Below are 105093 nucleotides of genomic sequence, written 5' to 3'. Positions count from 1 at the left end.
TAGTCCTGGTTGGTCATTTTTGTTGTCTGTAAGTGTGGCACCTTGTCATACAGTAATATACGCTTAGATTAAACATTTTAGGAGACTGAAACTGCATTTTACAGGTTTGTAATCAGGTATGTGAGCTGTCTTGGAGAAAAAAACGAGTACATATTGCAATAAATTTCTAAAAGCTATTGCTGCAAATTTTTAATACATAGATAAAAAATTGTGTTGTTCACTAATGCTAATTTTTTTCTTAGCAACTGATTTTTTTTGTTTGATTCTGTATGTGTAGTATAAAGGTATGTGTTATAGAAGTATTCTGTATAGCACCATCCCCCTGTCGAGTTTTTAATTTTTTATATCTATTATTTGTGAATTATTATAACTATATTGGCACATACCCTGTCACCAATCTGTACCATTTTCTTAATAATAAATAGTACTAAGCAATGTTGTCAAACTCTCTAGTTAACTGTTCGGCTGGTATAAACGTAGTTGAGGTTTCCAACAAATAGACTTAGGATGCAGGAGGAATGTGCTTTTCTGGGTAGTGTTTTCCTTGGCCAAAGAACTTCATCCCTCACATGGTTAAGGCTATGTTTTAAGGACTTACAAATTTAAGCTTGTACCGTGATTATCCTAAGCTTAAGGCTATCCTTAATGTTTACAAAATGATTAATGTTTTGTTAGCAGGTTAATTTAAGCTTCACTTAATTAAATCAACACAATTATACCACTAAAATCATCCCATCTAATGGGTGAATTGGCCTAAATGTAGTTTGTGGATATTATATGAAATGATTCACTCACTAGATTTTTTCTAAATCCAAAAAATATGTCCAAACTTTAGTCAGATTGCATTGTTATATGTAATTGGTTTCCTTTCTTTCCAGGAAACATTTCACGCAGAGTCCTCATTTTTGGCTAGAGTTGACCAGTCTGATGAAGAGGGGCTAGTGCTCAGTACTTCCTGTACACGGTTAGATTTGGAGTTTTGACAAATATGCTTGTTCCTAATTTCTACCTGGTGTAATAATATAGGGAGACTTTGTCTTTGACAAAACCAGAGCATCATAGTGCTTTGAAGGTTGATGATGGGAGCAAGATACTTAGTGTGAGTTGACTCTTCCATTTGTTTAATACTTGCATGTGTCTATTTTCTTGTTTTGATTTATTGAAGGAGAAATGAACTGTTGATTTGCTTGAATTGTTGTTTCCATATGTCAGGTCTTGTTAGTTAAATGATGAACCATGCTTTAGCTTGAGAATGATCATATAGTTAAGGAATTCAGGTTGACATATGTTAGCTTGAAGCAGTTGATAGATTAACATGTTTTCCAAATCCTACTTTCCTCTAACATATAGTGGTTGCTATTATTAGCTAAATTAGGCTTAATGTCTTATTAAATATATTTTTGGGTTTTCGGTTTAATGTCTTGTTATCAGTTAAATTAGGCTTCAGCAGATCATAATAAAACTGTTATACTGCTTGAGGTACCTCATCTCATGTGCGAATTAACTTAACTATCATGGTTTGTGTATTTATTGCGGGAGAAGATTCATCCGCTAGTTCTTTCTTGAAACTATATGTAAGTTGTATTCTGATTGCAAGTTACCATGCATTTGGTGTGATTTTTCATTCTTTCTGGGAATCAACTGATGCACAGTCATCGTCTAAGACTAGACTTATATTAGTTAAAAAGAACATGTTAAAAAGGATGTTGACATTCAAGACCTTGGTGAAATATCTACAGAAGCTCAACAATATATTTTCAATTTGCAATCTCGTTTGTCTTCCATGAAAAAGGTACTTTGTAAAAATTAGGGATCGTCTTGTTGATATTTGAATTGAAAGAAATAACCATGGGATTCATGAAGTCTTGAATGGCCTGTGAAATGTATTTTGTATTGGACACTGTTAATTATTGATTTTCGCATATTTTATGGTATGCTTCATCCTTTGATTCATGTTTTGTTTTGTTTTTGTGCTTGATAATGATTGATTTGCATTCAAGATCCTTAATTGCATATAGGTCTACAATACATTGTTAATTCTTGATTGTCGCATATTTTATGGTATGCTTCATCCTTTGATTCATGTTCTCTTTTGTTTTTGTGCTTGATAATGATTGATTTGCATTCAAGATCCTTAATTGCATATAGGTCTGCAATACATTTAGCTTGTTTTTCTCATTTGGATTTCTTTTTTGTTTTGCGGGACACTTTTAAAGGAGTTACATGAAGTAAAGAGGAAAAGTGCTGCTCTTCAAATGCAACAGTTTGTCGAAGAGGAAAAGAATGATTTATTGGATTACTTGAGATCTCTTCAACCTGAACAGGTTTTCCCCTTTTCTGGAATTTCCAATTATCCTTGCATTTGGACCTATTCTCCTTTGGTGCTTTTTGCTCTGTTACATCTGTGGCTCATTCTCTTAACCATGAATATGATTCTTTCTGATATAATTTTTTTCGTATTCAGTCAAGTTGTTTTTCTCTCTTATTTTAAAATACTATCAATGATATATTTGAAAATCTTTTTATTCATTTAACTGAACCTAAGTGGTGAGAAGGTTATTTGTTGTTCTGAAGGTTGTCAAATTGATATTCAAATTGTGAGTTGTAAAACTAACTTTTGAATCATAATTTTGGAGCATAAATTTTATCACATTGTGGTGCACAGAGGGTACAGTGCGCCCAGCAGTGATGACTTGAGTGATGACTTGTGTGGAAGGAATGTAGAATCAGAATTATATAAAATGAATGATGATGATGATACTGTTGATGATCCGTAACTGTAGCTCAAATGTGGAGGACAAGGTAACTCAAATGGAAAATGAGCTTGCAACTCTGAAAAATCAAATGAACACTTTGCTTGCATATATTGCTTCAAGAAAAGATGTTCCAGAATATTTTACTGCAGTGGCAGCTAATTTGGTTCATGCATCCACCAATGAGGTATTAATATATTTAAATATTTATTGGTGTCTTTTATTTTATAATTATAAACATACAAATTCATTAACTTAAAATTATTTATTTCAGGCATCAGATTATGGAAGTGTTGCTCCATCACCTAATCAAGTAATAGGATCAAGTGCCAGAAGCAAAACTAATTAGGGATGTGTGTTTTAATTTTAAATTTGATTAGGGATATATGAACTTTTGAACAATTATGTGTTGTAATTTTGAACTTGATTAGGGATGTATGAACTTTTTATGTGTTTTAATTTTCAATTACATATAAACTTTTGAACATTATTATGTGTGCTTTAATTTTCAATGAAATGAATGGATGATTATAACTTTATACATTATTTTATTTTATTATGAAAAAGTCGTGGTTAAATTTTATTTTATAAAACAGATTATAAAAAAGTGGTTAAATTTTATTTATTCAGTATTAAAATTACGTCAGTTAAAAACGTCACTACTTACGTATATTATGGTGCCAGAATTTTCTTCAATGATTGTAAATTGCGACAGTTATAACAGACACTACTTACATATGAAAACTACCACTATTTACACTATTTTTAAAGTGATAGGTGTTGCGGCGGGTAACATAAAACCGCCATATTAAACTTTGTGGCGACCAGTTCTATGGCGGTTTGGAAAACTGCCACAAGTGTATATTGTGACGGTTATAAACGCCACTTTATACGAAAAAAACCGCCACAATATACACTTTTTTTGGTAGTAAAATATATTAAACTTTAGGTTTAATGTGACTTTTGGTCCCAATATTTTTCACAAATATTCAATGTAGTCCCTCACTTTTTTTCTGACTCTATATACTCTTTAATTTTATTAAAATGATTTAATGTGATCTCTTGTGTTAGATTCACATGACATCCTTAAAAATGTGACGAACTACATTGAGTAAAAAGGAACTGAACAACATTGAATATTTACGAAAAATTATAGGACAAAAAGTGATATTAAACCTAAATTTTAATAATTAAATAGAAAAACAGAATTAATTTTTATCATGTTAAGTTTCTGTTAATCAATAATTTTATTTTAAAATCTCATTGAGTTAACAAAATTAATTGGAGAATAGGAAAAGAGTAATAAATTTCAAATCATATTCATTGATGGTCATTATTTTAGCATTTCTTTTGATCTCTTCGTGCATCCATATCATACCTCTTCGTATTTCATCCCAATGGAAGTCCAAAAAACGCAAATAAAAATTCCCTAATGAAACGCAAATATATGGCGGAGTAAGGCGGCAACAGCGACGAGGAAGGCACAATAGAAAGCAAACAAAAACCTTCTCAAGCATGACCTTAGCAATGACATAAGACAAAACATAAGAAAAACGCAAAACATACAAAAATCAATGGTGAAGAAGAAGAGAGGAAGACAATGTTTACCGATGGCACGAATACAATGCAAAGAAGAGAGGAAGAAAAGAGGAAGCACAATTAATGGAGGAAGCACATAAGAGAAATGCACCACGAGAGAGGGGAGAGTATCAAAAAAGTAAGTGGCACGTTTCTAAATTAAGGTTAAAAAGGTTTTAAGAAGGCGGCTATTTGTAAATCATCATTTTACAGGGGTGGTTGTACAAATAGATGTCCTTTTAAATCCAAACGCTTGATTTACAAAGTGTGAATTTATTAATAGTTACACTTGTAAATGAACTTAATTACAAAAATGTCATCGTATTTTTAACGAAAATGTTTGAATGCAAAGCCGCTAAATAAATCGCACTTGTTTATACATTTTCCACTCGTGATTATTTTTATAGGATTATGTCCGGATTGATTTTGCTTTTTTTTTTCTTGGAAGTGATAGGACAAATTGATATTCCCTGACCCGGCAGCCCAGTGGTATATGATTAAGAGCTACAGCATATTCCATTTACTGGCACAAATCCTTGCTTTTTCAATACCCATCCATAAAGAACTTAAATATCTCGTAATTTAAAACTTTTAATAATTATATTGGTATACACATTCATTGAGAATACTGAATGCAATTTCAAAAAATGTACCAGTACTATGCAATTAGGAACTGGGTTGAGCATCATTAACTTTAATAAAAGCTTATTTCGTGCCGTATAATACATGCATGCATAACCGCAGAACTTATGTTGTCATATCAATACAAGATGCTCACTTCATAAAGTTGTTACTGTAGTCACCATTTCTTTAGTAATGTCACACCAAACCATTGAGGGATTACTTTTAACTAATTAATAATAATGATTATGTTAAAATATAAATTACAAAAACGATTTTAGAAGTTTTTCTCTTTTTGAACCTAACCACGTTAACAACTCAAGAGAATCAATATAATATTGAGGATTCCTTTTCTTGATATTTTGTTGTGATTCTCTGCTCTTAGTTTCAACTGTGGTGAGTTGTTTTCCACGAGAAAGCCAATATTATTTCCTTCACAAAACAGTGCATAAATGTGATTCTTGCATTGCTACTGCGCTTTTGTTTATTTATCCAATTCTACAAGTCTCTCTTGAATCTGATACCAAGTGCCACTTTGTAAACCCTTTTAACTCTATTTTCCTGAAGGACTAATCACAAAAATGTGGCAACAATTGGTCGACATCCAAAAGCCATAACGTGACTCTCTAGTTTTGAGTGCAGTAAGGGACTAGAAGGAATCACATCTCGTTGAAAACTCTATCAATGATAGCTGTTAGGAATCTACCCAGGTGGCTTCTTCAAACTAAATTGCTTCCACCTCTACAAAAATCAAAATTCAAAGGACTTTTTTGTTTCTTTTTTGGTTGTCCAAAGCATGTTCACACCACTCAATGTCATACACACACATCTAATTACAGTATTATATAACAAGCCTTTAGCAGCTCTTGCATGTTGCACTAAACCAATAATAATCTTCTTAGTTTAGAGTTTAAGCCATTTTGAGCCTACCATACCCTTCTCTTTGGCACTTTCTATGGAAAACAACAACAACTCACGCTCCTCTATATGCTGGAAAATCCGTCATGCACTTGCAACCAATCTTGCTTTCAAAGCCATTCATCGCATCAAACACTATTGTCGAGAACCTAGAACTGTTACCACTCATGAAAATTCTTCATCATTACCACTCTCCACTAACTTTTCTCAAAATAGGAAGGCTAAGGATAGACAAGGAGAAGGAACAATCCCTATCAAGTTTGATAACTCAATCCCCACATCCACACCAATGCTACTTGCTTACCCTCAAGTTGGAACATCACAAGTGGCTGCCAAGGTTGAACCTGAACCAAGGTATGTTCGAGGATCAAGAGTTGGTGTATCCAAAGGTGAAGATAATGGCAAAGATGGCACAGGCCCTTTGAAGGAACAGAGGATGCAACAAGGTAAGAAAACCCTAGATATCAATGACACTTTCTCTGAGTACATTGAACGTGCTAGGCACAGAATCAGAACCGTGTCAAACGTGGGTAGGGGGCAAAATAAATCTGCACCAGTTGAGGATAGTGGGAATAATAACAAGATTGAAAACCATAAAGACCATTTTGCAGATTTTATTCAGCATGCTAAGAAGATGAGAGCTACGTCAAGCGTTGGAAAGACTAGTTCATTGAGAAGAGGGTATAATAAGAGTTGAAATGGTGAACATTGAACCAGGGAGACTGGCAAACAATGTTGATCATTAAGAAATCATGCTTTGTGATTTGAAGTTGTTCAATTCGTTTGTTGGGTGGAGTGGATTAACAAAATAATTAGGGTTTGCAGCAAGATATTTAATTTCTTCTACTGTGCATATCTCATTAAAATTGGAGTGATTATTTAAGGAGAATAATTTTGATTTAATGCTTTCTATGATAATTTCCTACGTTTAGATTTTGGCATTTATCTGCATTAATATCTGTTTTTGAATTCTGGTATATAGTACAAATTATACACATATTGCTGGGAACATTTGTTATTGATAATTTGGAAGAGTTATGATATATTGAAAATCCATTATCTGATATAACTATTTTACAATTATTATTGTAGTGTGTTTATTAAGTAATTTTCATTACAATTACTATATTACTCTTGTAGTTTAAGGTTTTATTATTAAAATGTTGTTTGTCCTGTATAAAAATTAAGGGTTGTCAAAATCTTATTTTAAGAAGGTGATATTTTGACACTTACGAAATAAAATATATCTACTTAATAACTCAAAATAATATTCTTTTAACTATGTTTATTTTGTTTTTTAAAATATATGATACAACTACTTTACGAGATGGACTAGTCCATTAGATACAAACATGTCAATCTTTTTTTATAATTTTGTTATTTTTTATTTATGTATCATATTTAATCATATAAATATTTTTTATTTTTTTAATTAATTAATTAGTAAAACAGTTTTTTTTACTTCTACGTTTTCAAAACATGCTAAACCTTTATGCGAGACAGGCTTGTTGGGTTTTTTTCATTTTGGGCCTTTGGGCCCAAAGGGCCCTTTGATACTACAACAAAAAAAAGGATAGCAAACTCTAGTTGAGAAATTTAATAACTTGAGGAATTCAAAGACACTGTTATATCCAAAGTGAAGTTGATTGCCTAATATAATTTTTTTAAAAATAAATAAATGACAACTGGCGAGACTTATTTAAAAATAAAACTTGTCTTTAAATTAAATAGGCAAGATGTATTTGCTTCTAAATTTATTAATTTTTAAAACATATTACAACTTCAACCTATGGATATTTTAAAAATACGACATGCTAATTTTTTTAATAAGTTAAATTTTATTCTTTTATAAAGTGATTGTTTTTATCAAAATTATAATTACTATCAATTTTCCTATTTTTATATCGTGAACATTCTTTTGTCATTTATATTTTTTGAGTTCATATAATTTTTGTTAGGATGACAAAGACTCTTTAAAAGCTAACAAAATTAATTGGTCTACTATATAAGATTTTTACATATATAATAACCCTTATGCAGTAGTTAGCCTTCATAAGTTAGGTATACTCGAATTAACATTTTTCCAAAAAAAATATAATTATATATCTCTACAAAATAAAATGTTTATTTAAAAAATAAAAAATCGCTATCTTGACTTTATTTTAGACTTTTTTATACTTAAAAGGAATATATAATAATTATTTAAAATTTATTAGAATAAAATATGTTTTTATCTTGTAAAATAAATAAGCTTTAATTTCAGTTCCTGTTAATTTTTTTACTATTATATTCTTAAAACTGGAAATTAATATGTTTGACTCTGAGTATTGTAAGATAACAGTTACTTGTATTTGTTAAACATAGTTAGTCGGTGAACCTACTTCGTTTTACAAGATTTAAACTAAAATATTGCTTAAAAAATGTTAAGTTCTTTATTTTTATTTTATAATTTGAAATATGAATATCAAAATATAGACTAATTTGAAATTGAACTTTAATTAACTAAAGACCAGTATTGGATAAGCACGTGAATAAAATTTAGGATAAAAAAACTAAATTTAACTGAATCATTAAATTTTTTATGAAATTGTTTTCAAAATAATCTGAATTCAATTGAACTTTCGAGAGGTTTCTTTCACAATAAATGTCAAGGGTTGCTGGCTGACCCCGTGAAGGATTTAGAAAAACAGTTTCTTTCTTACATCAAAATGTAGAAAATTTCTAGAAAGGATTTGATACTTTACTTTGTTTACTTGTTATTGAATAATTCATAAACTTAATCATTAAATTGTTCTTCATATATATTAGATTATATATTAGCATTGTCGTGCATTGATTAAATTTTAAGAACTATAATTATAAAGTAACTAATTAAATATTAGTATGAAAGAGAAGTTTGAATGGTATGTTTCAGTTGAATATTCGAGGTAACAATTAATATGATACTATTATCTTGAATAATTAGAATGTTGACTAGGTAGAAAAAGAGAAAGTAAAATAAATAATGAAATATTAGGAAGAGATAAATAATGATTGGATTATGAAATTAGTTGTTACCTTTTGGTCCGTGAAACCTTTTTATCTTTTATTTATTTTTGTCATGGCAAGCATGTTGTATGGGTGGAGAAATGTTTTAGAGGTAAAAGTATGGTTCAAAGTATATGACTTTATTCATGAATGGTTGTGACTAACTAAGAAGGCATCTTTTGTGGCACTTGCAATGCTCATCCCATAAAGGTTTAATGGTGGCTTTCTTTCCACCTAACTTGGATGGTCCATATGGGATTTTGAACAAACATCTACTCTTTGGCTTCTCTACTTGATTCTCTATGTCTCTAATGTAAAATTTCCAAAACTAGTTGCCACAAAACACATGCATATTGAACTCAATGCATATTTTGAGGTAATATAAAATAAAGTTTTTTCCAATTTTTTTTATTGTATTAGAAAAGTGTGTCCAAATCCACCTAAGGGAGAGAATCGTGAAAAGTAAAGGTATAAAATTGGTAAATGTTTTCTAGATTACTTCTTTGGCTTGATTTCAAGAGAATAAATCTTCTTCTTTATAATATTCTCATTGGCAAATGGAACTCATGTTCGTTTGGTATATATACGCAAAAGTTTAAATATACTTTTTTGTTTTGGTACATTTGTCGTTGAAAAAAAATGACATTTGATTATTTGGGTGCTTCACATATAATATTGTTTTATCACGAGTTACATTTATGTGTGAAAGTTATGTTTAAAAATATTATTTTCATGAACATATTTGTTAGGTGTATAATTTTTATCGATAAGTAAAAAATGAATAGATAGAGTATATGAAAGATACTTCAACTCTATTACAAAAAGAGTTATCTCAGGTAATCAAACATACATATTTCGCTAACAAAAAAAAAACTACATAAACTTACAATAAATTACTTAAAGTCACATAGAATCCTTACTTATCTTTGTAAGGGTTCACAAAAAACCATCTAGTTGCACAAAGATAAAAACATATATATCCAAAAAGTGTAAATTAAACAAAATTGTCTTTGAACCTTTGGTACTAGTTGAGTTGTCCATGTGTTTCTCCACACTTCAATTCATAGTAATGTAGATATAGCATTTCTTTGAAGTAAATGGACTATTGCGATAGTATACGATCAAACCGTATTTTCTATGAGATTCCATATTGTTATGAACCTTCTTAGATCCTTTCATCCACCTTCCAAGCATTGTGCCAAGATTTTGAGTTTTCACCTAGTTCACTAATTCATTACAGCTATTGACAAAAAACTTATGATGCTTTTGGTGTAATATCCCTATTTTTTTTTCCAATATTTGTTAATATATTATGCATGCAATATCTAATTAACATGTAAACATATATTAGGTTATCATGTTTGTATCTCAAAAAGATATCCCTCTTCATAGGGAGTTAATATATACATCAAAAGAAAAAAAAAACAAAGCATTCAAAGGTAAATCTATCCAATACTCCAGTTGCTCACTGAGGAGCTCTATTACCTGCAATCTCATCTGCTCCCGTGTAAAACACGATCATCACAGATAAAGAAACAAACACAAACAAATAATAGGGTAAGCTAGCTATATAAAAATTTCTATATAATTTCATGTCAAATTAATCAACATAATTCATCAAGTCTCATACAATTTCTCAAATCATCAAGTGTCTATTAAATTTCATAATTCATCTTTTCACATGTCAGACTTCTACTGACTCATAACACATAGACACTTGACTCTACTTCCAGAAAACTCGTGCGTTGACTTAGACTCTGAGATTTGCACCTATCATACTACATCACTGTGAAATCCACACAGCTATGCACATAATTAATCTCAATATCATCTCTCTCCTAGTATGACAGGGTTAATTCATATAACAGGTCAAGTTAATTATCTTTCAAACAACTTACCCATTCATATGAACCTCCTTCGACTCTCACCACCTGAATAACTTCATTTATATGATTCCATTATCTCAGGAGAGTCAGGATATCTCCTTCTAGACGAATCCCTAGTCAATGCACATCCTAAACAATCTTAACACGGTATTTTCTTTCCTGAAAATACTATGTCTCGATTAGAATTCATATTTTGAACCTCATAATATCCACCATCAAACAATCAAATCATACCAATGTTTAGAATATCCAAAATACACAACAATTCATTGACTAATCATATAAATGTCTAATTAAAGAGATTTCCAATTAACTATACATGAAATAAAAGTTTACATACTTTATAAGAAAAACTATATGGGAATAAATAAATCAATCTTTTAAAAGCAAATAAAAATTAGTTTAATATTTTTATTTTTTATTTTTATTTTACTTTAGCTTGAGCTAGAATTCGCTAGTTTGAGCTAAAATCGACCAGAGAGCACCCAGAATTTTAGCTTGAGCTAAAATTCGCTAGCTTGAGCTAAAATCCTCCAGAGAACACCCAAAATTTTTAACTTAGGCTAAAGTTCACTAGCTTGGGCTAAAATCCTCCAGAGAGCACCCAGGATTTTTAGCTTGAGCTAGCACTTGCTAGCTTGAGCGAAATATGCAGAAAAAATCTGCATAACTTAATATACCTATTAGATTATAAATCAATATCACAATCAATTCATAAATTATAAATCTACACATTACATTGACAGTTCATGTTCAGCATGATACAATCACTCTCATTGAATCATTGAGTTATTATGTCCATTTATACATATATATGATTTCTAATTCCAAAACCATTTAAATCAAACAACCAATTCTCAATCACAACACTTTCAATTTCAATCAAACTACAATCTACTCAGAACAAGAAATCTTGCAACAAAATCTGGACTTGGTGACCTCGTCACACTCACATTCAAATCTTCTAACCTAGGGTTCTATTGAAGATTTTAAACTATCTTCCCTTACCTTTACTTGAGCATATGCTCACGAAGAGCTCCAAACCTACCAAAATCTTCAAAAGTAACTTAACCTGCATCACAAAGTCCTGATAAAAAATCTAACTATATCTCTAAGACTCTGATCTACTAAAGACTAATCCTAAAACTAAAAGAGGCACATGCATACACTTAGATTGAGATAGACCTACAAGTTCAAAATTTGACTCGGAGAAGGGTAAAAATTGAACTTACTCTATCAGAGATTCTGATCGGGCAATCTTATAGGATTCACTGCCAGGAGTCCAATGGCATACTCCGATTGCCAAACTGATAAGCGATGAGATCAGAATCTTAGAGAGAAGGGAGAGAAAGGAAAAGGGAAACTTTTAGAGAGATGGTGGTTCTTTTAAAATGAAACCTGAATAACTGAATTTTCTATTTATATGTCATTTTCATTTTAATAATAAAATATTCAGGTATCATTTAAAATATACCACTTTTACTCTAAGGTTATTTTCTAGACCCTTACATTTGGAGCTTATCTAACCACTCCATTCATGCTCCCCTTTTCCTACTTCGCATGCAATTTCTCCTACACAATATTATGTCTAGGATGACAACAATATCGTTGAGCAATTGTTTTCCACCTGCAAACATCAAACTAGATACCTTTTCCAACCAGATTACAATGAACAAAATAACAGATACAAGAGTAAAAGAGAAAACCAACATATCAACAGTGTGTTACCAAGCATATGTGAAGGAGTCAGATCCAACCAGTATGTTGTGCTTCTTATTTTGCTTTCCACCTGCGTCCAGGACCTTCCACATCAAATTTTGTATGGTTAGGTAGAGACTTCCCCTTACATCCACTCCAACTAAAGATTCAAGTGAATACTTCCCCTTCCACCTGCAGATTAAGTCAACAACCTTCATCCTGGTATATAAGTTAACAAACTAGTTATGCCCCTGACCATTATGTAAAATTAACTTTTTAACCAAGTTATTGCTTTGATTTTATTTTTTGAGAGTTTTCACACAACTTATCGGGTCCATAAACAAGTTAGAATATGAAAAAGAAGTCTCATTTTCATTTTTGGTAATCTAAGACCAAAATTTCAATTGTGCCATATTAAAAATATCTTTAGCATTAGATCTATCATTACTAAAAATAATTTTGTTTCTCTACCTCTAAATTTTCCACACAGTTACAATCCACATACACCCCATGTTTTGTTTTCGAATTTTGTTAACTTTAAGATCTTAGATTGACATAACTAATGTTATATTGTATTGTATGTTCCTCAATCCCTTATAACAAAATTTCAAAAAATAAATATTTATATATTAAGCTAAAATAATAAAAGTAAAAAAATGTGAAATAATAAAATAATAGATAATTTAAGAGTAACACTCGTATTCGTATTGAAATATAAGATACCTATCCTTTCAAAATTTTATGAAAAAAAAAGTTTTGTATACTAACAATATTTGTTCTAAATTTACAGTAAACATAAAAATATGTTATTTCCAAACTCATTTTCCTTTGTTTTCTTTGTGATAGGTTAAATCAAACACCAATATAAATATATATATATATATATATATATATATATTGTAAGGAATTTAAGAGTAAAATGAGTAGTGACGTTTTAAATATTTTTTATTAAATGTGATATCAATTTCTTTATATGAGTTTATTTATATATTAAGTATTAATTTTTTTCCATATATCCACTCAAATAGCCCATTTGTCTTCAAACTTTTTATTTAAAAATGATATGATCAACATAAATTTTGATATAATAATTAAAAATTTATATAAACTAAAAATATAATTAAATTATAATATATATATATATATATATATATATATATATAAATGCAAATTTTATGTTACAGGTTAATTTTTTAGAATTGAATTAATTCTAAGTACATTTTCTAAAATATTTTTTATTAACTTTTAATGAAATTTGATATGACTCTCACATTTTTATATTATAAATAAATTTATATCATATTATTTTAATAGCTTATTTTATGTTACTATTTTTAAATTGATTTCTATATCGTCTTACTATTTTTAAAGTTTTTAATTAGGTCTATTATATTAAACTGATGATATATTGTTAATATGATAAGAACCTGGAAAGTGTTTTGTTGATCATGTTTGGCACGACAGTAAAATACATTCTACTTTCATAATTTGTTCATAATACTAATTTAAAAATACAACATTTCATAATATATAAATAAGTATAAATATTATTTTATAAATTAATTTTATAAAATTAAATTAAATTAAATTTAAAGTTTATTTTTTAATATGACATCAGAAACATATAACAAAAGTTTGTTGAGTTGATTAATTTTCTTTAATTTAATGAAAAAAAATTCTTACATTTTGTTTAAAATGAAGTCTAATTAAAAATTTGAAAATAAGTAAGACAATATTAAAATTAATTTAAAAGCATTATAATAAAATAAACTATTAAATCTTTTATTTTGAATATATTAAAACTAAAAATTAACGTTTGTGTAAGAAAATATTAGGTAAACAATCAGAATTTATCTCATTATATTTCAAATAATTTTAAATATCTTTTTCTAATAAAAAACAATGTTTATTTTTAATATACAAAAGAAGATCATTTTATCATATTTTTCTTAGCACTTTGGATACGTTTAATTTTCAATGTAAATAATATGTTGAAGAATTTATACAGACTACAGATAAAGTGAGCTTACAATATATATTAATAGGATAAATTTTATTTTGTAAGTTAATTTTATAAGATATAGTTTGGTTTAATTTTTATTTTTTTTATTAATTCATAATTTTTTTTAATCATATATAGATAAAAGATTTATTTTTGTTGATACCATTTTTGCAGTATATTCTCCGATATTGTTTATCAATTTTGTTTCTCATTTTGGCCCTAATAAGTTTTTTTTGTTGGTTTATCCTTTAATATTTATTACCATTTCGATAAATTATCTAGTAAGTAATTATATTAACAAATTAATAGGACTGATATATATATATATATATATATATATATAATTTTTAATTTTAAAATAATGATAAGTAATATAATACAAACAACGTTATCTATCTTTAATTAGAGTTTCTATCCATTATTTCTTTTAATTTTCCCTATGAGAAGGATATACGAAACCCATATTCATATATGATGAATACTAGTAAGTATAGAGTTTTACTTCGATTTCTCATCTTCTTGAAGGTTCATCATTAATTAGAGTCGTAGACCATAACTCAAGTGGAAGAAAAAGAAGAATTTGCATCACATTAATTCTTTCCGATCTAAATAGAATAACTTTTAAGAAATTCATATAAAATAGATATGATCACTTCTAAATAATTCACCACTTTATAATCTCAATATTATAAACAATTTTTTTGAAGAATCAAAATAAAAAATATTAAAGTCAAAAGCATAATCTACAATTTTATTGGACCAAAAAACTTATTTTAGCAAGGAAATATATATGTGTCAGTGGTACTTAACTACATGTTACTCAACCAATAATTTTTCATTTAAGGAATGAGAGGAAACTATATGAATTAAAATAAAAACAAAAATTATTTATGAAAAAAAAAAATCGTGAAGGAAATACGTGTGCTGATAAATTGGTTAATTTAAAATTTTTTTTGGTATAATAGACTTCCACCTTCTATGTTCTTATAATTTTTTATGAATAAGTATACCTATGTATCGTTTTTGTTAACATATGGGTTTTGATCTATTCTCAGTATTTTTGTTTTTTTTTTTTTTTTTTTAGCTGAGATCATAAGTTGCATAACGATACCTATCATAAAAAATTTTATTTAAAATAAAATAAAATATTAAAAATTATAAAAAAAAATTGTAATAAAAATATTATTTATGACCAAATAATGTAACTCAATTTCAATCTATAGGTCAATAGCATTACGGATCCGTCAAAGTATATGCTTTACTTCGACGCAGACTCATGTCACGAATGTTTATTATGATGTGACCGTACATAAAGAGAAATTGCCTTCTAGGAACGTACACTTTTTCATTTTTTACGCTATTTTTATATTATCACATTTTATTTATTCTTATTTTTTATGTTGTTTCTCTTTGCGGTTATACGGTTATACATATTTTAGCAGTTAATTCACATACTTATTTGCATAGAGTTTTATAGTTATTTTCATACTTAAATATGTTTTTAGATTAGTTTTGTTTGTTATTCTGTAACAAATTTTCCTTATTTATTTTTAAAAACTAAAAAGAATTAATTTTAATTTTGAGTATTTTAACACTGATTAATATGTCATTATATATATTGTTCCGGTTAATTGGAGTATCTCTCAACAACAAAACATGTAGTTTAAAAAAACCGTGATTTCTAGTTAATTTATGGTTTATCTTTCATACTAGTTTTTTTTTTCTTTTCTTTTAGTCTTTCTTACATGATTATTTACCTATTTTATGTCAATGTTTCAATCAAGAGGTATCTCTCAACCAGAACATGTAGTTTAGCCAGAAACCGTGATTCCTAGTTGAGTTATGTTTTTTTTTCAGATCGATATTCGTCCCCTTTTATCTTGGTATTTCTTCATCGGTTTCCCAATATTTTTAAGTCATAATAGTTATATACCGCATATCTATCAAATATCATGATCTAAGTCTTTCTCTCATATCCGAGAGTAAAAATAAGATCTTCTTCATTAAACTCCAAGATAAAAAATAAACTGTTCATGTCTACTAATAGGCTCGGTCCATAACTTTATAGTCCTTAAATCCAACCTTTGACATAAGCCAATAAGACTGAAAAACTCTTTGATGATCAACAATCTTTCATCATTAAGGAGATCGACCCATGACCTCACAATTCCAACGAAACTCTTTCCAGATTAATAACCTTCCATCATATGAGAGAGCCCAATAACCTAAAAAAAACATATATATATATATATATATATATATATAATATTCTCTTTACATTTGAGCTAGTGGAAAATAGGATTGTAGCTCAACACATTGGTCCAACTTCTTAATTTTATGTCTTACCTGATCAGCTTAGATTAGGTACAATCTTGAAAACGCATTATATAAGTTATTTGGCATGGTTTCGTAATTTTAAATTTTAATTATTCACTTTCTCTCTCGTTCTTATCCAAGAATCCAATAATTTATAAAATAAAAAAAAAGAATTTAATAAAGTCTTCTTCAAATTGCTTATAGGAAGCCATATACTTTGGATTTTTTTTTTCTGTAAATATAGTAAGTGTTTTAAAAATTTAAACCACAGTAGAAATAAATAAGTTTTTTTTTTTAAATCAATTCAATTTTTTTTATTTTTTTTTTACAGTTAGGGTAGAAAAGTGTAATTAAACTTAGAATTAAGAGTGCTAGATATTTTTATCCAAATTTATGTTTGACTCTTTTACATTTTCAAATTTTATTTTTGTCGATAATTATTATTTATCAAATTTAAATCACAAAAAACAGCTGAACTAAAAAAATATTTTACTAAAAATAACACAAATTAAATAGGTCCTTAAAAATCATATGAAATTTAGAACAAGTGTTGTAATTTGACCAAAAAACAAAACAAAACTATTGCTGATAGAAATTTGATCTAAATTATAAAATTTATTTAAAGTTTAAAAATATAAATACTAATCAATAATGTTTTTAATTATAAAAGCCCTGACTTAAATATGAAATTATTTCCACAAATTTGGGAGAAATTTATTTTTTATTCTACAAATATAAAATTAAAATTGATAATTTAAAGTTTGTTTTACACTTTCTTTTGTAAACATCTTCTATTTAAATGCTGTCACAAGGATTACTTAAAAAAAAAAACACATAACGTGGTAATATATTTAATATTAAGAATACTCACACCAGTTTATTAAGTCGATAGAACTTGTGAATAATGAAACTATTTTTGAAAAACGTTTATAACTATAAAAACAAAAGTTTTGTCTGTGAAACTAGAGATTAAAAAAATTCAAAATATTTAACTTATAAGATTATAAATCTTGACATATTTTTATAATAAATGAAAATAACATAAATCTCACAAAATAAAACCTTGAACGAGTGTAACTGTTAAGTTGACCTATTTTCATAAACTATGATGCATCGAATTTATTTACTCTGGACAGTGGTATCTAAAGTTTAGATAAAATGTCTTTTAAATTAAAATAAAAAATAATCGTTAAATTTAAGAAAGTAAAAATAAAGTTTATTTAATTATGTTATTTTGTTGCGACTGCGGAAAATTCGATAAGAAGATAAAACGATGTGAACAAAGCTTTTCCCTCATTGGAATATGAGCCGAGCCGAGTAGAAGTGAGTGTGTGAGTCAGAGCGACGTAGTTTTGGTAGAAGGAACAGAAACAAAATTGAAGTGCTAAATTGCAGAGTGGCAGAGAAACGTTAATAGTGATTTGTGAGAGTCTTTGAAACAATAATTGAAAGCGTTTCCTTGTGAGTTACGACCTAAAGCTTGTGGGGCCCAAATGAGGCTCCCTTCCTAGTCCGCGAAGTGCCAACCAACAATAGAGGCTCTGTGTGGGCCCCACCAACAGTACCTCCATTGCTCCTTCCTCCCCCCTTGGTGGAATTTAATGGACCCAATGCTCCTTATTCCCAAGGGAAAGGTCCCACACTGTGCCTTTAACCCCTTTTACTTATTCCACCACCCTTTAAATAATTTCTATAAATTCATCCAAATTATTCCAAATAAAATAATAAATAAGCTCTCGCACACACATCTTAATCGAAATTAAAGCTCTATCTCTTTGCCTACGTTTTGGGGACCAGAACTTGTAACAAACCACCGTGTTTGACGATGAAAAATCTAATTTAACGGTTCCAATTGCTTCTCACTCTCTCATTTTACACCAGTCTTTGCACCTCAACGATGTTCTGTTCATCACGGAGAATAAAGTGGTTATAGAATCATCAACGCTTTTATTCTACAACAAAAGGTAACAAAAAGTAACTTATATAAACCTTTTACACAACTAATATATGAAATTCATATATTATTAAATATTAATAGTTACATGAAAAATCAAACAAAAATATTTTTTATCAGTTATGTATACCTATTGAATTCATTATTTTATTCCTACTATATTTATATTTTAAAATAAAATTTCAATTTTTTTTAATAACTGTAGTTAACATAAGAAATAAATGATACTTATTTATGATGAAAACATAATTAATGAATATTTACCATTCAACCAAAGAAAGTTTGTGAGTCAATATCTTATTTATTGCTCTGTTTTTTTTTGTTTTTTTGTTTACCGAAAAAGATAACGTCACGTAAATCGAAATTCAAGGGTTGGAGCAAAAGATGCCACAAATGTACACGGAAAACTATGATAAATCACAAACATTGCTGCAGTAACTTAATTAAATATTACTTATCTTATTACTTGGATGATTTTAAATAAGTTTTTATGAAATATCTCAAACACTTTTTCTATATTTCTTATTTTATTTAATTATTTATTTTTGTTTTTTTAATTAACTAATTATGTGTCTATTAATTTTGTTTTTTTTCTCTGATTATTTGTCAATTGATTCATTTATTTTCAATATCTTATAAATTGTTGGACAATTCATTTGTTTCCTTTAAATAAGAATTGATAGGTGATTTGAAAAAAAATTAAGAAAAAATATAAATTGAGCAGTGAGTCAGAGACGAAAATAACAACTAACAGATTATTTGCATAAAAAGAAAAAAACATTATAAATCTTGAATAAAATAATAAAATTTATTCATATTTTTATTTACAAAATTAAATTTGAAAATAGTTCTGTAACATCAATATAACGAAAAAAGAGAGACTATAATTAATTAAAAATGTATTGAAAGTCAGGTGTTTCTAAATAATTAAATGAGATCTGATTTTTAATATTAAATTATTAAATATTAAATTAAATTATTTAATAAAAATAGTATGGAAGAATAAGTATTTAATTTATTATAACTCTAATGTAGTCAACTTTACTGATTATCTCACATTATTGTGGATTTCATGCTTTTTTTAAGTTACATTTAAGAATCTTAAACATTTTCTTACGTTAGTTATTTTTTATGATAATATTTTTTATCCTCTTATGAGTTTTTTTTAGAAGGTTTACTTTTAAATATGATTATTTTAGTATTATTTTTTACAAAAACAAGAAGTTTATTATCTAATAATTTGACTCAATAAATAACAATGTAAAAAATAATAATTCGGTAGACTTTCTGTTTTTCTTGAGGACAAGAAAGTGTGATCCAAAATGATTTTTTATTTCTAGCAAATATTGGAAAAAGCAAGTACCTAACACATAACCATTGTGCCCACCCTATTATAAAAATTATTATAAATATTGTACCTCGTCAATTATTTTCCGATTACCATTAGGAGAAGATCCACACTTAACCACTGCCATAATCTTTTATAATCTCTTATAATATTTGTTCGGTAACAATTAAATTAAAAGAAAATGAAAATAACATTCTATTTATTTAAAACAAACATAATGCATGACACTTGGCTGATTATTTTTAACATTTTTTCATAGATAGAATTCCAATCCAATATTTTCCTTGGAGAGAACTTAGTCTAGTATTATTCGAACAAATAATTCATCTATTTATATATTATTTTTTTAATATATAATTAAATAACGATATATTAAGAATAGTAATTATTAAATATCATTATATCTATTAATAGTTATATATATGTTGAGTATTATTACATTAAGTACAATCAGGTAATGATATTAATTTATTATGTAATTTAATTAATTTTTATTAAACAATTCCTATTTCACCTATTTATATATATAATTAACATTTAATCAATTCACAGTCATGAAAATCAGCCACAAAAAGGATTTACTCCTCTCCTCAGTATACATTTTGATTTTTAAGTTAACAATCAACTGGCATTCAATTTCTGAAATTTGTCAACACCATTGTGACCAACATGCACATTGCACATAATTAAGTGATGTAAGATATAATATATTTCGATAAATATTATAAAGAAAATAGACTGGATTAAAAATGTATTAATATTTTAATTAGAAAGTTATGTTGAATATAAAAATAAAACGGTGATTGTAATTTTGAAGAGGTAGGGAGTAGAAAAAAGTTATTTAATAAAAGTGAAAGTAAATATGTATTATTAATGAAATAATGAATTAATTAAGTTAGAAAGAAGGAAAATGAGGGAAAATATAGAAGTAAGAATAAAGAGGGTTAAGAATAAGATAAAATGAATGTTTTGATAGATTTGAGGTTTTAGTAACATTTTTGGGCAGACAGATGAATAGTGGGGTGAGATGGTGCCACGTTTCATGGAAGGGAGGTGTGAATGGTAAGAACAGGCACAGATAGAAAAAAGAATGAGAGGGACAATAAATCGGACTCCTCTTTATAGCTAAACCCCTTCCTCTCCCTTCAACTGCATCACATCTCATGTGACTCACTCCATTCTCTAACTAAAACCCTTTCCATTATTCTCTCTCTCTCTCTCTCTCTCTGACTTCTCTTCTCGTCTCTGTTTTGTTTCATTTCGCATTGAACATATATCCCTCTGCCCATGGCGGCTGTCCCAGTATCGCGGGCCGATCCACCGGCAATGGTGCCGCCGCCGCTCCTCGTTTCCGACTCCTTCGCCAAGGACGCCATTCTTGCCTGGTTTCGCGGCGAGTTCGCGGCAGCCAACGCCATCATCGACACACTATGCGGGCACCTAGCGCACCTCGCTACAGCCTCCTCCGAATACGAAGCCACTTTCGCCGCCATCCACCGCCGCCGCATGAACTGGATCCCTGTCATCCAGATGCAGAAGTACCACTCCATCGCTGACATCGCTCTCGAGCTCCGCAGAGTCGCTGACAGGAAAACGGAGACAGAAGGCGCTAGGAAGAGCGAGAGTAGCTTGGACGACGAACAGAAATTGGAGAAGGAAACTTTGGAGACTGCTGGAAATGAAGCTGACGAAGCTGCGCCGGAGTATGATTCGCCAGACAGTGAAATAACTGATTCAGGTAATAGTTATAAATTCCACAGTGATCTTATAATTTTTTTTTTTTTAGTTTTTCCGTTTCAATGTTTGAATGATTCACTATTCACCTTCAATCATGATTTTCAATTATGTGATACTCTTTCACGATTCACCTTCCTTCTTTTGCCGGAGAATTGAATAGTTTTCCGATTATTCGATAATTACTTTTATTCTTACTTGTGTTTTTATATATTAGAGATATTTTTACTTTTATTCTTACTTGTGTTTTTATATATTAGAGATATTTTTTTGTGATTCACAAGGGTGAAAATTTGTTGTGTCTCTTCATAGGAGTAAACTTTTGTGTTTATGCTTTTTTTATATATTTTTTCCATAACTTTTATAAGACAATTAATTAATATATTGGAAAAAGTTATTTTCATTCCCTTCTCCGTGGCGAAGAAATAGAAGCACAGGAAAGTTAGTTTTCCAAATTATTTATTTTTGCATTGAAGTCAATTTTCGGTTGCGCAACGGTAGACCGCAGACGTAGTTCAACATTTTGACCCCTTTATTTTCAATTAATTTTTTTAAGGGGGAAGCAAAATCGTGGCCAATAGGGCTGTTTCTTTCTCTTTTATTTTTTTAATGAAAATGTTTCTGCAAACTTTTATTTTGTATAAGAAAGGTGCTATTAAACTAATGGCCCGCAGAGAATATGTTTGATAATTTATTTTCATTAAATTATTAAATTATATTTTGAATTTTTATTATTTAATTTTAGTCTTTATGAGTTTTTTTTTATAATTTAATTAAAATGGTTAGACAATATATTTTTTTTTATCTTTTTTGAAACTGTAACTTCTAGACAAATACAATACTGTTGACTGCTTAAATATTAAAAAAAAATATATAATACGTTTTTATCGTAATTTTCAATTAACATACAAAGTGATTTTTAAATACTTTTCCTCAAATAATATCTTTATTATATATTGAGTCTGCTACTTTAATTACTTATTTGAAAAAAACTGAAATAAAATAGTTAATACATTATTAAAGATCTAAAACTTCATATAAAATAATAATAATTAAAGTTACAGTATATTTTTTATTGTTAGATTTTTATTATTATCCTTATCTTATTTTTTATTTGGCATTCTAAAAAAAAGTCTAATTTTGATTGCTATTTTACAATATTAATAATGAAATATTAAATATTTTTATTATATTCTTTGTCATTTATTATAAAGTGACAAAATGAAAAGAAATATTAATAAGAGATAATTTAAATTAATATAAAAATAAAAATAAATAGAAATCTGCATAATCTGTTTGGTTATATTTAAAATATTGTTTACATTTTTCAATTCCTATATGAAAACGTTTAATCTTTTATTTTTCTTTCATAAAAACATTTTCCTTATTTCTGAATTTTGAATACGGTTTGGTACATAGCTTTGGTGTTACGGTTAGTTGGTGCCTGGGGCTGGGCGACCACCACAAAGTTAGTTGGGTAGACTTCTAAGGATGTGTGCAATGATTCTTGTTACAGTCGGCTGAACGATCAGCCGGTTGCATTATGGCTGTCGTGGTTTACGACACGTGAGTGGTTCCATGTGCTGGTATCGTACCACGTGCGGGTTCGGGTTTGAATGGTTGGATAGTTGAGCTTTGACATATTAGGCGCTATTCCCTATGAAACACCCTGGTGTTTAGTTTCCTGTATGGGTCCAAGTTGGTTGGTCAACTCTGTCCATGAATGAAGGAACTTTACTTACAGGTAGGAAAATACAGAGTAAATATAATTTATAAATGTTAGAATGAATAAAAACTGAAAAGAAACACCTTTGCAATAATTCCAAGTGCATCATTGCTTATGGACCTGGATCCTTGCAGTTAAAGTTTCCTTTTAATATTTAGCTCTTGGTTAATCATAATACAATAATTTAATGGTCCTATTAGAAAGTTTGATTGAAGAGACTAGTGAGGGTCCATGTTTTGAATGTGCATTCAAACACATCTTCAGGTTAAAATATAAACAAATGCATTATACTAAAAGTTTATTTTGTTGCTTCTGAAATCAAGCAAGTACTTATAAGGTGACATCGTGTCTTGGCGAGTGTAAATAGTTGGATAAAAAAAGAGAAGGAGAATTAAGATAAAAATGTACTAAATTTTGAGTATATGTTCTAAGAAGAGAAATAAAATAAAAAAAACAACTTTTTGGATGAAAAAGGTCTCTAGAACTGTGAAGTGGAAGAGTAGTTGATTACCATTTTTTATAATAAATAAATAATTTAATAATAGATGATAAATAAATTCAGTTGAAGAAATAAATAATTCTTCTTTACTATGTTATTTCTATTTCTTGTATTTTCTTTCATTCATTTTTCATTAGAAAGTACACTGAGAGAAAAAGATGAGAAATAAGAAGATTGAAGTGATAGATAGATGAAAAAGAAAAAATAAATTATAAAAAGAAGTGTAAGAATTTGTTATTAATGTGTATTATTTATGTTTTGGTTCTAAAAAAAAATGTCTGGCCTGAGCCTGAGCCGGTTGCGTTCATACCCGCACATGTGCTATCATGATACTTTTGTTTGTTTCAATGGCCCACCCATTTTGTCACCATTAACTGTACTCTGTGTTTGGAACATTGGTATACATTGTGCCGGAGGAGGACAAACGCATAGCTACTTTGTTGTAGGCGGCAAATGTTTCTCAACAATCACTCAGCAAAATCTATTTTCAAATGGCGAAATTTCAATTTAACAATCTTACTCGTCTTATGGTTACTACGAAAATATTTAGTATTCGGTCTTTTTTATTGCTAACCATTCTTGAAATCTCTCTGCTTCTCTCAGTTACCTATCACTAAAGGCTGGTAAGATTTAACCATGTAACCCAAGATGCGTGTAATAAATCATAGGTATAAACTATACCAGTGAATATAATGCTTTGGAAGAAAATCTTTTGTACTTTAATGTGATAAGTCTATCCATTTCTCCTCTTTTGTTGAATGCTAAATGCTTCTTGGATATTCTCTGGTCTGGCGTGCAGGATCTCAGGAAATGCAACCCAGTGCATTGAACAATAATATATGTTCCAATCATGAAGAATGTGAAGGACGCTCTTCACAGATAAAGCTGACAAAAGGTTTTTCAGCAAAGGAGTCAGTGAAGGGGCATATGGCAAGTTTTTCGTTTACAACCTCAATAGCCAATATATTCCTTTTAATAAAGAAGCATGATTCATAGAGCTGGTATCACACTAGTTTTAGTATCAAGAAGCAGCTGCATATTGCTGAATGACAGATAATTGCAATTTACAGGTGAACGTTGTGAAAGGATTGAAGTTGTACGAGGATGTCTTTTCTGAATCAGAAATCTGCAAGCTGACTGATTTTGTGAATGATATCCATGCTGCTGGTCAGAACGGGGAACTCTCAGGTAAATCACCATTAATCTGTTATTTCCTAATGTTGTAGGACATATCATATGTTAATTTTTTTTAAAGTTTTCAATCGTATTGGTCATCTTCAAATCACAAATGACAGCTGTATGTTGGTTAGTACATGCAATATAATCATTATCAGAATCTATGTGATGATAGGCTAAATGTTGTCTGTAAATATTATACCCTTCTAACCTAATCTTCTTAAATAAATGTAGGGGAAACATTTATACTATTCAACAAACAGATGAAGGGAAACAAGAGAGAGCTGATTCAGTTGGGTGTTCCTATATTTGGACAGATAAAGGATGATACCAAAAGTAAGAGTAAAATATTTAAAGGAAAATCTGATAATTTGATGTTTGTCCACTTTAACAAAGCTGTAATTTAGTTCTTCTAATCCGATTCCTATACAGAAAAAAAAATCTAAATTATAAGGATATGATGAATTATGAGCATGTTTTTTTTCCTATTTTGTTTACAGACAATATAGAGCCGATTCCAGCACTTGTCCATGATGTCATTGATCACCTTATTCAATGGAAATTGATTCCAGAGTACAAAAGGCCAAATGGTTGTATCATCAACTTTTTTGAAGAGGTAAACATTTAGAGTTTTGCCTGTCACTTCACTTCCCTGGAAGGTACTATAAACATTCATTTCTGCTAGGGAGTAACCAAATAGCATTGTTTGTATTGTAGGGAGAATTTTCTCAACCATTCCTGAAACCACCACATTTGGACCAGCCTCTATCTACACTTCTTCTCTCTGAATCAACAATGGCTTTTGGGCGCATCCTTGTCAGTGAGAATGATGGGAACTACAAGGGGCCACTCATGCTCTCATTGAAGGAGGGGTATATATTAAACAGATTACACTCTTAGTGATTCTGACTTCCATTTATTTTAATATTCTAGTCATATTTCTGGATACAGAGGCAGAATACCTTTATTGGACAGCATCTAAATGAATAGTAGGCTATGCAACTATATTACCTTTTTAGAGGATGAAACTAAATGCCCATTATTATTTGGTTAGATTTCTCCCTTTTCCTTATTTTTATTGAGTACTTCGGGGAACAATTTATTTTTCTTTTTCGGTCCTGGAAATATCAATGGTCAGGTTGAAGAAGTGACACCTAGTCTCCAATTTTCAGCATTTGCACAATGTCCTTTATAGGTTTCCATTCTGATCGCTGGAGAAGGACATATTTCCATATATGTTTTTGTGTTTGAACTTTAAAGTGGTCAAGTTCTCCTTGTTGAATAAGTATGAACTTCTACATTGAAGGTCTGAAAGCTTTTGAGACGCTCTTTAGATATGGATATGGTGTCTGGACAACTGACTTACTGCTATTTTAGGGGCTGTAGATGTTATGCCTTAGAAAATAGATGCTAGTTAAAAAATAGATGCCAGTTTCCCATCCCATTTCTAGCGTTAATTAATAATTATTATAAATATGTTCCATTGTTTTCTTTGATCTATAACATTGCAGTGTTGTACAATACGTGATGAGATGATGAACATAATGCAGGTCTCTTATAGTGATGAGGGGAAACAGTGCAGACATGTCAAGGCACGTAATGTGTCCATCTCCTAACAGAAGGGTGAGCATCAGCTTCTTTAGAGTGAAGCCAGATTCCAATCAATGTCAATCACCAAATCCTACCATGACAGCTGCAATGACTCTTTGGCAACCTGGCATTACTAGCCCATATACTTTGCCAAATGGAGCTCTTAGTGGCTATGAGGTAATGGATATGATGCCTAAGTGGGGAATATTTGGTGCTCCAATGGTTATGCTACCCCCTATGCGCCCTATGGCAGTGCACTCTCGCAAACTTCCTCGAGGTGGGACTGGGGTTTTCTTGCCTTGGAAGGGAGCATCCAGAAAACACGCAAGGCATCTGCCACCTCGTGCCCAAAAAGGACGACTTATGGAATTACCCTCCCCAGTTGAATCACACTTGGGAGAGTCTACCTCTGAACCCAGTATAGCTGTTGAAGGGTAGGTATGAGTTGAGTCTTGAAGCTGCCTTTGGGTTTAAAGAGATGTGAATGGATTCCGTGCCTCAGTTATTTAATCTGAACTGTGGAGTATTAATTTTGTTGTACAAACAAGCCCAGGGGTGCTAGAAGAGTTTGTTTAATTCATTTTTTTCCTCACATACCTTTTACTTGCTTTTATAGATAGATAACTTAGAATCTAGTATTCACAAATAGTTTATCGTGGGTTCCAATCAGCTTAAGGGATTTGGACAAGTATAGCTTCCAAATTCGAAGAATGTGAATTATACTACCGTACCGATAGAATTTTATAAGAATGGTCTCTTATATTTTCATTTTAAAGGGTTAATTTGAGTCTGACTGTCTACTGGCTGCTTCAAGACATGTGAGTATTAAAAGTGGGTCAGGACATTGAAAGCATTATTAACAGAGAATGGGAGGGGAAACTAGTACACATTCCTCCTTTTGTATGTGTGCATGATTTCCACTTCATGGATTCTGTTTTATTTTTGTCCTTGTAATTCTTTTTGTTTTACCTTTTTCTTCAGCACCGCAAAATGAAAACGGTGAGGATGCATATTATGTTCTTCATCCTGTACTCAGTTTGCCATTATGATGTTGGAGGGTTAGCAATGAAATATTTTGTTTTTTATGAACCTGTATAGAAGAAGTACACATTTTAATGTATTTACCGTTAATTTTAATAAGTAATAATTTTAACTAAGTTCAACTGTATCCATATATCCTTACAATTTTTCTTTATTTATATGCTCACTTTAGACAAGGCAAGTGTCCCTTGACAAATAACTGTTGATAACAGTTTCTATTGAAATAAAAAAGGATTGCACTAAATGCTTCCGGTGAAGGTTTTTACTCTGCAGTACTCTGATCCTCGACATTTCAAATTATTTACCATCTTTCTATGCGTTCTTACCCAGAATTAATATATTATTTTCTAAAGTTTGCAAATATTTATAACCTATCGTGGTTAGCTTCATATCATTGTCAAAAAAAAGCCTATAGAATAAATAGATTTGCTAACTATAATGCTAAGCCCAATCGTTAAGAAATCAATGAATGTAATTTTATACATTAGAAATCAGTAGGGATGCATTGATAACATTAAACGTTGTACTTCTCAATATCAACTTTTTCACTTTTGATTTCTTGTCTATCACGTGAAATGGTTAGCCAAACCTTGAAACAAATTAGGTACTACAAGGAACAGAGAGAACTTCAAACTACGTCCGACATGAAGGAGCTGATTTCAAAATGGACTGATTTTCTGGTCAGTTACCCCTAACTATTATTGATTGGCAAGTTATCAAATAAAGGAACAAGTACAGAGGAGACATTCACCCAATGTGCGTAGAAAACTTATGATGAAAATTAACAAGAGCTGACATATCAATAAACATAGCTGTTTTTCATACATTTAAAATGTGAAAGTGACAATCCTAAGAAATCTATACTAATATAAAAGCAAGAAGAGAGTCCTAGTTCGTTCTATCAAAGCCACACTTACATGTATAAATCTCGTAATAGTGAAGCACATTTTTTATTGCTCAAGCCTTAGAATTAGCAGGCTTATCATCATCATCTTCAATATCCCAACTCAAGTCTTCTTCATCTTCTTGTGCAGTACTGAGGCGCTTCCGCAAATCAACTTTGGTTGGGCTCCCTGTTTGAGTTACCTTCTCTTCATCAATTCTACTAAGATCCTCAATCTCATCCCAGTCGAGGTCCTCCTCCTTCTCATTCCCAGGGTGCTTATTTGCAACCAATGAATCTTTTCCATCATCAATCTTCTTTTCCATGATTACTTTCTTATCAGAATCTACACCAGAATCATTCATGTTACCAGTGTCATCCACTGCGTCCACTTTTTTCTTGCTCCCATCACCCATTTCCTTGTTACTCTTGTCAACCTTTGATTCTTCAACAGACTCATCCTTCTTATCACCAATTCCCCTGCTTTGCAGGAAATCACGGCTCTTTTCTTCCTTAGACCCGTCCTCACAAGACTTATACATCCCTTCCACATTCGACCTCTTTGTTCCATTAGAATCTCCTTCTTTTCCCTTACTATTTTTATCACTATCCTCCTCCTCCTCCTCCTCTTCATCATCATCATCTTCAACATCCCAGCTCAACTCCTCCTCCTCCCTCGACATTCTCCTCACGAGCCTAGCCCTCACATCCTCAGCTTTCTTAAACCTATAAACTCTATAATAATACCTACACCAAAACGTATCACGGTCAACAACATTAGGTACAACCCTCCTGTAAACACTCTCCATACCCTCATTCTCTCTCAGCAACTCTTCCATTTCCTCGCTCTTCCCCTCCAACGAAAACCCCGATTTCCACTTCTCATACCCGTCTAAATCCTCAGGCACTTCGGTGTAAGTACTAACGTCATCCTGAATGGCCCGAACCTGAGCGTCAAACCGACTGTAGCGCCTCGAATTGAAGCTCTTTTTTTCCGTACCGCGCTTGCTTTTGGTATTAACATCATTATCAGACTCGGAATCGAGGAGGATGGCGTCCTTGCCGTGAGATATAATGTTAGCGGTGCCTTTCGCGACGGTGTTCCCGAACTGGTCGATGACGTGGCCCACCGTCTCCAGAGAACCGTGAGCCACCTCAATCTCCTTCTTCAAACCGGTACCGAATTCCTGCAGGTCGCGACGGTAAGTCTCGATGATCAATTCCGATTTCGCGCTCAGCCTTTTCCACAGATCGCCGATTTCCCACGCACCGTCGCCGGAGGAATCGGACTGGTGCTCCGGCGGCGAGGAATCGTGATTCGCTTGCTCTTGCAATTCGTTTTGGTGCTCATTGTTGGAGTCGGAGAAAACGGATGCAAAGAAATTCATGAAGAACGCAGAAACAGATAAGAAATTGAATTTGGTTTGCGTAACGTAGTGTGGAAGATTGGAAGATTTTGTGAATGTGTACTTATAAGAAAGAGTGCGCGTGGGGTAACGACTAACTAACACTCCGTAATCTAAGGTTCAGGATAACGCCCAATAGCACCAAATTATTAAAACAACTTTTAATATATTTATAACTAATGGAAACACTAAAATGGTTAACTTTTGTTTGTTAATATTGTGATTTTGGTTATGCATGCGTAATCTTTTCTTAACGAAGGACTGAAATTTTAAAATCTTTTTCTAAGAATAGAATATTCTTTCTTTCAACTCAAATTCAGTTTCTCTTATAAATAAATTGATTACAGTATTAATTGAAGTCAAAAGGTGCATAAAGTTCATACGGAAAGTGTACAGAAAATAAAATGAAACTTATTTAAGTTTAATATATATATGAAATTAATGACGATAGGAAACTAATAACAGAGTAATTATAATTTAATCCAAATTAAAAGATAACTAATTACCTAAATGAAATGGGAAATTGAAAGTAGTTTTAATATTATAAATATATCATTATTAATATTTATAATTAAATTGTCCTTAATATTCTTATCTTTACGTACTTGTCATAATGTAACAAAATAATTTTCACTAATAATAATTTTATGTATAGTAAACAATAAAATATCATAAATATATAAGAGAATATGATAAATTAAGTGTCATTAGTATATATAATAGTGATAATAATAAGTTATTACACATATATAAAAAGATAACTATTTTAATATCAAATTTTATTTGATAATTATTATAAAAAATTATGATAGTATTTTTTATCCGCAACAAAAAAATATATTGAATAAAAGATATATTAAATATAGAAATATCAAGGGTGTTTCAACCTATGTATCACTTTTTTTTTATGTATATATGACACTGTATTTATAAATATAATCCTGCAAAAACTTACTTAAAGTATTTATATAACTCTCAAATTAAAAAAAAACCTACAATATATTTATAATTGTTAAGAAATATATTCTTGCAACCTAGGTGTTGAAGATGTGAGTGTTGCTACTTTATTCCTCGTCTATTCCGTGCATTGTCCTTTCATTCTAGTTGTACTGTGTGTAGAATATCTGTTTTTTTGTCAATGGTTCATAGTTCCTTGTGACTCTATTTTGCATGTTAGTATTGAACTCTTGTATTGCTTCCCTGCATCTTTCCCCCTTAATGTTGAGTTTGGGACCACACATTGTTCAACCAAGCTTAGTCTCGAATTAAAATGTCCTATTTACCTTCATAAACATTAGAGAAAAAGTGCATGCCTACACCCTCACTTGAGGTCTTTTGTTGGCCTTCATTAGAGAAAAAAAAATGTTTGAAGCTATACTAATTCCAAAGTGCATTAACATTATAGAAATATATAATTAGATATATTTAGACCTGGTATTCATGTAGCAAGTTTAGAAATTGTTTTCTCTTCAACTTTGTGCTACTCAAATATGTGCTATTTCAAACTCTTTTGTAATTTTTACATCATTAACCTCCAAACCATATACTCAATTGCTATGTAAATTGACTTAGGTTAAGCTGAAAGTGCATTTTCTCAATTAACAAAGTCTAATATGTCTAATGCAATCATCCTTTTGATTTAACCTTATGTCTTAGAGGCATCGGTAAATAGGCTTACAAATACATTTAACAATATGACCTATATTAATTCTTGAGCATTCACAACTATGTAGGTAGACAAAGACATATCTATTAATGTATTTTGTCATTGGATCTACTCCATTAAGTAGATAAGTCCTGCATAATAAATCAATAGTAGAATAAAATAGTAAATAATCACAAACACAACGTTAGGCACTACCTAACTAAGGTTTTTGATACACATTCCGGAACAAAGACACCAATTAAGAGTATGTGAAATGTGCAAAAAGATCTTTTGATAATGTGTAGTTGTCACAAATAAATATGATATCACAATTAATATACAAATAATATTTAAAAATTCAAATAGAATATAAAATATCCATTATATTCAAAATGACAAAAACTAAAATATCCAACAATAAATTCAAATATGCATATATGAAATGAGTCTCAATTATACTTCAAAACATTTAAACTACACAAATATTTAAAAAATAACAATAAATGATATTTAGTATCTTCAAGCATTTTGATTATGCAAAACAAATCATTAATATAAAAAAATTAATAATATTTTAGAAATGTAAAATGTGATGATAGACATATTAATGAAAAATATTTAAATAATAACACAACTTTTGTATGTGGTAAAATGTAATAGAAGAAGTTAATTATATTATGATTCAAAATAATTATTTTATTTAATTTATTTGATTTACTGTAAAAAGAATTGGAGAAATCAGATTATAAATAAAAAATATATATTGTCTTTTTTACACGGATCAAGAAATTTCTAACCATCAAATTATGTTTGGACAAAAAACTAGTTTTGATAGAAACTAGATAAGCTAATATATCTATTCATTTGTGTTAATTTTTTAATCATTTTTTCTTCTATTAACTATATATTTTAATCCTTTTTTTTCTTTCCTTCACGTTTCATTTGTAAAAAAAAAAAACCTTTATTTGAACATTTCTTTAGACTTCTTTATTTCCCATTCTTTCTCTCATTTTTACACTATTTCTATTCAACAAAAACTCGTACTAATAAGAAGTGATCAGTGGATCCAGGAAAAGATGAGAGAAATAGAAAAGGGAAAATGTAGAGAAGGAGAAAATAATAGATATTAATATGAAAGTGTTCACTCTATGAATCAATAATTTTGTGTGTTGTAAAGTGAAGCAAATCTAAAAATTTATGCATGATTGAATTACAAGAGTTTTTAACTATATTGCAGTTACTATAATATTATAATAAGCATTAATATGAATCATGTTGGCAATATAAACCATTCATAAATGATTTTTTATGTGAACTATATAATGTGTTGAACTTTAACATTCCATTATGTGAACTATATAATGTGCAACAAGTTTAACTTTAACATTCTATGGGATGATGGAACTATAACTTTATTTATTAGGCGCTTAGATATTATAACACTAATTCCCTGTCATCTAAAACTCAACTACTCCAGTGCTTTGTGTTTTCAATTTATTGACTTCATCATCATCTTTCATTATCTATTCTTAATGTGATCATATTTTCATAATATGCATATTTAATTATGAAATTTATAATAGATAAATCTTTATGTGTATATATAAAGTTTACATTTATGATTTATTATTTTGTTACTAATTTAAGGATGGAAACTCTTTACAAGTATCACTTACAAATCTAAGAAGGACATACGTTCATAATAGTCAAAATATTTGTAGGATTCTTAGAAGTACAAAATCTTAGTGAAAATTAACTACTGCTACACTGTTGTCACAATATTTAAGATAACTACTACAACTTTCATGCTTGAACCTTGCATAGTTTGGGTTCTCAATTGTGATCACCATGACCAAAGGGACACTACTTGAATTTGGTGAGAGTAATTGAAAGTGTTTACGGTCAACCGAGTGGATGAATACATCAGGCTTCTAGGTAAGAGGGGTAATAGGGATTAAAACTTTTAAAAACTTGCTTTTATGGAAAAAATAGGGTTGATGAATGCAAAAAATCATCGTGATCAAGGACTTGTATCTAATAGTAAGAATTAAGAAAACATCCAGAAATTGTATCTAAAAGAAAGAATTAAGAAAATAGACCACAAACTGAAATGAATTAGAAACAAAACCTATACAGAAATAAAAAAAAATAGAGACAAAAAATAGTAATTGAAAGCTGAAATTAAAACAAAAAATAGGAAACAGAAAAACTCTGTCTGCATTTGATACCCATTTGAAAATAAGAGGCAATACCCACCAATTATAGGATAGTTGATGCAAGCTTTCCAAACTAACCACAATCAACGACCTATCCCACAAAATAATACTGAACGGGTTCTTAGTCGCTGAACAAATCAAACTAAACATTTCAAAATCAAATCCAAAAAACCTAAATAAGAATTAAAGGAAGCTCACTCCCCTAAACCCTAAATCGATTCAAATCCCAAATTTTATTATAAAATCCCTAACCCATGAGAAAATCGAAAGAAGGAAGATGACTTACACCTTGTTTCTTTACAGTATTTTGATTCCGTCAGTGACACGATGACGCGAGAGTCAACAAAGTGTTAGATGAAAGTGAACAAAGTTTTGAACAAAGTTTAACGAATTGCTAGACACGATTAGGTACGAGCGGGGTGGAGTGAGTGTGAATAGACAATGGAGAGTGAGGTAGAAGAAAACATTCGATAAAAGAACAATGGAGTGTGAATCTCTTATGATAATTTCACATGCAACTGCAATCTTAGAATGTTTTTCTGAACATCTCTAAATATCTAATGTGTAGAGGTTAATGATATTGCTAATTAAAGGTGGTCAACAATCATTGATATCATATCTATTAAAAAATATTAAAGCACATAATTCAGTAGTAGAAGTGACGAACACTATGGAAAAGGGCTACTTAGCTCCCAATTCCTAATTTACAATTATATATGCAAGTTCAAGAAGTCATAGTGGAACTTCATGAAATAATATGTGATAGCTATGTCGGCATTTGATCACTAGTGAGCAAGGTTCATCATGTAGGATATTTTTGGTCCAATATATAAGAATTTTTTTTGTACCCAAAGAAGTGAGATAGATGTCAACATGTTGAATTACATCATGCTCCCATTAAACAACTTTACCTTACTGTCACTATATGATCATTAAACAAATGAGGAATAAATATTCTCAACCCTTTCCTTTAAGTTATTAAATAATTAAAATTTGCTCATTGACTATATTTCATACTGTTTTTTCTAAAAAAAATTCCTCAACGAGCGTAGAGCTAAAGAGATGAATGACAAAGAAAAAGAAAAAAAAAATACATTCCTCCCTATAAATGAGTGATTCTAAGGTTCAATATTTTTGTTTTAATGATTTTTTTTTTTTCAAATCAGAGCTTTAAAAGACGACTTTCAATTTTTTTTAACTGAATTCATGCACGATTTGTGAAGTTTTTATAATTGAGAAAATTGAATACTTTGAAACTTAATTGTTGCTTAATGTAAGAAAATTACCCTAATATGAGAATTATTGAATCTTATTATATATTTTTTGAACCAAGAAACAAATGAAGAAATTTAATCTCAAATTTTGTGTAAATTGCAGATGAATATGAAGCATTGAAAGAATGTATTCAAGCTGGCATTAAAAGAAAAAAAAAGTAAAAGCTTAATTGGATCACAAGAAGATTTAGCTCAAGCTAGAGGATTTAGCTCAAGCTAAAACTGTCCAGAGTTGATTAAAGGTGCAGTACTGATCTAGCTCAGGCTAGAATCGCTAGCTCAAGCTAAAAATGCACCGAAAGATCTAGCTCAAGCTAAAACGGGCTAGCTTGAGCTAAAGTTGATTATATAAATTCTGAAACATAACTCAAAACCAGCGGTGGGGAAACAAATTGGGTTTTTATAGAGAGAGACTAGTGAGAGAAAGGGAAGAAACCTCTGTTCTTAGGAGAAGAACTTGCTCATATCAGCACTTCTTATGCAATCCAGATCAAGAATGAAGATTGAAGGAGCTATCATGAGTGGCTAAGTTCTTTTGTTGGAGATCCCACATCGACTAGAGATTAGAGCCTTTCATTGTATATAAGTGGGTGCAAACCTCAACCCTATGAGCCGGTTTTATGGGGTTGAGTTAGGCTTAAAGTCCACTTCGTAATATGGTATCAGAGCCATTTCGAGCCTATCCTAGCGAGTATTTGTTGGGCTTATCAGGCCACCCGCTATCGGGCCGCTATCGGACCACCCATAATATATAGTCCCACGCACGAGTTGGTAGTCTCGGCGTGAGGGAGGTGTGTTGGAGATCCCACATCGACTAGAGATAAGGACCTTTCATTGTATATAAGTGGGTGCAAACCTCACCTTATTGAGCCGGTTTTATGGGGTTGAGTTAGGCTTAAAGTCCACTTCGTAACATGGTATCAGAGCATGTTTTCGAGCCTATCCTAGCGAGTATTTGTTGGGCCTATCGTGCCACCCGCTATCGGGCCACTATCGGACCACCCAATAGTCCCACGCACGAGTTGGTAGTCTCGGCGTGAGGGGGGTGTGTTGGAGATCCCACATCGACTAGAGATTAGAGCCTTTCATTGTATATAAGTGGGTGCAAACCTCAACCCTATGAGCCGATTTTATGGGGTTGAGTTAGGCTTAAAGTCCACTTCGTAATACACTTCGTAACATCTTTCTAACTTGGGATTGAATGTAATTTATCTTGATCAAATGTATTCTTGGTGATATATATATATATATATATATATATATATATATAATTCTCTTTTCTACTTGTTCTTGGTATTTTCGTTTTATGCTTATTGCTTGATTCTGTCTGATCAATAGAGTCTTGATTTTGATCCTTAAATTTAACTGGAAAGTACCTTTAAGGATCTGAAATAAACGAAAATACTTGATAACTTGTAATGCTAGGAATAGATTCTAGGTTATTGATTGCATTATAATTTTGTTCCTAAAGCTGAATGATTTGTTAAATATTTGAGGAATCAGTGTTTGAGAAATTATCTTATGAATTTCATCTGCGAGGAATCAAGATGAATGACTTTAAATTAAGCATAAAAAATAAGTAGTTTTGAGTATTATATATTGTATCATTCAAAATACATATGATTGAGATAAACGCAATTCAATCCCAAATATCTTTCTCTATATTTGATAAGTTGGTTTTGTTACATCCAGAATCAAACCCTAAATCTTTGAGTTCTTGTGAAATCTTTAATTTGGTTATGAACAAAGTCTCAAAATTATTTTCTATACTCAATGAGTTTTATAACTTAACATCTTAATTAGAATTGTCTATATGGGTTTGACATTCGTACTTTAAAGAGTACTATATTACAGTTGATTCGGTACACTTGTCGAGAAATATCAACAGATTTCTGATTTTTTATATATATTTTTTTGTTTTTCATATTTTAATATTTTTTTAAATGTTTTAGTTTTTAAATTTTATAATTATATTGTTAAATATTTGTTTAAATTACAATAATAAATCAATTAATTACTTAAATTATCTAAATTATTTTTAATTACGAATAATTAAATACATAATTTAAAAAATAAATTAATTCATTAATTAAACTAACTAAATATTTGTTTAAATTATAATAATAAACTATCTAAATTATATTCAATTACAAATAATTAAATATAAATTTTTAAAAATAAATGACGTAAAAAAATTCAACATGAATTTACTTTTTAAATTTAATTTATATATAATTATTATATATTCAATGAGATTTTATTTTCTTATTATAATTTAAATAAACATGCAAGTCTTTAAAGACAATGTTTGAACCTTTTATCCAAATTTATTTTTAAAATTACTTTCTGCAATCTGTTAAATTTAATGTTTTCAGAAAATCTTTTTGGAAAAGAGATATTTTTAATAAAAAATGATAAAAGGGAAACATATTAGTAAAAGTGAGAGGTGCTAATAACAGTTACCCTAAATTTGTATCACTAATGGAAAAGCAAGATTGAAAGCCTGTTTACATAAGACCCATCGAATAGATGGGCTCATAGGCCCAAATTTCAAAGTTCGAAAGAGGGAATTAGAAATGGTGGTGGTAGAAGAGTGAGGTTTAGGCTTAGGGTTTCTTCTTCCATTGTTCAGTGTTTGCAGAGAGATATATCGTAATGAGACGAATACAGTTACCGTTAAGCCAAACTCAGAAGGTTCGTCTTCAGAAGACTCTAGAACAGTTAGAATCTCTCTCATCCAAGGTCAATTCCGATGCTTCCGTCATCATCGCCGATTCCATTCCCGTCAACCACGAAGACGGCGTCCTCAAGGGACACGGAACCGCCGATCTCAACGGCGAAGTCGTCGCCACCGTCTGCGGTGTCGTTGAGCGCGTCAATAAACTTGTCTACGTCCGCTCTTTACGCTCCAGGTATAATCTTGCTTCTTAACTTGTCAACTTTCTTCTGTTGCTATCTTTGTTGACGGAGTTATGTGATAACTCGTAGGTATAAACCTGAGGTTGGTGACATTGTTATAGGTCGTGTTGTGGAGGTACATATCAATAATTTCACTTGGAAATTTATTTTTGTGCTTTTTACTGTATTCTCACTATTTTTATTTTAATGGCTGTTATGTAGGTTGCTCAGAAGCGCTGGAGATTGGATATAAATTTCAATCAGGATGCAGTTTTGATGCTTTCTTCTATGAATATGCCTGATGGTGTCCAGGTATTTCATAACACTTTTTTGGGGGTATATCTTGTTATGGTTTATCAGAAAAGCATATGTAATTTGTATAGCTCATTTAACTCTGATTTTTTAGAAAATTTAAGTTGTGCCTTTTGAAAATAAAAGGGTGTTTTGACTTAAGCGGAAATGTGTTTAATTATATAAATGAAAAGGGTGTTTTCTGCCCCCAATCAATCTGGAAACTCTCTCATTCAGAATTATGCTTATCCATGCTAGAGGCGGAGGACAGCGCTCGATGAGCTAAACATGCGTTGCATTTTTGAGGAAAATGATGTTGTTTGTGTAAGTCCCGTTGTGTTGTGTATACTGAAAATTAATTTCATTGGTTTGAAGTAAATGATGGTTGATTAGTGTTCCTATACTATGTTTGTGACCCCAGGCTGAAGTTCGGGGTTTCCAGCATGATGGCTTACACCTTCAAGCAAGGAGCCGGAAATATGGAAAGGTGTGCAGGCTTGAAAATCCTCATAAATCATTTACTTTGTTTTTACTTGCTTCTGTTTTCACCTCAAAATGTAGTACGCTAGTAGCACATTGTGTAAAGTAGGAGACAGTAGAAAATGAAAATTCTCTAAGAAATGGCTTGTAATACATTCTAGTTGTTTCTTCAGTCTTTTACTGTTACTAATGTCTCTCTGTTGTACAACAGCTTAATAGAGGTCAACTGCTTTCAGTCCCACCTTATTTAGTGAAGAGACAAAAACAACATTTCCATCATCTGGAGGAGTTTGGTATTGATTTGATAATTGGCTGTAATGGATTCATATGGGTTGGAGAACATATTGAAGCCAAAGATGACATGGTAGAAGATCAGGTGAGCCAATCTGATCCACAAGTTTTACTGCATAACAGCGTGAGTCTTGAAGAGCAAGAAAGGAATTATACAATATTGGAGACAAGAAAATACATTTGCAGAGCAGCTAATGCTGTTAGAGTTCTATCAATCTTAAGCTTTAATATGACATTGGAAATCATCAAGGGAATTATTGATCTAAGCCTATCTATGAATCTTGATATACATGAGATGCTTGGTTCTGAGTTTTGTGTTCTGGTTGCCGAAAAAGAGGCTGAAAGGAGAAGCTCAAATAAAAAGAAGCGGTAGATTGTGAAATGGTAGGGCTTTTTGACCGGGGACTATTTGTAATTTGGTTTTGTTTGGGGAGAATTAATTTTCAATTTACAAAATTGGTTTAATTTTAAAAGAAAAATACCCCCAAGATAGTGTAATTCACGTTTGAGATTTTCATCGTGTAAAAGGGAATTCAGATGTATGAGGTATGTAGTGAATGTTTATAAGAGTTGCCCATGGTTGTGGCTTTTCTTTCTTTTTTAAATATTTGTTAGAGATAGCTAGCTATTTTGTAATAATAAAAAGGAAAAAGGGAGTGTAATCTACCGAATACAGTTTTCATATATTTTGAATTTAGTATCAAGTAGATAAGTATGATTTGGAAAACAGGACTTGCTATTTTTATCGTAGAATATATAAAATTCGACCCTGTTGATGAAATATATTGCCTGAGAATTACCGTCATAGCATGACCATGTTGAGGTTGTTTGGAGTTTCAAAGGTGGGTCATGTGCAGTGTTTGCATGGCCGTGCAATAAATATGTATTGTTTATATGAGCTTGTCAAATCCAGCCCTCTTTATTTTTTTTTGTTGAAATGCATTTTGCTTGGAAGTCAATCCGGTACCATTGCCATGTTGAACTTGCTGTTTGTCATTTTGATGCTTGGTTGATTGTGCAATCTTTCTTGTTTATGCCTGATGAGTTTGTCTAATTCTATACTGAATGTACGTGGGGAATATGATGACATTCCTTTATATCAGCCAATGCCCTATCTGAAATTGTTGTTGAATTTAGGAAGATTAGAAGATGGGTAGAGTTTAAGGGCTGGGATTTGTTTGGATGCACACGTGGAACATTGTAATGCATATATAATATGAAGATATCGACATTGCATCTAGAATGCTTCAATAAGGAGAGTTCAGACAATAATTCAGTTAGTTTTTGTGATGTCAGCCATTGTGCAGAATGAATCTGCAGACAAGGGTACTTAGCAACTTGATCTCTTAATCAAGTATTATATTTTAAAGCAGTAGTCGCTGGTGGATGTTGCTGCTCAAAACTCACTCATTACAATATGCAGAATATGGTCATTGCCGTTGTATTTTGCCAGATAAAATGAATGTCTGATGGGTTTTCTTATACTTTACACATACATAAGATATATTCCAAAGACAATACTTATAATTTCGCCATTACGCTTCATTCACCAAAATACAAACCAGAATACAACTGTTTTCTAAATTTTGATTTTTGAGCAGTTAAGAAAAATACAGTAAAGCCATATGAAATCTCAATGATACAAAATCCGTGTATATGGCCACATTATATTTCATCTTTCGGAGATTACTATTATCACATGGGAATTTCAGTTCTCTGAAATGTGACACGCACAACACAACACAAAATGCAAAACTTTTTAAAGAGCCTATAACATCTTCATTTGATAAAAGAAAGAATGCATCTGTGACAATTCATTGCTACGTGTCATATATAATTAAGATCCATGATGTCAAGATCCAACAAGCCTTGAAGGCACGCTTTTGATGATAACCAAGTTTGAGTTCCCTAATCCGTTCTCTGAAACCATCCAAACTGCAAGAGACACGCTTTAGATATCAATTTACAAGAAACTAAAGCTAACAAGTAACAAAAATAAGGTTAACTAGAAAGTAGATGTACCTTCCATGCATACATTCCAAGGAAGGCTACTACATCAGTCGACCAAACAATAGCAAAGGACTTCCAAAAGAATGGTATTATAACATTGATCAATGGGACGAGGAGAAAAAGATAGTTGAGAGCTTCTTTTTCATTCTTTGAGCAATCTCGAGCTCGCAATGAAGGAATTGCTGCACACATATAATGAACTCTGCCCATCATATTTTATAAAAACTAACTACAGAACCATGGTAATTAGGACGTGAACAAAAATGGGTATGACTCATCTATGAAAAGTAAAGTAATTAGTTTCAGTCCGAGAAAATCAATTGTCATCGATATTCTAATACCTTCATGATTTGTTATGTATCTGCACCAGAAATTGACCATTGGTTTTCCATTAACAGCTAAAATGACCTCATTTATACTCTAAAGCAATGTTTTAAAAAATCAGATTGAGAGTGCTATTTCATAATTTCCTGCAATATCAAAGATGGTGACGAATTGCAATCACATCCGCAATTTTTTTTTCTGGAGTGACCAGATCCAAGAACAGAGAATATGAAGGAGCTACTGATAATAATTAAATTGGCTTCAATTTCAAATGCACACCATTAATTCTGAGGAAAGCATCATCTTCGCAAGGTTCAATTTTACTAAATGATCACACAAACTTGCTTCAGAATGGTAAGTCCAAAGCATGAAGTAGCAAGTAAGCACTTGTTCTTTACATAAAACAATAAATTCAAAACTGGCTAGTAGAAACTTACTGAACATCCAAATGGACCACATTCCCATTAATCTCCAAATGTCAGGTTCATCAGAAGGAAATATGAGATTAAAAGACAAAGCTCCTCCCAACAACATTGAAACATACCCTTGAACCTCAAAAACAGTGTACAAAACACTTCCAGGCACTGCAGGGTTTTTGGAGGCGGTGGAAGCTCTTGGTGCAAAGGTAGCAGCAGTTTTCTGAGCAACCTGTTATACAAAAAAACAAACATCAAAATCTCCATCCACTTACCAACATGCAAACTTAAAAAATTCCAAGAAAGCATGGGTTTTAACGAAATGGGCACCCTTAAAATTTGTCTTAAATTTGAAATTCATGAACGACCAGAAGTGGGAACTTAGAACTCAGAACCAACCTTTTTGAGCTCTTTGTCAATTGGAGCAGAAAAAGTGGAGGTGTTCTCCTTGTTGGTTTTCTCTTCCACGTTCGTCTCCTCTGCTAGTTCCTCAGTCACTATTTGCGTGTCTACTTCATCGGAAGCAGCACGTGCGGAGAGCGTGGCATGAACGAGAGAGTGTGAGAACAAGTTGTTACTAACTGTGGAATGGAACCTTGTAACGTTAACAGCGTTGGTGTTGTTGTTTCGAACCGGAGAGAGGGAAGAGTAGGGGACCCCCCAAAGGTAACGGTTTGTAGAAGGTGGTGAGATCAACGTGTTCATGTTTTTTTTTCCTTATGTCTGAAATTAAGTTTTCATCGGAAACTGAAACTCGACGACGATGAGAAGGAGGAAGATAAGGAATGTGAGGTGGAATTGGAACGAAGCCCAGCTAAACGACAACGTTTAGGAACCCCGCTTAAACTCTAACGGTCTGAATTTATTTGTTTCATTTATTTTTCGTAAAGTAATTGCAGTTGGGTATAAATTTCATTTATTTTTAATTTTTTACACATATATTTGAACATAAAAATAAAGCAAACTACATTAATATTGTTTTAACTTGAGAAATTTAGATTTTCATCTTCTCGATGAGAGCAATTGATAAGAACAATTTTTTTCGTTAATTATGATCTTATGACCCTTATTTATTTGAGTTTGAAAAGAAAATACATGTAAAAAATCCAAAGAATAGATTTTAGTGAAATATTTTGTATTATGAAAGGTTAACATTATTTAATGAAACTTTTTGTAATTTTGGATATACATGAGAAGATTTTAAAAAGAGGTCCAAATGCACAAACAAATTACTTTAGACAAAGCACAATTTCCTCAGCTAAAGAGAAAAATGAAGAAGGGTTATGCCAATTCCTGATTTTAATGCAAAGACGCTAATTTCTTCATTAAAGAATTGGTTAATAGGTATAGATACTTATAATTTTTGGAATAAGGAATTAGTTTATAATGAAGTATAGAATTTAATGATAGTGTACGTATAAGTGAAAATTTTCAGATTTGTTAATGGATGTTAATAGAGCGTTGTATTTTACTATTATTATTATTAATAATTTGTTTTCGTTGTATGAACAATTTTCTCTTATTTAAATCACAAACAATGAATTCCTATACAAATGTGCTTAAATTATTTAAGAATTTCAATTTGGTTAACAAAATTATTGTAATATCTATTCGTAAAAATGCTACATTTTAAAAATTAAATTGTGGATTGGTGATTAATAAAAGACGGATGTTTAGGTAAAAGAAATTCTAATGATTTAATGAGAAGAAAGGTGACAAAAAAACTGTTTAATTTTAAAGTTAAATATTATTTACTTTAAAGCTTATATTCAAAATATTATTTAATGAATTAATAATGTAAATTCATATTAATATATGAAAAATAAACGATGTAAACATCATTCTAGTTTTGTTCTTCTCTTTCATAAATGGTCCCATAAGTACTTTTTTAGAACAAATAATACGTTAATACAAATGATATAACGAATTAAGCGAATAATTATCAAAGGTCGATATTTCCGAGTGGTTAAGGAGACAGACTTGAAATCTGTTGGGCTACGCCCGCGCAGGTTCGAACCCTGCTGTCGACGATAAATTTTAAGTTTTGGCTTTTTATATTCATTAACTTTCTTAGTTTGATACATCACGTGTAGAATGGAAAACATGAAAATTTTGTAGGGAACACATATTTTAAGACCACTTTATAAAGGTAACAAGCCTTTTTCTGGTAAAAAAATAAACAATATTTTTTTCAGAAGTCAAAAGTTAATTGTTTTTTATCAAAAACTAAAAAAATTAAAACTTATTTTAGAAAAAGAAAAAACATAAGTAAGCCTCGATAATAACTGTACCGGGATGACCGACCGGTCTATTGACCCGGTCAACCCATGCGTCAAGACCATACTTTAAAGTACGAGGTCGACCACGTGTCATATGTGGCCGACCGACATAAGGTGCTCAAGTCAAACCGTTGACCCAATTCGCAAAGGTCAACCCACGGTTAGGAAACGACCTAATCCAACCCTAATCGCTAAACAACCCCCTAATCCGACCCAACAGCAAGGGCCCATCAAGGTAATATAAATATCACGCATTCCAAGAAAGAAGGTACGTCATTATCTACAGTATTCTAACCAGCCGAATACGATACCCCACTGACTTGAGCGTTGGAGTGCCATCTACAGGTACCCCACCAGCCTGAGGAGTCGTTCAGCGAGAAGGACCGAAGGAGGAAGTGAGACACGATCGACCGAGTGACACCCGAAGACAATAGTTCTCCCAGTCCCCAACCTAGTTCGAGAACAATATCATTCAAAGCTGAAGCTTTCTGGCTTGGGACCCATCTAGTACATATGCTTATCACCACAACCAGTTTGTGTATTATACAGTGAACCTATTTACACTATGACAACCATGGGAAACTTACATTAAGTTTTGGGACTCTGAAGACCAGTAATACTAGTACAGTAATGGGTAAGGTGGTATCGATTGGATTTTTTAAAATCTAATTTAGATTTAATCTAAATGGATTCGACATTAATTTATTTAAATTTTTTAAATTCATTTAAAATGGATTAAATTTAGATTCAATTTATTTTGTTAATTAAATTAAATTTATTTTGATTTGGATACACACTAACCTAACTCAACCTGAGTCTATGCCGATTCGATCTATACCAGAAGCGCTAGATCTATATCCAGGCCCATTAGGCTAAATCTGGATCTGAGCCAACTCGGCTAGACTTCGAATCGGGTTGAATTGGGTTGACCTGGACCTGATTTGATTTGACTTGACATGACCCCGAACCGACTTTGCTCTACATGGGCCTGGGTCGACTCAGCTCGAGATTGTCCCGGGCCCGACTCAGCTTGACATGGACATGAGCCAACTCAGCTTGACATCGGCACGAGCCAACTCGGCTCGACATTGGCCAGGACCGACTCGACTCGATATCGGCCAGGGCCGACTCGACTCGATATCGGCCAGGGCCGACTCGACTCGATATCGGCCAGGACCGACTCGACTCGACATTTGCCAGGACCGACTTTACTCGAATCCGGCTAGGACCGACTTGGGCTCGGGCCAACTCAGCTCGACATGGGCCCATGCTAACTTGACTCAACATGGGCCTAGGCTAGCTTGACTCAACATGGGCCCGAACCGACTCGACTCTACATGGGCCCGGTCCGACTCGAATCGACATGGGCTCGAGCCGACTCGACTCAAATCGACATGGGCTCGAGCCGACTCGACTCGATATCGACCCCGACCCAGTCCTCTCGACGTTGGCCTGGTCCGACTCGGCACGACATCAACCTGGACCAACTCGACTCAACATCGGTCAAGACCCACTCAACTCGACATAGCCTAGGACCGACTCAGATGGACGTCGGCCAGGATCAACTCGGCTCGACATGGACCTAGGCCGACTCGGTTCTATATGGGCCTGAGCTGACTCAACTCAACATGGGCCCAACCGACTCAGCTCTACATGTGGTCAGACCGACTCAGCTCGACATCTGCCTAGGCTGACTCAACTCAACATGGGCCCAGACCGACTGAGTCGACTTGGCGTGACATGGGCCCGATGTCGACTCGACTCGAGCTTTAGCCCACTCATCTCGACTTGGCCCAATGTTTACTCGGCTCGACTTTGGGCCTGGCCAAATCGACTCAACTTTGGCCCGGGCCAACTACTCTCGACATAGACTCAGACTGACTTTGTTCGACTTGGGGTTATGGAATTAATTAGTATTATGCATTAATTAGCCTTTTATCGGTGCTCCCATGACACCTCAATATCTATCATATTTAAAATGTATTAAAATAACAAGATATGAACTCAAATTAAATCGTATGAAAAATTAGGTGATACACTCTAAGTCATGGTACCTGTGCTATGTTGATTTTTCTCGGCAAGTGTACCGAATCAACTGTAATATAATACTCTTTAAAGTACGAATGTCGAACCCACCTAGAACAATTCTAATTAAGATGTTCTGTTATGAAACTCATTAAGTATAGAAAATAATTTTGAGAACTTTTTCATAAACAAATTAAAGATTTCACAAGTAACTCGGAGATTTAGGGTTTGATTCAACCAAAACCAAAACTATCTTATCAAATATAGAGAAAGATATTTGGAATTGAATTGTGTCTATCTCAATCATCTGTATTTTGGAATAATACAATACATAATACTCAAAACTACTTATTCTTGATGGTTAATTTAAAGTCATTCACTTTGATTCCTCACAGATGAAATTCATAAGATAATTTCTCAAACACTGATTCCTCAGATATTTAACAAATCATCCAGCTTTAGGAACATAATTATAATGCAATCAATAACTTGAAATCTATTCCTAGCATTACAAGTTATCAAGTATTTTCGTCTATTTCAGATCCTTAAAGGTACTTTCCAGTTAAATTTAAGGATAAAAATCAAGACTCCATTGATCAGATAGAATCAAGCAGTAAGCATGAAACGAAAATACCAAGAACGAGTAGAAAAGAAAATATTATATATATATATATATATATATATATATCACCAAGAATACATTTGAACATAGTAGATTACATTCAATCCCAAGTTAGAAAGCACTTAGCCACTCATGACAGCTCCTCTAATCTTCATTCTTGATCTGGATTGCATAAGAAGGGTTGATCTGAGCAAGTTCTTCTTCTAAGAACAAAGGTCTCTTCTTCTTCTCTCACTAATCTCTCTCTATAAAAATCCAATCTTTTTTCACCCCTCCTTTTGAGTTGTGTTTCAAAATTTATATAATGAACTTTAGCTCAAGCTAGCCAATTTAGCTTAAGCTAGATCTTTCAGTGCATTTTTAGCTTGAGCTAGCAATTCTAGCCTAAGCTAGATTAGTACTGCAACTTTAATCAACTCTGTAAAATTTGAGCTTGAGCTAAATCTTCTTGTGATCCAATTAAGTTTTTGCTTTCTTTCTTTCAATGCTTCATATTCATCTGCAATTTACACAAAAATTGAGATTAAATTTCTTCATTTGTTTCTTGGTTCAAAATATATAATCAGATTCAATAATTCTCAGATTAGGATAATTTTCTTACATTAAGCAACAATTAAGTTCCAAAGTGTTCAATTTTATCAATCATAAAAACTACACATTGACACTTATCATGCTAATATCGATATTATGATTGTATAAATAGTCATAACAACAAAAATAAATGTATATCATAATTATAACTATCTATATTGAGAAAATTCTGGTTGTGATGTTTTCTCATGTCGTATGCGTCCTTCGTGTTTTAAAGATTTTCTAGAACAACTTTTTGATGGGATAGGTCCCTCTGTTGGTTATTAGGAGAGTGTGTAGTGTGTTTTAAACACATGGTCTATTTGATGTTTGCAGGAAAGCTAGTGTTTCTCATGTATGGTGGATTTATAACTTATATTTTTTATATACAAGGATTAGAGTATGCCTAATATTTATTTTTATTATATTTTTTCTTTGATGATAAAAAAACATTAATTACACCTAAATACTAAATATTCACTTGAACATTGGATAAATTTTTGCATGTACATTCCTGATCGAGAGTCGAAACTCGAACACAAGAAAAGAAGAAGAAAAAAGAAAAACGCTACTGAAAAGAAAAACTCAATTATTGAACTGATAAAAATTACCATTTTAACCTTTAATACAAAAACAATTGATGTCCACGGTAAAACGCATTATGATTGTTTTGAGGACACTTAACAATTATCATAGCTAGGTATAGTAAACCCAAATTCAAACACAGTTAGTTTATCTCATGAATGATGTCATCTTAGGTACCACTCTTGTAGTTTTAGCTCAACTAAATAAAAATTAAAGCTAATACTAATTTATTTTTCATTCTTAATATTTCTGAATGATGAAAAAAGAGAGAGACTAAAGAGTGCTTCTTTTCAGAAGAATCAGTGATTGAGTATCCTGAGTTGATGACACTCACTCATGAATAATGAAATATATTTGTGCAGTTCACAAAGGCACTGTTTGTTTCCGGGTGATATCAAGGAGGATGGACGGGCGAGTAGGGGAGTTCCTGTTTGGATCTGTGTATTTGAAGGTGTGGGTGTGGATGGGAGAGCGGGGTGGGAAGCTTTTTTCCCCTCATAAAATTGAGAAGATTTGGGAGGATTACAAGTGTCAAAGAGGACACAAGTAACATTTTATTTTTGTACCCTTTAAAAACACTGGGCACATGTGAATGGGTTTACACTGTGTTACACTGGTGCAGTTCTGCATAAGCCAATGACTTTTCTTCTTTATTACATGGTCCAGTGCTATGAATTGTAGAATAATCTTGATCAAAAACTTATTTTGACCAAAAAATTGTAGACCCCGTGAATGTAAAAGTGAACTTGTGTTTGCTTTAAATGAAATTAGGTTTGATAGTTATGTTTGTTGTGCTCTTGTGCCCAGAACGAACGAGAGAGAAGTGGTTTGAGCAAGAGAAAACTCACTGGTTTGAGGAAGGAGAGCGCACTGGTTTGTCTTCATTTTTCCGAATTTTCCAGAATCGATTTTCCAATTTTTGTACATGGTGCATAATCGATTTTCAATTTTTTTCAAATGGTGCAAAATCGATTTTCCATTTTTCCAAATGATGCAGAATCAGTTTTCGATAGAAGTGATTTGCGAGAATCGATTATGTGGTCTTTAAAGGTAGAAGGAGAATCGATTCTCCCTCGTGTGAGAAAAATGCTTGATTCTGTTATGTGTTTTATTTTTATTTTTCTAGATTGGATCTTGGGTCTCTTGAGTCATCTTGGGTGTGCTTCTTTTCTTCTCTTCATCACACTATTTCTTCTTCTTCTTTCAAGTGCTTCTTCTTTCCAGTGCTCTTCATCCTTCAAGTAAGCTTTTAATTTTTTTTTTCAAAATGTATTTAGAGTTTTTTTTTTATTATGTGTGGTTACTGTCTTAAATTTTTAAAAATGTATTTACATTTTTTTCTATATATTTACGGTTTTTTATTTTTAATAAATATATTTATATTTTTTTATATGTGTTTATTGTTTAGTTTTTTTACGGTTTTTGACTAATGTAGTTACTTTTCTTTGTTATTATTTATTTATGGTTTTTGATTTTTTTTAATGTATTTATTTTTCTTTATTATTATGTGTTTATTGATTTTACTCCACTAAATAAAAATTAAACCTAATACTAATTTATTGTTCATTCTTAATATTTATGAATGATGAAAAAAATAGAGACTAAAGAGTGCTTCTTTTCAGAAGAATCAGTGATTGAGCATCCTGAGTTGATGGAACTCACTCATGAAGAACGAAATATATTTGTGCGATACACGAAGGCACTGTTTGTTTCCGGGTGTGATCAAGGAGGATGGAGGGGTGAGCAAGGGAGTTCCTGTTTGGATCCGTGTATATGAAGGTGTGGGTGCGGATGGGAGAGCGGGGTGGGAACCATTTTTCCTTCTCACAAAACTGAGAAGATTTTGGAGGATTACAAGTGTCAAAGAGGACACAAGTAGCATTTTACTTTCGTACCCTTTAAACACTATGGGAACATTTGAATGAGTTTACACTGTGTTACACTTATGCAGTTCTGCACAAGCCAATGACTTTTCTTCTTTATTACACGGTTCAGCTCTATCAATTGCAAAAGAATCTTGACCAAAAACTTATTTTGACGAAAAAACTGTAGACCCCGTGAATGTGAAAGTGAACTTGAGTTTGCTTTAAATGAAATTAGGCTTGATAGTTATGTTTGTTGTGCTCTTGTATGAACGAGAGAGAAGTGGTTTGAGCAAGAGAAAACTCACTGGTTTGAGGAAGGAGAGCGCACTGGTTTGTCTTCATTTTTCCAATTTTCTAGAATCAATTTTCCTATTTTTGTACATGGTGCATAATCGATTTTCCAATTTTTCAAATGGTGCAGAATCAATTTTTCATTTTTCCAAATGATGCAAAATCGGTTATGGATAGAAGTTATTTGGGAGAATTAATTATGTGACTTTTAAAGGTAGAAGGAGAATCGATTCTCCCTTGTGTGAGAAAAATGTTTGATTCTGTTATGCTTTTTTTATTTTTCTAGATTGGATCTTGGGTCTCTTGAGTCATCTTAGGTGTGTTTCTTTGCTTATCTTAATCACACTATTTCTTCTTCTTCTTTGGAGTGCTTCTTCTTTCCAGTGCTCTTCACCTTCAAGTAACTTTTTAATTATTTTTTCTAAATGTATTTAGAGTTTTTTCTTTATTATGTGCGGTTACTCTTTTTAATTTTTCAAAATGTATTTACTTTTTTTTTCTATATATTTACTCTTTTTATTTTTAATAAATATATTTATATTATTTTATATGTGTTTATTGTTTAGTTTATTTTTTACGGTTTTTGACGAATGTAGTTACTTTTCTTTATTATTATTATTATTATTTATTTATTTATGGTTTTTTATTTTTTTATGTATTTATTTTTCTTTATTATTATGTGTTTATTGGTTTTATTCAACTAAATAAAAATTAAAGCTAATACTAATTTATTGTTCATTCTGAATGATGAAAAAAAAAGAGACTAAAGTGTGCTTCTTTTAAGAAGAATAAGTGATTGAGCATCCTGAGTTAATGGAATTCACTCATGAATGAATAATGAAATATATTTGTGCAGTTCACGAAGACACCAGTTTTTTCGGGTGTGATCAAGGAGGATGGAGGGGCGAGCGGGGGAGTTCCTGTTTGGATCCGTGTGTTTTGAAGGTGTAGGTGCGGATGGGAGAGCAGGGTGGGAAGCGTTTTTCCTCCTCACAAAACTGAGAAGATTTGAGAGGATTACATGTGGCATAGAGGACACAAATAACATTTTACTTACGTACCCTTTAAACACTTTGGGCACATGTGAAGGGGTTTACATTGTGTTACACTGGTGTAGTTCTGCACAAGCCAATCACTTTTCTTCTTTATTACACGGTTCAGTGCTATCAATTGTAGAAGAATGTTGCCCAAAAACTTATTTTAACCAAAAAACTGTAGATCCCGTGAATGTGAAAGTGAACTTATGTTTGCTATAAATGAAATTAGGTTTGATAGTGCCGAGAACAAACGAGGGAGAAATGGTTTGAGCAAGAGAAAACTCACCGGTTTGAGGAAGGAGATCGCCCTGGTTTGTCTTCATTTTTCCGAATTTTTCAAAATCGATTTTCCTAGTTTTGTATATGGTGCAAAATCGATTTTCCATTTTTTCAAATGATGCAGAATCGATTTTTGATAGAAGTGATTTGGGAGAATCTATTATGTGGCTTTTAAAGGTAGAAGGAGAATCGATTATCCCTGAGGACATACATTTTGATCGTCAACAACAAGCCCTATTAACCATGACAAGAGAAGAGGTGCACGATTAAAATATAAGAAACGTAGGTCGTTTGACTATAAATGACAAACTACTTTATTACACATGTTGTGTCTTCGGGGGAGCAATTTCTCGCAGTTGGTTCATGAAGATGTTTTCATATTTTGGGGCCTAAAAAGTAATGTAATGATTAATTGGCCTCATCATATCATGCAACATATGATAAAATATTGTGACAATGATATGCCTCTTCCATATGGCTGTTTAATCACACACCTCATGTTGTTATATGATATGAACTTGATGGGAGAGTCATCAATCACGTTAGGGTGGAATAAGTTCTTCGGGAAAAAAACCGTGAAGAAAATGAATATCTTTGAGATCAATGATGTGTGACAACTTGGAAGGCTTGACGACAAACATGAACAAGACCACGAAGACACTCCATTGCCTCAAGAACATGTTGCAAGCGGTCATCCTCAACCCGAAATCCCCCATGATTCGGCGATGTTAACACAAATTTGGGAGGGAATTCAAAATATACAGAAAAATATCAACACTATCCACACATGTTTGGACCGAATCGAAGATACACTTTACCAGCTTCAACTCAATGAAGAACATTAATTGTATTTTTATTGTGTTATTATTATTTTTTATGTTTAATTTATTTTGATTGTTAGTTAAATTTAATGCGTTATTAGACATTATTATGTTTGTAATTTTTTTTTTAAATTCCCATAACACAACATAATTTAGACTTCTAATTTAATGACTTCATTTATTTATTGTAATCACCGAATATTTCATGTTCATCTAATGTTTATTAATGATAAGTGAAAATTTTTATTTTATTTTCTTTATTTTATTGGATATAAATTGAAAGAAAAAATTATACATAAAAAATAAAATATAATTTTTTTTCATGTTGTTAGTCAATATTTTCTAATATTTACGAAAATATGTGAATTGTATAGTGCTATTATGTTTAAATTGTACATTATTTTTAAAATATATAATTATTCAAAATATTAATAATATTATTTATTTTATTATTATTATAATAATATACCTACAATATACAATATACAAATTTAAATATTACATAAATTTATTTAATAATTTTAAATATATTTAATTATACTATTCATAACAACATATAATTATAAACAATAAAAATAATAAAATAAAATGTTAATATTAACAAAAACATATATAATTATATAAAATAACAAATGTATATAATAAATATTATTTTGATAAATTTTAATTTTAATAAATTTATCTGAATTTAACACAAAGTTATTTTTATTATAAAATAAGAGTAATTATGAATATTATATATTATAAAAAAATAATTAACTCAAATTTTAAAAAAATACGATAATTCATTTTAAAATATTTTTTAATGACAAAAATAAATTTGTAAATTTATATTTTATACTTTTAAAATAATTTTTAAATTATCTCCTAACAATCACATCAGTCACAAATTTATAAACAATCTTCTCAAATCCATTGTATCATCCTTCAATTCAAATAACCTCACACACATTCTTATGCATCTTCTCTAATTCTTTCTAATGAACTCTTTCCCTCCCCACAAATTCTCATCTGAATCCAAATATAGCAAAAATTTCAAAGAATATTTTGTCTCTGATTCATGTAACGTTAAAATGGGATTATAATTATGGTGAACCTTTGATTGTTGTGCCGATAAAGTGTCTGCTATAGAAATGTTAAATTGCATTTGTAAAAAACGCCAGCGAGATGTTATATACGTATGTAGGATACGGCACTGAACCATACATGCACGTTCTTTAATAATGCATCTTTACCACAGCTCATTCGAATCCCACACCTATGTAAACCCTTTACACAATTTCTCATTCCAACTACTAGCTACCAATAAATTATGTTATCATGTAAGACTTCTTAATTATTAGTGTGTTCTTTATTTTTTTTTTATGTTTGATGATTGATTTTTGTAGAGACAAATATATGATTCTAACTTACACAATCATTCAATATTAATTAAGAAAATTAGGATCTAGTTACTAATAAATAATTTGAAGATATGTATCTCACATAAGATTTTTCTATCATACTAATTAAGAAAATTAGATCTAGTTATTAATAAATAAGTTGAAAAATGTGTATCTCACATACGATTTTACTATAATCAACCCAGAATAATCACCTAATATGAAATCCTGATATAATGAAAAAAAATACCAATTAAAATTCCTTAAGATTAAATCGGACATTCATAATCAAAGTTAATCAGTGAAGAGATTATTAACACACCATAAACATTATAACTCTGATACAGATATAGAATGTTCTCCTATAAATAATTATAATGAAAGGAACTTCCAACGGCCAGAACTCAGAACATGGTTTGAAGAATAAAAAATTTGTCAATATGCGAAGAACTTTGTAAGCTTGGAAGACCAAATTTATGCATTTGGCATCTTATTTGAGACGTAAAAAACAACTAGACCCAGATATTAGTTCATAGCAATAAATATACATTACTTTTCCTAATCTTCATTTTGAAAACAATGATTTAAGTGGGTACAATTTGTCGATATTTTGACGTTGGTTTCCCTCTATTTAAAATCATTCATACTACGTTATTCTACCTGATAAGTACCAATGTGAGCCTTTGAGCCACTCATTCCCAATCAACCTCTCTTTCTTTTTCAATCTTAATCTCAACCTTCGTTTTCTACGGAAATTGACACCACGTGATCTACATTACCTTTTACATCTTATAATTATGAGTGGCTGTCAAATCCTCAATGTGTCAATCATCTTACTATAAAACTAAGATTGCATCTTGATGTAAAGGGAAGAGCTTCAATTAACTATATATACACATGTCAAACCTTAATTAAAACAATTATTCATCCTATTTCATCTTTTCACTCTTGCCTTGTCCCACAGAACCATGTCACTATGCATACAAAATTAAGAAGCTTTTCTTGTATATCTTCTTTGAGGAAAGGTTAATTGTCTTTTTCTTATAACAAGTACTTCTACTCACAACATAATATTCATTTATAATTACTTATCTTCTAATGAAACCAAACGAGAAAAGAAAAATCCAAGGTTCAATGTAAAATACTGAAGCATGCGAAGGGAAAGGTGATGTGTTGAGGCTGAGGTCCCCCACTACAACTAACATGATGGGTTTTATATCATACAAAATCTCACTTGTCTATGGTTTAGATTGTTAGAAAAATTGGTAGGGTATGGGAGAAGAAATTATTAAGTAAGTCATAGAACACCACGTTATATAGTTCAATTCCAATCAATCTTTATATGAATCCCATTTGTATGGCAATGAGCAGAGTTGTTGGATCACAGTCATATTATTACTGTTAGACTTTGTTTTTCCCTATTTGGTTTGTTGCATCGTTTCAATCAAAGTAGGAAAGCTAGAAAAGAATAAGAGTAGTTTTAGATAAAAGGCAACAGGGCTGTGAACTTTTGCCCCAATCACTTACGTGGATGCAACGAATATATGATCATGATTTTTCTTATATTTGCATATAAACTAAGTTGAGCAACTTTGTTTCCCTAAAAGGCTATAGTGTCATTTGTTAAATAAAAACAATTGAAGGAAGCCAATTATCTTTTGTGGAGCAGTTGGGGCCAGATACTGTCAATATGGCATGTTTGAGTCACCCATCTTTTGTTTTCAGCCAAACAATGTCTCCTTTAACCAAAAATAAACTCAAACTACTCTCTATCTTTAATTACACATGAAAAAATATATAAAGTTAAATAAATTAAACGAGTGACACATGAACTCTTTATCCTATTAAAAGAAAATACAAACAGAACAGACATATTGTCACTCCTAGTGTTGTGGCAGTAGTAATGATATTCAATGAATGTGAATGTTTAAAACTGTACCGGTATGATCGGACGACTTAGTGAGTCGGCCAGTACTCGGATCAGTTAACCACCTAACCCTGGTGAGAGGGTCACATGACGACACGTGATCGACTGATCCCAGACGACGAGCCAAAGGTTGACTAGATCAGCAGTGCTAATCTATAGTTAAGAGTTGTTTAGTGCAATTCTAAACATGAATCAACCTTCTAATCCGGCCCCTCAATGAAGTTCCATTAAATTAATATAAATAACATGTATTTTAAGGAGAAAGATACATCATTGTCTACAATACTCTGACATCTGAGTGCTAACACCTCGACTGACTTGAGTGTTGGAGTGCCTTTTGCAGGTACCACTCCCGCCTGTAAAACCAAAGGACCAAGAGAAGGAAGGCGTAGTAGGGAGCTTAGAGCATGAGTGACTGACTGAAGGAAGAGACATGAACAATCGTTCTCTAAGTCCCATATCCGTTCAAGAAAATAATTAAAATAGAAAAAGAAAATAATTTGCAAACTAATATAAACTGCAGTTTTTATTTTCTGATTTCGTCCCACCGCTGCGAGGTGTGAAAGGAGAGTGATTTTCTTTTTCCTTTATATTGTTTTGTTTTGGTTGAAGTGATATTTTTTGGTAGTGACAGTGGAACCTTTTTGCATGTTAGAGATGTAGCGGGCATGCAGTGAACCTGTGAGCATTAGGCATGTGTCCTAAAGACGAGTGAGATTGTTAATTTTCTTGCTTTCACCAATGCATGTAGCAGCTTTGTCCATTTCTAATTTTTCTTTTTCTTGTTAGATAGAGCCCACGTAGAATGTCACTTTAAACTCATTGTCAGAATGGTGGGTTTGTGAACTTGTCATCTCCAACATCACACATCCATGGTCAGAAAAAAAAAATCGTCAGTAAATTAATTTACTAGCATAATTAACCTAGTTAACAGTAATTAGATTTTAAGATTGTCGTGTCCTATTTTATTCAAAGAACCCTTCTATACCACACTGAAATAGAAAACATTAGAACCACAAGAGCTGAAAATTTCTCCATCATGCTTAAACTCCTCAACAAGAAGCTCCGTCGCCTCAGCTCCCACATCAAGTGGCCACTACGGCGTCGTTCCAAGTCCAAGCCGCGCTTCGGCAAGACCACTCCCAAACCTCACACAGAACCAAGCACCAGCACCCCCGAACCTCCCCCTCCTCCTTCCAAACCAATACGAATCGCTACGTTCAACGCCGCATTCTTCTCTATGGCACCGGTGCTTCCCCAACCAGACAAAAGCGCCACCTCAGACGACGACAACGTGGAGCGACCAAAGTCAACGTACGACCGACCGCGAGGCATATTGAAACAATCGCAGTCTCCGCTGTTGGGCAAGTCAAAGCTGCGAGTGTCGATCAACTTACCCGACAACGAGATTTCGCTGCGGCAAACGAGCTTCTCGGAGCACGAGAGAGCAAAAGGGTCGTTCTCATGGTCGTGGAGTTTCGCCGAGGGAGTGGAGGGAGAGAGGCAGAGGAAAACGGTGCTTGAAGTTCTGAGAGAGGTAAACGCCGACGTTTTGGGATTGCAAGACGTGAAGGCGGAGGAAGAGAACGGGATGAAGCCTTTGTCTGATTTGGCTCGAGCTTTGGGGATGAACTACGTCTTCGCCGAAAGCTGGGCCCCTCAATACGGCAACGCCGTTTTGTCCAAGTGGCCCATTAAACGGTGGAAGCTGCAGAAAATCTTCGACCACACCGATTTCAGGTAATTTCTCAGTTAATTAGTTACTGTAGTTACAGTTTACTACTTTAATTGCTTGTTGTGTCTTGGTTTGATCCAGTGCTAACGAAAAAACAAATGCCGTGTCGTTTATGGATGGTGGGGGTTTCTGTTTTTTCTTTGTTTCTAGTGTTTGCAACTGGCACTGATAAGAAGCACGGAAAACCAACTGTAATAATAGCTTTATGAATGAATGTATGCACTGTGCAGAGATAAATGTCCCCACCTAAGCTTTTGTGGTGTCTGTCAGCTATGGATGTATCTTCATTTCAGATTTGACATTTTCCATCAACATTCTTGTGAACAAATTTATGGATTATTCATTGCTCAATTTGTTTACCTACACACGCACCTCCAACGTTCTAGGTCTTGTAGAACAAGCTTCTTTAATACTTCGATCTGTGATATTACAGTTTTTAATGCTGGTATAGTCTCCGATAAATATAACACTAGTGTGTGTATTTTTAATATTTTTATTATTTTCCTTTCCTGAATTTTCTTTTATAAATTTTATATTCTATTGTTTTAATTATTCTGTAAATTTTGGTTATTTTTTAACTGACATTTAATATTTGACAATAAAGTTTTGCATCTCTGACTTGACAGCACCTTAAAATTATGTCGCATTACATTTTCTTTAAACAATATATATTAGGTTAAAACAGAATAATTACAAAAATATGAAATTAAAATTGTAAAAAAAAAACATACCAGGGGAATAAAAAATATAACATTCTTCTCCAACAAGTTTCTCTTGTTTTTCTTTCAGGGGTAGAGACGGCACAATAAAATAGTTTTATGTTTGGAGTCAAGCAAATTTATACAATGTTATGTACGTATGAAATTATCATCACTTTGGAATATTGCAAAAACTTAGTAATGTTGCCGTTTCAAGACAACATTTCAATGTTATGTACGTCCATTTTTTCTGATCATGAAGGAGAGTAAGAATATTATCAATGTTTTTCTTGCTCAATTTCATAATGATTGAAAGCAAGAAATTTGTCTTACTTTAATCAGAAGGTACTCGTTGCCATGCCCATATGTTAAAGAATGATTATGGAAACATTAGTGGAAATACAGTCTGCGAAAGGTTGGAACTTGAAAACAATTTTAGCTAGAACAACTACAATTAAAGAAAATGTCTCTTAAATTCGGTGGGTTAGAATGTGTTAGTATAACAAGGGTGAATGTGACATACAAGAAATTGCAATTTTATGCAACAGGAATGTTCTGAAGGCCACTATCGATGTACCCGAAGAAGGTGAACTACAGTTTTACTGCACCAACCTTGATCATCTTGATGAGAAATGGAGAATGAAGCAGATAAATGCAATAATTGAATCTAATGAGGAGCCACACATTTTAGCTGGGGGCCTTAATTCGCTTGATGAATCGGATTATTCCCAAGAAAGATGGACAGATATTGTAAAGGTATATCCATCATGACAACAACCTCAATTTTCTCAAAAAGCAAACATAAAAATTGTGAATGGGTTGGTTTGTGTGTAGTACTATGAAGAGATGGGAAAGCCAACACCGAAGGTTGAAGTCATGAAGTATCTGAAGAACAGGCAGTACAGGGATGCAAAGGAGTTTTCAGGGGAATATGAGTCTGTTGTGATGATCGCCAAAGGACAAAGTACAACACCAAACTCTTAATGTTTATCTTAATTATGAGGTTCAACTTTATTGATGAATTAAGTATAAATTTGATATATGCAGGTGTTCAAGGAACGTGTAAGTATGGGACTCGGGTAGATTACATATTATCTTCCTCAGATTCTCCGTATAAATTCGTTTCGGGTTCGTACTTAGTTCTTTCTTCCAAAGGGACTTCAGATCATCACATAGTCAAAGCTGATGTGGTAAAAATAAATAGCAATCCTCAAGAAAATCTGACAAAGAAGCAAGGACAACCAGGAAACAAAGTTGTAAGAATAAAATCAACTCCATCCAAATGTATATGGAAAACACAAACTGCAGATATGGATTGAAAATTCTTTTCTTTCCTCATTTTTTCTACTGATTTTTGGAGACGGAGCAGTAATTAGTTTTGTCCTGCTTACAGCTTGCTGACTGTGTTCTGTATATTATTCAAAAGAATCAGACATATGAAATAAGGGTGATATATGATGAGTTGCATATTTTTTTTTTTAATTTCTTGGATTTGTATAGCCTTTTCGCCCTCCTAAGAAATTATTAGGAAAATCAAAACTAATTTTCTTTGTTTTTTTTATACACAAAATAGATACTTGCATAATAAGAAATAAGTATATATAAAAAAATAGAACAAGAAAGAATAATGATAAAAATAATTTTTAACAGAAACACTTTAACAACTTATGTAATTAGTCTATAAAATGTTTTAACTATGAAAATTTGATTAAAATATATGTTTCTTTTGTTCAAAGTTAAGATTTAATTTTACCAAGGATGAAATCCAATGTCTCTTTAGTCTCAGACTAAAATTTTTAATCTCACATAATGGTGAATATCGTTTCTCTCAATTACTTTCTTATGTTGTTTTTCTCCCTTGCTTACTTTTCTATTTCTCACAAATGCCCTTTACCTAGAGAAGGAGGAAAAAACTACTTCATTCATAAAAGAGATAATGAATAATTAATGTTTGTCACATATTTAAGATACCTTTAAAAGATTATCTTTAAGAGAGATATAATTTTAAAACTTTTGAATATATAATTCAACGAATCAATTACCAAAATTTATTGGTAATAGTCTCCCATTAATTAAGGAGAAATTCCCAACGAGAATAATGTTCATGTGAGAACTTTTTCACTTTCAATATAACTATAATTTAATTTCATATTATTAAATTATGCATTAAAATTTATCTGTTCAAATTAATTTTACTGATCTAGCCACTATTTGAAATTCTATTCAATAAATCAAATTTGTAAACTTTTTATAAAATTTAAAAATCATTTTATAGTGTATTAAATAAATTTAATTTAATATGTAATATGTTTTTAAGAATTAAAACAAGTAAATGTTGACTATAAATCATGTAAAACGTCCAATTTGTCTAAAACTTTATGATCATTGAGTAAATATTAAAATATTTAATAATTCAATTAATAGAATTTAATTTTCTCAGAACGTTCTTGATAAAATTAACTTAATATCTCCTCAGTTATATATCTTCTCAAAATATTGATACTTTAATTTTATTTAAATTTTAAAATTTTCATTTTAAAGGACCAAGTCACGTTGAAGTATGCTTTTTTGAAATAAACTTATATCTAATAAATCCTAATATAAATATTAATTGTTTAATCATTCAATCGGGTAAATTCCATATCTAGCACCATTTAGACTTTTATTTCCCTAACTAGCACCCTTTTGTTTTTATTTCCCTATCTAGCACCCTTTTGTTTTTATTTCCCTATCTAGCACCATTTTATTTTTTATTTCCCTATGTAGCACCATTTCAAAAATTAATAAATAAATAATAATTTATTTATTTTTGATAATTTTAATTTTGAATGCATTAAAAAATAAATATTTTTAATTTTAAAATAGTTAGAAATATAATTAATGAATAAAGAAATGAGTTTTTATAAAATAAAATAAAAAAAATTAAAATTTTTAGTTTAAAATTATTTCTTTTTAAAAATGAAGAAAATAAAAAATTAACTAGCACCATTTAGACTTTTATTTCCCTAACTAGCACCCTTTTGTTTTTATTTCCCTATCTAGCACCCTTTTGTTTTTATTTCCCTATCTAGCACCATTTTATTTTTTATTTCCCTATGTAGCACCATTTCAAAAATAAATAAATAAATAATAATTTATTTATTTTTGATAATTTTAATTTTGAATGCATTAAAAAATAAATATTTTTAATTTTAAAATAGTTAGAAATATAATTAATGAATAAAGAAATGAGTTTTTATAAAATAAAATAAAAAAAATTAAAATTTTTAGTTTAAAATTATTTCTTTTTAAGAATGAAGAAAATAAAAAATTAAACCCTACAACAACATAAAAATTGAATCTATAAACATAAATTACTATTTATTTTTATTATTATTAATGATGTAATCATATTAATTTCAAGTAAAAAATACATGACATAATTACAAAAAAACCAAAGTCAATTAGTATTAATTAATAGTGGATACACAAGTAATGTTGAAGTGTCTATCCTAAATGCAAAATCCTAAAAAAATAAACTAATGCAAATGTTACACTTAATGCTTAAAAATGAGAAGCAAAAAATGAAAAAAAAAGTCTAGAAAATAAAAACAGCAACAATAAAAAAAATGGTAGAAAAAAATAATAACTAAAAACATAAAAGATATAAAATAAAGGCAAAACAAATTAAGATAAAGATAAAAGATATAAAAATAAATCCAAATAAGATAAATATAAGATATATAAATGAAAATAAATGAAAGATAATAATTCATTTAATATTTTCTTCAATGATACATTAAATAGTTTGTGTAAAATGAAACATAATTAATGACGAGAAGTGCACAATCCAATAATGTTGGGACATATTCTTTATGTGTGTCTTGATGTTTGATAATATGAACATATTTTTCCGATCATGTTGTTTTTTTATGTCCATATCATTCCTTATTTAACTTTGTTTTTTTTATAATTATGTCATGTATTTTTTACTTGAAATTAACATAATTACATCATTAATAATAATAAAAATAAATATTAATTTATGTTTATATATTCAACTTTTATGTTGTTGTAGAGTTTAATTTTTTATTTTATTCATTTTAAAAAGAATAATTTTTAAATTAAACATTTTAAATTTATTACTTTTTTTTTATTTTTATTTTGTAAAAACACATTTCTTTATTCATTAATTATATTTCTAACTATTTTAAACATTAAAAATATTTTTTTTAATGCATTCAAAATTAAAATTATAAAAAAAAAGTTAATTTATTATTTTTTAATTTATTTTTGAAATAATGCTAGATAGGGAAATAAAAAATAAAAGAGTGCTAGATAGGGAAATAAAAACAAAAAAGTGCTAGATAGGAAAATAAAAACAAAAAGGTGGAAAATAAAAGTGTAAATGGTGTGGAAATTTACCCCATTTAATCCATATATTTTAAACTCATTTATGAATTGTCCTCCATAAACAACTGTTGGTTCTGGAATAAAATTAACAATAAATTATCATTTTGGTCTCCAAAAGGTATACTGTTAAAATAATTTATTGAAATAAAACATTAATTATGAAATTAAAGAAATCTGAAGTAATTTTTCGGAATATTTAGTGGTTTTATTTAAGTTTCTAACTTTAACCATTTATCATTATTTTATTCTTAAACAAAATATGATAGGTCATGTTTTGAATTTCTATTGGGCTCATGAAGTTGCAACCGAATTATGCGTCAGCTTTACCACAACACTTTGCGTCTGTCTTTATCATCCTTCGCGTCATCCAAGTCAGGAGCATAAATAAAAGCTTTTAATACCGTGGCACGGTGCCCGAAGTCAAAACTCGACAAAGCTATAACCAAACCAAACCAAAACTAGTAGTTTAGGTTTGACTCCAAAACAGACGGCAACGGAGCAACAGAAAGTGGTGATTCTTAAAGTGTTGTGATCTCCAACCTTAGCACAACAAACAACAAACAACATAGCAGAAACCAGACCAAAACATGATGACAGACGAGGAACTGATACAGAAACTTGAAGAGTTAACCATCAACGCCCAACATCACCAGACGGAGACTCTCCGTTCGATCCTTCTTCACAATGGCACCGTGCGCTATCTTCAGCCCTTTAACAACGGTCCTCTTCCTCTTGATCACTCCACTTTCACACGTCTCGTGCCCCTTTCTTCCTATGAAGACTACGTTGATCACATTAATCACATGGCAGATGGAAAAGATGACCCCTTTCTCTCCGTTGACCCTCTCCGCTGCTTCTTTTACAGGTTGCTCAATTTCTCTCTATCTTTACTCTTTGTCAATTTCCCAAATCCCTTCTTGGTTTCTTCTTTAAATCGCATCATAAATCATGATCTCTCACTCTCCATTTTGGTCAAACCATCACAAAAATAGTTAACTATGGTTCTCAGTTTTGGCATTCTTGGAATCAGCGATGTCTCTTTATACTATTACATATGAAGGTAGTATAATCATTGGCAGTATTACATATCGTTAAAAAAAGTTGTGCATTCTAGACGAATGAGGGTTTTACTGATGATAATACATTTTCCTTGAAAAATTCACCGATTTAATTTGATTTTTGTACTTAAAATCAAATACTGGAATATATTGGTATTGATGTTTGTTCTAATAAAATGTTTCGGTTTTTGTTCTTAATTTTAAAAGGGAGAACTTTCTGCCACTGGTGGTGACCCCCCACTTAACTTTCAGGGGGTGTAACTCGGAGTTTTGTTTCTTTTTATAAATTTTTATTTTTATTTAAAAATATAATTTATTTACTAAAAAATAGTTGGATAAAATGTTTTCAATTTTGTGTGGAATATGTTGATACCACTCTTCTTTTTAAAAAATGTAAATTTTTCACTTTATTTCATGATTTGAATAAACCATTAATTTTCATCTTTTCTTAAGATGATATTTTGTAATTAAAAGTAAAAACAAATGTAAAAACGTTTACACTGAACTACTAAGAATTTTCTCATACTGAACAAACAAACTTGGGATTCACCCTCGAGAATTCCTTAGACCAAGTTTTGTTTGGTTCTTGTACGTTTTAATGCTTTTGGGGCACTTAAATATGTTGATAACCGGTGTCTTAATTTTCTTCCTCAGTTCGGGATCAAGTTCAAGCACCATGAGACCGAAATTGATCCCTTACTTCGATTCAAGCCTTTCTAAAGCTGCCTCCTTTATTGGTCACCGAGGCAGTATTGCTGTTCGTCAAAGGTGAATCAATAAAATAATTTTAATTTATGCCAGAATTTGAAGAATATTAAGTTTGTTCAACAATGAGTTTCAAAATTCCTTGCAGGCTATTCCCTCCTAGACCTGAAGTGAACAAGATCTTATGGTTTCTCTATGCTGAAAATACGACTACTACTAAATGTGGCTTGAAAGTCATGGCTGCTTCCACATACCCTTTGCAAAGTGGCAATGCTACCCCTCAGCAACTTAATACTTTTTCCAGTCCCCTAGAAGTGATTCTTGGATCTCATGTTGAGCATCAAATGTACTGCCACCTTCTATGTGGTCTTAAGAATCTTGATGTTATAGATGGAATCACAACCCCTTATGCCATAGGCTTGATCAAAGCATTTGGTCTTCTGGAGTCCAAGTGGGGACAACTATGTGATGATCTTGACCATGGATTTCCGTGTAATGAAATTTCTGAGGGGGCAATGAGGGAAGCTGTGATTAAGACACTTGGTGGACCTCAGCCAGAATTGGCAAATAGAATAAGGTTAATCTGTGAAGGTAACAACTGGGGTGGAATTGTGCATAGATTGTGGCCAAACACTCGTTATATCAGGTGTGTTACCACTGGAAGCATGAAGCAATACTACCAAAAGCTCAAGTACTACGCAGGAGAGGTACCTATTTTAGGAGGAGACTACTTTGCTTCAGAATGCTGTGTTGGTTTAAACTTGGACGTGATGCAACCCCCTGAGACAACACGGTTTGCGATACTTCCAACTTTTGCCTACTTTGAGTTTCTTCCATTTAGCATGAATGAGGACAATGTTAGCAAAGAAACAGTGGACCTTTGCAGTGTGGAGGTTGGGAAGATGTATGAAGTGGTAGTTACTACTTACAGAGGATTTTATCGCTACCGTTTGGGCGATATAGTGAGAGTTGTTGGTTTCCATAACTCATCTCCAGAAGTAGAGTATGTGATGAGAGCACCTAAATCTCCTTCTGAGATTGTCACTGAGAAGGACTTGATTTCAGCAGTTGAAAATTTTCAACTAGCACTTGGAGATGCTATGAAAATTGAGATTGTTGAGTATGCAAGTTTCTTGGACCAGGGGTCAATGCCGAAGCAGTTGAAGGTATTTGTGGAAGTCCAAGAGGAATCCAATTTTGTGGAGGATAAGCTAGAGGAATCAGTTAGTGTCTTAAGAAGTTGTGTGTCCACTCTCGAGAGTGGCTTGGGAGCTATGTACAAGGTGCAGAGGGATAAAGGCCAACTAAGAAACTTACTGTTATTCATCATAAGGCATGGAGCTTTTGATCAATTATCAGATTTAGCCATTCAGAACGGAACATCAGCTAGTCAATATAAGCCACCCAAGATTATAAGGAATCATGAAGTTGTCAAACTCTTGGAAAATTTAGCCATTGTGACAGTATCGTTTGATGGTTAATAATACGTACTGAATGGAATGAATTTCTACCAATTCCTCTATCCCCGCCCTCCGTAATTCAACTCTGTTGGTGGTAGTTGATTTAAATCTGATTACGTACAGATAGGTGTAATTGAAAGATGTTAATGCATCTTTTCAAGAGGTTAATAGATTTAAGTTCTTAGTTTTGAATGCCATAATAAAATCGTTTACCTATTCCTCTTTTTGGAGCTAAAGTACAACTGCAAAGTTTACATTACTACCTTTGGATATATTTCATGAATTAATGACATTAAGACAACCAATGAGAATTAGAAACCATGAGAACGAATTCAATCACCAATACAGAAGCAAACTTACGACAAATTATTTATTACTCAATCATCAATTTGTGGATCTTTTTCTTTCCCTACCGTACACTGTTCTGCAAGTCTCAACTCCTGCTTCTTATGAGTTAATGGCTGCTTGTAATTGTTCCAAGCTTTTCCCCTTGGTTTCTGGGACCGCAACAATTATAAATAATATAGCCAATGCATTAATTGCTGCATAAAGAATGAAGGTACCTGCAGATCGTACACAAGTAAATTTGCTAGTTCTACTGGTTGCCTACGATTCTTCCCAAGTGGTAAACCAATTATCATATAATAATAGTGATCATTACGCCATTGAATGAAATGAAACTAAAATTAATGGCTTGCATTTATTACCGTAGGAACTACAGCTCATGAGAAAGTTGAAAGTATAGGAACATAACCATGCACCAAACCAGTTCGTTAATGTGGCCAAACTTCCAGCTTGCCCTTTAATGTTGACAGGAAATATCTGTAACCAAAAGGTAATATCAGGTTAACAGAGATAATGATTTATAAGGGGAGAATTTATAAGTTGATTTTGGCTAATAACAGTCACAACTAGCTTCTCCCGAAATCAGGAAAATTACATGCAACTACTGCAGGGTATCAACAATTTCTAGTTCTGAAGTGCCACAGTTATTCTAGAAATTCCACTTTAATTAATTTGCATCTCTTCTGCAAGAGGCTTAGTGCCATTAAAACTTGAAAGAAGAGAGAGGGAGGCAAGTACCTCGGACATCACAACCCATGGAATTGCTCCCATTCCTATTGAAAATGATCCTATGTAGACCTAGTAAAGATTCATGTCAAATGGAGAATGAGTTCATATTTCTGAGACATTGAGAAAGGAATACTAACGGTCATACCAGTATGCCTGTTACGGCAAGTGCTGGGACAGCTGCAGCACCCACCTCGTAGACCTGTTTCAACAAGGATATCACTTTCATGATTATCAGGATTAAAAACCAGAAGCTATAGGGTTCTCATTTGGAATATACCTTGAGATAGAATGCAACTGCTATAAATATACATCCTGCGACCAATCCTGATCCGGATAACTAAAATGAAACAAGAACGAACAATAAGAATATAATACACAAAAGGGATCTTTATAAGCAAAGGAAAGTTTAATGATAAACTGTTTTGTTCTTTGAATTTACTAGAAGTAGGGGCTTCCTCCCAGCTTTATCGATTAAGGCAGCTCCAAGACCTGTGATAACAATCTGCAAAAGAAAGACAACAAAAAACCATGAATTGGTTTGGGACTATGAAGTCAGGATACTCCAAAAATGAAAAATTGAAAATTTTTCGAACTTGAGTTTATACCAATCCTTTCACACAAACAAATATCAGATTTTCAAATAGCAACTAAGTTAAAATTAAGAACCTGAAGGCAAGCATATGCTATAGTTCCGATGGTGGGAGAAAATCCTGACATGAAAATAAAAATTAGAATGCCTATTGAAATTTATTCAATTTTTTAAATATACTTTCAATGGGAAGTGTGACAATGAGTTATTGGATCAGATGGAATGCTGACTTAGCAATGTGTATAGGTGTGATGATTACAGCAATTCTAGTAAGTGCATGCTTACCTGCTAGTTCAAAAATACTGCTGGTATAAAAGCAAATTCCATTGATTCCTCCAAACTGCTGGCAGACCATAAGGCCTATTCCTATCTGGTCATTTGCGTATAAAAAATAGTTATATCTATGCCTAAGTGCACTTATTTTGGTTCATTAAAAATGTCAAGATGAAAATATTGAAACAAAGTCATTTCAGATTTACTTGATACAACAAAAACATGAGGGTTGGAAATAAACTCTATCATATTCACTCTTGGATGAAAATAATTTTTTACTTCTTTTGTTTTTCAACCCTAGACCTCGTTTAACAAAAAATCCTAGCAGAAAGGGAAGTGATATTTTAGTGACATTGTCCAAAAAGGATGAAGAAAGAAATTTTCAATCAAAAGTTAGAATGATAGAAGGTATAGTTACAGTGACTGAGCGCAAATATCTTCTATGAAATAGTTCCAGTAGCCTAGATTTTGGGAGCTGCTCCAAAGTAGTTATATAATCCTGTGTGCCAATGACAGATACACCCACTTAAACACAGTATCTTAAGAATGATTTCTCTTCAACATTGCGGCGTGAAGCAAAGGCACAGAGTTATATATAAAAGTATAAGAACCTGAACTTCCTTTGCCTCCTCTGATATATCAGCATCTTTGCCACGAAGTATTTGCAGTGCTGCCTCAAAATCTTTTTGCTGTCCTCTCTTTGCCTGCAACCATTGTTTGGTTAGAACTCTTGATGTTGTGAAAACCACCACACATTTACCTCTTATAAAAGCATGAATTTGTAAATTGGTTTCTTACTAGCCATCTAGGAGACTCTGGAATGAAAAACAGACCAAATAGCAATACAGCAGTGGGAATGAGGCCTACAATTGCAAACACTTACAATTAGTTCTCCAGCAAAGTATCAGTTAATTTCTAATTTTTTTCTGTTCTGCCCTTACCCTTATTATTAGAACTATATTTAAACAGGTTAGACTTACCAGTTAAAGCTAAAGCTCTCCACGAAAGTACATTTCCGATGGTGAATGCCACTGACACAGCAGCAGTGATCATGAACTGCAAGGAGAAATGAAAAGCAAAACTTAGATTCTTTGTTAACTTTATTGCATACTGTTTAGTACAGTTTAATGGTTCATTGTGAAACACACACACACGTATATATAGAATCTAATGTTTCCAAAGTTATAAAAGTTGCTGCTGAGATCTACCTGATTTAAGGTAGTCAGTGTCCCTCGGAGTTCTTTTGGTGCTATTTCTGCTACAAAGACAGGAACCTTGTACAATCCATCACATATATGGTAAAATTTTAATATTTTAAACATGCAAGTGTCTGAAACGAAATCTTATGCATTAAGCTGTTTTTTTGGAGAGTAGAATTATAACCAACCACATATGAAAACACTCCCATTCCATATCCTGTTGCTAGCCTCCCAATGTCCAGAGGCACAGGACCCTGTAAAGAAAAAGAAGTTCTGGTGGGTTATAATTCTTGGACAATAGTTATGGGAAAACATGGTATAAGTTTTGTGGTAAGAACCTCAGAAAAGTAAATAGCAAGCCACCCCACGACACAGAAAGCACTTGACACTCTCATTGCCTGCATATGTTCCAAAATCAACCTTTTCGCACCTGAACTGGTTAATCCCAAACAAGCATCCTAATTTCTCTTAACTTACCCCTTTTCGTCCAATAAAATCAGCAATAGGCCCACTTGTTATTGCGCCAGCCATCGCACCAAAAGTCAAGATGGAGCCAAACAAGGAGTACTGCATTCAATCAGTACACGAGAAGACAAAGAAAATTGTATCAAATCCAGGGCTAGTTTGCTAGCACAGGCATCAAAATCTATAAAGCAAAGGGAATATATTTGAGTACATAATATTGATAAGTTTCTTGTAGCAACTACTAAAATGCCGAACTTTTTCTGAAGCCAATCAAAGATTTTAGATCACCAACATACATTTATTTTAGCTTTAATAAGCTGAGTTCGATTCTCTCAGAAATTGTACATATTTCTTTCTACATATTCTTACTCCTGTCAGTCCTTGGCCATCTTTAAGCTTACTGAAAGAGTAGTCGCTATTGAGCATTTTCTAATACTTTTCCCATAATTTTACTAATCCTAAAAAAGGGTGAATAATGCAGGCTTACCTCTGCCAAAGAAAGACTGAAATCCTTCCTGATAGCATCTTGAGTGGGAGATGAATATCCAGCCTGAAAACAGACACATAATCATTCCACAGGGAAACATATCAGTCAATTAAACTACATTTTTTCTGTTCTCAGTTTTTTTTCGTTTGTCTTGTACAGAAGGCCACAAAAGTGCTTCCGTTTTGGATTTTAACTTTACAACATCCTCTTTCCTGGGAATGAGGAGTGTTATTTGTGTTCCATAGAGTTCAACAACAAACTAAACACTTACACAAGCGCCAAATTCATAAGAACCACACACTGCAACGAATGTACAAAAATAAACCATCCATGGATGCCCTTTGCTTGTATGGACCAACTGTTGGTCCGGTTTCCCCACCAGTGGCTCTCTGATTCCTTTCTGCACGCTTTCCTCCACATCTTTGATCTCCATGTTCACTTCTATGCGTAATCAATTACTAATTCCCTATGCAAAAAACACACCCAAATGCAAGTAAGCATGTTGTTTTTAGTCTTATCTCATTGATATAATTGTGTCATGTGACCTTTATTTTACTTTTATAAGATTTTTTAATTTCTTTTGCAATGGACAAGAACTTTCACTTTTTATGAATGAGACTAAAAACATAATTGATTTCTTTTGGACTAGAAACAAACGGTATCTTAAAATATATCCCAAAGTTGAAGTACAGCAAGTAGTATACCACACAGTGCTGGCACTTAAATGGCATTATTATTCAAACTACTCAATCTAGATCTCATGTTTTTGGATGGACGTGGGAGTTGCACTTACCCATCAAACTTATGGACATAACAATGTACAAAGTTCATTATAAAAAATTTAGAAATTTGTATGCATTAGTCTTAGGACAATAATTGTGTAAGCGTCTTCAACTTCCTATTTATCCCCAAGGTTTGGTCAGGTATGTCTTACCTAATGAACTCCATCTGTTCAGGAGAGTTAAAATCGAGATGTCTCAATATCAGTTCATGATTAGTGTTGATGACACTTTGTGAGTGAATTGTGGTCCACGGATAACTCTTGATTTTCTACTATTTCTTTGAGATTTCTTTTGTCCTTACTTATATTTTAAGATTAGATTTGTATTTTCTTCAATATATGAGATATGATGTCATTTCACAGTATATAAGTGAGTGTTATTTTATTAAAAAAATTGATTTAAATTTAAAATTTACTTCTTAAGATAGTATTAGAGTATTTAAAGTCTATCCTAACGAGAGTATTTTCTTAAAATGGTATTAGAATCATTTATAGTTTATCCTAATGAAAATATTAGACCAAATAAGAAAAAGCTAAAACAGTTAGTTTAGATAAGTTTTGTGGACTCAATTTAAGGCCACCCATATCTAAAACTTCGAAACTCTATAAATATATATTAGCGGGAGAAGAGAAACGGATATAGAGGAGATAATGAGTAGATTAGGCACTTCGCGACAATAGTTTAGTTAGTTTTTTTACATTCCTAAATTGAGTTTCGTTTTTTTCTCTCTTTCACAGTTCTGCAATTTATATTTTCAATTTACAATTCTAATTTGTTTTCAGTTCACGTAAATTTAACTGCATTTTACTGTTTCAATCATGCTTTAATTTTATGTTTTTAGTCTTTAAGTTTTTGCACTTTATGTTTTTTTGCAATTTAAGTTTTCTGACTTTACTTCCAGTCATATACGTTTTCCGCAATTTACATTTCAATTCTTTAGATTTCCCACAATTTACATTCTAGTTGTTTTCGTTTCTACAATTTTCTATTAAATGATCTTGCTTTCTTTCTCTTACTCTCTTTCTCTTTTGTTTTCTCTGAGTAGAACTATTAGATAGTCTAGTAAATAATTGTTGACTAAACATTCTATTAGTTTTTGCATAAGTCATTTTACTTTTTTGGAGTACAATCATTAGATGGACTAGTAAGCGATTGTTGACTAGAGGGTCTAATAATTATAATTTAGTTTCTTTTGCATGCTCAATTTCCATTTTTAATTTACATTCAATTTTTAGTTTTAAATCTTTCACATTCATCATTTACTTTTCAGTTCTTTACATTTCATGTGTTAATATATGATTTACCTATAGTTGTCTATTCTTCACTTTGTTTTACATCCTGTTTCGTTCTTCATTTCAATTTTAATTCCTTCTCTCCCCTAGTTTTAATTTGTTTAAGGAGAATACGATAAATGAAAATATAATTCATGAGATACGTCTTTGGGATATTCAAGTTAGTCCTATATTACATTAAGAAGAAACTTAGTTTTGTTTGAAAACTAAACAATTATCATTCTTCAAGTGATAGTTTCGGCTATTTTTTTTGGATAAAAGTTCAAAATTATTTTTGTGTATATACTCATGCGAATTCAATGCAAAAAAAAAAAGAGAAAGGAAAATATTTGTTGTTTTGAAAGTAAAAGTGGTTTTCAATTATCTGAAATTCAAAGATGTACATCAACTTAAAGATTTTGCGTTTACATGTTGGTATGGCTTTTGAAATGTCTCAAAACAAAAACTTTTGTAGTAAAATCACTTTCCTGAAACTATGACTTGTTACTACTTTAGTTTCTAGAAATTGGTTCTCTTTGAAAGTCCATAAGACTATAGTTTGTTATTCATGTTAGTCTAGCCGACGTAGTTGATGAGTTTTTTTTTTTTGGTAGTCTCCGCGTGAATAGTCTATAGTCAATAAAAAATAAAATGAGATTGGATTACATATTTGTGTTTATGATAGTAAATCACCATGATTATTGAGGAATATATCAGCTATCATATGATATTATTAGTCATTACATGACTTAATTAGTTATTAAGAAAATTATATATTAGTTATCATATGATATAATTAGTTATTATGTGATATAATTAGTTGATTGAATAAACATAATTAGGTTTTATATTCATTTTCAATAGTTACAATTTTGTTTGTTTATATACCACACTCCTTCAATGAGAATTCATCCCATTTGAAACCAATCTCTTTATTCTTGACATGGTATCAGAGCACGATTTTGGTGCTCTTGATTATCAAAATTTTCATACTTTCTAAAAACACTCATACTACCACGGGAGACGATTCAAAGGGTTCTGGATTAGATATCAAAACCATTGATCCCTCACACCCGTTCTATATTCATCATTCTGGTAAACCAGGCCATGTCGTGGTTCCTATCAAATCAAATGTCATCAACTATCAACCCACAACAAACAATGACAGAATGCCAAGAAGTATCTGATTCAACTTCTTCTATTGCAGTACAAGGATTCACCGCAGAGCAGATTCAAATATTGGATCAAGCAATCCATGCATTAAATTAAAATAATGTTGGTAATGTTGATGCATATGCAAATGCCGCAAGTTTGATTTCATCAACTCTTGTGTCTGTGAATTCTAGTAGCGCAAGTTCTTGGATTTTGGATACTGGCGCCACATTCTTTCCCACGTGTCTCTTTTAACTGAAACCAAATCTTCAAATATTACAAGTGTTAATTTACCAAATGGTGCTACGACACAAGTCACACACACTAGCACCGTTATTTTTAATTCCAAACTCACACTAAAAATGTCCTATGTGTCCCATCTTTTAACTTGAACTTGGTTTCAGTCAGCAAACTCACAAAGGACCTAAATTGTTGCATTCTATTCTTTCATGAATTTTTTATTTTGCAGGACTTGGTTTCGGAAAATGATTAGCTTGGATAGACAATGTGGTGGTCTATACTACATGCATCCATCAAAGAATAAATCGACTATTTTCCATATTTCTCAATCGTTCGACTTATGGCATTTACACCTGGGTCATCCCTCTTTTTCTCGTTTTAAATTAATGTCACATTTACTCCCTGATCATCCTAAAGAACTAGGAAATAATTGTACAATTTGTACAAAGGCTAAGAAGACACACCTTCCTTTTCCCAAAAGCTCAATAACCACCAAATTTCCTTTTTCACTTTTATATTGTGATGTATGGGATCCTCATAAAATTCCTATGCATACAGGTTTGCGTTAGTTTCTTACAATTGTTGACGATTTTTCTCGTTGCACATGGATTTTTCTCAAGCATCATAAATCAGAGACAATTTTTATCAACTAATTTCATACAATTTGTCAACACTCAATTTCAAACAAATGTTCAAACGATAAGAGTGGATAATGACACAAAATTTATTCCTCTTCTTAGTTTTCTTTAAAATAAAGCAATCGAGCTCCAAAATTCTTGCATTCACACTCCAAATGGAGTTGTTGAATGAAAACATCGACACATTTTGAATGTTGCTCGTTCTCTCATATTTGAATCAAATGTCTCACTTGAATTCTGGGAGAATGTGTCTGAACTACAGTTTACCTCATAAACCGAATTCCAACACCATTGTTATCCAACAAATCTCCATTTGAGGTCTTATATAACCGTCCTCCTTCTCTTGCACATTTACGGGTCTTTGGTTGTAAATGTTATGCGACCAATGTTCACCCTAAACAAAAATTTGATCCTTGTGCATCTATTTGTGTCTTCCTGGGATATCCACATGGCCAAAAGGGGTATAAAATTATTGATTTACAAACCAAAAAAATATCCATCAATCGTGACGTATATTTTCAAGAAAATATTTTTCCTTTTCATTCCAAATATTTGTAGTTTCCTCAAAATTCATCACCATATTTTCCTCTACCTCACAACATTTCCTTCGATACACTGATTCAACCGATATCCTCTCCTGATTTTTCTCCCAATTCCACGCTTCCCTTACTTGATCACAATCCCGAATCACCTCCTTCCTCCAATGTCGTTATTCCATAATCCTCATCCCCAAAAATAGGCATACCATCCTCATCTCATTCTCCATTGCCTACTTTGTCTTCTTTCTCACCTTCCACGACGTTAAAACCCTCTAATCTGTCACCAATTTCGATCCTTGATGAACCTCCTCTCTGTCGTTCCATTTGTCATATTCAACCTCCTGCATGGCAAAAAGACTATGACATGTCTTCCCACATTAATCATTCTTCGACTCAATCAAGTTCTCGTAAAGGTACAAGGTATCTCCTTTCTCCTAATTTGTATGTTTTTCGTTTTTCTCCTCATCATTGTGCCTTTTTAGCCCTCTTAACAACACAGAAAGAACCATCTTCCTTCAAGCAAGATGACCGTGATCCACTCGTGGCGCCAAGCCGTGTCTGCTGAACTTCAAGCTCTAGAACGCAACAACACATGACAAATGGTTTCTCTTCCACCGGGGTACAAACCAATCGGTTGTTGCTGAATATATAAAATCAAGTATAATTTTGATGGGACCATTGAACAATATAAAGCTTGTTTGGTTGCCAAGGGCTTCACCCAGGTTGAAGGTACAAAGAAACTTTTTCTCCTATTGTCAAACTCACCATTCTTCATTGTTTATTAATTGTTGCTACTTCCCACAACTGGTATACCCATCACCTTGATGTGCACAATTCATTCCTTCATAGGACATTACAAGAAGAGGTGTATATGACTCCACCTCCTGGTCTTCACTGACAAGGGGAGAATCTTGTATGTCGACTTCACCAATTTATTTATAGTTTAAAACAAGCATCACAAAATTGGTTCTCAACTTTTGCAACTACGGTTAAATCCGTTGATTACATACAAAGGTGGATTATTCACTTTTTTACTAAATCTCAAGGTAAAAAGTTTACTGTTATTCTCATTTACGTTGATGACATCCTGTTGACTGGTAATGACTTACATGAAATCAAGTTGTTCAAAAGTCATATGCTTAAACACTTTCTTATTAAAGACCTCGGTGAATTGAAATATTATCTGCTGATAGAATTCTCGTTCCAAAAGAGGGATCTTAAATTTCCAATGGAGCAAAACTTGAAACTGACAGATGAAGACGACGAAATACTTCATGATCCGAGCAAGTATCGGAGACTGGTTGGAAGATTAATATACTTGATAGTTACCAGACCTGTCATAGTATATTCAGTATGTACCTTTAGTCAATTCATGAACACACCCTGAAAGGTACATTGGGAAGCAGCGTTGCGGGTTCTTAGATATATTAAAGGGACGCCAGATCAAGGTCTTTTTTCTACCATCTGAAAAGATTTTAACTCTTGATGCATATTGTTATTCAGATTCGGGAGGATGTCGTACTACAAGGTGTTCTGTATTTGGTTACTGTGTTTTTTCTTGGATCATAACTCATCTCTTGGAAATCAAAGAAACAAACGAATGTATCACGTTCGTCGACAGAAGCAGAATACAGAGCAATGGAATATACTTCAGGTTTTGAAGGTTGAATTGCACAAACCGACTTCGTTATTTTGTTATAATCAAGCAGCTTTACATATTGCAGCTAATCCAGTTTTTTACGAACGTACAAAACACATTGAAATTGATTGTCACATAGTTTGAGAAAAACTTCAAGCAGGTGAGATTCATCCATGTTATGTTTCTACAAAGAAGCAATTGACAAAAATTTTTACAAAAGCGCTTGGCATAGAGCAATTTGAATTTTTATGTAGCAAGTTGGGAGTTCTTGATTTGTACTCTCCAACTTAAGGGGAGTATTAAGGAATATACTAGTTATCATATGATATTATTAGTCATTATATGACTTAATTAGTTATTAAGAAAATTATATATTAGTTAGTTATTATGTAACATAATTAGTTGATTGAATAAGCATAATTAAGTTTTATATTCATTTTCAGTAGTTACAATTTTATTTGTATATATACTACACTCATTCATTCAATTTGAAATCAATCTCTTTATTCTTGACAGAGATTTCCTTATAGACTAACTAAAAAAATCACCATCGAAGTTTTTGGAGGTCTATTAAAATTAACGAATTAAAGAAAACTCATTTAAGTTATTTCCATTGTTTTTCTCTTCAAAGCAAGACCTAGTTTGATGGACATGCCGACATGACCTAGCTTCCTCTTATCACCAACCATGGTTACTCAATTCCTCACATTATTCTCATCTACTACACCTTTACTTCAACCAAAATACATGAATTTTGTGGGCTCACTCGTACTGTGAGAAATTGAGTTTAGAGAAAAAAGATAAGGTTAGTCATTTCAAGTTCTTACGTAACATAATATTCATACTAAATGAGTTTGATTGATTGAATGCATGAAAGATAACTATGTGGAGGAGAAAAGACTGCAGAGTAACTAGTCATCTCATGATGTCTTAAAACAACGACATTGCATCACACCATTCTTCATGTAAGACTTTTTATCAAAATAGATTAGTGAAATTGAGGTAAAAATTAGTAGCATTTTGTATAATCTTAACTTTTAAATCTAAATAATAATTAAATATAATATAGTTTTATCTTTATGTAAAAGATATTTAAAAGAATGAAATATGTTTTAAAAGTTAATTTAAATAAAAGATATTATCAGCTTTCCTTTTTGCTTTAATATTTGTTTATTTGAATTTCAAAATTTTACGTTTGATTTACAAATGATCCTCGTTGTTTTGATATGATTTATTTGAATTTCAAATCTCATGTTTGATTTTTATTTTTTTTTAATGTTTGATTTTCTCTTCTTTTTTCTCTCTAATTCTTATCTTTTTTTTTCTTGCATTAAGAATCACATTTTTATTGAATTTGATATTCTCGATTGTATTTTATCTTTTATCGATCTCATTTTTTTTTGTCTATTGTGAAGAAAAAAAATTATACATTTGTCTTTTTGGATTAACTTTACCTTAAATTAATTACTAGTAAACCATGTCTTTTTAATAAATTTGATCTTTTGTAATACTATGAATTTGTTGTTCTTTTGGGAGGTAAAATGCAAGTGGAAAATTTTAATTAATGTCTGGAATTTATTTTCTGAATCATTGGCATTAAGAACCAATTGTGAAACCTTGAGAACAAATTCAATCGTCATTACAGAAGCAAACTTACGACAAATAATATGCCTAGTGATGATTGAATCGTTAAACTTTTCATTTCCACCTTAGACTGTTCTGCAAATCACAAAACCCCTGCTTCCTATGAATTAATGGCTGCTTGTAATTGTTCCAAGCTCTTACCCTTCGTTTCCGGCACCACAACAATTATAAATAATATAGCCAATGCATTAATTGCTGCATAAAGAATGAAGGTACCTGCAAATCGTACACAGAAGTGAATTTATTGGTTCTATAAATTTCATGAACTTCAATATTCTACAGTTACACTGCACCTTTAATTGAAATAAATCTGAAAAACAAGACTTGTATTTATTTACCATAGGAGCTCCAGCTGATGAGGAAGTTGAAAGTATAGGAGCATAACCATGCACCAAACCAGTTCGTTAATGTGGCCACACTTCCTGCCATCCCTTTAATATTCACAGGAAATATCTGTAACGGAAGGTAATAACAAAAATTAAGTCTTGCTGATTCTAATAACAGAAATCAGATTTTGAGTAGAGAACTTGTGAGTTGGTAAGCACCTCAGACATCACGACCCATGGAATTGCTCCCATTCCTATTGAAAATGATCCTATGTAGACCTGGTATCACCAAAAGAAACATCCAATGTAGGATATGAGTTTATATCTCAGACACATCCAATGTAGCAGCATCGAGAATGAAATGGTAATGGTCATTACCAGTACGCCTGTTACTGCAAGTGCTGGAACTGCCGCAACACCCACCTCGTGAACCTGATTCACACAAGGATATCACCTTCACATAATTACCAGGATTAAAAACCAGAAGCTATAGGGTTCCATGTTGGTATGTACCTTGAGGTAGAATGCAACTGCTGCAAATAAGCAACCTGCCACCAATCCTGATCCAGATAACTACAATGTAACCAAGAAATAACAATAAGAATGTTATGCACAAAAGGACCTTTAAAAGAAAATGAAAGCTTGAAGGTAAAGTGTTTGGTCGTTGGATTTACTATAAGTAGGGGCTTCCTGCCAGCTTTATCTATGAAGACTGCTCCAAGACCTGTGACCACAACCTGCAAGAGAAAAAAAATCTACTGGAGTTGCTTTTTGAAAAACGATATCAGATTTTACATGAACTAGTGATTAAGTTAAAATTGCGAACCTGAAGGCAAGCATATGATATAGTCCCAATGGTGGTAGAAAATCCTGACATAAAATCCACAAATAGTCATTGCCAAAATATGAAAATTTGAATGCTTCATGAAATTTATTCCATTTTATAAATCCTTTCGATGGGAAGTGTAGAAGTGAGTTATAGGTTAGATGGAAATGGTGATGATGGCATAGACTTGGAACCAAAAACATTATGATTAGCGCAATTCTCATTAGCACGTACCTGCTTGCTCAAAAATACTGCTGACATAAAAGCAAACACCATTGATGCCCCCAAGCTGCTGGCAGAACATAAGGCCTATTCCAATCTGCCATTGATATATAAAACAAGTTATACATTTGCTTTTACTGTGTATACTTGCACAGGTTCGTGAAAAACGGGAAGATGAAAATTTTGAATGAAAATCACTACAAACATGTTTGATACAACCAAAACATAAAAAGGTTGAAAATATACCGTCTGTCATCTTAATTCTTCGAAAATCATTTCAAGCTCATTTTGTTTTTCACCCCTATACCTAGTCTACCAAACCAAACACATCCTTAAAGAAAGTGATGTGATATTTTAAAGGCATTATCCAAAACGAACAAGAAAGCAGGTTTGATTCAAAAGTTAGAATGATGAGAATTATACTTACAGTTAGTGAGAGCAAATATCTTCTATGAAACAATTCCAGCAGCCTGGATTTTGGAAGCCTCTCCAAAGTAGTTATATAGTCCTGTGTGGCAATGACAAATAAACTACTTAAACACGGTATCTTAAACACTACATAAACACTTCCACTTTATCTAAAACTAGCAACAGTAAAGGAACCTGAATTTCCTCTGCCTCCTCAGATATATCAGTATCTTTTCCACGAAGTGTTTGCAGTGCTGCCTCAAAATCTTTTTTACGTCCTCTCTTTGCCTGCAATAATTGTTTGGTTTTTACTCTTGATGTTATGCAAAGCACTGCTCATTGCCTCTTAAAGAACATGCATAGTTAAAATAATTTCTTACCAGCCATCTAGGAGACTCCGGAATGAAAAACAGACCCAAAAGCAATATAGCAGCGGGAATAATTCCTTCAAGGGCAAACACTTAGTTAGTTCTCCAGCAAAGTTTATTTAATTTCTAATTTTATGATTCCTTGATTTTGGTCTTGGCATAACACAACACCACAAATTTAGCTTGTAAAAGCATTACAAGCACTATTTATGTTATATCTCTTTTCAATGAGACCTCAACCCACTAAGAGCTAGTGTCATAGTGGCTCCACACTATGATGCCTCACTCAACCTTTTTGGTTATCCCCTTCGCAAGTATCCCTTTGTGATCACAACTCAGACAGTTAACCAACAATAAATTTTTCTGTTCTTCCTATACCCTTATTGATGGAATTAAATTCAAATAGGGAAGACTAACCGGTTAAAGCTAAAGTCCTCCATGAAAGTACATTTCCAATTATGAATGACACCGACACACCAGAAACAATCATGAACTGCAAGGGGAAATTTAAACAGAACTTAGATCTCTTTGTTACTTTTATTCATATTGTTTACAACAGATTTAAATAGTTCAGTATGCTGTGAAGACAAAGACATATATAGATGCCAATGATTCCATAGTCACAATAATTGTCTAAGAAATCTACCTGATTTAAGGTAGTCAGAGTCCCACGGAGTTCTTTTGGTGCAATTTCTGCTATAAAGACAGGAACCTTGACAATCCATCACGTATATAGTCAGTTTTTATTAATTTGAACATGCAAGTTTCTGGAATGAAATTTTGTGAATTTAGTTTTGGGTGAGTAGAACCAACCACATATGAAAAGACTCCCATTCCATAGCCTGTTGCTATCCTCGCAATGTCCAAAGGCACAGGGCCCTGTATAAAAGGAAAAAACAAAGTTGTGTTAGGGTTATAATCCTTGTAGAACAGTTATGGCAAAACATGGTACAAGTTTTGTGGTGAGAACCTCAGCAAAGTAAATTATAAGCCACCCTGCAACACAGAAAGCACTTGACACTCTCATTGCCTGCATATTCGGAAATCAACCTTTTCACACCTTGGAAACCCGAAATAAAAATAATTAACAAGTTAATCCCGAACAACTATCATAATTTCTCTGAACTTACCCCTTTACGTCCAATAAAATCAGCTATAGGCCCAGAAGTTATTGCACCAACCATTGCCCCAAAAGACAAGATGGAGCCAAACAAGGAGTACTGCGTACGGTCAATGCACAAAAAAAACCAAAGAAAACAAGATCAAATCCAGATCCAGTTTGCTAGCACAGACATCAAAATCCATCAAGCAAAGGGAGTATATTTGAGTACATAATAATGATAAGTTTCTTGTTGCAACCAAGAAATTTTCCGAACTTTTTAGCTAATCAAAGGTTTTAAGTCACTAGCATATTTTTTTGTTTAATCGGCTGAGCTGGACACTCTCAGAAAATTGTACATCTTTATGAGTACATGATAATTTTCTTTGAAACCAGTCATTATTTCTATGAAAGATTTTAGAAATTTGATAATGTACATGTTTTTAAATAGTCATTGTTCCCATCAGTCTTTGGCCATAGTTAAGCATACTGCTAGTTTATCATTTTCAATCTATTTCCCATTATTTCATCAATCCTAAAATGTGAATAACTACAGGCATACCTCTGCCAAAGACAGATTGAGATCCTTGCTGATAGCTTCTTGAGTGGGAGATGAATATCCAACCTGAAAACAGAATAGTAATCATTCCACAGAGAAACATATAGGTATTAAACTCTCAGTGAGTTAAACTTTAAGTGCTTCCTCTCTGTTATTCAACTTTACAACATCCTCTTTACTGGGAATGAGAAATATTAGTTGTGCCACACCACACAGAGTTCAACTATAAACTAAACACCTACACAAGTCCCGAATTCATAAGATCCCCACACTGCAACAAATGTACTAAAGTAAACCATCCATGGATGCCCTGTGGTTGGTTGAACAAGCTGGTGGTTCTGTTCCCCCACAAGTGGCTCTCTTATTCCCTTCTGCGTGCCATCCTCCACATCTTCCTTAATAGCCATGTTCACTTCTATCCGTGAACACTTCCCAGTTCAACTCCTTGGTTCATATGGTATTGATGGTGTGTATGTATAGGGAAAGAAAAACAGAAACGCAAGTGATCATGCTGTCATGGAAGCTGTAAAACTTCTTTTTTCCCCTTAGGAACAAGAGGGATAGAAGTTAAAGGACAGCAAGCAGTGTCCCACACAAAACTTGCACTTTGAAGAACTTGAATTTAGATGTGGTGGTTCTTGGAGGTAGGTGTTAGTTGCATTTACTTTTCAAACTCATGGACAAAACAGTGTACTAAATTATCATAAAAAAAATATGGAAAAATTGTATCTTTAGGCTGTATATGTCTTGACAATAATTGAGGGAGTCCTTCAACTTGATGTTTTATTTATTTTTCTTGTTGAAGAGTAACTCGGATGGATTTAAGTTAGTTTTAAAAAGGATTTCACATAAAAGTTGTACCTACAATTTTGTTAAAGAAAAATAGTATGTAACTTTCAGAATTTTGATTAATTTTAAATGAAATTGTACATAATCTACACAATTTGAGTATAAAATAATATAATTAAAATTGTACGTATTGTTACTGTATTTTTTTTTATCAGCACTGTATTTTTTGTTAAAAGATGTTGGTTTGTACTAAATTTACCATTTACATATTAGAGGAGTTATTTCCAATTCACTGTGCAGAAGTTATTATGAAAGGTTTTTTCGTAGTCCTTGGTTTGTTGTATGTTACCCATAAAATATAATTGCAGTAGAAAGTACAATAATGTTAATCGAAACTTCTTTTCCTAAATTTTAAAATATAAAAAAAAAATCAAAACAATTAATCAACTTTTATTCTTTAATTTTTACAAATTTTAATTTAAAAAATTTACTTAAAGTACATAATGATTTCAGATTTAATCAAAATTATCTCAATATTATAAAAACAAATTGACAAATTCGTACTGTTAGTTACTATTTTCACGTGATTTTTTCAATCATGGTTCCTTTAGAATAGTCGTAAAAGAAGACCTAAAACCGTAATATACCGAAAAAATTACGCTACTTACAAAAGAAGTGTGACGCCATGTGACTATGAGTTCCCGAGGCCAGCATCACATTTAAGTTCTTTTTTGGACTTTTTGGCAGAAAAGAACAAAACAGAGGAAGAGATAGTATAACGTGGAAAAGAATTACAAACAAATTAAAAATAGAAGTTATTTAAGGAAGAAAAATAAATGGAAATATATCTTTCATTTCATCTAATTTTGTTCACAAATTAATTTTTATGTTACTTTTACTCTTTCAAATTCAAAATATATCTTTATATAAATGGTTGAAATTTCTTCCCCAAGGGTTGTTTACGGTATTTTAAATAGGGCTAATGTGGACTATACTTTATTATTATTAAATATTAATAATAAATAAAAAATAATATTAATTACTCATTAATAAATATTATTAATTAATCATATTAAATAATCATTAATAAATATTATTAATTTATTATTACTATTAATAAAAAACCTAAAGTGTGACTTTATAGTATTAAATTATTAATAGAAATTTGTATTAAATGAATGAACGATTTTTTATTCTCAAATATACCTTTTTAAAAAATATACTAAATAAACATACCACTTTATTTATTTACCTTAATAGACAAATTTATTAATCATGTCAGAATCTAGATCCAGATTCAGTTCACAGATTAAATAATTAATATTTAAAAAAAACAAAAATAGAAGAGCATAAATAAATAACTAATACAGATTAAAATAAATATTTTATATTTTATATTTCTATTTTGATTTTTTTAGTTTTTAAAAAACGAAATTAAATTAATAATATTTTTTAAATAATAATATAAAAATATTTTATGTAAATGAATATTAATTGGTGTTATTTAATTTAATATTTCATATAAATTTTAGTATTAGTAATAACTGATATAAAAATTTAACAAAAGGGAGAGAAAAGAAAAAAAAGATATATTACATTATAATTTTTCATCATAAAAATTAAAATAAAAATTTAAAATAAACTAGAGTACACAATTCTTAAAATTTTTCAAATATTATTAATTACAGTTTAACTATTTATTAAATAAAACTAAATAATATTTTCATAAAACTTGAAATTTATTGTTGTAGGGACATTATAGTTGAAAATTTTATTTTAAATATGGAAAAATTTATATTTGAAAAATAAAATAAATTTATAATTAATAAAAATTTAATTGGTATAAAAGAATTATTTAACATAGAAATTTGTATTATATTTTTATTGAAGCATAATATATGGAAGTAATAATATTATTGAAAAATTAATCTAAAATATATTAAATAATAGTTAATAATAAAATATTTAAATGTAGAGAGATCTTACTTTTTATATAAGACTAATAGAAATTCTATTTTTTTAAAAGTTAAACATACATAAAAGGGAAAATAAATTAAATTAAAAATATATAATTGAAATGCAATATATACGCATTGGAAGGGAACCAAAAAATACGATGGCAAATGGTACACCCAATCATTTTTAACCTGCACCCAACATATTTTTTTAATTTCCAAAAATATCCTTAATTCTGGAAATAAAAATTCAGAATTAAAAATAATATATTTCGGAAAAATAAATCTAGAAGTGATTATTGAGTTCTAGAAATAAAAATCTGGAAAAAAAATTAAAATTCTATTTTGGATAAAAAAATCCAGAATTGAAAAATAATACATTCAGAAAAAAATCTGGAAAAGAAATTATTGTGCTTCAGAAATGAAAATCCAGAAAAAAAAATGAAAAATTCATTCCAGATAAATAAATCCGTAATATAAAATTTTGTTCTGGAAAAAAAAATCTAGAACACATATTTCGGAAATTTCTTTTAAAGATAATTTCGTTTTTTTCGTGAGATCGGGTGCAGTGGTGCAGGAAGCGATTTAGGTTTCTTTCTACCACGTATAAATTTATGGTTTGGAAATAAAAATCAAATTTGCCTTACAATTTTCCTGCACACGCTTGGGCAAAGCAAACGAATTTTTTTTTTTCTTTTTCTAAAGTTGTTCATTTATGTCATATTAGTGTTATTTAATTGTTATTTTATTATAATTAAGTTGTGGATGATATTTTTATTTATCACTCAAATTAAAGATGGTATGCAGATTTTTGTTACTCAGCAATTTCTATATTCTAATATTTTGATGAATATGTGAAATAGTTGACTGAAAGATTAATTAATTATATTAGAACATTATTTTAGGATTACAAAATTTTTAAGTAAAATCATAATTATTTTGACTTTTTTAAATAAAATCATAATTATTTTGACTTTTTGTAAATAAAATCATAATTATTTTGACTTTATATGATTGTAAAGTCCATTGAAGTAAATTATTGTTTTAGTGGAAGTAATAGTTGGAGTTTGTAGAAGAGTTTTGTGTAGACAGGTTTATAAGTATTAAAAGAATTATCAAAATTCTTTTAGTTGATCTTTTAAACGTAGCATATAGTTCAATAAATTATGGTATTGAAAGGAAATTGAGATTTTTAAGAAATCATTTGTTATTCATGGACATCAACATCATAGATAACTAAATCATTATTTGATTGGTGTTAATAAAAAGGGTCAAAGTAGGACATGCTTTTTCCTTCGAATTAAATAAGATGTAATTGTATATGATCTTAAACAATTTAGGACAAGTAATTTGAAAGCAAACATCTTCCTTATTTTTTATTTTTTTTTATTTTACCACTAGTACAAAATATCAAAACAACGACCCTACATTTAAGTCATTTTTACGGTTAGACGTTATCATTCAAAAAGTGGTAGTATTTTTTAAATTAACTTCCTCTAAGAGGGTGACTATTTGTTATACCGCATTCTTAAACAAATCGCTTTGTTTTAAGGAAGCGACTATTAAGTAAAGTTGCCTTCTTAAATAAAGCGTTTTGTTTAAGAATGCGGTTTTATCTCAAAGCCGCATTCTTAAAACATTTTTTTACCCTAACACAAAAGCACATCACTTGCACTTTCATACTTTCTTTCTCTAGCATTTCGTTTTATCTTTTGTTCTTCTGCTCTAGTGTTTCCTCTTGTCTTCCTCGGGCCTGCATTGTCTTCTTTGTGCCATTGGTAAGGTCGTTTCGAGCTTTCTACTTCTTCTTCACCATTGGTTTTTGTATTTTTTTCGTTTCTCTTATTTGTTTGTTTTTTGTCATTGCTTGAAGGTTACCACTATTTCATTGTCACGTTGTTGTCGGTCCCGCGCCACTCTTCACCACCACCGCCGCCTTCACGCACAAGGTTGGTGGTGTTTTAAATTTTTTTATTTTTTTTAAATGTTATTATTTTGTTTATTTTGTATTTATTATAATTTGTATTTTTTTTTAATTTATATTATTTTTGTTTCTGGGTTAGAATAGAATTATTAAATTATTATATGGTAGATAGATTTATATTATTTAATATTTATAATTAATTTAATGATTTTTAATTTGTATATTTAGTATTTATTATAATTTGTATTTATTAATTTGTATCTATTACAAAATATAATGGATTGAAATTGGGTTAATTTTGTTCACATAAGTGATGAGTACAAAATAGGAGTAGAAGAATTTATACAATTTGCGCTACGTAACGCGAATAATAGTGGTCATGATGGAGCAAAGATTAGGTGTTTGTGCATTAATTGTTTGAATGGAAGGATACTGAATGTTAAGAAAATCAGGGAGCACCTTCTATGTGATGGGTTTCTTCGATCTTATACAACTTGGACATGACATGGTGAATTATTAAATCTACCACGTGTTTCCGTAACTGAAGAATATGTGGGGTCCACCATAGATGATGCAGTACATGATGAAGTAGATGATGATCGTTTGGAGGACATGATTCATGATGTGGGAGCTGAGTCTTTTGCAGAAGCGCATGGATATGGAAGTATGTCAAGCAATGTAGAGACTCCATTGTATCCTGGATCAACTAACTTCACACGATTGTCAGGGATGTTAAGATTTATAAATTTGAAGGCAATAAATGGATGGACTGATAAAAGTTTCACGAAATTGCTTCAGTTGTTGAAGGATATGCTTTCATAGGGAAATACTCTACCTAATCGTAATTATGAGGCCAAAAAGATTATTTGTCCAATGGTTATGGAGTATAAAAAGATACATGCATGTCCTAATGATTATATTATACATGGAAGATTTTGAATTGTTGAAAAGTTATCCGAAGAGTGGGTTATCACACTATAAATTGAAACAAAAATATGAGGATATTATTGAAGAGATAGAAAAGCATGGACCCCCAATGAAGGTTATGTGGATCTTCCCATCATTTCAAGGATGAAGCGTTTGTTTGCAAACCCAAATGATGCTAAGAATCTTAGATGGCATGCAGATGAGAGGAAATGTGATGGCATGTACCAACATCCAGATGATTCTATACAATGGAAGAAATTTAATTATGAGTTTCTAGAGTTTGGTAAAGAATCAAGAAATATCTGACTTGGTTTAGCTACTGACAGAATGAATCTGTTTGGTAATATGAGTACGAATCACAGTTCATGGTTTGTTTTACTAGTTATTTACAACTTACCTTTTGGATTGTGCACGAAGCGAAAATACATGATGTTATCTATGATTATCCGGTCCGAAATAGTCAGGAAATGACATAGATGTTTATCTAAATCCCCTATTTGAAGATTTGAAGTTAATGTGGGATCAGGGTGTTGAAGTATTTGACGAATTTGCTAATGAAACTTTCAAGATACATGCCATGTTATTTTGCACCATCAATGACTTTCAGACATATGGTAACTTATCATGGTATAATGTTAAGGGTCATAAAGCATGTCCAATATGCGAAGAAGACACAGCTTCTCAACAATTGAAACCTGGAAGAAAGACAATATATCTTTGGCATCGAAAGTATTTTAGAAGTCATCATCCTTATCAGAGGTTGAAAAAAGCCTTTAATGGATGTCAAGAGGCTAGTAGTCCACCAACTCCATTAACTGGTGTTAAGGTTTACGAAAAGGTAAATAACATATACCACACATTTGGTAAGTCGAAAAAGAAGTCATTTGTGACAAACATTTGGAAGAAAAAATCAATCTTCTTTGATTTTCCTTACTGATCGAGGTTAGAAGTCAAACATTTTATAGATGTAATGCATGTTGAGAAGAATGTGTGTGATAGCTTAATTGGTACACTTCTTAACATTAACAGGAAGACGAAGGATGGTTTAAATGCTCGTTTAGATTTGATTGAGATGAATATACGAGGCAAGTTGGCACCGATAGAAATGGGTAAGCATAATATTTGCCCCTAGCCTATTACACCATGTCAAAAGATGAAAAAATAAGTTTTTGTCTATGTCTAAATGGTGTGAAAGTGCTACAAGGACATTTCTCAAATGTTAAGAGCCTAGTGTCAACGCAAGATTTGAAGTTAATTAGATTGAAGTCTCATGATTGTCACATCTTGATGCAACAGTTGTTGCCGATAACTATTTGTGGGATCTTACAAAAAAATGTTAGATATATCATAAGTTGTTTGTGCTCATTCTTCTCTTCCATCTTTTGTAAAGTCATTGATCCATTAAAATTAGATGAACTTGAAGATGAACTTGTTGTTATCTTGTGTGAATTGGATATGTTTTTTCCTCCATCTTTTTTTGACATCATGGTTAATCTAGTTGTGCATCTGGTAAGAGAGGTTAGATTGTGTGGACCTGTGTACTTAAGATGGATGCATCATGTTGAGCGGTATATGAAAACTTTGAAAGGTTTTGTGAAAAATCATTATCGTTCAGAAGCTTCAATGATAGAAAGGTACATAACTGAAGAAAGTATTGAATTTTGTTCAGAGTACATGTCAAAAGCAAATTCAATAGGTCTTTCAGCTAATTCATGACACCACAGTCGTTCTACAAGTAAATGTTTACATGGTGTACATATTGTAAGCAAATCTCGATCAAAAGTGTTGAAAGCATATTTGTATATATTGAATAACACAGATAAAGTTATACCTTACATATAACGCCATTGTGAAGGAAAATAACCTAAGACAAGCAGAGAAATGGGTCTTGATGGAACATAATAGAACTTTCATGCCTTGGTTTAAAGATTAGGTGTTAAAGGATTCAACGACATCGAAGACCTTGACCTGGTTGGCTGTTGGATTGAAGTTTGATGTCATTTCCTATACACCATACGAAGTGAACAATTGTACATTTTACACGAAGTCTATAGATGAAAAAAGTACAATTCAAAATTCTGGTGTTACTCTTGAAGCTGAGTTAATGCAATTTTCCACTTCGAAAGATACAAATCTTGTACTTGGATCAATGGCATACTATGGGTTTATAGAAGAGATATGGGAGGTTGACTATACTAAAGTTTCTCGTTCCAGTTTTCAAGTGTAAATGGGTTGACAATTAAAGTGAGGTTAAAATTGATGAATCATGATTCACACTAGTGGACTTTCGAAAGATAGAGTATCGAGATGATCCATTTATAATGGTTCAACAAACATCTCAGGTTTTCTACATCAAAGATTCTATGTCAGAACATTGGTATGTCGTTTTACACGGGAACAAACAAGGGGAGGCCATAATTGATATTGAAAATGGTGACCCTCGTTTATTCACACCAATGATAATTAATAAAGATGACGATGTAGTTGATGATGTACATACAACTCGTAAAGACCACAGTGAAGGAATTTACATATGAACATTCAACCCACCATGGTAATAAATTTAGAAATATTTTTTATAATACGCATTTAGAATTTTATGTATTTGTTTTATATTATTTTCTTTCGATGCAGATTAACTAATGTTTATTACCTAATTTTTTAACAAAGATATGGATGACGATCAAACTCCAATTAGACCCCATCGGATGAGGCAGCATGGGACTTACTAGATTGGAGCGTCTCTCATTAAGACGTGCTGCTGGTGAGAAGACACGTGTTGACATTGACGTTAACATTGGAGTGGCTTCTGGTCCTAATGCTGAGACGTTTAACAACTATCTTGGAGTTGTTTCGCGTGAGAGACTCTCCATTTTGATTAATTCATCGGATGTTGTGTCAGAGGTCGATCAGAACATGCTCTAATGTTTGGGTAAGCTTTACATTATTATCGTTATCATATAATGCTTTTTAATATTCATTGATCAATTTTAATTTGATGATATTATTTTGTAGGAAAATTTTGAAATCCCTAATGTGGAATTGCTTCAATCAAAGATCATATCCAATATCAGACTTAAATTCTGTCAGTTTAAGTCAACACTGACGACGAAATATATTTTTGGCAAGTTTAAAGGCGAAAATCATTGTTTAAAGTACAAACATATTGAAGAAGAGACATGACATCTTTTTTTTCAAAGCGTGAATGTGAAGCTTGGAAGGTAAGTGAAGTTACTTAACTATTTTTTATTTATATAACATTAATAACTTAATATTATTTAATTCACTATATTTATTTCATTTAGGATCGTCAGAAGAAAGCTCAAGACATAACATTAAAGAATGTTACCCTGCACGTACTGTCTCGTTCGAGGTATCAAAAGCTTGAACAATCCAGATAGGGGACTGGGTCTGAGATTGATACATGGGTTCTCCTCCATCACCACCTTTGCGCCACGTAAAATGGAAGATGACCCGAATTAAAAAGTCGGGTGCATTTAGTTATGACCAATCGCGGATAGTCTCAGAAAAAAATTGTAAGTTATTTTTATCCTCTTTTGTATTTATTTTAAGGCATTAATTATATTAAAAACTTATATGATTTTGGTCTTTTGCGGGATTTCTTGGTTGAGCAAAGATCTCAAGGTAATTTTGTACCTGAAGGTCGTCGTGATATCCTAGTTGAAGCAATTGGACAACCTGAGCACTGTGGTCGTGTTCGTGCAACTGGAAAAAGGTTGGAATTAAAATATATTTTGGAGCTGCACCACGACACTCACCCTCCTCCCCCACCATAGAGACCAAAGCAGAAATGACGAGTAAGATACGTCAAGAATTAATGGAGGAAAGGAGAAAGGAGGCTGATCGGATGCGGCTAAAGTTGCAACAAGAGTTTCTATTGCAATAAGTTTATGTTGAGCCGACTGAGGCACTTGTTAGTCTCGCTCCCAAGAGCACAAAAGGGAGTTGTGCAGATCCTACAACATCAGGGGAGGATATCATTGGCTAGACGAGCCAATGTGAGCTACTAGTAAAGGGCGACATGCTTCCTCAGGTGGTGGCCATTGAAAAAGTCTATCAAGAGGCCACCACCTTACATAACGTTCCTCTCACCCTTGATGTGGCGAAGGTAACAGTTGAAAGAGTACGAGTAGCTGATGGTCGTGTTCCACTACCTTCAGATGAGGTAATAACTGTGGCCGACGCATTTCAGAAGTTCATAGCCTGGCCCAGACACCTCATTCGAAATATACCAGAACCTCTGGTAATAATTTCTTTTCATTATATTAATTTATACTTATATATTACATCTAATTTAATATAAACGTTCTTTATTTTGTAGAAACCTCGTCAGAAACCAAGTCCGAAAAAAAAAACACGAGGTTTTGATTAACGATCCTATAACATCCTTAGCTGCAGCTGCTAGAGAGATTGGTCAAAATCCTATGGACATTCCGTGGGATGATACGTTTTTTGAAATAAATGTTGAAGATGGATGAAGTCTCTTCTCTACCTAGTGTTGTGTGTGTTTGATGTAGAAAAATAGCTAGTTTGCTTTGAAGTTTGTAATAGGTTTAGATGATCTTGTATGTAGGCTTGTAATTGTGTAAGGTTGCCTTTTGCTGTATGACCCATCCTAGATGCCTAACCAAGTCTAGATCAAGCACATGATGTGGTTAAATGGTTTTTGAAAAGCTTTTTAAAGTGTTCTTAAAAGTTTTAAATCAGTACACAAAGAAATCTGTTTTATGGAGAAAGAATCGGTTTATTTCTTCTCTGTTAAAAGACTTTTATAAAATTCTGATAAGGCACCACAGGTAAAGCTTAGTTAGTTATTTCAGTTAAAGATGAGCTGGCCTGTTTGCTATATTTTAATCTGTTTCACTGTGAAAGAACAGGTTTATTCTTTGGTCAGCTGAAAGGTTTTTCACAAGTTAGTTAGGGCACCAAAGGTACAACTCAGACAGTTATTTCAGTTAGCTGAGTTGGCGGTTTTCACAAAATAAATCTGTTAAGTTCAAAAATGAATCTGTTGTTTTCATAACTGCTTTTCAACTGTTTTTTGAAAAGAAGTTAGAAACTGTTTTCTATATAAAGAAAAGTCTCTCTCACATGAAAAGGTGCTGAGCAATTACGTTTTTGACAGAGATCAAACAATTTCCATGTGAGAAGAAGGATTGAAAGATTTTTGAAAGGTTTTCCAAAGAGATTTTCCAGTGTGCTTGTTCTAGGAAACCTTTGATCTTGGTGAAGGTGCTAGTGCAGTTCTGCAGCAAATTGAACTACTGGTTTTGAGTTCTTGCATCTTCTTTTCAGGTGTAATCTTTCCTTTATTCTGGTTTGTAAAGGTGTAAGTGTTAGTCACTCCTTGATAGGGTTTGTTGGAGTGCAAGGTGTGCTGAAATAGGGTTTTTCAGCATTGATTGTGTTGTTCTTGTAGTGTTCAAGAACTGCTGTGCTTGTAAGTAATTGGTATTGTTTTTAGTGGATTCCACCTTGGGGTAAGGTGAGACTGGATGTAGCTCTGTATGAGTGAACCAGTATAAAAACTTGTGTGCCTTTCCTTTTCATCCCTGCACTCATTTCTGGTTTTGCTTAATCATGTCAAAAACTAAATCTGTTCTTTTGAAATTGAATCTGTTAATTCTGGGTTTAAGTAAAAACTGTTCTTCCTGATTTGTTAAAGTTCTCTAATCACAAACAAGACAGTTGTATATGATGGTTTAAGTGATCTGTGAACAAATAGTCTAATCATTAAAATCTGAGAAAGAATCATTCTCCTTAAAACCTTGTGTTGAGTAAATTTGTTTGATTTCTGAGCATAGCTGTATCCTTCATCCTCATAATATTCAGCTAATCTGATTCTGGTATAATTCTCTGTTGATCACAATTTTATATTGAACAAATTCAAATTGTGCTAGATTTCTCTGAAAAATTAATTTGTTTCATGTAAAAACAATCTGTTCTTTTTGCCTCTGGTATATTGAAAATTGTTGTGTGTTATTGTGAAAATTTTATAAGCTCAATTCACCCCTCCCCTCTTGAACTTAGACTAATAGACCCAACAATTAGTATCAGAGCTAGGGCTTGTATTTTGCTCAAGTGTATGCATGATGTATGAGTTTAAAATGCCTTTTGCTGAAGGTGCGTCTATTAATAGACCTCCTATGTTTGGTGGTGTTAACTATGCTTTCTGGAAAATCAGGATGAAGATCTTTATGGAGTCTATTGACATGGGAATCTGGGATGCAGTGGTCAGTGGACCTTTTATACCTATGCAGGTTGTCAAAGATGAAACAATAAAGAAGCCTTGGTCTGAATGGAGTGAAACCGAGAAGAAGAAGGCCCAATATGACTCCTTAGCCAAGAATATCATCACATTTGCACTGAACATGGATGAGTTCTTTAGAGTCTCTCAATGTAACTCAGCTAAAGAGATGTGGGATGTACTAGAGGTGACTCATGAAGGAACTGATGATGTGAAACGGGCAAGGAAGCACTCACTAATTCAGGAGTACGAGCTGTTCAGAATGCAATCAGAAGAAAGTATCGCAGATGTGCAGAAACGATTTACACACATAGTAAATCACCTCACTGGCCTTGGTAAAATCTTTGATAAGGAAGAGTTTAACATAAAGGTACTAAAATGCCTTGATAGGAGCTGGCAGCCTAAGGTAACAGCAATCTCAGAATCCAGAGATTTATCCAAAATGTCCACTGCTGCACTTTTTGGAAAGCTGATAGAACATGAAATAGAGCTGAAAAGATTGAAAGAACAAGAAACAGTGGAGAAGAAGGCCAAAGGAATTGCTCTGAAAACTACCATGGAACATGATACAAGTGAGGAAGAAGTTGATCTTGAACATGACGAGACCGTGAGTCTGCTCACCAGAAAATTCAGCAGGTTTCTTAGAAAGAAAAACCGTGACAGAACTCAGCAAAGAAAGAGGTATTCCAAACAACCTATTACACGTGCTTTGGATGTGGTAAACCAGGTCATATAAAAGTTGATTGTCCAAACAATCAAAATAAAGAAAAATCAGCAAGCAAGAAGAGTGACAAAGGCAAAGGAAGAAGAGCATACATCTCATGGGAAGAAAATGATGTATCCTCATCCAGTAATTCCTCAACTGAAAGTGAAGAAGAAAATTTGTGCTTCATGGTGAATGGTGAAGGATTCAATTCTGACTCAGTAAGTGATTTTTCCACTGATTCTGAAAACTATGATCAGCTGCTAATAGCTTTTAAGGAAACACATGATGAAGCAAACAGGTTGGCTATAATGTGTAACAGATTGAATAGAGTAAATAGGGTACTTGAACCTAAGGTCAAAGCTCTTGAAGAAGAACTGCACAAAGCTAAAACTGAATTGGTTAGCCTTGAATTAACATGTTTGCATGCATCAATTAAGACTTGTGATAATTGTAAGAAGCTGGAAAAACAGGTTGAATATTTGTTAAAAACACTTTCAAATTTCACTAAAGGAAGAGAAAATCTTGAAACCTTATTAAGTTCACAGAATGTTGTTTTCAATAAAAATGGTCTAGGATATAATCCTGGAATGAAAGGTAATGTGAAAAAGCTGTCCAGTTTCTTTGTTCCTTCCAAAACAGGTTTTTCCTCTTTTAGTCATTAAAAAATAATGCATACTGCAACATGCTTTTATTGTATGAAATTTGGTCATGTATCTAGAACGTGTAAAGCTAGGAGGTACCTTGTTCCTAAAGGATTGGCCAAATGGCTTCCTAAGGAAAGGTCTTAATCATGTTGGACCCTACACTAAAGGGGTACCATATGTGCTAAACCTGTTTTGTTGCAGAAAAACAGCAGGAAAAACCAGTGGTATCTAGACAGTGGGTGCTCAAAGCACATGACTGGTGATGTGACTCAGTTCATAAATCTGAAACTCAAAGCTGAAGGGCATGTCACATATGGAGATAACAATAGAGGAAAAATTCTTGGAAGAGGAGATGTTGGTACTAAAGACTCAACCACTATTGAGAATGTATTGTATGTTGAAGGGCTAAAACATAGTCTTCTAAGCATTAGCCAGTTGTGTGACAAGGGATATAAGGTCAATTTCGAAGCCAACACTTGTACAATTTCAAATGAAATTTCTGGTAAGGTGTTGTTCACTGGAAAAAGGGTAAATAACATCTATCTCTTAGATATTATAAAGAGATGTTCAGAAAACGAGTGTTTGTTGTCTAAAAATGATGAGTCATGGATGTGGCATAGGAGGCTAACTCATATTCACACAAATCACTTGAATAAGCTAAGGTCTAAGGAACTTGTTTCTGGTTTACCAAACATAAAGTTTCAAAATAACAGATTGTGTGATGCCTGTGTAAAGGGAAAACAGATTAGAACTACCTTTAAATCAAAAGATATGGTTTCTTCAAATAAAGCTTTGGATGTTTTGCATATGGACTTGTTTGGACCATCTAGGACTGCTAGCTTAGCTGGAAATTACTATGCTTTGGTGCTTGTTGATGACTTTTCAAGATATACATGGACTTTGTTTCTTGCTTCTAAAAATGATGCATATAAAGCCTTTAAGAAGCTAGCTAAGGTTCTGCATAATGAAAATGAAAATAGGATAAAACAGATTCGTAGTGATCATGGGGGAGAATTTCAAAATGCAAAGTTTGATAAATATTTTGAAAAACATAGGATCATACATAGTTATTATGCTCCTAGGACACCCCAACAAAATGGTGTTGTTGAAAGAAAGAATAGATCACTAGAAGAGTTAGCTAGGACTATGCTAAATGAATCTGGTTTACCTAAATACTTTTGGGCTGATGTTGTATACACTACTTCTTATGTGCTTAACAGAACATTGATTAGACCAATTCTTAAGAAAACTCCCTATGAATTGTATAAAGGTAGGAAGCCTAGCATTAGTCATCTCAGGGTGTTTGGCTGCAAATGCTTTGTTTTAAATAATGGTAAAGATAATCTGGGGAAATTTCATCCTAAATCAGATGAAGGAATACATATTGGATATGCTATAAATGGTCATGCTTATAGAGTGTATAACAAAAGATTGCTTGCAGTTGAAGAATCTATACATTTGTATTTGATGAAACATATTTTTCTGTGCCCAAATCTGTTCTGGATGAACCTGGTATGGATGATTTAAGAACCATTATGCAACAGAATCAATCTAGTGAGCTTGATGCAACTAATTCAAATTCTATCAAAGAATCTATTGTGAATGCAGGACTGCCTAAAGAATGGAAGACTCCAAGGGATCTCACTCTTGACAATGTAATTGGTAAAATTGAGAAAGGAGTCTCAACAAGGAATTCACTCAACAATTTATGCAGAACAGTGGCTTTTGTGTCACAGATTGAGCCTAAAAGCCTGGAAGAAGCACTGCAAGACAGCAATTGGATAACAGCAATGCAGGAAGAGCTTAACCAGTTTGAATACAATGAAGTGTGGACTTTGGTTCCAAGAAAGTATGCGATGAACATCATAGGAACCAAGTGGGTGTACAGGAACAAGATGGATGAACATGGAGTTATCACTAGGAATAAAGCAAGGTTGGTTGCTAAAGGTTATAACCAAGAAGAAGGTATTGATTTTGGTGAAACCTATGCACCAGTAGCACGTCTTGAAGTTGTGAGACTACTTCTAGCATTTTCCAGCATACAAGGTTTCAAGCTGTTTCAAATGGATGTCAAGAGTGCATGTCTAAATGGCTACATTAATGAAGAGGTGTTTGTATCTCAGCCTCCAGGGTTTGAAGATCACAAAAATCCAGAACATGTGTACACGCTTAAGAAGGCCTTATATGGATTGAAGCAAGCACCTAGGCAATGGTATGAAAGGCTAAGCAAATTTCTACTCTCTTAAGGATATAGCCGTGGCAATTCTAATAAAACTCTCTTTATAAAGAAGAAAAGAGAAGATATCATACTTGTGTAAGTCTATGTAGATGATATTATCTTTGGATCCACAAATGAAGAGATGTGTGAAGACTTTGTGAAAACCATGAAAAGTGAGTTTGAGATGTCAATGTTAGGAGAAATGAATTTCTTCCTTGGACTACAAGTTAAGCAACTCAAGGATGGAATTTTCATAAGCCAAGAAAAATACTGCAAGGAACTGCTTAAGAGGTTTGATATGGATCAATGCAAAGCAATCAACACTCCTATTTCAACAAGCTGCCAGCTGGATCAAGATTTTGCAGGAAAATCAGTGGATCAAACCAAGTATAGGGGTTTAATTGGTTCCTTATTATACCTAACTGCCAGCAGGCCTGACATTATGTTTGTTGTGTGTTTATGTGCCAGATATCAATCTGATCCAAAGAGAATTCTGAAATATTTGCAAGGATCTAAGGATGTTGGATTATGGTATCCTAACAAGGTATCCTTAAATTTAACTAGTTTTTCAGATTCTGACTGTGTAGGTTGTAAAGTGGATAGGAAAAGCACAAGTGGAACTTGTCACATGCTTGGATCAAGTCTAATCTCTTGGCATTGCAAGAAACAAGCTTGTGTTGCACAGCAGAGGCACAATACATAGCTGCTGGAAGTTGTTGTGCTCAAACCTTATGGCTAAGGCAGCAGCTAAGTGATTTTGGAATTTTGTTAAACAAGATACCTATAAATTGTGATAATACTAGTGCCATAAATCTGTCTAAGAATCCTGCCATGCACTCAAGGACTAAACATATTGAAATTAGACATCACTTTCTAAGAGAACATATAGCTAATGGAACTTGTGATATACAATTCATTGGTACTGAATTTCAACTAGCTGATCTATTCACTAAACCACTTGCTAAAGACAGGTTTTATTTTCTTCTAAATGAATTGGGTATTATTAGCTTAAATTGTCGTCTGCAGTGAAAATTTCAATCTGTTGTTTTATGATTTAACATGTTTTGTTCCCTGTTTCAGAAATCACAACTGTGACTAGGAAAGAGAAAGATTTACTTTTTTCTCTCTCACTTTATCTTTGACTGCTTTTTCGGTTATTAACCAGCATGCCTATGGCAATTAGTGTGTGGGTATCCTAACTGATTGGATATTGTGGAGGTGCAACAGATTTGGTTTGCCAAAATCAGGTTCCAAGATATTCTTACGTGAATCCACACCTGAACCTACTGCACCATTGGAATAAAATCTGTAGCATATCTAATAGATTTGATTTTTCTTCAAAACCCATAATTCCCAAAATCTGATCAAATCATTCTTCTTTAAAATCTGTGATTTTCAAAATTTGGTTTAATGTTCTATATAAACCTAGCACAAATCAGCTATTCTCTCACACCTTCTCATTTGTGCTATAAGCTGTCCAGGTTTACACTTGCTTCACCACAGGTTTCGTTTCTGTTCTGAATGATAATCTGTACTGCATTTTTTTCTAGAATTGTATATTAATAAACTGGTGCAGGGAAAAACAGATTGAGCATGGCATCCTCATCACACAGAAGGAAGAAATCCAAGGAGCAATCCAGCAGCAACCAAGGTATTCTGGAGAAATGGTTTGCTGGAGATTCTGAAGTAATGACAAGGTACATCCATGAGACAAGCAGAAAGCAAGTCAATGCACCCAAAGTGCTGGAAATCTCTTGGTTGAGAGAAGAAAATCTGACTGAAACAAAAACCTTGCTCAAGCATCAAAAGCTGAAGAACTTCCTAGAAATGACTAGAAATGTCTATCCAGACTTGGTGAAAGTCTTCTACAGCAACTTGGTTCAAGATGGCAAAAATCTGGTCTCCCATGTGAAAGGTTGAAGCTGAAGATTACAAGAGAAATATGGAGTAATGTGGGACGAATCAAGTATTCTGGAATGAAGGTAAGCAAAGGTAACACTGCTGGAATTCAGGGATTCAACAAGATGCAGTTTTACAGAAGTTGTGTGAGAAACCCTGCTGAACCAGTGGCTAGATTCCATGCTGGAAATCTCACAATCATTCCAAGACTCCTTGCCTACATCATTGCTTGGCAGCTTACTCCAAGAGGAAGTAATCATGCAACTCTTCATGAAGAAGATTTGATTCTGCTATATTGTATCATGAACCAACTCAAGGTAAATTGGGTGAGTACAATGGTTGAGCATATGCTCAAATCCACAAGGTTACCAGACTATCGTTTTCCATATGCTATTTTTATGTCAAAGCTAATTGATTACTTTGAAGTTGACACTACAAATGAGAGAAATGACACCATTAAGGCAGCAAGTGAAATAGACAACTCCACTCTTTTGAAGATGGGCTTTCAAAAGGAAGATGACAGCTGGATATTCAGAAGGAATGCTGCAAACAGAGCTGAAAATGAAGCTGCTGATCCAGAAAATGAAGAAGAAAATGCTGATGGAGTGCAGAACATGGATGCATCACCAGTACATTCTGTTGGACATGAAGATATTGCTGCTACAAGTCAAAATGCAATGGTTGCATATGAGGAACCTGAGTATAGAGGTGAACCTTTGTCTATGTTTGAAAGACAAGTGCTAAGCAGGCTGGACACACTCACATATGAGCAGAAGGCACACTATGAAATGACCTACGCCAGGTTTCAACACTTGGATGACCAACTTGAAGGAGTTCAAGTGCAGCTAGCTGAGCTCTACTACAATGACAAGTGATCCTATATCTAAGTCTTTAGCTTTTATATGTTGAACATTTTGGAATTAATCTGTTTGTCTTTATTCTGCACTGGTTTTTAGTTGATTTCATTGAGGTTTGTAATAGAACTTAATATTGGATTTATAGTTTAAACTGTGATGAATGGCTTGTATGTTTTTATCCCATGCTTTATTCTGTTTGATGAATCCAAAGGGGGAGAAGAACAGCCACAGAAAGCTACATGGTACATGAAGGTAGCACAAAACTCACAACTGCTCTATTATGGTTTTATATCTAAAAATTTTGTGCAGGTTTTGGTAGCTAGTCTAATACAGATTGTGATCATCAAACTATGCTGTGCAAAGGGGATTTGTCTCCATCAAACAGGGGGAGATTGTTGAAGATGGATGAAGTCTCTTCTCTACCTAGTGTTGTGTGTGTTTGATGTAGAAAAATAGCTAGTTTGCTTTGAAGTTTGTAATAGGTTTAGATGATCTTGTATGTAGGCTTGTAATTGTGTAAGGTTGCCTTTTGCTGTATGACCCATCCTAGATGCCTAACCAAGTATAGATCAAGCACATGATGTGGTTAAATGGTTTTTGAAAAGCTTTTTAAAGTGTTCTTAAAATTTTTAAATCAATACACAAAGAAATCTGTTTTATGGAGAAAGAATCGATTTATTTCTTATCTGTTAAAAGGCTTTTCTAAAATTCTGATAAGGCACCACATGTAAAGCTTAGTTAGTTATTTCAGTTAAAGATGAGCTGGCCTGTTTGCTATATTTTAATTTGTTTCACTGTGAAAGAACAGGTTTATTCTTTGGTCAACTGAAAGGTTTTTCACAAGTTAGTTAGGGCACCAAAGGTACAACTCAGACAGTTATTTCAGTTAGCTGAGTTGGCAGTTTTCACAAAATAAATCTGTTAAGTTCAAAAATGAATCTGTTGTTTTCATAACTGCTTTTCAACTGTTTTTTGAAAAGAAGTTAGAAATTGTTTTCTATATAAAGAAAAGTCTCTCTCACATGAAAAGGTGCTGAGCAATTACGTTTTTGACAGAGATCAAACAATTTCCATGTGAGAAGAAGGATTGAAAGATTTTTGAAAGGTTTTCCAAAGAGATTTTCAAGTGTGCTTGTTCTAGGAAGCCTTTGATCTTGGTGAAGGTGCTGGTGCAGTTCTGCAGCAAATTGAACTACTGGTTTTGAGTTCTTGCATCTTCTTTTCAGGTGTAATCTTTCCTTTATTCTGGTTTGTAAAGGTGTAAGTGTTAGTCACTCCTTGATAGGGTTTGTTGGAGTGCAAGGTGTGCTGAAATAGGGTTTTTCAGCATTGATTGTGTTGTTCTTGTAGTGTTCAAGAACTGTTGTGCTTGTAAGTAATTGGTACTGTTTTTAGTGGATTCCACCTTGGGGTAAGGTGAGACTGGATGTAGCTCTGTATGAGTGAACCAGTATAAAAACTTGTGTGCCTTTCCTTTTCATCCCTGCACTCATTTCTGGTTTTGCTTAATCATGTCAAGAACTAAATCTGTTCTTTTGAAATTGAATCTGTTAATTCTGGGTTTAAGTAAAAACTGTTCTTCCTGATTTGTTAAAGTTCTTTAATCACAAACAAGACAGTTGTATATGATGGTTTTGCTTAATCATGTCAAAAACTAAATCTGTTCTTTTGAAATTGAATCTGTTAATTCTGGGTTTTAGTAAAAACTGTTCTTCCTTATTTGTTAAAGTTCTTTAATCACAAACAAGACAATTGTATATGATGGTTTAAGTGATCTGTGAACAAACAGTCTAATCATTAAAATCTGAGAAAGAATCATTCTCCTTAAAACCTTGTGTTGAGTAAATTTGTTTGATTTCTGAGCATAGCTGTATCCTTCATCCTCATAATATTCAGCTAATCTGATTCTGGTATAATTCTCTGTTGATCACAATTTTATATTGAACAAATTCAAATTGTGCTAGACTGCTCTGAAAAATTAATCTGTTTCATGTAAAAACAATATGTTCTTTTTGCCTCTGCTATATTGAAAATTGTTGTGTGTTATTGTGAAAATTTTATAAGCTCAATTCACCCCTCCCCTCTTGAACTTAGACACTAATAGACCCAACAATAAACACTGACATGCCATTGTACATATACATGTCAGATATGTTAGAATTTGTAGTTGGGGATCATGAGCTCAATATAAATATAATTCAATTTTTTATGATGTAAGTATATTTACCTATATTTCAATTTACTTTATGTTAAATTATTATTTATTATGCTTTAACTAATAACTTGTAGGTTTTTGCATGGAGTTTCTATCAATGATAGGAATGAAGATGTGTATGGATTCTTAGATCATATACTAATCCCACTAGAACAAAGAAAAGTGAAACTCAATCATACATCACCAACACCCTGGAAAAAGAGGGAAAACAAATTTATTTATGCATTTATATTAATGAGTAAGTTTAATTATAAGTCGTCAATTATTATTATTGTATGTTTTAAATATTTACTAACTCTTTTCATGGATGATATAGGGGTCATTGATAGTTACTTGTTTTATCAACGGTTGATGAGACTGTTGTGTGGTTATGTTCCCTACATAATAAGTCATCCACATCTGAAGAATTTCATTGATAAGTAAGTACACTATAAACTTAACTCTGTATGTTACTAATTAAGCATCTACTAACACGTTTTTTTGTATTAATCAGTTCATGGTGTGGAGATAACATTCTAAAAGGTCGATCCAATGTCTTCAGCCGCCACAAAATATGTGAGACATTCTTGGTCCATATATTTCCTAAATTTTTGTAACTCTATAATAGCTAATGAATAATTTAGGAATTAGATAGATAGATAGATAGGAATATAGGTAAAAATATATTATTAGTGTTTGCAATACATTTTTATCAATATATATAATTTGATTATCTGAATTTATCTATTTGTCTAGTTGGATTATAATTGAACATGTCAATTTAGATGAGAATTAACATTAAACAGAATGTACTAACAAAAATAACCATAAACAACAACGACTATTTACCATAGTCGCGTTCTTATATGCAGTGCAAATACTTATAAGGGCGACTATGGTAAATAGTTGCATTCTTAAATGCAACACAAAGATTTTTACACCTCCCTTCTATAAATCATTCTGGAACATATAAGAATGAGATTATTTATCATAGTCGTCATTATAAATCTGCATTTAAAAATGCGGCTAAATAATCGTCTTCTTAAACATAAGATTACATGGAAATCAAAGACAACTAGAAAATCGTTATTTTTACTGATAGCCGCCCTTTTTAAATCTTTTTCACCAGTGCACCATTTGTAAATATTAACACAAAATAAGAATTAAAATAATTCTTAGTATCTATTATGCAAAGTTGCTCCATATAAAAAACGATAATAGGGAGTGAATGATGAATTCAAAGTTACACAATTTTTGAATGGAAAAAAAATTAAGTGTGTTTTCTTCAAATAACGATATAGATTCCATGTATAATAAGAAATACATTTGATTCATCTCTCACTAAACGTGCTCATAATATATTGTTGGTCGGGACATTCCTGATTTGTGCCGCATATCAATATGCCATGAAAAAAAAAGTTTGAATTAATGTGCAATTATTCATCATCAAATAACACTGCACTCGTTCTTGTTGATTTTTTTTATGATTGATACTTTAAAATGAAATCGGGACGTTTGTGGCACCCAAACATGACAATATTTAATAAAAAATTAAAATAATTATTTTTAAATTTTTTATTTTTAAAACACCATATTTAAATAAATTTTAAAGTATTATTAAATATTATGTTAATGTTAACTTAATAATTTAAAGTTGTTTCGTATTTAAAAATTTAATTTATTCTTAAAAATTTTGCATAATATACAAACTGTATTTTTTACACAACAGTAATTATAATAAAAAATATAATTTCATGAAAAGTATTAATTAATTTTTTTTAATGATAAGATTATTGTGAACATTGTAGAAATGTGACATGTTTTCTGATGTGACCAAAGCTAGAAACATTTTATTAGGATGACTTTTGTTGTTTCCTAATGTCCATTTTAGTTCATATTTAGATCTTTAAATAATCTTTTATAGACCTTAGTTACTTGTTGCAAGGTATAAACATAAGTGATATATCTCGAAATTGTGGTGTGTTTGCATAAACAAGCACAAATGAACATGATAAGTAATTTTTTGAAACTTTTCGAAATCACACTGCATTAGAAATCTTGTTCTCTTTCTCTCAAATGTAAGTTCTCTATGCCCTTTTCTATGCATCTTCCAATGCATTGACTTTGTCAAATTTTTTTTGTCATGTTTTTAATAAGTGTCATAATTCAATAATATTTCATACAAAAAAATAGATACTTATGAACTTTAATTAAACCTCTAATTTAATAATTTTAATTTTTTTACATATTTTTGGGTTATGAGATGAATAATAACGATTTATTCACAATTTTGTGTTATTTTCAGGGTTTTAAGGAGAGATGAAGCATTTAAGTATATTATGAATAAAGATGTCACTTAGTCCAAGCCCAATTAGGTTAAATAGAAGGCGTGAGACATAACTCTAGACACATAGGGATCATTGGGAGGAATCAAAGGAAGGAAACGCTAACAGATGCAGCCGTCAAGGAGAAATGCTTTGGATCTTCTTTTCTTGTTGTCCATGTTTGTAATAGTTACCATGAGTGGCTAATTCTTTTCTTTGGGGTTGGAAGTAATATATTCAAACTCTTATGTATTTATAATATCCAATTCTTGATTGATGATTGATATTATCATTTTATTCTCAAAGCTTGAAACTATTCATGATTTTGATCCTTAGATTTGACTGGAAAGTGCTTCTAAGCATGTGACCTAAATCATAATGCTTGACATATTTGAATTCTAGGAATAGATTTGAAATGTTAATTTCTTTATAACATTTGTTCATAATGATAAATAATTTTTATAAATATGCGAGGAATCGATATTCAAGAGACTCTCTTAATAATTTTTTATGTCGAGAAATCAATATGAATGATTTTTATATGTGTATCAATGTCAATCAAGATGGAGTTTTATATGTTTAAAACTACATACGTGTGAGAAGTGAGAAGGATTAACCCATTTCCAATTTTCTTAATTGAAATCTTTTACTCATTTATTTTGTTTTTATTTAAATTTTATGCAAACTTGTGTTAATATCTTTCAAAACAAATTATTGTACATATTCTTATACTTAGTGAATGTTACTATTAGAATTTTAAATAATTGTTCCTTTTGGATTCGATATTTGTCTTATGAACAAATTATTCTGACTCGGTACATTTTCCGTAAAAAAGAGTCATTAGTTTCCCAACATT

The 105093-nt window shown here is 31.9% G+C and overlaps 9 protein-coding genes and 1 non-coding gene across 11 annotated transcripts; 6 read left to right on the top strand and 4 right to left on the bottom strand.

Annotated features, from left to right (window-relative positions):
• The first annotated feature begins 5753 nt into the window (after positions 1 to 5753).
• LOC150029648 (uncharacterized) lies at positions 5754 to 6814 on the top strand. Its single transcript, XM_090298362.1, has one exon. The coding sequence runs from the start codon at positions 5908 to 5910 to the stop codon at positions 6565 to 6567; it is 660 nt and encodes a 219-aa protein (XP_090154488.1). The 5' UTR covers positions 5754 to 5907; the 3' UTR covers positions 6568 to 6814.
• Positions 6815 to 21065: 14251 nt separating this feature from the next.
• LOC137814186 (RNA demethylase ALKBH10B) lies at positions 21066 to 27794 on the top strand. The gene is made up of 7 exons (XM_068616778.2): positions 21066 to 21839; positions 24860 to 24990; positions 25131 to 25248; positions 25471 to 25572; positions 25737 to 25852; positions 25954 to 26108; positions 26787 to 27794. Exons 1-7 carry the CDS (start codon positions 21389 to 21391, stop codon positions 27262 to 27264), a joined length of 1551 nt encoding a protein of 516 aa, XP_068472879.1. The 5' UTR covers positions 21066 to 21388; the 3' UTR covers positions 27265 to 27794.
• A 731-nt stretch (positions 27795 to 28525) lies between these two features.
• On the bottom strand, positions 28526 to 30284 carry LOC137814187 (BSD domain-containing protein). Its single transcript, XM_068616779.2, has one exon. It carries the CDS (start codon positions 30136 to 30138, stop codon positions 28825 to 28827), a length of 1314 nt encoding a protein of 437 aa, XP_068472880.1. The 5' UTR covers positions 30139 to 30284; the 3' UTR covers positions 28526 to 28824.
• Positions 30285 to 37831: 7547 nt separating this feature from the next.
• Positions 37832 to 39856, top strand: RRP4 (ribosomal RNA processing 4). Its single transcript, XM_068616777.2, has 6 exons — positions 37832 to 38203; positions 38280 to 38325; positions 38412 to 38501; positions 38739 to 38804; positions 38902 to 38967; positions 39172 to 39856. Exons 1-6 carry the CDS (start codon positions 37947 to 37949, stop codon positions 39622 to 39624), a joined length of 978 nt encoding a protein of 325 aa, XP_068472878.1. The 5' UTR covers positions 37832 to 37946; the 3' UTR covers positions 39625 to 39856.
• Positions 39857 to 40888: 1032 nt separating this feature from the next.
• Positions 40889 to 42878, bottom strand: RPH1 (resistance to phytophthora 1). Its single transcript, XM_068616776.2, has 4 exons — positions 42401 to 42878; positions 42023 to 42233; positions 41274 to 41443; positions 40889 to 41186 (listed from the first exon to the last, which is right to left on the bottom strand). Exons 1-4 carry the CDS (start codon positions 42704 to 42706, stop codon positions 41160 to 41162), a joined length of 714 nt encoding a protein of 237 aa, XP_068472877.1. The 5' UTR covers positions 42707 to 42878; the 3' UTR covers positions 40889 to 41159.
• A 1071-nt stretch (positions 42879 to 43949) lies between these two features.
• TRNAS-UGA (transfer RNA serine (anticodon UGA)) lies at positions 43950 to 44031 on the top strand. Its single transcript has one exon. It is a non-coding gene; the product is annotated as a tRNA-Ser (tRNA).
• Positions 44032 to 56225: 12194 nt separating this feature from the next.
• LOC137814183 (DNAse I-like superfamily protein) lies at positions 56226 to 59599 on the top strand. Of its 2 annotated transcripts, XM_068616775.1 has the most exons (4): positions 56226 to 57424; positions 58666 to 58873; positions 58952 to 59081; positions 59165 to 59599. In XM_068616775.1, the coding sequence occupies exons 1-4, from the start codon at positions 56724 to 56726 to the stop codon at positions 59434 to 59436; spliced, it is 1311 nt and encodes a 436-aa protein (XP_068472876.1). In that variant the 5' UTR covers positions 56226 to 56723; the 3' UTR covers positions 59437 to 59599. The 2 variants fall into 2 exon arrangements, with proteins under 2 accessions (XP_068472876.1, XP_090159104.1); XM_090302978.1 differs by lacking the exons at positions 58666 to 58873; positions 58952 to 59081; positions 59165 to 59599 and adding an exon at positions 58209 to 58399 and having other exon boundaries at positions 56599 to 57424.
• A 3288-nt stretch (positions 59600 to 62887) lies between these two features.
• LOC137814180 (putative indole-3-acetic acid-amido synthetase GH3.6) lies at positions 62888 to 65968 on the top strand. The gene is made up of 3 exons (XM_068616771.1): positions 62888 to 63374; positions 64222 to 64335; positions 64421 to 65968. Exons 1-3 carry the CDS (start codon positions 63097 to 63099, stop codon positions 65751 to 65753), a joined length of 1725 nt encoding a protein of 574 aa, XP_068472872.1. The 5' UTR covers positions 62888 to 63096; the 3' UTR covers positions 65754 to 65968.
• Positions 65955 to 70349, bottom strand: LOC137814182 (sugar transporter ERD6-like 7). The gene is made up of 18 exons (XM_068616774.2): positions 70091 to 70349; positions 69820 to 69882; positions 69345 to 69434; positions 69206 to 69265; positions 69056 to 69121; positions 68877 to 68942; positions 68649 to 68724; positions 68467 to 68531; positions 68280 to 68372; positions 68087 to 68167; positions 67681 to 67765; positions 67473 to 67516; positions 67246 to 67308; positions 67084 to 67143; positions 66952 to 67005; positions 66816 to 66875; positions 66440 to 66554; positions 65955 to 66295 (listed from the first exon to the last, which is right to left on the bottom strand). The coding sequence occupies exons 1-18, from the start codon at positions 70250 to 70252 to the stop codon at positions 66180 to 66182; spliced, it is 1419 nt and encodes a 472-aa protein (XP_068472875.1). The 5' UTR covers positions 70253 to 70349; the 3' UTR covers positions 65955 to 66179.
• Positions 70350 to 77635: 7286 nt separating this feature from the next.
• LOC137814181 (sugar transporter ERD6-like 7) lies at positions 77636 to 82287 on the bottom strand. Its single transcript, XM_068616772.1, has 18 exons — positions 81775 to 82287; positions 81536 to 81598; positions 81005 to 81094; positions 80845 to 80904; positions 80688 to 80753; positions 80521 to 80586; positions 80292 to 80367; positions 79887 to 79951; positions 79702 to 79794; positions 79526 to 79606; positions 79111 to 79195; positions 78877 to 78920; positions 78725 to 78787; positions 78564 to 78623; positions 78429 to 78482; positions 78270 to 78329; positions 78063 to 78177; positions 77636 to 77940 (listed from the first exon to the last, which is right to left on the bottom strand). Exons 1-18 carry the CDS (start codon positions 81937 to 81939, stop codon positions 77825 to 77827), a joined length of 1422 nt encoding a protein of 473 aa, XP_068472873.1. The 5' UTR covers positions 81940 to 82287; the 3' UTR covers positions 77636 to 77824.
• Between the last annotated feature and the right edge of the window lie 22806 nt (positions 82288 to 105093).

This window comes from Phaseolus vulgaris, chromosome 1 (genome assembly GCF_051622355.1).
Source record: "Phaseolus vulgaris cultivar YP4 chromosome 1, ASM5162235v1, whole genome shotgun sequence".
Lineage (NCBI taxonomy): Eukaryota > Viridiplantae > Streptophyta > Magnoliopsida > Fabales > Fabaceae > Phaseolus > Phaseolus vulgaris.
Note: the sequence above shows the minus strand (reverse complement) of the source record. Positions and strands in the feature narration are given on the sequence as shown.

Excerpts from the sequence above, each read along its gene's own strand:
- LOC150029648 (XM_090298362.1), top strand. The coding sequence starts at position 5,908 with ATGGAAAACAACAACAACTCACGCTCCTCTATATGCTGGAAAATCCGT.
- LOC137814186 (XM_068616778.2), top strand. The coding sequence starts at position 21,389 with ATGGCGGCTGTCCCAGTATCGCGGGCCGATCCACCGGCAATGGTGCCG. Across the intron at positions 25,573-25,736 it reads GATAAAGGATGATACCAAAA|ACAATATAGAGCCGATTCCA; the intron begins GTAAGAGTAAAA and ends TTTTGTTTACAG. Across the intron at positions 26,109-26,786 it reads ATGCTCTCATTGAAGGAGGG|GTCTCTTATAGTGATGAGGG; the intron begins GTATATATTAAA and ends AACATAATGCAG.
- LOC137814187 (XM_068616779.2), bottom strand. The coding sequence starts at position 30,138 with ATGAATTTCTTTGCATCCGTTTTCTCCGACTCCAACAATGAGCACCAA.
- RRP4 (XM_068616777.2), top strand. The coding sequence starts at position 37,947 with ATGAGACGAATACAGTTACCGTTAAGCCAAACTCAGAAGGTTCGTCTT. Across the intron at positions 38,805-38,901 it reads AGGAAAATGATGTTGTTTGT|GCTGAAGTTCGGGGTTTCCA; the intron begins GTAAGTCCCGTT and ends TTGTGACCCCAG. Across the intron at positions 38,968-39,171 it reads GGAGCCGGAAATATGGAAAG|CTTAATAGAGGTCAACTGCT; the intron begins GTGTGCAGGCTT and ends GTTGTACAACAG.
- RPH1 (XM_068616776.2), bottom strand. The coding sequence starts at position 42,706 with ATGAACACGTTGATCTCACCACCTTCTACAAACCGTTACCTTTGGGGG. Across the intron at positions 41,444-42,022 it reads GTGGTCCATTTGGATGTTCA|CAATTCCTTCATTGCGAGCT; the intron begins GTAAGTTTCTAC and ends ATATGTGTGCAG. Across the intron at positions 41,187-41,273 it reads TTGGAATGTATGCATGGAAG|TTTGGATGGTTTCAGAGAAC; the intron begins GTACATCTACTT and ends TGTCTCTTGCAG.
- LOC137814183 (XM_068616775.1), top strand. The coding sequence starts at position 56,724 with ATGCTTAAACTCCTCAACAAGAAGCTCCGTCGCCTCAGCTCCCACATC. Across the intron at positions 58,874-58,951 it reads GATGGACAGATATTGTAAAG|TACTATGAAGAGATGGGAAA; the intron begins GTATATCCATCA and ends GTTTGTGTGTAG. Across the intron at positions 59,082-59,164 it reads GATGATCGCCAAAGGACAAA|GTGTTCAAGGAACGTGTAAG; the intron begins GTACAACACCAA and ends TGATATATGCAG.
- LOC137814180 (XM_068616771.1), top strand. The coding sequence starts at position 63,097 with ATGATGACAGACGAGGAACTGATACAGAAACTTGAAGAGTTAACCATC. Across the intron at positions 63,375-64,221 it reads CTCCGCTGCTTCTTTTACAG|TTCGGGATCAAGTTCAAGCA; the intron begins GTTGCTCAATTT and ends TTTCTTCCTCAG. Across the intron at positions 64,336-64,420 it reads AGTATTGCTGTTCGTCAAAG|GCTATTCCCTCCTAGACCTG; the intron begins GTGAATCAATAA and ends AATTCCTTGCAG.
- LOC137814182 (XM_068616774.2), bottom strand. The coding sequence starts at position 70,252 with ATGGAGATCAAAGATGTGGAGGAAAGCGTGCAGAAAGGAATCAGAGAG. Across the intron at positions 69,883-70,090 it reads CTTATGAATTTGGCGCTTGT|GCTGGATATTCATCTCCCAC; the intron begins GTAAGTGTTTAG and ends GTCTGTTTTCAG. Across the intron at positions 68,725-68,876 it reads CACTGACTACCTTAAATCAG|TTCATGATCACTGCTGCTGT; the intron begins GTAGATCTCAGC and ends TTCTCCTTGCAG.
- LOC137814181 (XM_068616772.1), bottom strand. The coding sequence starts at position 81,939 with ATGGCTATTAAGGAAGATGTGGAGGATGGCACGCAGAAGGGAATAAGA. Across the intron at positions 80,754-80,844 it reads TTATAATTTACTTTGCTGAG|GGCCCTGTGCCTTTGGACAT; the intron begins GTTCTCACCACA and ends CCTTTTATACAG. Across the intron at positions 79,952-80,291 it reads GAGGACTTTAGCTTTAACCG|GAATTATTCCCGCTGCTATA; the intron begins GTTAGTCTTCCC and ends TTGCCCTTGAAG.